Below are 138,477 nucleotides of genomic sequence, written 5' to 3' on the forward strand. Positions count from 1 at the left end.
AGTTATATGAGAAGATTATAGGAGTTATATGAAATTGAATTAAGTAAACATATTAGATTATATATAGAAATAATAGAAGTGAGATATGTTTATAAGTCTGCCCTAGATGAATACGAAATATAAGAGTGCTATATGATTTATATTAGGATAATCTTGAGATATATATATATATAGATAGATATGAAATGAAATGAAATGAGTTATATGAATACACAATTAGTGATGAAATGGTGGATTACCTGAACATGTGAATATATATATATATGTCTAAGAGAAGGCATAAGATTAAGATATAAGCAATGTGACTATAAGTATATGTGCTTTAAGTGATATGACTTATAAGTATTTCTATTATAATGTTACATGATATGTTATGTATGTTAAAGGAATTATGTGATGGAATAAGAATTGATATGAAATATATGTGAAAACAAGTATATGTTATGAGACAAAACCTATGATTATAAGCTACGTGAAAGTGTTCCTATCTGTTATATGAAGTATATGATCATATGTGAACAAGATGATGAGTATGTGTACATGAATAAAGGTGATTGGGTGAGAAATGATAGAAATTATATGAAAACATGACATATGTGACATGTGAATTATGGAAATGATCTACGTGTAAGTGAACTACGTGACTATGTGATCATATGAAAAGAAGCTATGTGATAAGTGATATGTGAAAGTGAATTACAAGTTTATGTGAATATTTGAAATGAAATAAATGATAACGCCCATGTTATGTGTCATGAGAGCTAGGGGTATAGTTGGCATGTCAAGAGTCGAGGGTCTACGCGGTTCTTCGGGACATATGTATATTCTTTGGAACATGTGTGAAGTCCGGAAAGACATATACTTGATCCCTAGCATATGTATATGATTCTTAAAGAATTCTATGTGGTCCTTATGGACATTATTATATGGCACTACGGTGCAATTCTACGCGGTTCTTCGGGACATATGTATATTCTTTGGAACATGTGTGAAGTCTGGAAAGACACATACTTGATCCCTAGCATATGTATATGATTCTTAAAGAATTCTATGTGGTCCTTATGGACATTATTATATGGCACTACGGTGCAATTCTACGCGGTTCTTCGGGACATATGTATATTCTTTGGAACATGTGAAGTCTGGAAAGACAATACTTGATCCCTAGCATATGTATATGATTCTTAAAGAATTCTATGTGGTCCTTATGGACATCATTATATGGCACTACGGTGCAATTCTACGGGGCACTTCGGTGCATTTATACGAGCTGTGGTGACAGCATAGTGCACAACCTCTATAGACTCACATATCGATAGTTCTCACATATGTACATGGGCTAATCCAGAGATATGAACAAATATCAGTTAGTGGTATGATAAATGCTATAGAAATGATATGATGTTGTGTGTGTATAGTGTTTGATTGAAAAAGTATGTGATTATATGATAAACTGTTAATGATGAATTATGTGTATGTATGTATTTACTGCAATTAATCTGATATGATTTTATACGATATGAAAAATGCATGGAATTGCTATAACATGATAGAACAGAACATGCATGTATCAATATATGTTTTAAAGTGCATTATAAGTTGTTATGCCTCACTAAGTCTTCGACTTAGCGTGTGATTGTTTCACACGTAGGTTTCGAGAAGAGTAAGGAGGGATGCGGAGCAAGACATGTCAGTTTTCCTTACCAAAAGATCAGATCAGAAATATTTGACAAAGTATGTATTTGGTTATATATAAAGTGTTGGCATGTAATAAGTCATTAAGTACGATCACTCTGATAAAGTCTTTATTTTGATTTAAATAAAGTTTTAAATTTCCCGGGATTTTTCTTAAGAGTCAAGGTTTGAAAAGTCAATGTGACACTTCGGACTCGTATCCGGGTCGGATACGGGTTGGGGGTGTTACAGTATTGGGATTAGGTTGGCCTAATAGGCTAATGATAGTGGTGTTTTTAAAGGTAAGCTAAAGGAAGAATGATTAGAAGTATAGTTTACCCATATTGTTTCGAGGGTTATAAACCTCTTAATCTCTAGAGAATTCCACGAAAATAATCAGCCTAAAATATCTTCTCTTCTCTTCTTCTTTTCCTCTCCCACATTTAAACAAAGAAATGAGATCCCTTAAGATTTCAAGCCTAGATTGAAGAAACCAAGGTAGAAACCTATTCTTCATCTCCTAAGCTTCCATTAGAGCCTTTAATCTTAAGATTTGGTTTAGATTTTCAAAAATGGGGTTTTTATGGGTTTTAAGAAATCAAGTGATTCAAGTCATTTTAAGAAATGATTTGAGTTATAGGGAATGCATTTAATTTTTATTCAGCCTCTAGTTGAGTACATAACTCATTTCAAATACCTTGTTAGTGAAAGAAGTTGAAGAGAGTTCAAAAGCCAAGTGTAAAAGAAAAGTAGATTCCTAGTTGTTTGAGAGAGGTTATAGCATCCAAAGAACCCAGGTAACACACTATTAGCTTTTCCATACCAGTTGTAGTATCAATTGAAAGAGATTAGCTTGTAAGTTAGTTTGAGCATGCTTAGTAGATTTTCATGGTAGATTGTATGATTTATGTTTTTAGTATGTATTAAAGCCTAATTTATCCTCCTCTATGATCACATAAGACTTAATAATAAATGGGAAACCTCAAGGTAGGAGTTTGGTTGACTTAGGAAATATTTAGGGTGTTTTAGAGAGTTTTCTCGGTTGAAAAAGTGAATTCTGCAGTACTAGTTTATAAACTCCTGGGTTGGTTTCGAAACTCCTCGTCCAAAATGACATTCTGCCAGAGAGGTTTCGAAACCCCTGCCCAAAATGTTAAATTTTTCCTAAAACGTTTTTCGGAAGGCCCTAGACGTATAGTATGACAATAAGCAGGTTCAAATATGCGTACAACACTAGAATAAATGTTATAGAAGGTGTTTAAAGTTGGGATGCGATGAATGAAGTAGATGTAAGGTTATTGATACCTTGGGTAGAGTATCGATACTAATGAAATGGTATCGATATTGTAAGGCCAATATCGATACTAGGGGAAAGAAATGGTTTATAGTTCAGGAAGAGTATATAAGCAAAAGAGGTTTCCCAAAAGCTTATAATTACTATCAAATAAGACTACAAGTAGAACAATATTAATGTTTAAATCAAACGTAGAAACCAAATAATTAGGGACAAATAAGACTAGTCTTGTTTGATGCTCGGGAAACGATTCGGACACCCGAGTTCCTTTAGAAAAACAAGTGAAGTCGAAAGTATAAATACAATCTAGATATATCCTAGGAAGGGCGCAAGGCCATTAAAATCGACTAACTAAGGTCGAGGCCTGACACTCGCAAATGGTGGGTTAGTCAAAGATATGGTGTATGATGCAGAATTCTGGGGGCATCCTAGTAGACTAAAGGGGTGCGTGAGCTCTGAGATACATTAATCCTTAAACCGCACCATGATGCCTATAGTAGCGTAAAGAGTGAATATCACAAGGATATTCACTAAGCATATCAAATCAGTATACTTAATATCTAGCCTTTCAGTGATATGCAGTTAGTATGTTTTAGTTATTGGATTGTTTTCGTGGGCAGGTGAGGAGTGATAGATAGAACAAAACCCAATTTAGACCAGTGCAGATTCAGATTACGTCTCAACATTTTGAAAGGGCAGTATATGTAAACTTTATTCTCCAGTTGAGTCGTAATTTCAGTAGAACGGTTTGTATTATTTTTGTAAAGTGTAAATATTTTAATTTGGATCTCCTCAGTGTAAAGATTTTATTTATTCTTCAGTTTATTTTACAGTTGCGTTATATTTAATAAAAATAAAAATAAAAAAGTTGGTCAGGCACTTCGGTGGTTTCGTGTAGCAACTTAAAGCGGTTGACTATGTATCGTACTGGTCTAGGGTGTTACACTGATGGTAACAATTGTCAACTTAGGTTCCTCTTATTATTCTTCTTCTTCTTTTTCCTTCTTTTTCTTATTCTTCTATGATCTCTATCTCATATGAATAATCGGTTTCATTCTAAATTTGGCAGGCTTCTTTGCTTAAAAAAGTATAACCATGAACGAAGCTTGAAGAAAAACCCAAATTTGGAGTTTCAACTTTAACAATTTCATAATACCTTATGTTTCTCGTCGTTTTTTTATGTGGGTTCCTCTGGTGTCATGATAAAAGACTTACCAAAGTGTATTTCGAGCCCTAACGGCACAATATTTTCTTTGAGGTTCAAAAGCCATAAAATCCCTCGTTCTTTGAAGTAGTGGCAGCTATTGGAGCCTTACGAGAAGAAAATGAAGCAGCAGAAGAAGTAGAAGAAGATTGGATAACATCATAACATAGAGATGTTCATAGAGGCATAAAAGGACAAAAGCTAGTGAAATGCTCTTTAGGGCGACGATCATAGAAAGTAAAAGGGCAGTGGGGCTGCGATGGTGCTAATGCCGGAGGAAGAGGTGGCCTAATACTATAATTTATATTTTTTTCATATTTTTTAATCATTTTCTTTTTTCTGACGTTGAATTTAATAATTTAGAATATCATTCAATTGAGCCATGTCATAACATTGTTACAAAATTAACAACAAAGTGACATAAAATTCAATCTATAAAGTTCAGGGAGCAAATTGAAAAAATTAAAAGTTTAGTGAGTAAAATAAGAGAGACAGTAAATTTAAATGATAAAATATATAATTTACCCTTCTTTTAATATCCTATCGTTGATAAGCCTTGAAATGCTGCACGTACAGAACACAGCCTGTCCCCGATGAAGTTTTCCACCTACACAAGTCTAACCATCTAGATCTCCATGAACTAGTCAAATTGTAGTTTTCCGGCACACGTTTGTATAATAAAGTAGACAATTTTTAAAATCCAATGTCAAGTAAACGAGCCAAATTAATGGTCCTAATTACATCATATTTTTACTCGAAAAAAAAAACCATATATTAATATTCGAACACCAAACTATTAAAAGCCTGGCAGTAGCTTAGAAGATCAAGCACCAAAATGAGAAAATAACTACTCAACTGTTCACATTAACTAATCCGATTCCTTAATCTTAAGGTTCATAATATCACCAATATGCCGCTGTTCCACGAAAGCTGCAGCCATTAGCCTTGGACATTTCAAATTATTGGTTTTTAACATTAATGGAAGTCGTGTTCAAAACATGAGCAAATGAGCTGTAATAACTTTTTGTTCAACTTTGTAAGGTCGATTGCATCGCTTTCTTTCACTATGTTACGGTAGCAGGCAACCAATATGAAAACTGCATTTCACCTAAACTAAGGCTTTCAGTCGAGTTATTTCCCATTTAATCTCCGGTCCATCAATCTTTGAAAGTAGGATAAATTTCAGAGTTTGTTCCCGGTTTGTTAGAAATGACTATCCAACTCAGTTGGTAGAGCACAAGGTTTTTAATTTTGGGATCGTGGGATCGAGTCCCACGGAGGACATTTCATAGTTAGAAGGTTTTTTACGGAAGCTGTTCTCAACCTGATATTGGAGGCAACCTACTATCTTACCTCCCCATTACATATGAAAATAAGGATCAACTAATTTTTTTTGATAATCTCTGACGCCATCTACGGTGAAGCTATAATATGATATTCATTCACTATAGGAGTTCAAATAGTTAATTCGGTCAACGACCAAATCAAATTATTATTAATTGAATTAATTTAATTTTTTCTTTAACTGTTAATCCAACTAATTTTTTTTAAATATTAGTCAAACCGAACAAAGTTCAATTATTTCAATCGATTAACTGAACTAATTCGATTAGATCGGTTAATTCGATTAAAATCGAATTGTTGCATTGAGTCAAAGCTACAGTTAAAATTATATCAGACACATGGACGTAAAGGCAGAATGATGGCATTGGTGATGTAAAAAAGGAAGAGAAATCACATCTGTTTTCTATTCGTAATATACAAATACGTCCATGTCAACTTCTGCTTCACGGAAAATTCAACAACGGTGGCCCTCGTGGTGGGGGTCACCATGACAAATTTTTATATAGAGATCTTTATCCAAGAAACAAACCATTTTCCCCCGTTGGATTGAAGAATTAAATAGTGAAAATTCAGTCAATGAATTCGGTTGGTATTAGAAGGCGGCTGATTGGTCAAAAAAACTCTACCTCCTGCTCTTTCTTGACCCTTTCCTCCTCGTGCTATGCTTTTTGTATATATACTTTATCATTTACCACTTTTGGTTGTCAGTCTGCTACCTAAACTTTGACTGTCAATCATACAGGGAAAAGGAAAATGGAAGTGGTGATACCAGTTATGGAATTTGATTTCAACAGTGCTAGATCATCTCCTCGTTCAACTGCCCCTTCTACTCCTACAGGAGCCGGTGGTGGCTGCTTCTTCAGTGCGCCCACAAGTCCCACGAGACTGTCCGAGTTTTATCGCGAATTTGATAGATTTTCCACGATGGGTGGCAGGCAAAGCAGTAGAAGAAACATTTCTTTGGCGATTCCTTTTGATTGGGAAGAGAAACCAGGTACACCGAAATCACCTAGAGGAGCAAGAAATGAGGAGGTGGAAGAAGATGATTTTGCTTTTGATTTTTGTGAGGCCTTGGAGAAAACATCTCTTTCAGCTGAAGATCTGTTTGATGGAGGGAAAATCAAGCCCTTGAAGCCACCACCTGGGTTACAGGTAGATGAGTATAACCAGAAAAGCCCACTTTTATCATCCCCACGCTCGCCGCAATCACCATTTTCCCAAGGCAGAAAGCTCATCCGTGAAGCTTTTTCACCGAGAAAGAAAAAGGACCGTGACCCTTTTGCAACTGCTATTCAACCAGTCGAAATCAAACAGATAACCACGTAAGAGGAAGAGAAAGAGTTCAAGATTCCAAGAATTCAAGCCGTAGAGCAACAAGATCACTTTCTCCTTACAGAGTCTCGGAATATCCCTGGGAAGAAGAAGAGAAACAAAAGCAAAACGAAAGCACCACTAACAAGCCATCGTCGTTGAATTCGAAGCCTTCGCTTTCTTCAAACAAAGGATCTTCCAGAAATGGAGATTAAGAGATATCTTCTTGTTTAGAAGCGCATCCGAGGACATGCGACAGATAAAGACCGATTCAGGAAGTACTCGTCAAGCTTTTTCAAGAAACCCGAAGATAACAAGAGTTCAAGTTCGAAATCCAGGGAAAACTCTGGTTCGGGTGGATCTAGGCGGAAAGTATCGGCTCAGAGCTGCATTACACAGCGAACAAAGCAGTATCCGAGAACATGAAGAAGAGGACTTTCTTGCCATACAAACAAGGTATTTTGGGAAGATTCGCCTTCGTTCTCTTTCCAGTGGATTCTAAACCTAGGAGTTCATCAAATCATCGTCGGCTGTTAATTAATATAGCAATTTCATTTGTTTGTTGTAAAGATTATACATCAATCTGTTTGTACCTATCAAGTGCAGTATTCGTTGATGAACCAATCATTGATGATTTGTGATCAATATAATTTTTTTGCCCTGCTCATATCATCACAGGCTTCAATTAAAATGGGGGTAAAATATACGCTTAATACTTAAATTATTAACTTTGATTTGTTTTAGTACTTAAGTTTTCATTTTTTTAAAAGTTTTACCTCACGTTTATTCTTTTTTTTTCATTTTAGTAACCCGCCATTATAAACTTAATAGACGGGCTCGTCAGCTATCACATCTACAGTCGTCAACCGTCGCATCGTAGGTCGATGAAGCTCAAACTTTCTAGCCCGCACCTTTTCGATCCTGAACACGATTCGACCTCCGTTTCAACGGAAAATGCCTCAATCTCCTTAAATAAAGATGCTCTCTTCGACTTCTTCATCCTCTGATCTTCATGGCATATCATCCAATCGACCTGAAACTAGACTATGTTGATCAACTTGTCATTCTCTTGTAGTCCATTGTTCGGATTGATCATCGTCCATCGAAGTTATACCACATCAATCTATCCTTTAAGTTTTTAACGTCAATGTATAATTTTTTTTTAAAAAATGAAAGTTTAGGTGCTAAAACAGGTTAAAACTGATGGTTTGAATACTAAACATGTAGTGTACCCATTAAAAAACCCAACACTTTAGATTCTCCATTCCGATATAATAAATAAAGGTAAAAGGGTACCTAAGGTCTCGTACTTAAAAAAACCAATGTGGCCCTCCAAGTTAAAAAAAAAAAAACTCAATGTGGTCATTTGACCAACGACTTTGTACTTTTTACTGATGTGGCACGTTAAAGCATGCCAACATCCTATTTTTTTCTCAGTCTGGCCCTCCAACTCAAGAATAACTCAACCTGACTCTCTTATTTTCTCTTATATTTTGGTCATTAAAATTTATAAGTTTCAATTTAATAACTCAACTTTTGAATTGCTTAGTTTTAATCATCATGATTTATTTTATTAATATTTATGTATGATGTGGTATTTTTCTTTTCAACCAAAGATTATTTTTTTCTTTCATTACCAGATTTAGTGAACCCATATGAACTTGTAAAAAAATAAAAAATGGGGATGAAATACTTGATCAATGAAAGAAAAAAAATAATCAAAGAAAAAAAGAATCTTTGGTTGAAAAAAGAAAAAATGAGGAGAATGGAGATTTGAAAATATATAAAGCAGATGGAATATTTTTTTAATTTAATTATAATTTTGGAAATATATTTTGTTTTAAGATAATTTTAAAATTTTAATTTAATTAATCTATTTTAATCATATATTAATAAATAAGAATAATAAATGTCAATCATACATAAAGATTAATAAAATAAATCAAGATGATTAAAGCAAGATTAATTCAAAAGTTGAGTAATTAAATTGAAAACTTTTAAAGTTTAGTGACCAAATAGAAGAGAAAAATAGGAGGGCCAAACTAAGTTTTTTTTTAAAAGTATATAAGGGCCTTAGATACTTTTACCTAAAATAAATAATATAGATGCCATCATGGCATTGTACCATCCTCATTTAAGCATCAATGATGGATAAGAGGAAAAAAAACTCGAATAAAAATAAGCATCGTATGCTCTCTTACTACATATACTACAAATTAAAAAAAACTTGACATTCCGTGGTCGTATTTTATAATCCATCGTTTTTTATTTAATAATTAATTAATTCAAATAAGATATTATAAAATTTTATTATAGAAGATATCTATTAGTTTATTCTTTTATTAGATTAAATTTCAAATTTTTTTTGTTTAAAATTTGATAAAATGTACTTGAGGGTCCCTATATTTGTCCAAAAACACTAATGTGAATTCGACACTTTTTTTGCACTCAATGTGACATTCTTACTTATAAAAATTAGAGATGGTAGAATAACTTGAACCCGACGGGAAAAACTCGAAATTCGGTCAAGTTCGGGTCGGATCGGGTATCGGAGATTTTTTAGATATTTTTTTTTGGTCGGGTTCGGGGATGGGAAAAGGTATCCCGCCTCGATTATATATATATATATATATAATATATATATATTTTATATTTTTATTAATTATATATAATATTTGGGTTCGAGTTCGGGTTCGGGTTTGAGTATAATATTTCGGGTCGGGTTCGGGGACGAGGCAAAAAAAATCTGACGGGGTGCCCCGAAAAAACCCGACAGAGATCGGGGATTCATTTTGGGTTCGAGGACGGGGTGAGCAAAACCCGCACCGAACCCGACCCGTTGCCAATCTTAATAAAAATAACTCAATGTGACTTTTTAATCAACGGTTACCATCGTTGACTGTTACGATATTGACATGACACTTCACGATGCTGATGTGACGATCCACAATATTGACGTGACACTACAACATGATTGATGACATGACAGATGATTAAATTGATTTTTTAAGTTTGAGGGTAAGTTGATTTTTTTTAAAAAAAATTAGCATACAACAAATTGCTAATAAAATAAGATATAGGGTAAAACGCTAGAAACGGTAACGTCCTCTACGTCAGTCTAGTGGTGATATTATATTTAACTATTAATTAAGAGCAATTCTAGAACTCATTATTTAAAGTGAAATAGTAATTGCCTCCTCACGTCAATTCCATTTTCTAGTTTAATTTATTTTTAAAGGGAGTTTCTTTAAAAAGAAATGAGATATGCACCAATCAATTTATTTAAATGGTTAAAAAATCGTTGTTGTTTTAGAGGTTATGAATTTAAGCACCAACGACTATAGCAGGATTTTTGAGCATTCATTGTCGAATAAAGAGAACATTTAACATTCAAAACAAATATTATTTTACAATCATTTTATCTTAATAAAAAAAAATGAGATATTGATCCATTGTCTGACATATTCCTTACATTTTTAGGCCCAAGACTGCTTAAGAATTAGCTTGGGATGTGCCCCATGTTACCCCAACTTGTCTTGTTGCCTATCCTTTGATTCTTTGTTCATGCTTAGCAAAAACAATTTGAAGGTATGAACCCTGTATAGAAAAAATAGTCTAAATATTTTAATGATACTTATTTTATTTAGTTTTTTGGGATTAAGCTTTATTACCAAATAGGAGAACCTACTATAAAACAATACAATCAAGATTCAAAAGAATGGGGAACATAGGTACAATCAATTAAGCTATACCCCAATTGCTACATAAAGTTAAGTTAATGCTATCATTTCTATCAATGAACCTATTACTAAGAACAATCCCAACAATCATCTTAACATTGTTGATAATTCCAGTGCTTTGGCTTTTTCCCGTAAAAATCCGTCGATTTCTTTCTTCCCAAATGATGTAATTAAACCCACACCAAGAAAGTCTCAGGACAGCTAAATCAAAGATTTTCCCTTCCATGAGGTTGCTGCCCATTCCAGCATGTTGGACCAAGACGAGAAAGACATATGAAAACCAGATAGGATGAGCAAGAGGTCCAAATAGAAGCTGTGTACTTGCAAGTGCAAAAAAGATGGTCTCTTGTTTCGATTCCATCATTACAGAAGATACAATCAACATTAGAAAGAATATCGAATCAATGTAATATGTCCTTGGTAGGAAGACGGTCCAAAATGAGCATCCAAGAAAAAATACTATGTTTCGGAACATGGAGAGAAAACCATATCAACTTATGCCATGTGACTTTGCTATTTTTAGGCCGAATCTCATTCCAAATTTGCATAGTGTTAATGCAGAAGAAGCAACACGGTCCTGGCTATGCTTCGAATTTTCAGAATTCGTTTAAAAATCCAGCTTGAGTTATGCGGTTCAGACATAGTCCAAAAATCCTTCTTGATGAAATTAATTTGAATCCATGCTACCCAAAGAGAACCTTCACCAGCAAGAAGTTTCTGGTGAGGTGAATCAAGCTCGCATAATTACAGGTTTTAATATCCTTTAGTCCTAAACCGCCTTCAGACTTTGGTTTACAGATTTCCCTCCAACTCACCCTTGCTCCTGTAGCTTTTGTATCCGAGCCTTTCCAAAAGAATCTTGAACATAATTGTTCAATTTTTGATTATAGAATGAGGCAAGACAAGTTGTCAACACCAAAAGTTAGCATGCTATAAAGAACAGACTTGACAAGCTCCACCCTTCCCGCATAAGTCATCTTTTTGAAGACCATTGGTGTAGTCTGTGGTGATTGTCAATAAGAGTGACAGTCCTTTTCGGTTAATTTCTTTGTGACCAGAGGAACACCAAGTAAGAACAGGAAGTCTTCCTTGTTTAAAGCCAGTAGAACTTATAATTCTTCAAGGGTATTATGAGATATGCCAGCGTGAAGAGTTCACATTTTCCTGCATTAAGCTTCAGTCCAGAATATTCATAAAAGTAGTCCAAGACTGTAGTGACACCCAGAACAGACTCAAGCTTACCTTGCAAAAAAGCAAGTCATCTACAAAGGACAAATGAGTGAGTCCAAGGTTCTGCATTTAGGATGAAAAGAAAAATCCCTTTAGAAGCAGTGTTGAGAAGATTGGACAGAACATTCATAATAAGAACAAATAAAATAGGAGAAAGTGGATCTCCTTGTCGTATCCCCTTTGCACCTTTGAAATAACCAACCAGAGCTTCCATTGAAGGCAATAAATATGAGCATTCGAGAAGCAAACAGTAATCCAGTCAATGACTTTAGGTGGAATATCCAAGGCTTTAAGAACTGCCAAAATGAAATCCCAATTAATGGAATCAAAGCTTTTTGAAGATCAATTTAAAGCACGTCTTGGTGATATCGATTCCCTCCATGCCCTTAGACAATTTCTTGAGCAAGAAGAGTATTATCAACAATACTTCTTCCTTTGACAAAAGCATATTGATTAAGAGCTATAATTTAAGGTCTAAGATTTAAAATTTTAAGAATATATAGATAAGCAGATTTAAGATTAAAATGTATGTTGTGTGAAATAAAGTTTACACTATCTATAAATTAAAATATAATTCTTATACATAATATTTAAAATATTCAATATCTCTAAATTTTAATTCATAGATAATATACTTAATATTTCAATTTTACAATTCTTTAAAAATAAAAATTAAATTAAACTCTATCGTAATATATGTGTGTGTTACAAAATGTATGAAGTATAAAATGAAAGGTTACAATAATGTAAAATTATAGTGTTTGGTTAAAGGATATAAGATAAAAAAAATGTATATTGTATCAAATTGTCCTTAATATATATTTTCTTTTTTAACAAGTTTAATTCTCAATATTAAATTCAAAATATTATATGAAAGTTAATAGAAAATATAATTTTATTATTTTTAATTTATATATTTTTAAATAAAATTTGTACATAAATAACTTACTATATATTTCTACTTTTTAGTTTACCCAATATGGATTCATATTCAATTTAACCTAAATAAAAAACAACTCGAACTGGAAATCACCCAAATCGAAAACAACACAAACCGAAAAGCAACCCGAACTGAATTTAATCTGATATGAAAGTAATACAAACCGAAAGCAATTCGAACCGAAAATCTATATACTTGATGAAACTTATAATTGAATTAAACCTAAATGATAAGATTAACAAAACAATAAGACATATTTTACAATAATATATATATATGATTAGACTCATAACCAATTCAATCCGATTTGACATGATCCAAAGATTAACCAAAATAAAAAATCAATAGATATGAAATTGACCCAACCTAAAATCTAACTGATCCGATATTAATTCGACCCGAAAATTGACTTACTCGAAAATTGACCTTACATGTTACCCGACTCTACCTGATTTACCATACACCCGAACTAAATCTTAACCAGACCCAATCCGATTAAATCGAATATAATCTAGACCCTAAAATTCAACCCAAAATGATCTAACCCAAACTCAATCCGAATGACACATTTGCCACCTGGATAAAAATAGATTTTGAGAATCTTTTATAATTTAAAATGATAACGAAAAGCAATAAAAAATTAATAAAAAATTTATTTATCTTTTTTAAATAAACTAACAACTTATCATTTTATATCTTTTGAATATTTATTTAATTTTAAAAATTTAAATATGAACAAAACTCCCCTGATTTGGATAACTCGAATAAAACTTCATTGACTTAATGTAAATAAAAGAACAAACAGGTAGATATAAAATCACATAGGGGACTGGGAAAAAGTAATATTCAATTGATATTTCACGCCAAAACACATCTTATCCATCATTTCAACTTAGCTATCGAGTCCCACAGAAGGCATTTCATAATTCGGAGGTTTCCTACGAAAGTTGCTTTCAACATGACGTTGGGGACAGCTTACCATCCTACCTCCTCCTTACCCCATTACATATGGGAATAAGGGTCATATATATATATCTCAAGGCTTCGACCGTAGTGTTGTAAGTCATTGGACCAACTCTAATCAGTCTGGGGTCATTCACCAAAAGCAGGTTTGAAAATCTTGAGTTACTATCAGTTTAGATAAATTAGTTCATAGCCATGATTACCCATCACACAATTATTGAGATAAACGTACATCATTCTTATTATTTGACAACCTCCTGTGTTGTTTGACATGGCTGGTATTACTTTGTAAGGCAACCATTAAGAGCATGTTAGGAAGAATTAAAATCTTGATGTGCTACTTAAGGGGGATATTTTCTATACAACTACCTGATTTAGTTGTTTAAATTTCAAACGATGGGAGAAAAGAAAACTTTAGTTGTAAGCCAGGATGGAGTACACTTCTAATACAAATACATTAGCATTATTACATTAAGAAAGAAAAATGAAGGAACTCTGAAAAGGACACAATGTTTAAGCTTCCTGAAGGGCCTCTATCAAATGAGACCATGGTTCCCAACACAATAAAGAAGGATAAAAGAAAAGTTGTGTCCATTGCCACGGATATACTGTAGAGAAAGATTGAGCCTAATGCAGCTCAATAATTAGTGGTTTGGGAAAAGCACAAATCAGGTGATGTCGATGCCCCATGTAATGATCAGAGATGCACATGCTAGAAACCCACCCCTCCCCTTTTTGCCATCTTTTTATCACCCATTTCTTCCCCACGACCTGTGGTCCGACCTCCCTTCTTATCGTATTCAAGTTCAACACCCTCTCTTTTTCATCACTAAACTTGGTCACATAAAGCTTTAATCTCATTGTTTTCTTCTTTTATCTTAACCAACTAGTAGTCTCTCTTCCCTTCCCCACCACAAAGATTCCAAGGACAATCAAATCCAAGTGATCAGTAGCCACCTGCCTAACTCACTCCTTTTATTCCCTCTATGTAGTTTAACCCTTGCACTTCAACTCAGAATAGCTTCCTTCTAGGTACTTACTACTTCAAACAAAGTCCAATAATGCCAACGGTTCAATCTAGTCCATATTTGCAAATGGACAATCCGGAAATACTGTCTTTGCTTCGGCCTACTCCCGGAGAGAAGCCCGTAAGTCCAGTAGCGGTGGTGGTCTCATGCGTATGTTCAAGCTCCCCATGTTAACTTCAGGCTGCAAGATGGTGGCGCTGTTGGGTAGGCTTAGGAAGCCTTTACTCAAGGATGGTGCTACCACAGGTACGATTTTTGGCTACCGTAAAGGCAGAGTTTGCTTAGCAATTCAGGATGATCCCCATTGCGTTCCCATGTTGTCATCGAGCTACCCATGTTCACCAGCTTACTTCAAAAGGAAATGGCGTCTGATATAGTCAGAATAGCTCTGGAGAGTGAGACCAAGACTCACAAGAAGAAACTGCTGGAAGAGTTTGTGTGGGGCTTCTACTCTAATGGAAGGAAAGTGGGCTACTCCATCAGGAGGAAACAATTGTCCGACGAGATGAACTTCATGTTATGCAACTCTTGCGACGTGTGTCGATGGGCGCCGGGGTTCTTCCGAGCCCGAACGAGAAGGAAACCGTGACGTCCGATGGAGAATTGACGTATTTTAAAGCAAGATTTGAGAGGGAGGTTGCATCAAAGGACTCGGAAGCATTGAACATGATTAATCCAGATGGTGCACCTGGGCCAGAACAAGTATTTTCTTTGTAAGAGCTCGTTAGAAGGCACCATAAAACTAATTTTCTCTTTCATGGTTTTCACTTGTTATTCAATGATGGAAAGAAACAGATCACCATGGCTATACTGTGTTGAATGCCCCATGGTTGAAGCTAGCTCATAGTTTTACGGTAGATGCCAAAACCTTAATTAGCTGCTCTGTCACTTTCACGTAATTGAATACCCATGTAATCTCCTGTTTCTGCCTTGAGAATAAAATTGAATGCCGACATACCAGGTCTCCGTCGTCTCCAACTGCACAGTGAACATTTATAACATTAATGACGGATTTTTTTTCCTGATTCAACAGCTGCGTATTCTGCAGATAACTTTGTAAGAAATGAAAATGATTATTGTCATTATGCACTAAATAAACAAACTCAAGATTGAATTTAAAGATCATCGTCAGCCATAAAACATAGCCAAAGAAATGAAAAAGGTATGTATATTAGGAACAGGTTTCATGGTTAATGTAGTGGCTGAGATTCTGAGCATTCACTTTCATAGGCATTAATTCCGACAGCTTGCCAGACATCTTCTGCCGACGATATTAATGTTTCATAAGCTGTCAATTCTGAATTGATTCGATTATAAGTTAGAACGAATCTGTAGAAGAAAATACTCAGTCCATTGAATTTTACCATTTCCTCTAAATATATATAAGCAGCTGACACCTATGAAAGGTAGGGCAGGAAAGTAGACAGGAACTACTGCAACCTTAGAGGAATTAATAGGTAATAACAAAGACAGTTTAAGGAAAGAAACCTGATAAAACAAAGAAACTTGACAAAACAAAGAAACTAGGCAACATTCAGATATGGAACAGATTTCAACAAGAAAATGTTCACTCCTTTGTAATAACAACGTGTCAGGTTTTTAAGAAAAAAATTAATCATGTAACAACTTTTTAATCGGCTTAGTGGGGTTGCAAAGAATTACTATTAGTCTATCATTAATAATAATATATTAAATTATATTGATAAAAAAATATTATTTATTTTTCATGTTTTAGCTAAGGGTAAATTATGTATTTAGTTATCCAATTATTACTTTTTTCGTTTTGGTCACTTAAATATTTTTTTTAAAATATCACACTAACATTACGTTTTAGTTTTATTTGATATCTGTAGTTAGAAAAGTAACATAATTGATGATGTTGTATTTTTTTAAAAAAAAAAATCAATGATGATGGACATTATCTTATAGTGATACATTAGCATCACTATTAATATTTTAACACTGGATGACCTGATGAATTCAAAATGTAACATTAGTGATGATTATGGGAAAAAGAATTGAGTGACCAAAACATAACAAAATAATAGTTAAATGACTAAATACATAATTTACCCTAAAAACAATTGATATTTTTAATCACTGACAAAACCCAAGGTTTACTTTGAACAAAGAAAATGAATAGATATCACTTGAATAAACTAACTTTGAGTTGTTTATTATATATATATATATATATATTAGGTTCAATATTTATAAAATAAAATAAAATGAAGAAAGTCGGTGAGGGCTAGGGTTTTTGGATTATCAACAGTCCAACTGCTTCACGATGAACAATCACAGGCCCAAGACCAAGTGGGCGGCGGCTATGATGCAGTCATGTGTTCATATGCTTGACTCCCGATCAATTGTCATTTCGCTAGCGCGTGCATCACTCTACCTGAATAACCTTTTATAAAATTCAGTTTTACTTAAATTTTAATATAATTATAAATCATAATTTCATAACATAAATAAATTTATCTCAAACTTAATATTAGTTATGTATTTAACTTGAGTTCCATGAATTATAATTAACTCGGAGATATATAAGTTTAAATGGGTAATAAACTGGTTTTCCATAATCATGGAAGGGTAAACTTTGTTACAAAGTGATTCTTAGCCATTACCTAGAGAACAAAACAAGTAGAACTCCAAGACAGAACCAATCTTCAATTGTCTGAGAAACAAAATGATTGAATTATCCGTGAAGGGGTAATTGAAATTTTGACGGGAATTGAGTGACACGCTCCCTAGGGAGGAGTGGAGATTTATTTTGATTGGATTAAAATCATAAGTCAAAGGGATTCAACTGGAATCACGTGAGATTCTACAGGGGGAGTGGACCCACATTACGTGAAGGGCGTTGAAACCATTTTGAAACTGGTTATTTTAAGGGTGTTCTCTACTCTTTTAACAGTGTGCTGTGTTTATATATATATATATATATATGGATAGCCGTTGATACCATAAACGGAGGGCCGTGGATTGGGAACAGAGTAAGTTAAGGCTTTATGTCTTCAAATATTGTCAAGTTGATTTGAAATTTAGTTGGATCCAGATATCCTCAAGGAACCCAAAAACCATATAATAAAAAGAAAACAAGTAATAAAAGCTAGGGGTGCGAATCTACAAGAACCTTGCTCTCAGTAAACTAATACTCGGACCCCCCACCAACTTTACAAAAGCCAGTTTCTGGAAGTACCCCAATGGCAATTCTCCAATGCTAGGCGCCTACTATGTTCATGCACCTTTCTTCTCCATATATAAACAACCCCTTTCGCCTCACTCGAAAATATCATACAAAAGATTAACCCAAAAGCAGAAAAAGAGAGAGACGGGGGCTTTTCTGTTTCTATTGATCTTCTGGCCGTGTGTAAGTTATTAAAGATGGAAGCAATGAATGGATGCTCATCTTCTACAACATCATCTGATTCATCTTTTCGGAGTCTAGTATGTCTGCGAGGGCTTCAAACAAAGTGAGAAGATTAAAGGTCCCTGGAGGCCGAGGAAGATAGGATTCTGACTCGGCTTGTTGAAAGGTACGGACCTAGGAACTGGTCTTTGGTAAGCGATATATAAAGGGTCGATCAGGGAAATCTTGCAGGCTTAGATGGTGTAACCAGCTGAGCCCCAACGTCGAGCACCGTCCGTTTTCTCAGGCGGAGGATGAGACATCTTGGCCGCTCACGCTAGGTATGGTAACAGGTGGGCAACCATTGCTAGATTGCTTCCTGGAAGGACCGATAATGCTGTGAAGAATCATTGGAACTCGACGTTAAAGAGGAGGGCAAGAGAAGGACAGCATCATCAACAACAACAAGAACATCAGCAACGGATCTTGCCGAGTACTCATCATCAGCCAATAGATGGTGGTGATCATAGTGCATTGGGATCTATGAGAATGGTGATGGACGAGGAAGCGTTTGACGGCGTTGACCCTAGCGCCGCCTGGTAGTGGTGTTAATAGTAGAAGCTCAGTGGCGGCGGCAGCGGATAGAAGGAGAGAGGAGAGGGTGCGACGGAGTTTTGGGATGTGATGAGAGATGTGATAGCAAGAGAGGTTAGAGAATACATGAGCTCCACGTTATCTGCTGAGACGCCAGGGTTTCAAGACCAAAATAAATGGATAATTAGGCTATAAGCCAATCTGTTTTATGTTATGGTAGTCTGGGAGCTTTTCATTTCTTGGTGTTAATACGTTCATCTTTTATTCTCTTGTTTCTTTAAAGGGTATAAAAACAACTCCCAACAATGTAAAATTTCATGAATGAATGCCTAATCACCCCCAGGCATATTGAACAAAAAATTTAGTTTGCAAGATGAGATTGCCTATAGTTAATTATTATGCACCACCTTTTATATTTACTTCCAATATGTAATAAATTGAGATATTGGGGGGGGGGAGACGATTCTGCATATTCTGTTGAGAATTCTCCTGTTCTAGGAGATCGATTTGGATAGCACAATAGTGGGATCCAGAACATACAACCAGACGACAAAATTCATATACTGGCTAACTTCAGACAATGTTGATTCTCATGACGACATTCATTTCACAAAATCTTTTCATATTCTCTAAAACTTTGGATTCTCAGTTTTAAAACAACAATAATTCAGACATGAGATATTATCCATAAAATAAATAAATAAATAAATGCTTTGCTGTGAAAACCCTTTGTTTAAGTTCTGGGGTAGTGGTTCTGAATTATAAATGGAAATAATATGGGATTTGTAGTGTTGTTTGTGAGCACTTGGAAAAAGCAAAAAAACTATACCACTGATGTTATTGTTTGAAGTAAAATGGAAAGCTTGCTGCTGGTTGTTTTGCACCTCAACAAAAGCTATCATTGATGCTAACCCAACTTTTTTAATTGCCTTTGCTTCCTACTTCTTCCTGCTACATCAAATTGGAAATAGCTGTAGACCAAAACAAAACTGATTTCTTTCTCTTTAACCACTCAAAAGCTTTACTTTTTCTCGAAAGACATGCAAAGCGAAACCAAAATTCAATTTGTTCAAAAGCAGCACTCATCCTCACATCATCTCCAAATCATTTGGATAAAGCATTTGTTTTCAGGTTCAGTGAACTCTTCCCATTACCCTTTCTGGCTCACTGATTGGTAAGTGTTTATCGACCTCAAATCAAATTAGCTTTGGAAGCAACATAAAACAAAAGGTGCCAAAACCATGGTGATAACCACACATTTTCATCTTATCTGCATGCAAATTCCGCAGTGTCTTTATACCCCATAGTTCAATGTATCTGGACCTTACCTGGAAAATTTTGGGAAGGATTGAAAAGATAGCATTAGAGACAGAGGGTTCATTTGTCTGGAAATTGATTCAATCAAGCCCTGTCCCACATCACAGCAACTGGGGGTGGGGGGTTCTATATTATTTTTGATGAAGGGATGCAGTTTTAAACGTGGGTTTGGCGAGAAAGCAAGTTATTTAAAAGAAGTAGCTTTCCATGCTGTTTCTTTCAGGCTTTTAGAGGTCCAATATGTCGTTGCAACCCCTGAATCCAATAATCAATCATAAGATATGTGAACAAGAACTTTAAGGCAATCAAACTCTTTCATTACCAAGTTGCAGGTAGGTTGTCCAAACGTTGAAACTTTGGTATAATTTTTACAACTGTTCAGAAATCTGTCTTTAAACACGTATCGGGTAATTAAAGCTTTAGAAAGAATGTTTGTGAAAAATGTGAATGATGAGGAATCAGTTTTCCCAGGGTCCACTAGAAGGTCCAGAACCAAGACTACTGACAAATGCCATTAAAACAGCGTTTGGAGTACAATTGTATGGATCAAATTTGTGGTGAAGATCAGTGTCCCGTTGATGTTGGGGGTCTAAGCCCCATGTCTGCTAACCGGTTTAGGCACATGAAGACTAGGAGAGCCGGTAGGTCCCTATTGCGTCATTTATAGACAGAATATTAATCTCACATAAAATCCCATGGCAAGTCATCTGTTTGAGACAAACATCACATAAATCCCAACTTGCCCTTCTTCTAGCAGTTTACGGATAACCATATAGACTAGTAAATCTCCACTTTATCGCACTTGAGTCAATACAATTATTAAAAGAAGTAAGCATCGAGACACTATGAGAAGTGATAGAGTAGTTATATAAGACCTTAACTGTCAAAGTAGTTTCCAACTGAATAGGTTGGTTGTTAGGCGATTATATGGACCGTTTAAGTCTATATTCTCTGCCTGTATTATTAAATGAGCTAAGCTTTCTCTAATAGAAGTTCTTTCAGTTTTGCTTATCTTTCTTCAGTTTTACGTTCTCTTTCTTCTTTCTCCTTCAATAGATTCATTCTCCTTCTTCCTTCCTGAGCAATGATCTGCGTGGTTTATAGTTTTGGATTTTGGATCGAACCGTGAAATAGAAAATTATTCTATTTGAAAAACCTAACCCTAAATTTGGGGGAATATGTGATTCGATGAAATTAAGTTAGGGGTTTAATTCTAGCAATGATGTAGAGGAGTTGATTGAGAAGAAGAAAAGAGTATGGTATATGGTATAGAGAGATTGTCTATGAAGAAAGGAACAGAAACAGTTGGTATTAGATATAGATATTGTTTTAAGTGGGGATGGTTAAAGAAATCAAATAAATTCATTAAATCGAATCGTTTATAATTCAAATTTTATTTTATTTTATATTTATTTTTAATTATTTATATTTTTATGATATGAAAATAAATTTTATACCTTAAAGAGTAAAAATATTTTAAAATTGTTATGTAAAAATATTAATTTTTTATTTACTGTATGAATAGCTTATTTTAACAATTTTTATGAAAAAAAACATTAAAAATTTATCAATTAATGTTAAAGAACCATAAAACAAAATTGTTTTCTTTAAATATTTTTTTAGAACTCAAAATAACATGAATAGCTTATTTTGGTTGTTGTTGAAATAGAGACACATATTCATCGAAAAATATTATTTATTAACAAAATAATAATAATAATTTTAAAATATTAAAATAATTTTTTAATATTATTTATGCCAATATTATATAAAATTTTATAAATAGAAAAATAAAATTATTATTAAATTATATTAAGTATTTATTACAATAAATAGTATATTATTAATTATATTAATTTCTTATTAAAATAATAATATTATTAAAATACTAAAATTATAGTATTAAAATAAAAATATTATTTTATTTTGAGGAGTATATTTTAAATATTCAAAAATTTAATAATATTTGTACCAAAAAATATTTAATAATATTATTTATAAAATTAATAAAGTTTATTAATTTTATTATAATTTATTATATATTATTGAAATAAAAGTATAATATTGTATATTATAATATAGTTATAAAAAATTATATTATTATATTATTAAAATTATTAATAAATATAATTTTATAACTAATTTTTTATTAAAATAATACTAAAATATATTAATATTAAATATAAAATAATTGTTTATGTTTTGAAGTGAAAAGTTCGTAAAATGACTTACGGAGAATCAGACCATAAGTCATTTTCCAAAAAATGTAAAGGAAATTAAGTTGATCAGAAAAATGAATTGCATTGACCATCTGTTTTTTACCAACCAAACACTGGAAAATGAGTAAAACATTTTCAAAAAACCAACTAAAAGAAAACAAACATATCTCTCGTTTTTTTTGTTAAACTTTAAGAGTAAGTTGTACAAATAGTCACTAATGTTTCAGTAAGTTTTTATTTTTTTTTATTAAAGTTTTGAAAGTAACAAATTAATTACTAATATTATTAATTTGTAATAAATTGACGCTATGTATCAACATTCGATAATGTGATGGTGGAAAGCTGAGTTGGGCCACTAAACTACTTGCTGGGCCTATTAGCCCATCCCCTTCCCAACTTTAAATAAAAACTCAATCTCATTTTGTTATTTTTGTTTTAACCCATTATTTCTATTATCACTGCTCACTTAAAGTCATCCTCGAGCTCCGAAACACCCTGGGCACTCTTTCTTCTTCAAACTCCATCGTCTGCTCTCCTCTACCACTCTTCAACGACAGGACGACAATACCGATAATGACAAAGAATAGGTCTCTTGATGTCAAAGCAAAGAATAAGTGCTTCAGTGGATTGTGTCTGGTTCATATACACAAAATGGAAACATTCTGCTGTTGACAAAGTAAAAGATAATAGCATGACAAGAAATAAAGGTGTCCATTAAATAGCTAAGGAGGAGCCGGTGGAGCTAATACCTGCCCAAAAATTGGATTGGAGAATCTATGGGCTAGTTCAACTCGAAAGGTTCTTGATGATAATTCAGGTTTTGCGAGAAAAGATTAGTCTATTAAAGCATAAAACACTTGTGATCTTGTCAAAGCCGAGTCTAATACTTGAAAAAGAAGTAAAGTCTTAAAGAGCGAACCAGTAGATCCTCCTAGGAAGAAGAGCAGTAAAAAAACGTAGCATGATTAAGACAATATGACATTGCCTTTTGCCAAGATGCCTCTTTTGGTGGGAAAAATAAATCAACAGACAACTATGGTCAAGGCAGTTTAGCTGCTGAGGTGCCAAAAGAAAATGAGGGTTGTTCTTCTGTTATGCTGAAGAATAAGCTGACTGCCCATTTGAACAATAAAACAAACAAAAGGCTGAGGATAGGTATAATTGTTTTTTGAGATATAGAATCAGAGCAAGAAGAACCTAACAACTGTGGATATTTACTAGACATTAACAGATAATGCACATAATGACATTAACAGATAATGCACATAATGACATTAACAGATAATGCACATAATGACAGACGAAGTGGTAAGAAAAGTGAATATTTACTAGTAAGGAAGTCATACCCTGAAGCAGCTGTGGATGCTTCCAACTCTGGTAATATGAATGCTGTTGGTGCTTCCCTTGGAACTGCAGCTCCTGTATTGATTAAAGAAAATTGGGTTTCCTGTGATAGGTGCATGAAGTAGCGCCTTCTTCCAATAAGCATAAAGCCTATTGATTTACCTGAGAAGTGGTCATGCAGCATGTTTATAACTGGCTGTAAATTTTCATCATATCCTCTAGAAGTTTTTAAATATAATTTAGTAGTTCAGAGTTCAAATTCCCAATTTTTTCAAACATATACATTGTTAAAAATGGTGTTGGAGTGAACATGAAATGGTTTTGATGGTTAACTTTGTGATGGATTGTGGAGAGATATCTCTTCTTTTCTAATAGATAATCGGTTACCAGGCCAAGTAAACGATTAATGGTTGAAGTAAGTGGTTAACGATCTAACTCAACTTCCTGTCATCCACGTTAATAGTGGTTAACGTCGAGTGATCAATTTATTATCAATAAACACTAAAACTAATTTGTTATTTGTTAAAACTTTATTACGGAAAATAAATATATTTTAATATTAATATTATTTGTGTAGTTTATCCAAACTTTAGCGAGGCTACAAAATGCAATCACGTGACCTTTAGGGGTTTTTGCCCCAATACGTGATATTTAGGTGAAAACAACCCATCTCTTGTTTCGTGTCACGTGACTTTTGGAGAAGTTTATAATCTTCTTTGTCTGCAGAACCATCTTCTCAGAGAAGGAAAACCCGCCAGTCTTCCATTTTGAACCCCAGCCGATTTTCACTTCTCTAGTATCTCGTCGGGGCTCACCTATCAGTTCCACGTGTTGTATTTATGATCATCCGTCGTATCGGAGCGTTAATCGCCAGACGTATTTCCCAATTTCCCCTTCCAAATCGTACCTCATTATATCATCCGCAATTTCAAATCGCAGACTCTCAAATCATTTCGACGGCGATGAAGAAGGAGGTAGCGCGGTCTACCGGCTGTCACTTAAATTCCAGCGGCCGACGACTGTGCAAGTGCAGCCTGGGTCGCGAAATCGCATCAGCTTTATAGGAACAGTGGATGTGCCTCTCACGGTTATGAATATCAAGAGCGATAAGTTTGGGGTTCGGACTCGGCTCATTGTAAAAATCCAAGTGATTCTGATAGAAGATTCAAGTAAATTTTTTTACTTAGTTATTTTTAAAGTTCTACCTTATTGGAGCTTTAATGCCTGAATTGTGAGTTTAAACAGGATAGGTTGAGAATGTGGAACGAGATGGGGAATTTGTATGGAGCACGTGAAGCCTGGGGATTTTATTTATGTTTCAGGGTTTTTGGTTTCTTTTTCTCAGGCTAATGTAGATAAGCAACTCATATATACCAGGTTCTTCAGAAAACAAGCCCTGCTTTCTTTTGGTACAGTTATTTTTTTTGAAACATGATGCATTTATGGAGTTAACATGATGTTGTTTCAATGTATGGATTTATACCCCTTCTTGATTATGCAAATATGAAGGATGTATTTACATGCATGTTCATTTGATACATTATTGCAGGTAAATGTGACACAGTTGAATTTTGTTTCCCAACAAGGTCAAAGATCAACCACCCGAAAATGTGAGGAATTAGAACCGGAACAAGGTAGAAATGTTTCTATCTTTTTAAATTTTTCCGCCTTTGCAATTTTCTCAGTTTGTTGTGAAATCATATCTGAAACTTCTTTTTTGCTGAGTTTATATGGTACTTTTCAGACTGCTTAGGTGGAATGATGTCTCAATGTCTTATTTTGAGAAATTGCAGGACTTAGTCCAAGATCTTAAAAACATTGCAAAGTATATAATAACAATCTTCAATGGTTATCAGCTTTGAGGCTTTTGATTCTTCATTCGCTCCATGCTTATTATGTTGTCTTTCTTTTCTTTTCTAAAGATCTAGGTGAAGCTGGTATGGAGAGGTATAATAGCACACTATACTTGTGGCAAGTATTTTTTACCAGCCCGTTCGAATGGTGGGACAATAGGAAAAGTAAGAAAAAACCATCGCAGCCAGATTTTAAGCACAAAGATACTGGTGAAGCTCTCTGGTTGAATCCCGATGATCCTCCTTGGATTAGAAAGCAACTTGAACTGCTGATTCAAGATTAGCACAAGGTGCAGGTGACCAAGTAAGTCGTCGTAACTGTATTTCTGAATGGGTGTATGATGAGTAGGATAAATCTACAAGACTCAAACTAGAAGACATGTAATATCATTGGAGGTTCACCAGGACAGCTGCAATAAAAGACTGGAAACCACAATGATACTTACAGCGAAATAAAGTTAATTATAGAGCTATAGTATTGTGGTTAACTAGGATCATGGTAATTATTGAATTGTACAACACTGCATATTTGTTGTTTCTTGTTTCCTTTACTTATTATTGTTACAATATACCATACTTTTGTAAGACACGTACAAGATACAAGCTCAAGCGTGAATATATTAGTACCATTAATTCATATTTGAGGAAATTTTTGGTTTCTTTGCGGTAGATATTTAGCAAAAACTGGCTTCTCCAGTTTTTTCTATAGAGGCTGTGGATATATGGGTAGGTAAGGTTAGATGTTGTTGGTGCTGCTGCCTGCTGTTGAGCCGAATGATTTAGATTGCATCAAGTGAAAGGGCAACATTTCCCAAGAAGGCACTCAACATCCATGGCCAAGTCAAAATGAGCCCTGGGGCTTTATGTTGGCCCTTCTATGGGCTTGGACCTAGTCGCAAGCGGCATCATGCATAGTTAGGGTTAAAGACACAAGACTGACATATAATAGACTAAACTTTTTAGTACACGTAGCATATGATTTTGAAAACTGACAAAATCAGAGTTAAATTTTTACATACTCATTGGAATTTAAATCGTGTAATTAATGTCAAGCAGTCAATGAGATTAATGCATGCTACTGAAATTGTACTCATTCCTAAGGTTCCCAATCCTGAAATGTTGACACAGTAATGCCAATCAACCTTTTCAATTTCTCCTACGAGGTTATTTCTAAGGTAATGGGGAGATCATTTCAGAGAACCAAACAGCTTTTGTCGTCAACAGGCAGATTCATGAAAATGTGATTATTGCTCAAGAGCTTTTCATTACCTGAAGCTTAGGAAGAAAGGGAAGAAAATTGAAGCTGCTGTTATGCTTGACATGATGAAGGCTTATTAGGTGCGAGTGGAGTTTCTTGGAGGTTGTGTTGCTGAAATTGGGTTTTGATAAATGCAGGATTGGGTGGATTCTGGAATGTGCAATAATAAATGGGATTTTTTCTATCAAAATGAAAAAGGATAATGAAAATGTTAAAACATTAATGTTTTAGGTAAAAAAAATATTTTAGGTCATTTTATCGGAAATATTTAAAAAATATAATAATATTTTTGATAATACATTTCTTTAATCATATTAAAACATTATAGCAGAATTTAATTGCTAAAAACAAATTAAAAATAATAAATAAAAGGGTTTTGCATTTTCCTTTAAAGAGATTCCTTTTGTTTCTTTTATTACTATAAACTCCCATCTCTAAAGAGATCGATCATAGAGAAAAGCGCGAAAGTCAGCAGAGGAGCGACGATTGGAGCAGTTAAATTGGCGCCCGCCACTTAGGATACTCACGAACAGCTTCTCGCTGGTTAGAAGTTGATCCAAGTAACGTCGATGGCGTTTAACGACTTTTTCGCTGGAGAAATAGCGGCGGAACTTCTAAACAATTATTCGCCATCTCACGCAAGTCCTGCCTCTGCAAATCCAGTGCGGACAATCTCATCACAAGCATCGAAGAACTCCTTCCCATCGTCAATGAAATCAAGTACTCCGGCGTCGAGCTCTCCGCCATCCGTCAATCTCAGCTCGACCGTTTCTCCGAGACTCTGCGTGGCGGCCTCGAATTGGCCCGCAAGGTCCTGGCCTCCGGCCGTTGGAACGTCTACAAGAACCTCCAGCTGGCCAGGAAGATGGAGAAGTTAGAGAACAGGTTTCGAGGTCGTTAGCGGGCCGATGCAGGCTCACTTGTTGGCCGACGTTCACCACATGCGGTTCGAAACGATGGAGCGGTTCGACCGGTTGGAAGGTCGGTTGGAGCAGAGGCTCAATTCGATGAAGATCGGAGCGGGGGTCGAAGAAGCGGTTAAGAGAATGGAAGTTGAAGAGGAGGCTAGTTTGGGAATTATCGGTGGAGTCGGCTTGGATTTAGGGAAAAGTAAGGTGAAAAGATGATAATTGGAAGAGATGATTTAAACGTTGCTGGAATTTGGGGTATCGGAGGATCAGGGAAAACTACGTTGGCCAATGAATTTGTAATAATCAAGTTCGAAGTAAGTTTTTTCCTTGATGTAAGTAATTGATCAAATAAGGTTTGTCGACTTTTTTCTGTTGATAATGGCCGATTATGGTAGAACTAATTGCCTCTGTTTTCATTTTTTTAAGGTCACTTCAACGACAGAATTTTGTTTTTAACTGTATCACAATCACCGGATGTGCAACAGTTAAGGGCAAGAATATGGGGATTTCTTACAGGAAACGAGGCCATGGGTTACACCAGTAACATGTTTGTTCCACAAGGGAAGTTACAGTGTGAGTGGGGAAGTGGACCGCGAACTCTGGTGTTTTGGACGATGTCTGGTCCCTTTCCGTGCTTGAACAACTTATATTTAGGATCCCTACATATAAAACTCTGGTCGTTTCAAGATTTAAGTTCCCAGCAAATGTCAATGAAGTTTATAAAGTAGAGTTGTTGAGGGAAGATGAATCAATGTCCCTGTTTTGTCACTCTGCTTTCGGGCAAACATTCATCCCCCCTACCGCCAATGAGACTTTGGTCAAGCAGGTAACCAATTAACTTCAAGGATTAATTAATGTTCTTTATTTCGTTGATCTTTTTTTTTTCTTTGCTAATGGTTGTTAAATTCTGGATTTGATAGATTGTAATGAATGTAAAGGACTTCCTCTGGCACTTAAAGTAATCGGAGCTTCGCTGCGAGACCAACCTGAAATGTATTGGGCTAGTGCTAAGAAAAGGTTATTGCGAGGAGAACCGATATGCGAGTCCCATGAAAACAAGCTGCTGGAGCGGATGGCAATAAGCGTGGAATACTTGAACAAGAAGGTTAAGGAATGTTTCTTGGATTTGGGATCATTTCCAGAAGATAAGAAAATTCCCCTCGATGTTCTCATTAATATGTGGGTTGAGATACATGACATTGATGAGAGGAAGCTTTTGCCATTCTTGTTGAGCTTGCCGATAAGAACCTTCTCACTTTGGTGAAAGACGCACGGTATGTTGCTTGAAATTTCTTTGTTTCTGAAGCAATAACTTGGGTTGGTTTTAGTTAGTAGTCGATGTACCTGATTTTTGTTTTCTGAATGAATTGTGCAGGGTTGGGGATTCATACAGTAGTTTTATGACATCTGTGTTACTCAACACGATGTGCTGAGAGACCTTGCTCTTCATCTAAGCAATCGTGGGGAAGTGAATGAGCGGAAGCAGTGCTTATGCCAGAAGAGATGCAGAACTCCCGAGAGAATGGGAAAGAAACACAGATCAACCGTTCAATGCTCAGATAGTTTCAGTTCATACAGGTATCATGATAGACTAGTCTCTGTTGCTTTGCATTAAATAAGATTGCCTAATTACCTTCACCTAAACCATAGCTTGCATGGTATTTCTATTGGAAAACATGTTGTCCTACTGTGTTTTTGCTCGTTAATTTGAAATTTAATCACTTGACAGGAGAAATGAGGGAAATGGACTGGTTTCGCATGGAGTTCCCAAGGCTGAAGTACTCGTACTGAATTTTTCCTCCATGAATACTTCTTGCCTCCTTTCATAGATGACATGCCCAAGCTTAGGGCACTCATTGTCATCAACTATGGTACAACAGAGGCGATACTTCATAATTTTTCAGTCTTCACCAACCTGGCAAATTTGAGGAGCCTATGGCTTGAAAAAGTATGGGTTCCTCAATTGACCAACCCCACTGTTCCCCTGAAGAACTTGCAGAAACTATCTATGGTTCTTTGCAAGGTTAATAACAGCTTTAATTCATCAGTGGACCTGCCCTGATCTTCCCTCATTTATCGGAACTCATAATGGATCATTGCGATGATTAATTAACTTGCCAGGGAGCATTTGTGAGGTGAATTCACTCCAGAGCTTGAGCATAACCAACTGCCATCGAATATGAGAAATGCCTTCCAATTTGGGTATGCTCAAGAAACTACAGATACTTAGGTTGTACGCTTGTCCGGAGCTAAAGATGCTCCCCCAGCATTGGCGAGCTTAATGGGTTAAAATACCTTGATATTTCACAGTGCGTTAACTTGAGGTGTCTACCTAGGGAAATCGGTAAATTAGGAAGCCTGGAAAAGATAGACATGAGGGAATGCTCACAGATTATGAGACTACCAACACAAACCGCCTTATCAAACTTGAAGTCGCTGCGGCGAGTTATATGCGACGATGAAGTTTCTTGGCAGTGGAGATACCTGGAGAAGGCCATGCCAGACCTTTATGTTCAAGTTGCAGAGAAATGGTACAGTCTGGACTGGCTTGATGGCTGAAAGTAACAACTGATGCATATGTCACGGGCTAGAAACTTGGGTCCGAGACATTGGTGTAAGCGTCCGACCAAGAGGTTCAATACTGAGATCGGGCTTACCGGACCACCCAGACTTAGCCAATTCTTGGAGAATGCTTAACAAGTCCGTGAAGGATCTATTCCGAGGCGTCCGAGAGGAGCGACGAGGGCGATGGGGGGCAGTGTTGTCGAGGCTCATGGATTCGAACCGAGACATGTGAGCAGATATCTGTAAGAGAATTATACAGACTATTGGGCTTGCCCAGAACCATCAGATCTGGTCCGTTCCTTGGAGGATTCTAGAAGGATAATGTTAGGTGGGATTTCCTTGATTTAAGGGATTGGGTTAGGTGGGAATCAATCCTAGCCCTTCATGTAAACGATCTTAGCCATCGATTGAGAGGGAGCTCCCTATAAATAGAGAGCTCTCCTCCTCATTTGGAAGCACCCAATTTCATTCTTCTCTTTGTGAGAGAGTAATAAAGCTCTGAGGCATTTGCTCTATTCTTTCTGAGTTCTTAGTTCTTTGTTCTTGTTGCCTATCTCGGTGGCCAGGAGTAGGCACTCGTTAGCACTTCCACACGATAGTCCGGCCTTGTCGACATTCTAAAGCTTCCGCAATCCGAAGCCTTGAGGGCTTGGTTCCAACCTTTGGAGTTTGCACACTCACTTAGCTTGGGTAAGGCTTACTTAGTCGCCGGGAAGACCGAGGAGCGTCTAAAGCGTCTAAGGCCGCACGACCCGTCAGACCTTGACTCTGATATTCCGACGGTGTGAGGCGTCGAAGTTCTGGGGGCGTGACAAGTGGTATCAGAGCGAGTCGTTGTGGGCAAGCAACGATCGTTTCAACCGTGTTTTGGTGGAAGGTGTGAAACCGGGTAAGTTCTGTTTACTTACTGTTCGTTCAATTTAAATGATAATTGAAATGAGGCACAAGAGAAGAGGAGTTTCCGCACGCAAAGGCCAGGTGAGCCATGGTGGGAAACAAGAGGAGAGTCCGAGGGGCTCAAGAGCATCATCGGTGTCCAAGCATGAGGATGCCGTGACGAGTTCGCAAAGAATGCTCGAGGCAACAATAGCACACCAAGGGATATTGAGGAATTGACAGCCCGAGGAACAGAGAGACACCCAAAACAAGATGTTTCTCATGGAATTATGTTTGCAAACTGTATGAATGTGATCCCAGAAGAAGCTGCATCACGATGGAAGAGAGGGACAAAAACTCCCGGTTATAGGAAGAATAGGATATCGGAAACAGAAACTATCACGACTACAGAGTACAAAGTCACTCACCAACAATGCCCAATAAAATGCAGTATATGGCAGCAAATATTGGCAATGGAATGGAGGCAAAAAATGCACCAAATTTCCCTGAAAGAATGCAAGGTAACATAATCAAATAGAACAATTGAGCATGATAATATAGGGTAAATTTTCAATGAGAAAGTACAAAAAAAAAACAAACCAAATATGGGAGAAAAATATCATGAAAGCAGTTGAAATTTGCACAACCCTTCTGCTTCCTATATGCGTAAGCCCAAGAAGGCCAACATTCTCACTGCAACATCAATTTGATCAGACGCTGAAACAAGTTTATAAAGTATAGTGCTATCTATTATGGATTTTACGGTTCATGACTACTCTATATAGAATGGAACTTCTTTTTAAAAACAAGACTACCGTACACGGATGCAGTAGTACCAACAAGAGAACCGAAAAGCCCTTCAAGCAGCATACCAATGCCCTGGCATTTAGAAGCAAGATGACTAAGCTTTCCCCAATGACAAAATCTTATAATGTGGTTCAGGACTGTAGTTTTATTATTTTTAGGGAAATCACGGACGAATAAGTTTCAGAAACCAATTCACAAGAATCTAGGAAATGACCTGTAAGCCAATACTTCTGCTGAGTACATGTGCTGGAGGGGCAGTGGCACCAGAAAGCCGAGCTGCTGCAAAAAATGTTCCGGTTGACTGCATTGAAAGTCATAGAAAGATAAGTTACTGAACCTCAGCAGAAAAATAAAATAAGTGCAGCCTTACAAAATAAAAATACCAAATAGATTTGAAGTCATTCAAGATTGTGACTAAACCTCAGCAGATGAAACAAGTGCAGCACCTATCATCCCAAACACATGACTAGCCCTGAATATTGGCGTACCCCACTGAAATGGTATGGGATTTTGATCCTGGAAGCAGTGACATAAAATAATGAGTCACAAAAAGAGAGAATACAACACGCAGGGCAGCACATCAGGGGCATACCAAGGAGCAGAAGACATCAGGTATGATCGATCTGTGCGGCAACTTTGTTTAGTGGCAGTCTTAACATTGTTGTAAGCACCCGACCCAGTGAGGATAGCAGCAAAAGTCCATATAATTCCAATGCAGAAAAGCAAAGCAAACCTCTCAAGTATTAGATGGGCTCTTGAATGGATGCGCTTCAGGTACTGTAGCAAACAATTAGTCCTTGTCAAGTTAATAAAGAATCATGTCAGCATAAGACGCTGCACTCAGTATAGCTTATATACCTGTTGGGAAATAACCAGTAGAATGAGCATAGGCAGGCCAATTTCCACACAGTTACCTAGCTGTATCATGATTTAATTGCATTAAGGAGCAGATTAAATCAGCATATTATCATTATTGATCAAACACAAAAGCACTCGGAGAGAATTACCAATGGGAAGCCTCTTGCAAACAGACCAAGACCAACGAGACAAACCACTGGCACCACGACTATGGGACTAAATAATCTAGAGAAATGGAGGATGAAGAGAAAATGTGTACAAAATTAGCAGCCAAAACTTAATGTTTGCTGATCAAAAGATCTCAAACATAATTAAGAAGCAGGTAACCAGTTGTAAGACAAAAATAAAATAGGTTGTATAAACTGATAGTCAAACAGCATTCACCATTACCTTGTCAGCTCCCCCCATGCCCGGCCATACCCAAGGATGATGTTGACAAAGGAAGAAACTATCATTGATCCTTGAATGGTTCTCATACTATGAATAAACCGCTGCAAGCAAGCACCCGGATCATAATCATTAAGCAATAATGGTCATAAGCTAAGAATGTGAAAGAGATAATAGGAAGAAAACAATGAGAAAATCTATTGAGAATGTACACCAGATATATACTACCCCTGAACACCAAGAATGACGTATCTTATAACCTATAAAATAGCATTGTGATTTGGGAGGTGACTGAGATATAATCAGATTGGGAAAAATAGTACACACAAACTCGAACCATTTCTCGTAAGGAAACTAGAGAAAACATAATTAAGTTCAAGTCGGAGAGGCAAAAGAATGTCTCCTGCATAGCAGGCGTGAAATCAAGAAGCATTCATTTGCTTCATCAGTTACTGTGCTCAAGTCAGGAGTCAGGACCATTCACAATATCCATAACCTTAGTATATAAATCTATAACCTATAAAACCTAAAAACAAATTTTATATTATATTTACCTATTGATTTAAGAATAACCCGACTTAATTACAGCACAAAAGACTATAATGCACAAGTTCCTTTCCATTACTTTTGCTTATATCTTACTAAAGTTTACATACATCATGCGGAGTTGCAAAGGCTTCATCATTGTAATCATTGATGATCGAAAGCAATGGTAAGGTGTATGCAAAAGATGCACCCATCACTGTGGGAAGCCTTGAGCCAACAAGCGTTTGAAGCAGAGTATTAATGCCAGACATAAACAGCAACACTTGAATAACTCGGGCTTTCACCCTGTACATGAAAACAGGGGATTCAAAATTGAGATTTAAGAAAGCATCATATTCATAAAAAAGAAATTATTATGCTGAGACTATCAAAGCTGGCCACGAAACATACATGATCCCCACCCATCCGAGGCACGATATTACTTGCAATTAAGACCGTAGTTCCGAGATTCACGATGTAGTGTTGGAAAGCCAGTAAAAGAGCTTGAGCTGTTAAACAAGTTGATTCTCTGAGATTAGATGCTAAGTATTCCAGATTGCATCCTAAAAAAGGCTTCACTTTCATGAAATCAAAAGTGGTTACCCTGGCCAATTATTCAGCGACTAAATGCAAACTACATATTCATCCTAAATAAGGTGAAAAGGGTATTAAAAGGTACAAAATAATATGAGCAGATGAAAACAAAGAGAATCAGAACAAAAGATACATAGTCGTCCAGTTCTTAAAGAATCTAACGAAAACCCATATCAAAAGGGGGGAAAATTCAAAACTATTAACAAAGCACTTTTATAAAAGAAGAATCCTAGGCAGATCCCTTTTATCTTTTAACTTCAACAAGAACAATACAAGCATTGAAGCGAAATGAAAACATTAACTACAACAACTAAAAAGGAATCAAGTGTAACACAAAATTTTCAGCTTTAGTCAGCTTTCTAATCAAACTAAAGGGTAAATATTTGATCACAGAAGGGAGCGAAACTGACGCCAAGAAGGATTGGAGTTGATGCAGTATTGAAGCTGATGGAGTTGCTCAGCAGGTGTGTCCAAGTAGGTCCCCTTGAAAGGGCAAGATTCGGTGGTGCTGCCGCTTGCGGTGGCGGTGCGTGGTGATGGTGGTTCTCTGATTCACCCATCTTCTCCCTGTTTGATTTTCAATCTTTTCCACTTGAAACGGAGTATGTAATTGATTTTTCAGATTCCTAAAAGTAATAATAAAAGCATGGAAGTAAGTTCCAAGTAAGTATTGTGTTCTGTTATCTTCCTCGTTCAGTGACAATGAATCACCGACGCAAAATAAAATATAATATAATAAGCAAATGGGAAAGCATAAAAATGATTAAATAAATCAACTTTGTTCAAGTTCTGCTCATTTTCTACAATTTTTCATTGAAACACGAAAACCTTGAAATTGTTAAAGGCGGCTACGTCTAATCTACTTTAACCTAATCTAATCCAATGCAAATCTGTTAGATATATCTCGTAAACTAGTTAGAGGATAGATGTTAGAGCACAGTGAGCGAAACGAATTTGTTAAAGTATAAGGTTTTTAATCTTGAGGTCATGGGATCGAGTTTCACGGAGGGTATTTCATAATTCGGAGATCTTTTTCAAAATCTACTCTTAACCTGGTGTTGGAGGTAATCTACTATCTTACCTCCCTTTATCTCATACATATAAAAAAAGGGACATTTATTTTTTTTAATTTTAGATTATTACTAATAAAAAAGAGGATAATCGCTCATCACCCTCAATGACATAAATACATTATCAAATCTCGTTACATTTTATATTTATTTTATTATTTATTGATTTCCTAAGCTAATTAACCTGTTTTTACAACAAAATCGTAAGTTAAATGTTCTTTGTTTTTATTAAAAAAATAATGGTTAAATGTCATCAATCAAAAGCTTTATAATCCATTGATATGGAATCAAATAGCAGGATCCCAACCCACTGAAACCAGCCTTTTAACTTTGGAGTAAGTCTACTTTATCTCTCATAAAATTAAGGATAAAGTACGTGGGTAGTATTCTATGTTTAGGATCTGAACGACTTTAGTCACTAAATTAAAAATTAAGAGAAAATGACTTTTAACGTTATCGATTCGTTCGATTTTAGAGTCATCTATTAGTTTTCGTTAACTCCTTTTGCTTAAGTCCCTTTTTGTTTAGTTCCCTAACATGGTTGAAGGGATTAAAATTGAACGAGAGTTAACGATTGAGAGATTAAAATTAAACAGGGTTAACAATTGAGGGACTAAAATCGAATAGATCAATAATGTAAAATGACTAAAATCGAACAAATGAATAACGCTAAAGACCATTCTCCCTTAATTTTTAAATTAGTAACCAAAGTCAGTCAAACCAAAACCATATACATAGTTTACCCTAAAATTAATTCCATTGTTTACTTTCTTGCACAACATGAAAAGGAATGCCATTAAACTCAGTTTTATTCTCACTCAATAATCACACGTTCCAAGCTATTTAATGGGTTACCTCAATCTTTTCAGAACTCAACATGTCAAAAACCAAGAGACGTTATTTGTTTCCCATGTGATTTATTACATATAGTAGTGAAGTAGTCAAACATAGGTTGAACAACTAAGAAAAATTACAAAAATAAAGGCAACAACAAAGCATAATTTTACATTGGTCAAAACACACACCATTCCAGTAACATGTCTGATTTATTAGTTTTCAAGAGGATTAAGGACATTCCCAATGAAGAGGACAACTCCAGTCACATCTTCCCTGACCAGGAAAAGGAACGGATGGTCAGCCACAAAGTCTATTGGATCTGGAATAAACAGAGACTTGAGTTTATGACAGCCGAGTAGCAGCAGCAGCTTCTGTCCCTTCTTCGTTAACTTCTATAAAAGACTTGTGGAATATGCTTGAAACATACAGGTTCTGACCCTCCGGCGAATCAACCATCTCCGACAAACCTCCTTTACCGGAGAAAGGCAATTCAAGCCCTAATCTTTTCAGAACTTCAGAAGCTTCGAGTCCAAATGAAATCTTGAATCTTGGGATCCTGAATTCACCCACTTCAGCTGGTTGAGAAGGAAGGTGGTGTTCTAAGAAGCCAGATCCAGAACTCACTTTATCTACTAAAGCTGGCAGACCGTCTTTTGCATCTGGAGAAGAAATACATGGAGAAACGACGCTTATCTTCACCTTGTTTATGGAATCCCTAGGACTTTGAAACCGTCATAGGCACTAACAATTTGCTTCTTTTTGCTAGTCATAAAAGGCACCTTAACGGAGTTGCCATTTACAAGTTGGAAGTCATAGTCTTTTGTTTTTGATGCATCGAATGCTTCATTCCAAGCTCCTTTGAAATAGAGTGCATTAGCAAATATAAACCTTGTTGAAGCATCAACTGATCCTGGAGGAAGAACTTCTTTAATAAGACCACTAGTCTCCTTCTCAGCCCACGAATTCACTTCACCAGCCACTTGAACAGCCTTCAAACAAATAGACCAACAACATGAAAATTAAAACAAAAATGGCAAGCAGGTGATGTGAATATAATACATAAAGTATAAAGATATCATTCATGTGTTATTGTCTAATGGTACTGGAAATATTCATACACTTTCTTCCGATATTTAGCTTGTACTTGATTATCATTAGTTTATCAAGTTTCAGTTGAACGAGGCAACATCAAGTAGGAAACAAACCATCATGCATTAAAGTAGCCCTAGATTTGTATCCCCTGGAAATGTGCAAGAGTGCTTATGATCAACGGAGAACCCACTTGCTTCCAAAAGTCATAGAGCTAAGGAAGATAAATTGGAGGTAAAATAGATGGTGACATATGCTCCAAATCTTGCAGTAAATTTGGCCAAAGATCTAAGTACAAAACTCAAGGAAGGCCATGTTTGATCTTAACTTCTCATCAGCTATGGTGATTGTAATTTTTGCACAAAAAGTGCATTGGATAGTTGTTAGATGTCTTTTTAAATAGCTGCTACATGTGAAGTCGCTAGCTCAGGTGAATATGTTCCGAGTAAGTTCACCATTTCTTTAGTCTTCACCATCTGCTAAAACATACTGCTAGGGGGAATTTCTCAATTTCATACTCTGATTAAATTGCAGTTTCATTGAAGCTTGCTGTTACTAAATGTTTGATGGTAACAAAGGAAAAATGACCATAATCTGACACATTATTAACATAAATACATTATATGTGAATATAACTACTCTATTGATGCCAGAAAGCCAACATAGCTATCAATATTCCAACTTACTCATTCCGACACCATTTCTATTCATTCAATAAGCAAGTATAATATAAAAGGAAATAAATTACCTTGTTTTGGAAATCGACTAGATTAGAAGCAGCCTTGTACACATTATCCACAACCTGTTTGAAAGAAGACCTGAGAGGGAGCGACTTGTCGAGCCAAACACCGTTGGCAAATGACAAGCGGGGCCCACCTGCGGGGCTTCCGTCGGCTGAGACAACGGAAACGAGCTCGGAGGAGAAGGAGTTGAGTTGGTCACTGGATTCTGACTTGAGGAAAGAGAGGAGCTGGTCGAGGGTGGAAGCCTTACTGCCAGCTGCGATCATGCTAAGCACAACGTGGATCGACAGCGGCGAGAACACCAGGTTCGAGCCCTTGGCTTCAGCTTGGAGAACGTTCTTGGTCAGGTTGAAAGCGACGTCGGTTTGATTTCTGATCGATTGACGGAGATCCATCGCCGGAATGTGAAGCTGTAAACAAAACTTGAAGATGAAGAGAATAGGCTTTTGCTTTGATTGATTCGAGCGATTCAAAGGACCAACAAGGACGGTGATTTAAAGGAGGAATAAATTAGAAACCGTTTAGAAGTGAGGTTGGAACGGATATGACCCTAAAATATCTAATAGAATTTTATGTTTTAAAATGAAATTCAAAACATTAAAATTTATTATAAACTGTTTGCAAGCCTTCATATTTATAAAATTTATGAGTGTTTTTTTAATTTAAACCCAGGAAATAATTTGTATACTTGATAAAAGTTTATTAAAAACATATTTTAAAAATGAATATTTCGATTTAAAATATTAATTTATTATTAATTAAACTAAAAAATTTAAATTTAAATATTCTTAAATTCTTATTAGATTATAGATTGTGTAGAAAATCATTTTAAAAATAATAATTTAGTGTCAACATCTCATTAATCTGGTAGGATGCGACACTACATTCATTATGGAATGTCAGAAATTTGAATCTTAAACTGGGTTTGAAAGGTCTTCCTTGCCTTTATAGTACCCAATCGAAATAAGATGATTCGAGATTTTTTGAATGTTTAGTGGGCAGATAGAGATTAATTTATTTTTACAGAAATTATTTCTTTAAAAGTATTTTCTTATAAAAATTACAGGGCTTGAAAAATCATATAAATTATTATATATAATGCAAAATTTTCATTTTGCTATGGGAAAATGAACCCATAATCTCAATACTCCTAAATAGATAAAGTAAAACATGATATTACATATCAAATAACAAGATGAACATGTAAAGAGTTATATAAATAAATAAATAAATAAATAAATAAATAAATAATTTATATAAATATTAGATATATTATAATATAATAATAATAAAATAAATATTGTGTATACATTCCATTTGTAAGAAATGTTAGAATTATTCGTAAACGACGTCGTTTAAGGGGTTACAGACATGATACAAATGTGCAATATTATCTTTAAGATGTTGGTACACCACATTTTTTTAGTTAGGTGGAGATATGACGATATCCAGAACTAGGGCTGTAAATGAGACGAGACAGATCGCGAGCTACTCGAGATTGACTCGATCAAAGCTCGATAAATACTTGGATCGAATGGACTCGACTCGAGCTCGAGCTCGACTCGAGTTCTTAACGAGCCGAAACGAGCTACTCGATATTCGACTCGAAAAGCTCGTGAGCAGCTCGAAAATATAATATATTAAGATTTTATTTTTTTAGAAATAAATTATTAATAATATTAATATTTATGTATTGATTTTTTTATAAAAAAAAATACAATAAGATTTCTTGTATTTAAGGTTCATGTTCGAGTTTGAGTTTGAGGCTTCAATCGAGTTAAGTTTAATAATTTTTTTTCATTTCGAGCCTTTTCGAGCTGCTCACGAGCTTCAGTTTCGGATTTCGAGTTCGAGTCGAGCTTGAAAATTTTAAGCTCGCGAGTTTTTGAGTCGAGCTCGACTCGGCTCGTTTACACCCCTACCCAAAAACTGGCTTAGGAATTAAGCAAAGAGTGTTGACTTTTGACTTTTTCACTGGATCTTAAGACCCTTTTGATAACTCTCATTGGGCCCGCGTACTTGATTTGCTTAGGAATTAAGCGAAACAGTTGACTTTGACCATTTTGAATTTAAAGGCCCATCGGGCTCAAATCCATTTTTTTCCAAGTTTCTTGGTAAAGAAACAAGCACGTTGACTTGACGGACAAATCTATAGTTTAGTTGAGTATCTCTTCAATCCTTATCATATAATTAAAATATTATATTTAGGGTTATTTAAAATTCATTTACGAGTGAATAAGCTTATTTGGCCGGTTGAATTATCTTTGTTCTCTTCTGTCCCTTTAGGTAATGGGTTTTAGATCTACTAATAGGAGTGTGCAAAAATACTTGATCCGGTCGACCCATCGACCTGAACCTAAAAATTGGATAATTTTTTTAAAAAATTACCTGCCGGATCGGGCCGGGTAAAAAATTAAATTTTTCCAGGTACCCGGTCACCCGAATACCCAGTTAGGGATTTTTTATATATAAAATAATATTATATATTTAGCTATGAATTTTTATGTTTTATTTATATTATGGATTATTAGATTTTGTATTTCAAACTTTTAAATTTTATGTTTGGATGTTGGACTATGTAATTCGAAGTTTCGAACATTTAAATTATTGTGTGTGCTTTTTTAATTAATAATTTGAAAATAAAATAAAAAAATTGGGTATTCGAGTGCCCGAAATATAGGTACCCAAAAAATCTGGGTACCTGATATCATACGGGTCGGGACACGGACCGAGAAATTAATTATCCGAATATCTTGATACCCAGTACTTTGAGTACCCAAAAATTGGGTACCTGGATTTGCACTCCCCTACCTACTAAGATCATTTATCTTTCTTCTCTTAGAGTCTCTATTTATTTCTCTTCTAAATAAGATTATGATTAAATATAAAATTTATCAAAATTTTGTTTGAGTTTTGAAAAATGTTTAACATTATTGTTAGGGAACATTCGAGTGTTAAAGCACAAGACATAAGGTTTGAACTCGTATCCTTGTATATAGATGAACTTTTTATGAGTAAATGTGATACCACTTGAATTAGTTACACACTCTAAACCTCACACAGTGACACGCACGTTCTTTAATAGGGTTGTAAACAAGTGGAGTAGAGTTCGAGTATTACTAAGCTTGATTCGACTCGAAAATTCACGAGTTTAAAATTTTCAAGTTCGACTCGAACATGAAACAATGAATTGAAGCTCGTTAAAGTTCAAAAAAGCTCAAAATGAAAAAAATCTTAAACTTAACTCGATTGAAGCTAAAACTCAAACTCGGACCTAAACCTTAAATACATGAAAATTTTATCTGCATTTTTTAAAAAATCAACGCATAGATGTTAATATATTATATTTTCGAGTTTCTTGCGAGTTTTTCGAGTCGAGTATCAAGTAGCTCGTTTCGGCTCGTTAAGAACTCGAGTCGAGCATTTATCGAACTTTGACCGAGTCGGTCTCGAGTAGCTCACGATATGTCTATCTCATTTAAGGCCCTACACTCAACGTGTTCCTCATGAAAATAAAATCCTTTTAAGGACAAATATCAAATATATTTCAGAACAGTCAAAAGTATTCTGAAACAAACATCACTCTTAACGTTCTATTCAAAAGCACATCTCGCTCTCGTAAGACAGTTCTGACAAATTTTAATATTACCATAAACGGTTTGTTATTTTAACATTTACTCTAACATCATGCTTTAGTTTTATGGGTTTTGTTGTTCATATTTTTTAAGTGGACTTATTGGGTTCAGCGGCCCTGCCTGCATTATTACTTATTGTTATTGTTATGATGGTGGTGGTGGTGGTTTACTTGAGATTACTGAAGATGACAAGGCAACTTGCAAACAAAAAAACCATTTTTAATATAAAACGATGTCAAACATTAACTGTTGTGGACGTCGTATATGAGTTCCCTGAGGAATCGGTTGTCGATAAAAACCTATGTTTTTGTCGCTTTTAACCCACACTTGTTTCACGCATCACTTTCGGAGTACACCACTAATGTCTAATGTCATGTCTCTACATTGTTTTATCGACAACATGGTCGCTCATTGACAGGAACATGGCTTGCTGATGATTTTTACTGTTAAGGGATGCCATTCTCAGAATTAATGACCATTCAAAGTTGACTTGCTTTATTTGACTGGAAATTAATTCGGTCTAGAGGTTGGCCGGCCGGTAGTTTTATGGAATTGTTTCCTTTTTCCATCGAAGGGACAATGGTGGTTAGACGTGGTAATTGGACGAGTTCGGATCGAGTTGTTTCGAGTGCAATCGTCAACCTAAAACATGTTTCCCTAAAGAGGTGTATGCCAAGTGCAAATGTCTTGGAAAGAAATGAATGTTGGTTGCTATAGTATCGTCGTAGTCATCGTGCTGAGCATAATCATAATAATTAATGCAGACATATGTGTGACTTCAAAGTCTCTTAGCATTTTTATATTCACTGTTTGAAACCAATGTTTGGGAAACATCTGTCCTGGCATTGGCAACACAAAGAACAGTATACAATGACGTGAATGCCTAAAGCATTTGCAGGCCATCACAGATAAAATTGATCATCGTCGTTCCTTGAGTTCTGCTTGAAATAGGGACATTTTCTATTTAAAACCTCATTGCATGATGCAAATGCTTTGAATTTCCCTGGAATTATAGGAATCTTGTTTGGTGAAACAGTATGACTATGACCCCTGTTTTATTTTATTGAGCCACGAAACGCCAGGCAATTTATTAAAGCCAACATGCATGCATACGTAATGGCCTGAATTTTTAAGAGACCCAAAGTTGCAGAGAACTCCAAAATGTCTTGTACCTTCCTGATTCGTTTCCAGAGCTGACAATGAAATCCCATGATGCTCAGAATATGTAAAAGCCATATGATCCCTTCATTCTTTTTTAAGTCTTGTGAGACTTTAGCTTCATATCATCTTCCTCTATATATACCCAAACTAAACCATCATTAAGAAGTAGCCTTCTCTTCACAATCTTTGTTCAGCAAAAATGGTAACTTGGTCTGGCCAATTATCTTTGCTTAAATGTTTTTCATTTGCTTTATTCAGGATAATTAGTCTCCTGTATGTTGTTTTACAGGGCATTTTCAGGGATTTCAACGGCCAAGCCAAGCAAGAAAAGAAACTCGGAGGAACCAGGGCTACGCTTTTTGTCTACGGTAACAATTCAATCTTGTTTTATGTCTCTCAGTCCCTTCCTTGCTTTAAAAGTTTGCTTGTCTTTGGTTCCTATTTGTTTTGTATTCATTGTGGCAGCCATGGAAGGACTGGAGAATATGGCATTCATCTCAAATGCCGTCAGCCTGGTAACCTACTTTTATGGGTACATGAACTTTAGCCTAACCAAATCAGCAACCACCCTTACCAATTTCATGGGGACTTCATTTTTGGTAGCACTCTTCGGAGGGTTCATCTCTGACACATATTTGTCAAGGTTCAAGACTTGTGTCTTGTTTGGCTGCATAGAATTGCTGGTAAGTTTATGATCCTATATCTACATAACCATTTACCCATTTCCTCAACTGCCTGCATATTCTACTACAAAGAGCGGCTGTGATTTAAACATACGGAATAGATTGCTTCAAGACATGTTTTGCTCTCGTCACACGCTCCAGCATGACCAAGCTAGTATAAAATGAATATCATATCCACCACTCGAAACGATGTTTATCATCAAATTAAGTATTTATTTTTGTTCCTTGTCTGTGTCTCAACTCATGCATAAATAAAAAAAGTTAGTTGCCTAACAGTGTTACAAAGAATAAAAAGGATCATATATATCATTGACTAAATTAATAAAGTACAAACAATCACTAGTTTTTCATTGTAAATCATCGGTATTCGATCTATTAACCGACTAATCTAAATCGAGGGCTGCAAATGTCTATTATGGTTTGATCAAACCATTTTCAATATTTCATAATCATTTGTAATCCATGGTCTACGTACCAAATTCGTGCGATTGTGAGAAACAAAAAAAATCAAGTTAATAGGTGAAAAGCAACAAATAAAGTTGAATTAGCAACTAAGACAAGTTTTGATAAAACATGCATGGTTTGCTTTGCAGGGATACGCGGTCTTAACAGTACAAGCTCATTTCCACCAACTACGACCACCCCCATGCCAAGGTCTTGCAATAAGCCGAGCAATTCAATGCGAGGCCGCCGACAGCAGCCAGGCTGCCATCCTTTTTACCGGTCTATACCTCGTTGCATTTGGTACTAGTGGGGTTAAGGCAGCTTTGCCATCATTGGGGGCCGACCAATTCGATGAAAGGGATCCTAAAGAATCAGCTCAATTGTCAAGCTTTTTCAACTGGTTCTTGCTCAGTCTCACTGTTGGAGCCATAATTGGTGTGACTTTAATCGTCTGGATAAGCACAAATCAGGGTTGGGACTGGGCTTTTAGTGCATCCACGTTGGCTGTCTTGGTTTCCATCGTGTTTGTAAGCATGGGCAAGTCCTTGTACCGTAACAATGTCCCCAAAGGGAGCCCTCTCCTTCGTATTATACAGGTAATTAGTATCATAAACTATGTAAATGTGCTTCATAAAAGAACCAATAACTTACTAAATTTTCTTCGGCTTTATTAGGTATTTGTGGTGGCAATCCGAAACCGGAAGCTTCCACAACCCGAGGTGGTGGATGAATTACATGAAGTTCGTAACAAAGAAGCAGGGGTGCACAATGAAATTCTCCCCAGAACTGATCAATTCAGGTAACCATTTACAATGATCTTAGTGTATTTTGTTGATAGTAAGTTGTGAATTTTGCTTACATTTACCATGTCTACAGGTTTCTAGACAGAGCAGCAATTGGGCAGACCTCTGGCGATGCATCTACATCAATAAGTCCTGGACCCTGGAGACTTTGTACAGTATCACAAGTTGAAGAAACAAAGATCATAATTAGGATGCTTCCAATTATTCTCAGCACCGTTTTCATGAATACTTGTTTAGCTCAACTCCAGACTTTCACCGTCCAACAAAGCACAACCATGGATACTCATATCCTTAGTTTTAAGATGCCTGGTCCCTCCATCCCGGTTATCCCTCTAGTGTTCATGTTCATTTTTATCCCCATATATGACCGCATTTTTGTCCCAGTTGCTCGGAAAATAACAGGAATCCCAACCGGAATTCGCTATCTTCAAAGAATCGGGGTTGGGTTGGTTCTGTCGGCCATATCCATGGCGGTAGCTGGAATTGTAGAAACACGACGTAAATCGGTGGCGCGCAAACACGACATGGTGGATTCTCTTCGGCCTCTGCCAATGAGTGTGTTTTGGCTTGGATACCAATATGCTATATTTGGGTTGGCTGATATGTTCACATTCGTTGGGCTGCTGGAATTCTTCTATGCCGAGAGCTCGGCAGGGATGAAGTCGTTGGGCACGGCCATTTCATGGTGCTCATTGGCTTTTGGTTACTTCTTGAGCACGGTGGTGGTAGAGGTGGTGAACAAGGTGAGTGGTGGATGGCTGGCTAATAACAATTTGAACCGAGACAAGCTCAACTATTTTTACTGGCTATTGGCAGCGGTGAGCGTGCTTAATTTCGGTGTCTACTTGGCTTGTGCTTCTTGGTATAGGTATAAGAAGGTCCAAGTCATTAACCAAGAAGAAAATCATGGTAGCGAAGCTGCCAAGGGAAAGCAACTTGAGATGTTAACAGCTTAGAATCACAATGTTTTCCAAATAAAAGCACTAAACATTTTGAAAAACTGAATAAAACACAAGAAAAATGAACTGTCTACACGTAAGCCCCTCATCTACTTACCATCTTCTTATCTTATCATTATAAAACTATTTTTATTCTCTAAAAGAATTGTGATCTCCACGAAAATGGGTAGTCTAAAATGGATAGGTTATTAAATATGTCAATCCTTAGATCTAGGGGTTTTCAGCATCGGCATTTTTCCAAGGAAGTGGTAGAATCGATGCCAGCAGAGCAGGCGAGCGCACATGCTGAGACGATGATACGAGTACTATTCATTTATGTCTAATTCTCCAACGAAGCGTTTGAGGCAGGAAAATATATATTAATAGAACTTCAAAAAACGAGTATAAACATCTATATCACTTTGGGAGAAGGCCACAATCAGACGTAAAACTATTAATATATATTTTCCTACGTACAAGTAGATGCTCTTTCCCTTTTGATTATCTCATTAAGTTCTACTAAACTGTTTACTATTCCTATTAAATTTATAGATGTTTATACTCATTTTTTTTATAAATATTTTCTGAATAGTATGAATGATTGTAAGATAATATTTCTTCATATTTTTTCTTAACCGATAATAACACACACTTTATAGATATAATTATACGAGAGAGAAAGAGAATACGATCTTGAGAAAGGGGGTAATTGTAACATTTTTTATTGAATTAAAATTGTAGAATGATAGTTTGACTGCAAACAGGCACTATTACTAAAGCAAGACAAAAGGGTAGGAGGCACTAAAGCTGCACTTTTCGTCTATGGTAATTAACCCTAAACCCTTGCTGAAATGAATTGGTTATGTGGTGATCTTAATTGCCTGATTCATATATATATATATATACATGCAGCGACGGAAGGGCTGGAGAGCATGGCGTTTACCGCAAATGCAGTGAGCCTGGTGACCTATTTTTATAGGGTATATGAACTTTGGCTTGACCAAATCTGCAAATTAACACGCTTACAAACTTCATGGGAGCAACGTTCACTCTTGCACTCTTAGGAGGAGTCTTTGCCGATACATTTTTGACAAGACTCACCAACCGTGTCCTCTTTGGATTCCTGGAATTGCTGGTGCGTTATTCATCATCATTAGTTTCATACATGAAAATTGGACTATTGGAGGAATCAGTCCATTAATATTTAAAAATATATAAAATTATCCCCCCCTTTTTTTTCTTTCTGTTTTCTCAAACAACAAAACAATACCAACAAATCAGATCATCGATTCATTAAACACTTGATATTGAACTTAAAATATTGGGCTTCCTTACATGTTGCAGTGTTTACTATCCATCCAAATTTATTTCTTTCATATGATGTAAGATTGTTATTTATCATCCATCATGGTCTAAAGTTCCAAAAACTAACTAAAATTATGTATCAAATGCAGTTGCTAAAGACCTTAAAATATTATTACAAACAAGCCATTATGTTAAATACTTGACAAAATAATGATGTGACATGATATAATAATAATTTTTGTCTTCAAATTTTATGCATTCTATTAATTTAGTCCTAATTTGAAATGTTATCCTAGGTTGTTTGTCTTCTCACAAAAATGTTATACTAGTTTTATGTTACATTCATGGTATAATAATAGTTCAATAGCAGTTTGCTTTTACTTTATGGTAGATTGCAATTATAAAACTGCGTATTTAATCCGATAGATTCGTATGGTTTGATAATATCACAAAAAGATTAAATAAATGAATTTGTTAAATATAAAATATTAAATTTATTGAATTGAATTGTTTTAAATTAGAACCAATTTGATAGAAATATGTTAGTTTCAGGGACTAAAACTAATATTATATTAGATAAAATGAATATTTGTTTCACTTTTATTGACAAAATATCTTCTTTGTAATAATATTTTAATTGAGTGACTAAATTTTAACTTTTTTAACAGAAGTGATCTATCTGTAACGAAATTAGAGTGACTTGGATGTATGTATAATCAGTAACGAACTAATAAAGCCATGGTTTGTTTAGAAAAAAATAGATAGCAGTTCACCTTGATTAGATAATTAAAATCATCTGATCAAACGAGACTTGATCTGATGCTTACAAATTTGAAGGGAAATGTCCTGCTGACAGTACAAGCACACTTCGATCAACTGAGGCCAACTCCTTGCGAGGATAATTCAAAGCAATGCGAGGCTGCGAATACCGGCGAAGCAGCAATTCTTTACACTGGTCTATACCTGGTGGCGCTTGGAACCGGTGGAATTAAGGCGGCTTTGCCATTGTTGGGAGCTGACCAGTTCGACAGCAAGGACCCTAAAGAGTCAATTCAACTTTCAAGCTTTTTCAACTGGTTCATGTTTAGCATGACAGTTGGATCTTTAGCTGGTGTCACTTTTGTAGCGAGGGTTAGTTCTAACAAGGGTTGGGATTGGGCATTTGGAGCCTGTACTTTATTAGCCTTGCTTGAAATCGTGTTTCTCTGCATTGGCAAGCTATTTTATAGGGAGAATTTGCCCGAAGGAAGCCCCGTTATTCGAATCCTACAGGTAAGTCTTTCGGTACAATTTTTATTTTTCATTTTCATGTGAAAATTGTTGGAAATAAAACACTCACACAAACAACTTTTATTGAAACTCAAACAAATATTACAAGAGTACTCTCACTCAAAAACAAGAACTACAACTCACTCTTATAAGACTTTGCTTCTTCACTCACTTAGAAGCTCTTAATTTTTCTTAATGCTTAAAACTAAAATGGGAAGGGGTATTTATACTACTCAAGAACAATCCTACACCACACAAATAAACTAATTTAAACCATTACAAATTCAACAAATATCTAACTCTCACCTAACTAAATTGATGTAAGCAATGACATCATTAATTAAATGATGTAAGCAATGACATCTTTAATTAAATGATGTAAGTAATGACATCAATTTAGTTTGGGTTTGGGTTTAGGCTCCCATAATGGATCAAGTTTATGATCCAACACCCTCCCTTAAACTTGATCTCGTGACCCCTAGTAGGTTCCTTAATCTTAAGAAGTCTTCGCTGGTCAGTGGCTTGGTAAAAATATCAGCAACTTGATCTTGTGACCTCACATATTCAACTTCCACATCTTTTCTTGCAACACACTCCCTTATATAGTGGTAGCGAATATCAATGTGCTTGCTTCGATCATGGAATACTGGATTCTTCGCTAAGGCAATGGCTGACTTGTTGTCGACACAAACCTTGGTAGGCTCTTCTTGTATCAAACCAATCTCCTTCAATAGATTTCTAAGCCAAATTGCATGACAAACACATGAGGTAGCAGCAATATTCCGCTTGTGGACATGTGACTTTGACATCCATGTGAATGCAATATCTCCCATGAAAAATACGAATCCAGTAGTGCTCCTTCGATTATCTATGTCTCCACCCCAATCACTTTCGCTATATCCAACAAGCTTGTAATCATTAGAAACTGAATAGAACAAGCCAAAGTCAATTGTACCTTTCAGATAGCGAAGAATTCTCTTTGCAGCTTTAAAATGGGTGGTTGTTGGGGATTCCATGTAGCGACTAACCAATCCAACTGCGTGAAGAATATCGGGTCTCGTGCAAGTTAGATAGCGTAGACTTCCTACCAAACTTTGAAGAATGTTGGATCTACACTTTCGCCTTCTTCATGTTTGGTCATCTTGATCCCGTATTCTGCCGGTGTGCTTATTGGCTTACAGTTCTCCATCTTGAACTTCTTCAGTATCTCATTTGCATAGCTTTCCTGTGAAATGAAAATTCCATCATTTTGTTGCTTAACTTCAATGCCAAGGTAGTACGCCATGAGCCCCATGTCTGTCATCTCGAATTCTTTCATCATCACATCCTTGAATTCATTAAACATGCTTGGGTTGCTTCCAGTGAAGATCAAATCGTCCACGTAGAGGCACACGATCAAATATCTTCATCTTTGATCTTGATATATAGAGCATGCTCGTAGGGACATTTGTTGAAACCATTCTCTTGGAAGTACTTGTCGATTCGGCTATTCCATGCCCTTGGTGCTTGTTTTAGCCCGTAAAGAGCCTTCTTCAACTTCAACACCTTGTCTTCATGCCCTTTGACTTCATAGCCTGATGGTTGCTGAATGTAAAGTTCCTCTTCAAGAACTCCATTTAGGAAGGCGGACTTTACATCCATCTGTTGTATCTTCCACTTGTTTTGAGCTGCCAAAGAAATGATTAGTCTGATAGTCTCCAATCGAGCAACAGGAGCAAATACCTCATCATAGTCAATTCCAGCCTTTTGACTATAGCCTTTAGCAACTAGCCTCGCCTTGTGCCTTTCAATCTCTCCTTTGGCATTTTGCTTTGTTTTGTACACCCATTTGACACCTATCGCCTTATGTCCCTTGGGAAGTGAGGTAAGTTCCCATGTGTCATTCTTTTCGATGGCCTTGATTTCTTCGTCCATCGCATCTCTCCATTTCTTTTCTTGTACCGCTTCTTGAAAGCTCACTGGTTCACAATCGGCAAACAGACAAAATAATGTAAGATTATCTTGTCGTTCAGTTACCTCATAGAGATCTCTAAGGCTTCTTGTGCGTTGCACAACTCTTTCACTTTGACTCCCACTTGACGATGATGAAGGTGATGAGTCTCCTTGAGTGGTTGATGTTGGTGAAGTGGGTGGAGTTGCAAGCTCTTGTTGAGATTCATCTATTTGCTCCCTCATTGTCTGCTCATCTTCTTCAAACTGAGGAAAGAAATTGAAGTCATCTGTATGAGAGTTAAAATCCCATTCTCCTTCTTCGTTGAAGACCACATCTCGACTAATCACAAACTTCTTATTGTCTGGATTGTACAACTTGTAGCCCTTCGAATTAGCATCATAGCCGATGAAGATAAAACTCTCGCTTTTATCATCAAGCTTCGTTCTTCTCTCGTCTGGTACGTGAACATGGGCTATACTTCCAAAGGTTCTCAAGTGGGAAATGCCAGGCTTTCTTCCACTCCATGCCTCTTGCGGTGTCTTTCCCCATACACTTCTTGTTGGAGATCGATTTGACAAGTAGACTGCACACGATACTGCTTCCGCCCAAAATTCTTTGGGTAGTTTCTTGCTTTTGAGCATGCTTCGTGCCATATCGAGGATTGTTCTATTCTTTCTTTCTGCCACACCATTTTGCTGGGGGGATCTAGGAACTGTCATTGGTCGACGAATTCCATTTGATTCACAGAACTCTTGAAACTCCCTGGAAGTAAATTCTCCACCTCGATCGGATCTCATGGCTTTGATCTTTCTACCGCTTTCTCTCTCCACTGCTGCTTTGAACTTCTTGAAGACTTCAAAAACTTCTGACTTCTGTTTCAAGAATATACCCAGGTTTTTCTTGAAAAATCATCAATGAAGAGAAGAAAATAGTTATTGTTACCGAGAGAGCTTGGCTTGATCGGTCCACACACATCGGTATGGATGAGCTCAAGTGACTTCTTAGCTCTTGTCTCTGACTCCTTTGGAAAGCTTTTCCTGAATTGTTTCCCGACTAGACACCCTTCACAGAGCTGGTCAGGATGGTTGATGTGAGGTAGTCCTTTCACCATCTCCTTCTTAGATAATAGCTCTAGACCTCCAAAATTGAGATGCCCAAATCGAAGATGCCAAAGCCATGATGCATCTTTGTAGCAAGCTTTCAGGCACTTTGCAACATCATTTTGTATGTTGATCAAGAACATTCTATTCTTTGACATCGGCACTTTAGCAATGAAGTTATTCTTATCATCTTTTATAGAAAGATTATAATTATTTATATGAATATCATAACCTTTCTCTACCAGTTGCCCTAAACTTAAAATGTTACTTTTCATATTGGGCACATAGTAGACATTTGAAATAAATTGATGTCTCCCATCTTTCAAACGGATAAGAATGTTACCTCTCCCTTTCACTGCTATTGTGGAATCATCTCCAAACGAAACATTTCCACTTACTGACTCGTCTAGCTCCACAAACATGTCTTTCCTTCCACACATGTGATTGCTTGCACCACTGTCAAGATACCAGGAATTTGCTTGGCCACCATCAGTTTCCTTTCGTGCTAGAAGAAGAGTTTCTTTGCCATCTGTCTTTTCCTCCACGTAATTGGCCTTCTCCTCAATTTTGTTGTTGGGAGCTCTACATTCTGAAGCATAATACCCAAATTTTTGACAATTATAACATCGAATTTGAGATTTGTCGTACTTTGAGTTTGGATTAATTCTTCCACGGCCTCGTGTTGAGCTTTCTCCTTTCTCATAGTTATTGTTGGAATTGTTATTGTTGTAATTCCAGCCTCGTCCACGACCTCGACTTCCACCTCGTCCATGGCCTCTACCTCTGCCTTGGCCACGTTGGTTTCTATCATTGCGTTGGCTCTCTTGCATATCCTTGAGTTGCAGCTTGAGGAGTTGCTCAGTAAACTCATGCTTCTTTTTATGCTTCTCTTCGTATGCTTGCAATGATCCTTGGATCTGTTCGATCTTCATTTCTTCCAAGTCTTTAGTTTCTTCAATCGTCACGACGATGTGCTCAAATTTGGGATCCAACGAACGGAGTATCTTCTCTATTATCCTCACATCGTCTAACTTTTCACCATTTCTTTTTAATTGATTAGAAACAGCTACTACTCTTGAGAAATAATCTGAAATAGACTCAGATGCTTTCATGTTTAAGGATTCGAATTCACCTCTTAATGTTTGGAGACGAACCTTCTTCACTTGCTCGGATCCTTTGTAAGAGGTTTGCAGCTTCTCCCACGCTTCCTTGCTAGAGCTTGCACTTGAAATCTTTTCAAAACCATCATCATCTAATGCTTAATAGATGAGGTAGAGAGCCTTCTTGTCTCTCTTTCTTGAATCCTTCAAAGTTGTCTTTTGATCTGGTGTAAGAGTAGCAAAAGCATCATCATCCGCAGGCTCGTTATAGCCTTTCTCTATGATATCCCACACATCTTGTGATCCAAGAAGTGCCTTCATTTTGATACTCCAATTGTCGTAGTTGTTGTTGTTGAGTGTCGGAACTTGGAATGGTGCCATACCATTTGCCATATCTCTCAATATAATGAGATTTTGTAAAATCCGATTGCACGGATGAATCCGGAACGATGAAAAAAAACTTTGGAGGGACTTGGACAACTCGGTCAAGGGCTCCAACTCGGCTGACTCGGTTCAACTCGGTGAGTCAACTCGATTTTCTGGCAGCAGTCTTCCGGCGGTGCGTGGCAGTGCGTCAGAACTCAGATTGAGAAAATTCTGGCGACGTCGTATTCCTCTCGTCGAGATCTTCGATCTTTCCAACTCTCTCTGATGCCACTTTGTTGGAAATAAAACACTCACACAAACAACTTTTATTGAAACTCAAACAAATATTACAAGAGTACTCTCACTCAAAAACAAGAACTACAACTCACTCTTATAAGACTTTGCTTCTTCACTCACTTAGAAGCTCTTAATTTTTCTTGATGCTTAAAACTAAAATGGGAAGGGGTATTTATACTACTCAAGAACAATCCTACACCACACAAATAAACTAATTTAAACCATTACAAATTCAACAAATATCTAACTCTCACCTAACTAAATTGATGTAAGCAATGACATCATTAATTAAATGATGTAAGCAATGACATCTTTAATTAAATGATGTAAGTAATGACATCAATTTAGTTTGGGTTTGGGTTTAGGCTCCCATAATGGATCAAGTTTATGATCCAACAAAAATGAGGCGAGTTCAAGAATCATGGCCTCCATATTCCTGTTTCAAGGTAATTGTTGCAGCCATCCGCAACCGACACCTTCCAATACCAAGGAAGGGAGATGAACTACATGAGATTTATGACAAAGGAACAGTGGTGGTGCCAAATGAGATTATTCAGAGAACCAGTCAGTTTAGGTACAAGGTTTCGTTTTTTAAAAATTAATAAAAAGTTATTTGTGAACTAACCCTAACGTGAATATATCAACAAATCCTTAGATTCTTGGATCGAGCAGCAGTTCATGATGAGCCCTCTTGGGGTGCATCAGCATCATCGACTCCAGGACGCTGGAGGCTTTGTACAGTGACCCAAGTGGAAGAAACCAAGATTTTACTTCGCATGCTCCCAATCGTACTTAGCACAATTTTCTTAAGTACTTGTTTGGCTCAACTCCAAACATTTTCCGTACAACAAAGCATGACTTAAATAAGATTAAGATTAGATTTAACATTTCTCTTTATTAATGGTAGGACAATAAAAAATAAATGGCTACAGAATGACTTAAAATATTTACCATCACTGGAACTTTTCCATTGCAACCAATCATGATCAACCACTAAGAAACGGAAGCCATTAATGACTTGTAAGAACTCTCCATTGAGAGACTTCCCAGTCAAAAAAAAAAAAACTTTCTCAGAGGAATAGACGAGATCCAACCGGCTTCCTCGCCCATGTAGGGCGTTGGAAAAAAAATTTCCGGGTTCTACCCAAATTATTTCTTGAATTAGGGTGTTTGCTACAGTAACCTCATTGATCGCCAAGTGCTCCTTGCAACAAAGCCTCCTCTGTTGCAGCAACTCTTCTATCTTCCCTCGCTATTGCAGCTCCATAGGTCACAAAGTGCTCCATAGGTCACCAAGTACTTCATAGGTCGTCGTGTGCTCTTTGAGACCAATGGAGGTCGTCATGTGCTCCTGAAGACCTATGGTGGTAACTGTAGTAATCACCATACTTAAACAAATAATTGTTCGGCTGCACTATGTGAATAATTTTTTTCCCATTGCATTATTCAAACAATTTTGCCGATCCAACCATTACTATCATTTGAGTCAATTTCCATAACTTTACCACTTGTGTTTATGGTAAGAGAAAAGATTCGAGGAAACCTATCATTTAAGAGAGTTACCGATCCATATGTATTTCGGGAAAAAATATGGTGGATCCCGCAGTAAAAGATAAAAATAATTGTTGAAAAAAAATAGTTAATCATCTAATTGTTGTATCTAGGGAGATAGACGACCAACGAACGCGAACACTAAATGAGTGGTTGAAAATCTGTAAGAAAATTGTGTAGTGACAGACCTCAACTTTTCCGATCAACTGATCAATTAAATAAAAATGAGTATTATTTATATTTATATATATATATATATATATATATTATTTAAGAAATTTAACTTCTTTTGTTTTATCTTTTTAGGTGTGATTATGATATTGGATTGTTATTTTGATTGTTTAAGTCAGAGTAAATTCGTTCTTTTTCTTTGATTGTTATTTTGATTATGGTATTCGATCATTATTATTTTTTCTATATAAATTTCGGATTAACGTGATTTTTTTACCATAACTAATGAGAAAAAAATGTAATTTTATTATCTGATATTATAACTAGAAAACGCAATTCTGATGTTCGACAAAAACACAAAACAAGCTTTAAGTACATATCTCGTGTCATTGTTTGTTAAGAAATCTGTTTTGCTCTGCTGACCCAAATTGTCTTTCTCATAAGTTTAGCATTTCTCATAATTTTCTATAATTACTATAGATGATTCATGGATAGTTTATAGATTAAAACTAGAAATTCGTATAAACTTGTTAAAATGTACTAATTATTACTTAAAGAATTGAAGATCACTGTCTACAATAATGGACGTTCGGGCACGTATATTGAAGTTTTGAACCAAGTGGGATTTTAAAATTGGCTACTTTATTTAAAAATAGAGTGGTTGCTTATACGAGACAAAGAAAAGCTGGATAAAGGAACTCACGTATATCTAAATGGATTCCAAGTGTTATGATGGTCTTTTAATGAGCAAAAAATATATCAATAGTGTTTGGTGTGCTACGTCCGACCAAACACTGACCGACAAGAAAAGCTGTCTTTATAATATTTATCTTTTGCAACCTTAAAGGAAGGAAGGAAGGAAGGAAAGGAGCTGTGTCAACGAAATGGTAAATGTTGTCCCTCTCTTTTTAATCTTGATGTTAGCTGGTAATCAGTTGTTTGTGACACTGTAAACAGGAAAGCAGTGGAGATGGTGATGCTAAACAGTTAGCAATGAAGCTAGACAAGAGGGTAGGAGGAATTAAAGCTGCAGTTTTCGTGTATGGTAATTAACCCTAACCCTTGCTGAAATGATTTGGGTATTTGATGGTGAGAGCTGGTTCATATGCAGCGACGGGAGGGCTGGAGAACATGGCGTTTGTAGCGAATGCAGTGAGCCTGGTGACTTACGTTATGGGGTATATGAACTTTGGGCTGACCAAATCTGCAAACACCGTCACAAGCTTCATGGGAACATCTTTCGGTCTTGCACTCTTAGGAGGAGTCATTGCTGATACATGCTTCACAAAATTCACCACCTGTGTCCTCTTTGGATTCCTTGAAGTACTGGTACGTTATTTATCATCCTCAAATGGAAATTGGGATCATCCCCGGCCCCTTCCCCGTCAAGTTTTATAATTATTATATGCACTTTTTAAATTTTGAAATATTATTTTGACTAAAAAATATTAGGGTAATATTAATAAATTATAAATGTTTAAATGATCAAATTGAAGAATATGAACTAAATAAATAATTTCTATGTGAATCAAAATCAAAATTTTAATTTTTTAAAAAATACTTCATTAAAAATGATCAATTTAGAGCACGTAAATTAAATCTTTAACTAATATGAACTTTCCAAGGGCAGCTTGCCAGTTTCCACATGCTAGATCGTAGCTGCTTGTCATAAAAAAGCACAGTTTAACAATAGTTTTATGCACTTACAACAGTTGGGTGCTCGATCAAATTCTAGAACATTTGGAACTAAAGCTATGGTTTATTTAGAAAATATATGTTGATTACATAATCTAATAACAAAAATCATCTGATCTGATCTGATGCTTAAATTTTTATAAGGGATATGCCCTGCTGACAGTACAAGCACACTTGGATCAACTAAGGCCAACTCCTTGCACCGATATTTCAAAACCATGCGAGGCTGCAAATAGTGGCCAAGAAGCAATTCTTTACACTGGTCTATACCTGGTGGCGCTAGGAACCAGTGGGGTTAAGGCGGCTTTGCCATTGTTGGGAGCTGACCAGTTCGATGGCAAGGACCCTAAAGAGGCACTTCAACTTTCAAGCTACTTCAACTGGTACACCTTTAGCCAGACGTGTGGTTCTATAACCGGGGTCACTTTTCTAGTGTGGATAAGTTCTAACATCGGTTGGGATTGGGCGTTTGGAGTCTGCACCGTAGCGGTCTTGCTTGCAATTGTGTTGGTGTCAATTGGCAAGCCTTTTTATAGGAACAATGCACCTAATGGAAGCCCCATTATTCGAATCCTACAGGTAAGTCCATTTCCAATTTTCCATCATAATACATACGTGGTACTGTTTTTATTTTTCTGTTTTCCCATTTCAAGGTACTTGTGGCTTCCATCCACAAAAGATCCCTTCCAATACCGGGGAAGGAAGATGAATTATATGAGATAAATGGCAAAGGAACAGTGGTGATGCCAGAAGTTCTTCAGAGAACCAATCAGTTTAGGTACACAGTTTAGTTTGATTTGTAGAATTTAATAAAACTTGTTTTAAACCAGCCCTAACTTGAATGTATCAACAAATCCTTAGGTTCTTGGATCGAGCAGCTGTTCATGTAACCTCTCGGGGTGGAATGAACCCAGGACCCTGGAGGCTTAGTACAGTGACCCAAGTAGAAGAAACCAAGATTTTACTTCGCATGCTCCCCATCGTACTCAGCACAGTTTTCATAAATACTTGCTTGGCTCAACTCCAAACATTTTCCATACAACAAAGCTTGACCCTGGACACTCGAATATTTGGTTTCAAAATCCCCGCTACCTCCATTCCTGTCATTCCCCTGACATTCAACTTGATTTTCATTCCAATTTATGACCGCATTCTCCTTCCAATTGCCCGAAGAATGACAGGAGTTCCAACAGGAATCCGGCATCTTCAGCGAATTGGAGTGGGATTGGTGCTCTCAACCATTTCCATGGCAATCTCTGCAGTCATTGAGACCAGGCGTAAATCTGTGGCATTTAAGCACAACATGGTAGATTCTACCGACCCTCTTCCAATGAGTGTGTTTTGGCTTGGGTTCCAACACGCCGTATTTGGGCTGTCTGATATGTTCACATTAGTTGGGCTGCTACACTTCTACCATGCGGAGAGCTCAGCTGGTATGAAAGGAACCAGCACAGCTCTCCTCTGGTTTTCTCTAGCAGTTGGTTACTTAACAAGCTCAGTTGTGGTGGAGGTCGTGAACAAGGCCAGCGGCGGTTGGTTGGCTTCAAACAACCTCAACAGAGACAACTTAAACTATTTCTACTGGTTATTATCAGCGTTGAGTACTCTTAACTTTCTCATTTATTTGGTGTGTGCCTCTTGGTACAAATATAAGAACGTGGAGGAAATGAAGCAAGAAGAAAATTCTCTTCATGGTAATGCTGATAAGGTCTCAGAGGCAGCTTAAAGATTATAATGATGTAATAACAAGTGATTCACATGAATAAGATCAAAATGTTGGAAGTAGATCAATATACATGGGGATAGAACAACCATACCCAGATTCACAGACAAGCCTCCCTTTCCTACTTTCAACAGTTCCTCCTCCTACAGATCTACCAACTATGTTTTCAATGGGAAGTTGAGCCCTGAAGATGGATTGGAAATAAGATGACGGTTACAGGAGTTTACTTTCCTAAAATAACAAGGCACGCCAATTATGCATTCTCTCTGTTAGGTTGAAGAAACATGTTGCAATCTTGCCATTGTAGCTTCTCCAATGCATTCCAAAAGCAAAAGCTCAATGGTAAAAATGAAAATATTTGAATTACCATATAATGGATGCGAGTATCTCCCAGCACCAAAAGCATAACCTTCAACTCAAGCACAGCCTGCAAAATCACCCAAAACAAATGATGAACTCTGCTAACCAATGTGATTCACCTGATCCCGTGACCATGTAACAAGCACGATCAAGAACCAGAGAAACAAACAGATAAAAAAAGGGTGCAATACACAAATGAATAAACAAGTTCGGCCCTGAAGTAGACACTACCATAGAATCCATTTTTTTTAGTAGAATTTAAATCTAACTTAAATTTTCCATTAGAATTCAAATCAAATTTAAACTTTTTTTAATAGATAGAAGCTAATTTTATTGAAAATAGGAAATATATAGAATTATAATGAATGTTCACAATTATAGCCACAAACTAAACACATAATAGGATATTTTCCTTTCTAATCATAAAGGTAAGAAATTAACCGTTTAAGATCAAATAAGGGCATATTGTATAATAAAAGGTTTAAAAACCTAACTAAATAAACTCGAACTAAAGGTAGATATGAATAGATCTGATTACATCGGAAAACGAACTACAAAAGGGATCAAGCTATTGAAATACCACCGACAAACTGCTACTCAAAGTCGAGCGACATAAAAAAACAATCCACGACCGCAAATGACGTATCCAAATCCAATCCGAATGTCCAAAGCAGAGAAGAACATCATGATAACAATTAAGTGTCATCTTAATTCGCCGTGATGTCAAATCTAACCCTAATAAAAAGGATAAACGGCCGAAAATGTGCCAAAAGATAGATGAAAACGTGTCAGTTATTAAGTCGTCAAAATGATATACCTCTTAATCCGATTCATGTTTGTGAAATATTTGATGCACGAGGTATTGACTATATGAGTCCATTTGTTCATCCTTTGGTAACTGTTATATAGTTCTAGCCGTTGATTATGTATCGAAATGGGTAGAAGCTAAAACTACTCGTAATAATGATGCTAGAATTGTTGTCGAATTTCTAAAATCTTTTATTTTTTTTCCAGGTTTAACATTATGAGGGTGATCATCAATGATCAAGGAATGCATTTTATTAATTGGATTATAGAGGCGCTCATGAAGAAATACGGTGTCACTCAACGGATCGTCACGAGTTACCACCCTCGAACTAATGCACAAGAGGAGGTTTCAAATAGAGAAATCAAGTCAATTCTCGAAAAGATTGTGAAGTTGAACAGAAAGGATTGGAGTTTGAAACTAAATGATGCCTATGGGCATATTGTATCGCTTACAAAGGTCTCATTGGCATGTCCCTATACTACTTAGTTTTCGGTAAACTGTGTCACTTACTAGTTGAATTGGACCACAAAACTTACTGGGCGGTGAAGGAATGCAATATGGAGATTGATGCAGTCAGCAAAGCATGAAAACTTCACATTCAAGAGCTCGAAGAAATTCGTCATAATGCTTACGATAGTGCCCAGATATATCAGGATAAAACTAAAGATTTTCATGATTGTCGTATTTCATTTAAATCTTTTACTATTGGGTAAAAAGTTCTATTTTTAATTCTAAATTGAAAATCTTTGCAAGTATATTGCGGACGAAGTGATCAGGACCTTTTATGGTAACTTAATTTTTCCCTCATGGCGCAGTTGAAATTCAGGACAACTTGGGAGTTTGTTTTAAAGTAAATGGTCAACGTTTGAAGTTATATTACGAGAATAATCAAGCTTGTTTGATCGAGGAAATTATTTTAGAAGAACTCGTAATCTGAATTAAGTCGAGCTAATGGCGTTAAATAAAGCGTTTCACTAGGAGACAATCCATTTTTATTTTATTTTATTTCGTTTCTTTTTACCTTAATTTATTTTGTTTTTTATTCGATTATTTTACTTCTATTTTGATTTTTGATTTTTTAGGTATCCCAGTATAATTAATCGAATTTAAGTAGAGTCGGATCGAATATTTTCGTTCAAACAGTAAACAAATTTTCGTCCGAAGACAGTACAGGTCGCGCACGCTGCTGGGATCCCTCCTCTCCCCTCCTCTCCTCGGTGCGCGTTAGTGTTTCCCTTTTGAGATTAGAGCATGTTAGTAAACCCAAGGGTTAAATCCCCTCAAAATTCCCATATATTTTCAGTATTTTCTGGGCCCCACGGAAGCCAAACCCATTTCTTTAATTCTCTCCCTCTTTTGATCGGTCACCCTCATTTCCAATCTCCACTTTTTCTCTTTTGGAGCCCACTTGCCAATCCCTATCTCTTGGTTTCAATTTTTGAAACAACTTTCATTCTCCCAAGACTCCTTACCCACCCTACCTCCCAATTAAACTCATTCTCCCGGTAAAACTCACGACATAATGCATTCAAAAAAAATATTTCACGAGATGATGCACTGATTAGATTAATTGCTGAGATAGGGTTAATTCTATAGTTCCCACGTAGGTCGTCATGACGTCCGGTGAGATGAGGTCTAAATAATCTCCTACTCTCCACATATGGCTGACTCTCAGTATTCTGGTAAAACTAATTTACAATCTCCAGGTAAACTCTTTACTTTCATTTACCCTTCTTGTATGTTTAAATCTGTTGTAACTACATTTCATCATCTGTTCAGGGGAGGAAACAACACGAGCAGGAGCAGGCGTGGGCAGAGGTTGCAGAACGTTGGTCACCGGGCGTGCATGGCGACCTATATGTCGCTGGGTGTGCATGGCTATCTACCTCATCTCATCACAGCTCGCGAGGATGACATGACGACCTACGTGGAGACTATAGAATTAACCTTATCTCAACAATTAATCTGACCAGTGCATCCTCTCATGATTTTTTTTTTAAATGCATTATGTCGTGAGTTTTGCCTATTCTCCCATTCACTTCCATTCTTTTTATATATTAACTCCCCACGTGTTAATCAAATAAAAAAAGAGCCATACCTTACCTTTTCTTAGTTTTTCTTGGGTCGTATCTTTCACTCTTCCCCTCTCTCTTGTTACCTCGACGACATTAGCCTTCACCTTTCTCATAACCGTTCGTTGACTCGCCTTGCTTCACTCTTCCGTCGTTTGTTCGATCGATCGTCGATTCTGCGATAGAGTCGATTCTTCGTCTTTCAAGAAACTATAGTAAGAACACGTAACCAAGGAGTCAGAAATCTTCAACCACCGGTTGTCCTCGGAGGTCACCGTCGGTTTGCTGTACCGATATTAGTCCAAGTATAGAGTGACTCTGACTTTGTGTCTTCATCGCCTCCTCTTTGCTGTGGTGAACGAAAGTAGCAGGCACCTGTTCCACCACCGTAAGAACTTGAACTGATTCACGTCACTCCAACCTCCTCTCTTGTTGAATCATCGTCGATTGGTAATTCTTCTTAGCAGCAAGGATCTGTTGGTCCTTCTAGACCACGACAGAACCGTTTTACACCGACGTCTTCTCTCTCGTTTTATTCTATGCCGTCGGTCGCCTCTTTCTACTCTATGTCGGATGTTGCTCCGCCGTACTCATTGCATTGGTAGTGCCAAAACAGCATGACAAGGTAAATTTCGAACCTATCTCTGTATTAACTTCGCTAATATATCATCTAGTTTATGGCTATACAGAGGACTTCGACACTGGTCTCTCGAATGAGGAACATCCGCCACCGTCCGTCGAACATGCTTCGTCATCATGTTATCATCCCCGGTAACCCACTTCGCCCCCCTTTGTAGCAAGTTCCGGCGAGAATGCTATGTCATCCTACCAGTGGGGATCCAGAAATTTAAGAATGGAGTCCAAAATTTTAATTTTCTTTTTTTAAAAATAATGAGTATACAAAAATTATAAGTTTTTTCCTTAATACATTAAGCTAAATTTAACCGTTTTTTTAAATAATGGGGCTTAGTGCATCCGCCACTGCATCCTACGATGCACCATGCAATCATGTTGAGAACCCCGAGCGCCACCGCAAAGGTCGTACCTATGCTGTCTTGGCCAAAGAATAATTGTAAGGCTTTTTGTAATTCGACGACGATGAATACGTACAATTTAGCAATATTCGACATCGCAAGTTTCAAGTTTGTAAGTACATTCCTACGTGCACCTTAGATGCTTTGCATTTGAGAGTTTCTGTTATGCGTTATTTCGATGCTATAGGTTGGACTTTGTACTCTAATATTAAATGTGGAACATTTTATGAGTTAGTTTTTGAATTTTATGCCGTTTTTACATTTTTACATCATCGTGTTGTTAGTGTTAACTCACCGGATGTTATTTTTTTGGCTTATTGAGACAGTCCTTTCGGATGTCTATTTCTTGTTTTCATTTTTTTATAGGGTTCGTGATGGATGTCACATATCAAGGTTATTTGACGTCTTTACTTAAGATTATGGAGGAATTTGACTTTGACTTTGACATTGCTTACAAGACTCTTACTGGCTCAGTAGGGTAAACCTACAATGCCCAGACAACAAAGGGTGGCAAATTCATAACCCGACACTTCGATACATTTACTAGTTTCTTGCATACAATTACTCAGGACGTAACGACACTACGTCCTGCTTAAATAAGGTTGAATTTTTATTTTTATGGTGTATGCAGACCAATATTAAGGTAAATTTGGGGTTTTAGTTTGCTCACGCTTTTGAGCATGTTGTGTGCTCAGATCGCCCACAAATTCTCAGCCCTTACATCACTCATCTTGCCGCTTGACTTTTTTCATTGACTTTTGATGTTAAACAGTTTACTTATGCTTTCTCTATGGATGGTTTAGATGTACGATGTTTGGACACGATGAGACTCCTCGCCGATACTATCGATGCACCTTACATTGTCCCTCCCAATACTATGATGCCTCGTCGAGAGCGTGTCTTCCTTCGGAGAATTGCACCACCACCGACACCGACAGAGGATCCGTAGCCGGATGTGCACATCTATATTCATGAAGTGCATGGTCATGTCAACGACATCAAGACCAACCTTGTCGAGATTTTATCGTATCTTCGCCTAGGCACCTCTCTCAGAGGGCACGGTCGCGACCGTCATTAGACACGGGAAGTATCTTTATTTCTTCTCTTACGCTTTAAATGTTCATATTGGGATAATATAATGTAAATGAAAGAGGTATACTTGCATCAATTTTCTCTGGCTTATTTTAATGTTTGAAATTGAGTTGCCTTGATTGATATGTTAGAATGTTTTGTTTCCTATCATGATTGTTGTCTTATTTCTTTGATTGTCTTATGAGTTTATGATCACGCTTTTATTGGAATTAGGGTGCATGATAGTTAAATGGCATGGCTAATGTTTTTCTTTAAATCTTTTGCTTGATATCCTATGAGTTTGTTGGTTGATATGTTTCTTAATTCGATATACATTGCACTTTCATGTGAGGTTTGAGCTTAAATGATCATATTTTCATTCTTGCTCATTTTATTGATTGAAGTGTCCAGACTAATGTTGATGTTCTAAAACTTGTGATTAAATGCATATCGAGACTGAATGTTTGAACTTGATGCTTTAATATGATAAGGGCACTTAAGATTTACTCACTTCTCTACCCAAATTGTCTTTCCATTTATATATATATATATATATATATATATATATATATATATATATATATATATATATATATCCATTAGTAAACCGATTTTGTGTATTTACCCTTTCTTAGCTTTTACCACATTGAAAAACTAGAACCTTTTATTTTTGTTTTTACCTACTTTTGTTACCCTTGTTAAGACAAAGATTGATTTGTTTCACGAACGAAAAAAATAGAAAAAAGAGAAGCAGAAACGTTCAAGAAAAAAACTCATTCAAGAAAAAAAACTCGTTCAAACAAAATAAAGAAAAGTTTGGTTGTTTGATTTTTGTTATACTTCTTTGCATTTGTTTACTTTGTTTATTTTGTGGCATAAACTTATCTCTTGTCTTAATATTTATACCCAATTTTTGTTTTTTTATCTATCTTAACCTAAGTCCCGTTACAACCTTTTTAAAGACCATTTGATTAATGTATCTTGTTCATTTTTAGTAGTAGAGACTTAATTTACTTACAAGCTTACGGTAATGTCTTTATTGGTTTTGGCTTGAGCTTTTTTCTTTTACCTGAAACACATTGAGCATTAATGAGTGGATCCTTGTGAGGTATTGAGTCTTGTTATATTAAAATTGACGGATTATTGGGATGTCATGGTTTTGCTTAAACTTGTTCCTAGTTATGCCTTTACTTAATTGTTACTTTGATTTTGATAATTGTTGTGACCTTAACTCATTTGGTTTTCTTTGATATATTGTGAGATGAGCGATAGTAACTTGAGATTGTTTATATTTGATTAAGGCATGCATAAGAACAAGCATTGTTTGATGTTGTTGATTTGGGGTGTTTTAATTCATTTTCTATGCATGACTTTAATTTCTAGAAACAACATTAAAGAAGCAAGTTCTGCCATTTTTTTTGTTCTGGAATCGAGGCTGAACACATGGGCATGACTTGGGGCATGATGATGTCTGACGTGGTAGATTGTAGCATTCCAATCAGCATCATCTAGAAGGAAGGGCGGACGACTCAGGAATTAAGATTTAGTTTCAATTTAAATTTTGGGAATTACCAACTTATTATTTAGGATATTATCTTTCTATTTAGAGTTCAATTATTTGAATGTTTTTTAGATCATCTTTAGATATTTAGTTTTAAATATTTTCTTTTTCTTTAGGTCATCTCAAAGGTATAAATACCCTTAGGGTAAAGCTTTAGGTTATCTTTTGATTTGTTTTTTGGGTTTTACATTTTATAAAAGTTTTCTTCTTTTTTGTTAAACCTTTAAGTTTTTATTTTACTTTCTTTAAAGATGCTAAGTTTGAATTCTATCATGCTTAGCTAATTTTCCAATAAGCTAAAAACTTAAGTGATGATTCAATTCGATCGTCAGAATTGAAAAGCATCTAGTATCTTCTGATATCTTTCTTAATTTTCTGTAAACTTAGATTGGCAATATGGAATTGACCGTCCAGCTCAGTTGGTAGAGCGCAAGGCTCTTAACCTTGTGGTCGTGGGATTGAGTCCCACGGTGGGCAATTCATAATTTTGACTGCCGGAGGTCTTCCACGGAAGTTGCTCTCAACCTGGCGTTGGTGGCCAGCCTACTACCCTACCTCCCCCTCACCCCATTACATATGGGAATATGGTCAGTTAATTCAAAAAGAGCTTGTTGGTTTGATAGTTGTTTCGATTTAAAGTTGGGAGAAAACATCGGCTTGTAGCACATTCGACTTCCTATGAACACACTTAGTGGCGGTCTACTGAAGGAAATTGAGATCGGGTTTGATTCTCATTGAGACAACATAAGCTGAGATGGACTTTCCAACGCTTAAATTGTATTGGTGCTAGCGACGATAATCATGGTCACTCCAAATAAGAATTGAATTCCAAAGATTGGCTTTAGATTGTTGGTTTATCGAAGAGAAAAGAAAGTTACAAAGATCAGGCCTTGTAAACTATAACAGGCAGGTATCCAAAATAAAATATTCTTCGATGATCAATTGGAATTAAGGTAAAGCTATTCCTGATGTTGTTTTATTTAATTGATTTTTTTCTCAAAATTTACTTTCATTAGTTCCTCCAAATCTATTTTCAATTTCACTTTTATTATTTTACATTTATTTTCTAGTTTACTTTCTTAATTAAAATCCATATTTTTCTTAGTTCCTCATTAAAAATCAGAATCAAAACCTTTCAACGTCAAAAGCTCCAAAGTCCCTGTGAATCGACCATTTCTTCTCTATACTACGTTTTTAGCTTATTTATCTGATAAAAACACTTATTTATTTGAGAATTACGACGCTTGTCAGCCCAACCCAGAAAATATATATCTAAAATTCAATCTCGTCTCGTCCCAATAAATTTTAGATTTGTTCTCGTCCTGAATTTACTCCGATATCTAGACTAAAATCTCGATCCTGATCAAACCGACATGAATATATTAATATTTAAAATAATTAAAATGATATATTTTGTAATAATTTTATATTTCTTAATAATTAAATATAATTAAAAATAAAAACTAAAAAATCCTAAAATAATAAATATAATATATATAAGTAAAAATTAACCGGGTCGGGTCGGATCAATGATATTTTACCTTAAACCTAATCTCGTACCACCCCGAAATTATATATTATATAACCCGTCTTACCTGTTCCAAACCCCGAAATTTAAAAAAAAAATCCTTATAAAATCGGATCGAATCAGAATATGTCGAATTCAGCTATTTTCACTATCCTTAAATATAAGCGGTGCCCTATAGATTGATAATTGAGTGCTATTATTACCACTCTAACGTGCAAGTCCTCCACCCTAAATTGCTGCTGTCTGCATTGTGCTTTTAAAAAAAAAAATCTCATCTGCTAAATTATGGTAATAATTAATAAACCAGATACTTAAAACATATGTGTACAAGCATCTCGATCGAAGAACAAATGACTGTAATTATCATCTCGACATATCATAATGAAGCAAAATGTGGACTGCGTGAATTATGAATCCGTCAATTAGGGTAGGGCAACATGTTCGTATGCGCATGCAGACATAGTAACTAAAGTTTCATTGTCACTGTCCTTTCTGCAGGGAAACCTACCTAACATGAACAAAAAAGCAAGACATAAAATCACCAGTGAAGCCCCTCGGTTAAAAAAAACATGGAATTGTCATCATTAGTCATCGCAAACGGACAACCCGGAACATTCTACGCCTTTAGTTTAGCTTGTTTCCTGGTTATCAAAAGGGGGTGATTTTCAGATTCTGCTTTGGCAAAAGCTGCTGAGCATTTGACTTAACAAACTGAGCTTCAAAGTTGTATTTTTTATTTTAAAGTTGGGCGGAGTGGCAATGATCCAATGGAATTGGATGGCTCTTGTTAGCTTTATGCACTATTCTTTTCATTAAAATTTACAAGTTTTTATATATATATTATTAAGCCCCATGGTCTACATGAGTACTGGAATAGGGATGAATGTGTCTTATGTAAGGTGGGGCTAACAACTATCCCCACACCGATGATGGAAAATGATGAATACACATGACAATGTTCCATTTTTCAACATTTTAAAAAATTCACTTTGTGCACATTACCTGGCTGCTGCCTTGACATTAAGCCTCCCACTATTCAAAACGGAATGATTTAAGACATAATAATTGACTCCCCCTGCATCCTTATCATTTTGAATACAATATCAATGCTATGTGTACTAATTTTAAATTTACAAATAATAAACGTATTATTAACGTAAATAATGTCAACCTATTGTATCATGCATACACATGTAAAGCATCTATTGTCTGTGATTCTATTACCTCTGGTATGAAGAATTTGGCTAAGAAGGTAGTCATAATGATAGTTTCAAAAATGCATTATTATGTCAACTAGTGTTGGCACAAGTGATTGAGACTCGAGAATTTAAGCTTGTAAGGTCAAGTTCAAATCCTACCATCTGATAGACAATCTGTAAATCCAGATTGAGTTTTAAGTATGTCTTGGTTCTGGATTAGTATGAATTATTATTGCAGAATCTTCTCTTTTTTCCCAATATTATTATCTCAAATCATATCATGTACAAGTAATCGTTTACAGTAATTACCAACTTCTTCCTATTCAGCTCGAAATAGTTAATTGAAGTCGTTTACTAAACATCTTATTTTACCACCCAAGAAACACCAGAAACAAGGCCATCCTTGTCCAAACTTAATCTATTCAAATGGAATGGGATGGAATGGAGAATTATCTTCGTCCTTTAAACCAAGACGGGATATTTGTCAAGGTGACCTGCTATCGTTGTACATTTTAATGTAATGCATGGATCGATGAATAATCTCACGTTATATATACTATCAAGGAAAGTGGACGAGGGACATTGGAAACATTTTAAGCTCAGCCGTAATGGTCCCGACATTTCTCACTTGGTTTTATTGGCAGTGGGTTTGAAATGGGAAGAGTTTGAACTTTGCCTACTGAATACTTCCATGTAGGGACATGGAAGCAGTAACTTTAACTAAAGAGCAAGTGTGAAGAAGATGCTTCTGAAACGGTCCCTTGTTGGTGGAATGTCACTCGGGCAAGCAGCAAATTTTCATTCTGAATTCCAGGTCCACTTGCTACCTGTTTTCCTTGTCTGAAACTAGTAATTTGAAAGCACAGGTCTTGGTTCATGTTAACCCTATCTGGTTGGAAAAAGGAGTCAACATCAATTACTCAAAATTTGGCTGGTTATGCCATGGACATTTTATTACTCTAAGGAAAGCAAATTCAATTTCTATAATGAATAATTTCAACTTTGCAAAAAAAAACTGTGGTTTATCCATTCATTTCTTTACCAGTGCAAAGTATTCAAGACACCAAAGATTTACAGAGTCCATCAAAAAACCAAAGCCTAACAACATTAAGAAACCCACTAGGCCACTACTCACAACAAGGTCACACTTTGATCAACAGTCTTCTCTATTCTACTATAATCGTGTCTTACTCTCTATATAAAAGCGACACTACCATTAACCAGCAAACTTTTTAAACAAAAAAACAGTTAAAATCGACACTTTTTTTGTTTCTTGAAATTGTTAAATCTTTTTTTCTCACTTCAAACATTTCCCTGGTGCAGAAATCGCAAAACCTGGCCAACCAAAGCACTCCCCATCAACTAACGCCCCGTTGCCTTCAACGTCGCTTGAAGGTTGCCATGTATTACACCCAGTACTTCCACCTACGGCAGCACTACCGGACCCACCACTTCCTCCGCCACTAAGGCCACTCAGGTTATAACCATTTCCAGGATAAGCCCAAACCCCATCAAACCCCGAACTGGCTCCGAATCCGTATCCACCAAGCGTCAAGTAACCTTCTCCCTCAGAATTCAAGAATGAAGTGAAGCCTCCATTCACGGGAAGATCAACAGTTTCGTTCAAGTTAACGTCAGCCAAACCCATTTCAGGTTTAATTCCAAGTCCAGGCATAACGGGGATAGGGTTAACAACCATTGGAGGAGACTCGGCTTCATGGGTCACGCTAGAGGAAGAAGAAACTGCAACAGAGGGAGAAGACCCAGAAGAACATCGAGAGCGCTTGGAAGCCTTGCGGGTACCACCACCGACAGGCACGTTACGGAGGGTTCCACCTTGAGTCCAGTAACGGCGGCATGCCTTGCAGAAGTAGCGAGGCTGAGAGAGGTTGTAGTTGTTGTAGTAGCAGAACTTGGTGTTGGTTGAGTCGCACCTCGGACACGGAAGTGGCTCGGTTAGTTTGTGGTGGATGCGACGCCATAGTTCCTGGAACTGAAACCTGACGCCTGTCGCCGGAATCAGCAGGCATTTCTTTTCTTGTTTCAAGGAGTATGAATGGGAAGCTGTGAGTCAAGGTTAATTCTTTGACAGAGAAAAGAGAGATTTTTGAGAGAATGAAGGAGAGGGAGAGAGGTTTTGGAAGTTATAAAAGAGAATATCTGAGGGTTTTGTTAATGTTGGATTGGATGTAAAGCGAAAGCAGAGGGTTTTGTTAATGTTTTTCGAAAGCTGTTGTGGACTTGTTGTGTAAGCATCAATAAAATTTCACTCTAAATTATTTTAAGAATTTTATTTTAAAAAATAATTTGATTTAATTTAATTTAATTTATAATTTTAAAAACTCAATTAGTGTAAAAAGAAATTAAAAATAAATTTTTTATAATTCAAAATTTTTAATAATTTAATAAAATAAACAAACGAGGTGCAACAGATTGATTAAACAGAAGAGCGATGAAGTATGTGACAAGTTCAAAAGGAGAGGGACGGTCAAGCTTAAAGAGGCCGTATAGGTGAAGAAAAAGACAAGGCATTAAATATGTAGAATGTAGTAAAATACTAAAAGTGGATGGATTATGTCGGGCAGCGTGGGAAACAATAATTGGGTTTTGCCTGTTGGCCGGGTACTCTCAACTCTGTCCCTGTTAGCCGGATTCCTCGGTTGCCGAGATCTCTGCTCCTTTGATTTCGCCTCTCTCTCTCCAATATCTTTATTTGTATATGTTGTGGGCCGGGGTTTTCTGTTTTTTCACCCTCTTGTATCCTTGTATTTACACGATCATTCTTTAATTAATTGTAAGTATTCCTTCTGTGTTTCTAATAGCCTATCCCATTTGTTATTGAACATTTGATTGGGGTTGAGGCTGGCTGGTTTTGGCAAGCCTGGGATTGTCGTTGCTTTGGGGACCTGACTTGACCTGGTCTTCATCTTGCCCTGACCCTCTTTCCAGACTCCAGTGGCGCATGACGAGTCAAGAGACTGGGTTTGCCTTTCGTGTACACCGGTCAAGAAGGGGTTTGACAGTTGGACACGGGGTAGATGGAATGGTTGTTTACTGTTAATGGCTATGCATGCGCGGGCCTCAAGTTTGTAGCGGCAGTGAGCCAAAGAAGGAATGGTGACTCTCAAAGATTCCCTCACCCCTTGTCTCTGTCAGTTTCTTGGCACGCATAATCTGAATTTCCTTTCCCAGACCTGTTTTTGACTGCACTCATTTTCGGTTTTCCAATTCATTGCATTGTCATTCCAGGCTAAGGCCAAGATTGTAGCTGGTTGTGCATTAATTTGTAAGCGAGAGAAGTTGCATGAAAACGAAATATTCAAGGATAGGAAAGTGCCCAACACTTCCATCTGACTCGCATTGCTTTCAATACGTTATGGGATGATGGTTCAAGGATCCTTCTATTTGGGTCCCTCTCCCCCAACGCTTATCCTCCTATTTGTATACCACAAACAATCCAAATCTGTTATGGGACAAGTTAACAAATGACAACGACAAGACTTCTGGTTAAGAAACATGCATTCAGGGGATATTTTCCAAGCCAAATTACTGCTACATTTCATCTCTAAATGCAAGTATATTCGACTCAGAGAACTAAACCTCGGTCTCAAATAGTTAAAACTAGTTCCTTGGTGGCCTATAGGCATACATTAGTTTTGGCAAGCGATTGATGGTTCATCAATGAATTATTTATTTTTATTAAGTTGAGGGTATCCCCTCTTAATTTCTTGGTTTTAGGATTGCCAACAGTGGATGCAGCTTCTGAGAGGTCAACCCAACTGTATCGACTTTCTCTTCTTCACCATCTTTCAGGCTCCACTCAAATTCCTGAACCAACCTACCAATCGCAGCACAAGCGAACAACATTGCCTGAAGAGAACCTGCACGCGCCCTCTTTCCAGCTCCGAAGGCCATTGTTCACCAATAAACCTCTCTGGATTCCACTCTTGAGGGTTTTCCCAATGATTCTTGTCCATGTTACAACCATAGACATTAATAGCAATCTGTTCAAGTTATATTGTCAGTTTAATATCCTTCCTTTGGAGGAGAAATAAAGATTATGAATTTCAGGTAACACAGAAACCAACCTCAGTTCCTGCTGGTATATGATACCCTCCTATTTGAGTATCTTACAGGAACTAATGGAGCCGGACTGTGCTTCCTAAGGGTTTCATGGAAAACAGCATCCAAGTTTCGGATTTGCGAAAAGTTTTCTTCCTTGATCTTGTTAGAACCACAAACCTTTTCTATTTCATGATAGAGACGATCCTGTTAAATTTGAAACAAGGAATTAATAATCTGGCAAAAACTGTATAAGAAACAAAGGGAATTCAGTAATTAAAACAACCTGTCGGGTTGGATCTTTAGCAAGCTGATACATTGCCCACTCTGTTGTGATCAAAGTAGAATCTGCTGTTTCAATGATTGTCTCCCTCAGCAACATAGCTAGCTGCTCCTTTGTAAATGTCTTTGCTTCGGATAACATGTAATCAAGATAGCAATTCACTTCCTGTTTTTTATCCAACCAATTCATTAGGAGAAAAATGAATATAAGAAGAAATACCTCAGACATTTGATTCTAAGAAAAAGACTACCTCTCCTGAATCGATTCGTTCCATCTGGTCCTTGATAAGGGCATTCATCACTGCCATCCTCCTGAAATGCTTTTGCTGGATATTCATTTCAAAACTTTTGCTGGATATGGGAAGAAATCTCGCCAGTCTACGTCAAGTGCACCCTCCATCATATCAAGGACTAGAACTCTATGTAGTTGTTTTCTCGAGAAAGTAGTACCAAGTTCCTCCACATAAATCGATTGCACGTCCATTCCCAACTCCTGCAGATTAATAACAAGGTCAAGGTGTTTATCACAACATGTAACAAAAAATCACCGTCTTTGATTTCCTTTTGTTCCCATTATCAAATCAAACTCGCTTGCTTCATTGCCAATCCGAAGTTCAGACTCGAATACTTCCCTGAAGTTGACAGGTTGGAGAGGACCATCTCTCAGCAAATAATGAAATTGACTTACTATCTTTTCAATCATAGTTTCTCTGTGGTGTCGGTGTCGTCTCTAAAAGGAACAGCAAGACCAAAAGGGTAAAACAAAAAAGAACAAATTTTCTCAAAAAGTTTGAAACAACCAAAGGAGAAGATCATAAAGTCCTGATAGCAAACCTGGGCACTTGAACCTAAGGTATTTGTCAGCAAACATCGTTTGGCCATTTTGTGAAAGTCGTTGTAGTCACTTGTTGCAACCATACATTTATCGAAAGTTAGAACCTTCAATGCGTTCGATAGCTTTCTAGTTGAAATGGATGAAAACCTTGTCACCATGGCCTCTACAGCAACCAAAATATAACAAATAAGATAGTATAATCAACCTGGACTGCTTCACTAGCAGCAAAGAATATAAATTCCATTGTATTAGTTGCCTGTGAAATGGTAGGAGTTAGATAGAGTAACCCAAGGATAGTGTGAAGTGTGAACTGATTTTAAGTAATTTGGAAATACTAAGCACACGTAACAAGGATACAGTCTTTGCTCTAATTCCAAGCTTATATTGGTTTAACTAGGCTTTTGGGTCATATTAACTACACAATAAATAGGCTCATCTTGATATATATAATTCTGATAATAAATATTGATTTGAACTGTTGTCATTGTGTAATAGAAATAGATATAATATAACACTTGGTACATTACTTTAACAAAATATTTGATGTAACACGTGTACTTTTAAAATGTCGAATGTAGTACTTTTCATTTGATAAAATGTCCAATATGGTACACATACTTTGATAAAATGTCCAACGTGGTGCCTATACTTTGTCAAAATGTCTAATATGGTACTTGAATTAGTATGTAGTGTATTCATTGCTATGGTACAATTGTTAACAATGTTTGTAAGTATCGTACAGGAACCATTATAACATGGATTAACACAATTAGTAAGTGCCAAATCAATCAATGAAAATTCACATATAGCATAATAATTAGGGATGACATACGGATACAATTTCGTTGATTTTTCACCGCACCTGCCCCAATTGGAGTAGGGATGGATATAAGTTTAGTGGGTAGTGTACGGGTGTAGATGTAAAAAGTCATACCCACCGTGAGTAGTGGGTAGGTGATGGGTTTGAGACCTTACCCGCCCCGCATCTGCCCACCCCTCATCCGCTCATCCACTAACTACTTACCATATAAATTTTGGATCATTATGAATTTAGGTATAATTTTAGAGACTATTCTATAAATCTTAAGATTTTATAGGAAATGACTTATAATTTAATCAAATATTAGGATATAACATTTTTAAAATTGAAGACCATCGCTCGCTTATATAACATGTGAGGATGCTGGCAAGCAGGTATGGACAGGTACAAGTGGGTACGAGATGGGTGGTGGATAACTAGTTGAGTAGTGTGTGTGGGGTGAATTTGAGGATATACCCGTATGGACATGTGTGGATTTAAAAATTTTACCCATCGTAAGTGATAAGTAGGTAGTGGGTACAAAAATATTAAATTGATATAAGAATAGAGAAGGAGTATCCGCACTTGCCGCACGTTGCCATCCCTAATAATAATAGTTCAAGTACCACAATGAATATTTTTTTTTGTCAAAGCAATGTATCAAATTAAATATTCTAAAAGTAAAAATATCATATTATATATTTTTATCAAAGTACAGATACCAAATGTGGCAATGTTAAACAAATATTGGAGTCAAATTGGGCATCTAAATCCTAGCCCAAATATACTAGAGATTTCGGTAGGCTTAAAGTTCATCTTTTTATCCATAGAGTAACGAATGGAGTTTAAACACGGATATAAAGTTTTAAAAAAAACATGCCCTTCAATAATTCACGGGCCCAAACTCAAGCCTGGGAAACCCAATAAATTTGGGACATTTCTGAAGGACAGCGTTAACCTCTTCGGCCGTCTCGGGAGAATTGATGACAACAACAGTAGAAGCCCCGGTTCTGATAGAATTAACAGGTCCGTATGTCTCTGCCCATTTTGTGAATGTCTTGTGAGGCTGCTTCTCTTTCAGCTGCTGCAAATTTCCTATAATCGGTAGCACTGGTACCTCTGCAACACCAAATTAAAGAAAATATATCATTCCATTTTGATTTAGTTCTGGCTATAACTCGGAAACTAGTAAAGATCTTCAGCAGATAATTAAAAAATATTTAATATTTAATTATAATATATTTTTTTAATTTTACATGTGTGATAAGTGTCAAACACAACTAAATTTAACAGCCATTGTGATCCAAACGCCTAAAAGTGTAACGTCCGGAACATTAGGAATATGTTTTTAACGAAAAAAATTTATACATCAAAAGTTAATTTGAAGTATGATTTAGACAGCTAAAAATGTAATAAGACTAATTAATAAGTTAAAGGCTTAAAAAATAATATAATTATTATCCCAACAAAAAGTTATAACAATAAAATAAGGGGTAAACTACGCCAATGGTCACTAATATTTAGGTAAGTGTTCGTTTTCAGCATCGATGTTTAAAAAGTCACAAATCAATCGCTAACGTTATCGTTTGTTACAAAATGATCACTCGACGTTAACAGTTGTTAACAATCATTACTACAGTAATGGAATGCTGACATGGTACATTAAACCTGCTAACTCGCCATGTTTGACCGATCGTTTGACTCTTTTTCTTCCTCCTCCTCCTATTAACCACCCACAACCATTTTAGAAAAAACAATGCAAAAAAAAAAAATACAGTAACAAAAATATAACATCAAAAGTAAAGACAAAACCATGGCAGCCACATGTTATCTTCTTCTTATTTTTTTCATGTTTCAACTGCTCCTAGTCTTGCCCTAAAACCAGAAGTAAAACCTTAATTTATCTTTAAAAACTAAGCATTCCAGTTATTATCATTTTTCACTTCTATGTTTTGATGCTCCTATACGTATATCATATAATGTGCAACTGCTGATGTATGAATCCTTAGAGTCTAATGCCATGCCCATGTGCAATTCTCTTCTTCTTCCGGAAACTCTTTGATGTTCCAACAATCTGCACTCATACATAATTAACCAAAAAGTTGGTTCATTTTCTCGGCTACCAAACAAAACCCGAGAAAATTATAAACAGGGGAATTATACCTTGCAACCGAGAGAACAGAACCGGAAGGAGTTCACAAGGCTATGATCACAGACCTCGCACGTTCAAGAAGATGATCTTGACACTGTCGATAATAATATATGTTTTAACTCCAAATATGTATAGATACTTTTGTATCTCTGATACTCTTATTACATCGTGGTGCGAGGATCGCCTTATTTGTCGAAACTTTCAAGTCAACTTCTTGTTTGGGTGCCGAGAAAATGAATTCCCAAAAATTTGAAGAGAGATTGTCGAACCTGAATACAACGATGATCCTTGTGATAAGCTAAGCAGAGAGAGCAGAGGGCACCATTCATGCAATTTAAGCAGAACATATTGCACTCACTCTTGTGAAAATCAACATGGTGCTTGCATTGAACAAATAATTATTCTCTTAACAAAGGTTTCAACCATGGCAGCCACATGTTGTCTTCTTCGTCAAGACCACCAGCTCCCTACCAAACGAAAATCAAAGCCATTAAACACCATTCCAACGAGGAAAAATGGATTTTTTTAGGAAAGTGAAATTACCATAATTCTTCTTCTCTTAGGCTTGATTTCACGGACAATGGTTTCACTGACAGTGGTTAATGGGAGGACGAGGAGGAAAAAGAAGAAGAAGAAGAAGAAGAAGAAGAAGAGTCAAACGATTATCAAACATGCAAAGTCAGCTGGTTTAATGTGCCACATCAGCATTCCGTTACTGTAATAATGATTTGTTAACGGTTGTTAACGACGAGTGATCATTTTGTAACAAACAATAATATTAGTGATCATTTTGTAACAAACTATATAAAATTAGTGACTAATTTGTGACTTTTCAAACATTAGTGATAAAAACGAACACATACCCAAACATTATTGACCATTGGTGTAGTTTACCCTAAATAAGTATAAAAATTGGCTGGTCCAACATTCAATTTTTTTTTTTTTTGAGAAATGGTCCAACATTCATTGTGATATAGTCGGAGGCGACAAATCTGGGTATTTGCTTTCTAGTTCGGCCAATGACAAGGAATTTTGAAGTCATCCATCAGCTTCACTTTCACACTTAGCCGGTTAACCCGATGAGGCCCCTATCATGATATAGATTTTGACAGCAGTACCAGATAAATACTGAAGAAGAGAATGGGTTTTCACTTTCTATTTAGTACTTAACTTCTTCCGCAAACCTAGCCAGTGTCTGGTTCAGAGAGCTTGTAGTTACTGACACAAGTCAAATCAATGGCGATCCACGACTTACAACAACGAACTCAAATTAAATTAAGTTCTTTCAATACACGAAAGCATAAGCCATATATAGCCAGCACTAAATATCGCTTTCTTGAAGTTATTGGGAATCGCTAAGCTGGGGTGTGGTAAGTTGACGAAACCAACCAGTGAAGCCTCTATTCTGGTTCTAGGACAGTAACACCAAGATCAGAATCCAAACCTGTTACACGTATGTAAGAAAAAGATAAGATTTCAAGTCTCAAGGTCGGAAATCGTTTTCAAGCTTTATTTTATTCAGTTTGAGCTGGTTTCAACAGCAGCTGAAATAAATATATCGTTAGGGTTGCGTAGGTTCTGACTTCATTCACCTCAGTAAATACAGTAGTTATGCTCTTTTCACCTTTACAGCCAAGGAAAAAGGCTTGCCTACCCTTCTGATCTCTTTTTATTACATTCACCATCATTTATCAATTATTGAACCTTTTTAAACGCTAGTTTTGACCAAGTTGTTGTTCTTTTCTCCAGGGTTTTTATTAATATTAAATACCGTCCCAATAGCAGCTTTTATAATGTTAAGTAACTTTAATACCCATATTTAAGTCTAATCAAAGATTTAATTTTTTTCTTTTGATAAGTTCTAACCGTGATCGTAATCTTATTTAGAGAGTTTAGGAACTATAACCTAAAAAGAACATGAGTAAACTAATGAGTAATAATAACTTAGGTTAAGATGTTAAATAAGTAATACTTATGTTGGTCTTTCTTGTTCCTTTATACGTGCAAGAGCATCAAATCTGATACAAGTTACGACAGAAGAAAATTCTGCAGAAAGCAACGGAGCAGGCAGCAACCAGGCGTGTATTCTTCTTCTTATACATATATATACTGGTGTAATTTCGTGGTGCACGTCAGCCTAAACGGCGTTGATTTCGGTGATTCCTTGCTTTCTCTTTTGTCTCATATATGTATTCACCCCGCAATTACTCAAAAAGGAGTGGGAGAAGGTGATACATGTATACATATGTTCAACTTTCAATGCAAACACATGCATGCCCGGTTAACCTAATCTCACGAATCACCATGAAGAAGCTAATATTCTTCCAGTTGGAATTAGACATTTTTTTAATCTTCAAGACAATGTAATTAGTATCAAAAGAATGAAACCAAAAAGAAATCCTCTTTTTTCATAATTTTGCAGATCATAATTTTGGTAATTAAAAATAGTAATTGATATGTATGTCCTTACTTTTTATTCTTAATTATGTCTGTCCTTCTTGTTTTACACACTGCATACAAGTTTGAAAGATTTGATGAATCCAATAAACAATACAAAAAAATGAAAGTAGGAATTAATTGTTCTTACAGGACAGACACATGGAATATGGAATATAACCCAAAGAATTTGACACCATTGCAGGTGAGAGGCATGTTGACCGGATATTCATGTTGATGTTATCCCTGTAAGTTAATAATAATTTAAAGCCCTAAGGACACACAGAGAAGGGATTTGATTAGGTATCGAATAAACTAAAGAGAAGAAAGCAACAAAAATGTCCGATTACCGGGGAATCTAGAGCGCATCAGGCGCTGACCGCGGGCTTCGAAAACTATTAACAAATCATGAAGGCGTTCAAACATATCTACTTGTTGTTCTTTTCTATCTAGTTGTAAATGTTTGATCAACCTGTTAAACATACGTGATTTAAGTTGAAATTCCAAGTTTTATAAGATAGTCCCCCAAAAGAAAGCTTATTAAAGATTATTGTGCTAGGAATTAAAACTCTATGTCATGCTACAATTCATTGCATTTAAGGTGCAAAATTGCCAATTCTATATACATTTTAGGGTAAACTACGCAAATGGTCACTTTTATTTTAGTTTTATAAACATACGGTCACTCGATTCAAAAAACATAATATATAGTTACTTTCGTTTCGTTTTAATTAAGATATGATTACTTTCGTTTCGTTTTAGCTGTCATGAGTTGGACGCCGTGACACGTTAATAAAAAAGTTTAATTTTCATTTGAACCCTTCAACTTTAGATAAATTACTAGTCATGAGTCTTTTTGTAAACTCAAAATGATTTAGGGATAAAATATCAATTTACCCCTTTTTTCTATATGTTTTCTTCCCCAAATCTATCTTCTACTCTGCTTCCCCCAACGATGCAATATCGTTGAGTTTGGTGGCCATTCAAGCCTTTTGCATAACTCGGTAAGTTTCCTTGCCATTCAAGCCTTCAACATTTTATTGCTCTGCAGGCGAAGGGAGAGGGCCTAAAGTCTAGGTATTGCCTGGAACCAATCCTCAGAAGACTATTGAAACTTCATTGCCAATTGTTGTTTATATAATAATCTGCTTTTCATTCTATATTGCAGCCAAAGGCTAAATTTAGAGGATGATGTCTACAATTTCGGATTATATTACTCGAGTCGCTTGTCGGGCGTATAGTGAGTGGAAAAGGAGAAACATTTCTTTTGAATGAAATGGTAAGCCGTTTTTATTCTCTGATGAATTCCATTCAACATGCAAAATATTATTACAGTGACTATCTGCTAGCAAATATGCAATCGGTTATGTTGAAGTTCATGTTTTCTTAAAGCTGCTAACATCATGTATGCACATCACAGGCATCTTTCGGCAGCCAGGACGGCCGAAAGAGAATTGTGGATCCAACAGAGTTGACCACTTGCTCACAGAAGTCGTTATGCATCGTGGTGTCAATTACCGGAAAATGCATATGTCCCGACCCATCGTCTCGGCCATCTTTCGCGGATGTCATTTGGAACTTGCAGTATGCCTCTCAAGTTCAGGCGGCAGCCGATGCTGATCTGAAATCCGATTCGACATCGTAGTCAGTGTAAATTGATATTTCTTGAATGGCCACCAAACTCAACGATATTGCTTCGCTGGGGAAGCTGAGGAAGCAGAGGAGAAGACATGTTTGGGAAAAAACATATGGAAATTAAAAAAAGGGATAAATTGATATTTTATCCTTGAACTATTTTGAGTTTACAAAAAGACCCATGATTAGTAATTTATCTAAAGTTTAAGGGTTCAAATAAAAATTAAACTTTTTTACTAACATGTCATGTCATCCAACTCACGGCATCTAACGTCCCGGTAACCACGTCTTAATTAAAACGAAACTAATGATCATAGGTTTATAAAATTGAAACAAAAGTAGTTATTTGTGTAGCTTACCCTACATTTTATGGTTCAAGGAATAAAAAAATAAAAATATAATTAATAAAGCTTAATGTATTAGTGAGATATGTCACACTTAAAGAAAAAGAAAGATTAATTTTTTTAAAAAAAAAATTATTAAGATGAAAAACTAGAAACCATTGACAATAACCTTAAACCAAATAATAAAAAAATAGTGTGGAGGCGTGATTAAATAAGAGAGCAAAGACCAACAACTAATGGGTGGTTGTTCGTTGAGTGGGACGATACACTAAACCTCTTAAATAAAGTCAATTATTCGAATTTTGATAATTACGAATGGAGTAAGCTAATTAAGTTGAAAGGTTGAAAGGGTCGTATTTACCTTTATAGTATCTAATTCAGATTACTTGATAAAAAAATTTAGAGTGCAAAGATAAATGAAAAGTAGGGAAGAGTTTGCATGTGGGTCTGCGAGGCTGGTGTCGCCGGACACCCCAACAACCCTGACTCTCTTTAATTAGGCCATGCTAGCCTTTCTCCATATTCCTTCTCTCCTTATTACTACTACTACTACACCTTCGTAATCATTCCCCCACACTTGGCACGTGTACAGCTCGATCCATCCTCATTTCCCAGTTTCCCTAACACCTCCACTCTCAAGACTTCCAACCTTTTGCTTTTACCCAATCTTCCAGTTCCTAGTAAAAGCCTCATCAATTCGATCAAACTTGGCAACTATGGTCAGTTTTTAATCAAACAATTAACAGGTGGGGTTAAACCTAAAACCCCACCATTAATTGCTCTCTATTTGCCCCTTTGCACTCACTGTTTCTATTTTTAACCATAAAACCTCCTGCAGATCTGATTTTCTTGTAAGCATGGAAGAAAGGGCAAGTATGCTTTGGTACATGTGGCATGGAAATCAACTTTTGCTTAATTATCAACATCATAAAAACGGCTAAAAGCATACCATCATGTGTTTAGGCAGCAAGCTTTCAAAGAGAAGAGAAAAAGAATGTAAACATTTAATAGGGCTCATATATGCGTCGTCTGCATATAGAAAAGAGCTAGTAATAAATTAAAGCAGCTGCATAGTTTGAGCTTAGGGAATAAGCACCTCTTTTTTCTTTCCCCCATTAAAAAAGATAAAAGGAAAATAAGGCTCCTTCTTCCTTCACTCGCTTTCTTTTTCTCTGTGCAAAGGAAGGAAAGGTCTCTGATCCTTCTCTGCATCTTTAAATACATAAGTTGCCCTATTTATGAACTTTTCGTTAAAACTAGCACCCCCAAAACAACTCTGATTATTTTACTTTCTCTTCACCTGGAATTCTTTCCTTCATTGTTTAATCTGACTGATTAATGGTTGTAGTCTCTGCAATCTTTTTCCTTTATCTATCGAACCTAGACGGATCCTACTAAAAAGCCTATATTTCTCTTCACCCGCTCCCTCTTTCAAGCTTCACATACCATGCAACTTAATCATGTGGCACTCATGATATAATCACGACACTTTCCTTGCCTTCCTTTTCGCCTCTCTTCATTTGTTTAACTTCGAAGTTTTAAACCCACTTTCCCTGTATATTTTCCTTTCCTTTTTCTTGTTTTGATAGTGTTTTGCTATCGCTTCTCTTCATTCATTCTCCCTATTTTAATATCTTGTCTCTGTTGACACATCCTCCAGGGGCTTTTTGACTAAGATCTTCACCTTTTTCTTTATGTTCATAAGATCAAATACCATAATGAGAACTGCACCTTTGCCTGATCTATCCTTGCAGATTAGTCCAGCATCTGTTTCGGATTATAAAGCTAAGGAAATGGCTTACGATGTTTTATCAGGAAAATCGATCTATAGTGATAGGAGCTCGGCGACTGATTCTGGAAGTAGCGGAAGCGATTTGAGCCGTGAAAATGGATACGGTAATCAAGGTTTTGGAGAACCGACGTTGAGCTTAGGGTTTGAAAAAGCAGATTTGGGTTCTCCCCATTTACAGCAACCAAGAAACCTTCATCAGCAGCATTATCAGCCTCAAATCTATGGTCGTGATTTCAAGAGAAATGCAAGAATGATCAATGGAACTGTGAAAAGAAGCGTCAGAGCTCCCAGAATGAGATGGACTACAACACTCCATGCCCATTTTGTTCATGCAGTCCAGCTGCTTGGAGGCCATGAAAGTAATATACTACTTTTTTCCCCCTCCTTTTTCCTGTTAGTGTGAAATACCGAAAATAGATATCTTTATTTTGAAAAAAGCATATCAAGCTTACATATTTGTATTGGCAACTGTCTTGTCTCAGGAGCAACACCAAAATCAGTCTTAGAGTTGATGAATGTCAAGGATCTAACCCTAGCTCATGTGAAGAGTCATTTGCAGGTGGAGTTACTGTGGGAAATCTTAATTTCTTTGAACTTATGTAGCATCTGACAATTCTTATAATTATTTTTATGATTTCCCATAGTTGTTTTGGTATCTTTATCGTGTTCTATGTTTGGATTTATATATGATTCCTGGGGAAAAAAGGGAAAGGAATCAAACGGTCATCTAGAGCAATGTGGACTTTTTTCTCATCTTCTTCTCTGTGGGTGTTCTGTGTTCATGCAGATGTATAGAACAGTGAAGATCACCGACAAAGGATCAGGTACTTGGATTCCCCCCCCTCCCCCCCAAAAGGACTATTATCATTTTTATTTCTCTTCTATTTAGTTTCTCTTTGTTTGAGTCCTAACTTTGTGACCAGAAATGACAGAAGATTATATTATCTGACGCACCATTCCCAACCAAACCAGAACCGTTTGGATTTATTGAAGTGACTAGAGTGTAGCTAAAATCTAAAATATATGAATTATTTTGTGGGTGTTTCAGGTCAAGGGCATACCGACGTGAGTTTGTACCAAAGGATGGGGATTGTTGATTCGGATGGAACACTATCTTCCGCAAAAGCTGACCCTAACTCTTCTTATTCCCTCAAACTATCAACTACTCCACCACAAAGGACCCAAAGGTTATCCAGCATATCTGAAACATCTCCCGTCTCCATTCTTCTTTTTAATTCGTTTCTTTATGCCAGAAGCTGTATATTTATGGTCTTTTCTATTTTCGCCATGTTAAAAGATTCGATAAGCCTAATCTACGCTGATGGATTAACCCAAAGTCACCGTACATGCACGCATATACATGTATCCTAGGCCATGGACAGCTTTGGTCCAAGTGTTCGTCACTGGTTATGAGCCCATTTTATTAGTCACGAGTACATAGGTTTTGATGAAGATCCCCTAGGGTTTTTAGGCTAGCTAAGCTATTTCGTGTTCCATTCCAAAAAACAAATCCCATCCATTTCCACCCGTTAGATTTCGAATTAATTCCTATATCTCTATCTAGTAATAAATTAATTCTATATTTCTGTTTGCTGCCTCGTTTCGTTGACTTTCCTCCCAAACAATTGCTCAGTATAACATATGTTTAAAAGAGCTACATGCTTTATTTGATAGAATCAATTATATAAAATTTATATCTATAGTCTGATAATATATGTCGGACAGACTTAAGAGAAGTGCCATAGATCATAGATATATCCTTAGCAGTATAATCGCCATAAAACAATTAGAAATGAACTGCAAATAAGATCTTGTTTCCAGTATAAATCTTTACTGGGGGTATGAGAGTGCAATATTTTGGTGTTTCTTACAATTCTGTTGTTTCTTTCTTGTTTGCAGCGGTTCATGGTTATCCTCAACGGAGACAAATAATTTGAGCATATCCAACCATGGAAACGGCTTGACTTTTGAGCCAAATAATGCTAAGGTATGATGGTATCGCTAAAAACAAAACCCAACATGTTGAAACTTGAAAGTTCAAACTGCTATCATTTTGTTGATTATCAATCCTATGATCAACTTTTGGTTTTTTCCATAGGTTGATGGGACAAGGCAGCGCTTCATGTACCGGATGGAATGAAGGAAAGATTAGATTCCAACTCCTTGTCACCTTCAGACATGTTCCTTAACCTAGAGTTCACCCTCGGAAGGCCAAGCTGGCAAATGGACTACGCTGAATCTTCAAATGAGTTAGCTCTTCTCAGGTGTTAGACACCATAATAAAACGAGCTATGTCTAACTCGCATGAATTATCTTGTTCCGTGTTCTTTGAATTTTGTCTGAAAAAGAAAATGTCTGCAGCCTTGTGAAAGTCATCGGGGCGCCTTTGTGCCATGTAATTTTGATGGCATTATGGTTTACAAAGAAGGTTAGAATACGAAAAATCCAGCAATGATCTTGATATTTCCTAGCCATAGCCTGTAGCATATAGTGGTGCAGCTAGGGTTCTGCAGACTTTCCAGTAGGGTCCCAATAATGAACAAGTGCCTACTAAGAAATTAATATCTGAGACAGTTTATGTCAATCGATTTCGCATTCGGTGCCCTGTCTGAAACATTGAGCTGGTTATGGCCCCTGCTTACCTTCATGACCATTGCTATTGATTGTAGCCAAGATTTGAATGCTGACAGGGCACGGGCCTTACAAGTTTGAACGTACGACCTGATAAGAGATGGGTCCAATCCACGCCGACTGAAAATCTATAATAACGACCCTATATATTAATTACGTACTCCAAGGAGATAATCATCCTCTCGGGACCCCATTTTTCAATGTGCTCGTCAATAATGATCGTTTTTTTTAACCCTCGATTACCTTGGAAAGAGAAGAACATGCCTGTATATCCATTAATAAAACGCAGAGAATATATTTCATGTACAAAATTACAAATATTAGTCGGCAAAACAATACAGCCATTCCCCTTTACAATCTCAACGGGGTCAATCTTTTTCCTGGAAAGTTTCCAAATAATAGCGACTGGAGGTTAATTTACATGACGAAGGGGTAAATGTTATTTAAACACAAATATGACAGTATAAATTTTGGCCACTGTTAGTTGACGTGTAACTGCCCACGCCCTTAGATTCATCATTGCAGTGAGGAAAATGAAATCATGTGCTTTCTCATTTGGATAGACTTTTATTACCCAAAGACTTCAATTCCTGGCATGGCATGCCATGCCTGTACATTTACTTCAACATTAAACAGAAAAGCCCGTCGGATCCGATTGTCACAGGTGCGTTCCACTCGCTGAAAATCAAAATGATTCTGGGCCTTGCTCGACCGTGTCTTTGCCACTATTACGCCTTTCAAAGCTTTGGGGTCTGTAGAAAAATAGACAGAGGGCCTTGGAAATTGGGGACTGCTCAACTGGCCCTTGTTTTCGTCGATAATGATTGCAGGGTTGTCTGTTCCGTGGAAATTGTGCCTGTCAGAAGGACACGTTATTTTTTCTAGATATCGAAAAGTCCTGACCACCGTTCAATCAACTGTTCTTAAGTAGTTCTCAACCAAATTTCCAGGCGGTACCGTTAGAATTTAAAAGATCCTTGGGGAAAAATACTTATGCACCCTGTTTTACTTTTCTTTCTTTGAAGCTTCTTACTTGTCTTGTCTTGAACTCCTCAGCTTTTCTCATTCTCAAATGTATTCAATTTTTTTAGGTTTTTCTTGTACAGTATTGTTTTGGGTTATATATAATGTAAATTTCAATTTCGTGTACCGTACATACAGTCTCCAGGGAAATTATTCAACTTTTTTGTTGGTTTAATTATTGGTATATTTTTTTTCAGTGGATTACTGATCCATATTTGATATGATGAATATATTATAAATTACTATTTTGATGTCGTGGGATCGAGTCCCATGGAGGTCATTTCATAATTTGGAGGTCTCCTACGGAAGCTGCTCTCAACCTAGTGTTGGGAGCAACCTACTATCATACCTCCCTTACCTATTACATATTGAAACAAGTGACAACCATTTTGAATTTATGATCATATGCTATTATTAATTTCGGGGAATTTAAATTTTCTATTGTTTTACATTCAATGCTGCTTACATCCTAATGTAATCTAGAAAACAAAGTCTACAATGTACATTCGTGTGTTTCTTTTTTGGATTAATTATAAAATAAGTGTCAGAACTATACCTATTTTCACGAATAGGTGCCTACATAATTTTTCGGTCCATCAAGGTGCCAACGATACAAACATTACTTATTTAGGTGCCCATGCCGTCAACGACTTTAATCTTCCCCGTTAAATGACACGTGTCACAATTTGATAATTTTAAAATTTTTGTATAAAATTTAAAAATAAAATTGTATTTTTTTCAAAAAAAATAAAACATAGAAATTACAAAATAAACTCAAAACTTTGAAAATCTTCATTTTAACCCCTAAACACACGCCGACTACCACCTTTTCCCGTCGACAAAGCTCTACCCGACTTAACCTTCCCTCGACGATCAAAACCCTATGAAATCGTGATTGATCGACGGCCGATCAACGACGAATCGATGTTTTATAATCCACGAACTCTAGGTTACAAATCACGATTCCTACGACCAATCGGCAGCATGTGACTAGGAAGATGACAGAGACTACATTTGTAACACCCTTAACCCGTATATGTCTCGATATACGAATTAAAGATGTCACATCAACTCATAAAATATTTACTAAATTGAAATTTACCTAAAAATTTATTTCATTTTAAGACATTTCTATTTTAACTTTAAAAACTATTTTATGAATATCTTAACTTATAAATTAATTCTTTGTCGTAAAAAAATAAATTCATTTGTTAACCAGTTATTTTACCGATTCATGTCTTTTCGTAAAATCTTTTTAAAATATAATAATATAACTATTCTTTTCATGCATAAATACTGATAAAACTAAACTAAGTAAAATAAATTAAATGTTCATATTCTTACATTCGTTGTGCTGGAACATTAAATGTATATAGATTATGATTTATTTGTTGCAAGACGCAATATCTCCCCCATCAACTTCCTCATAGCATCTCTGCAGTTTTCTTTTCTACCAAAGCAGTGATGGATCTTGATCTCCCAACTTTTGGTTACGCACTGGTGTTAGCCTTCACAGTTCACACTACTGTTTTTTGTATACCAAACTCAAAAAGTCTAGCTCGGGCGGCGGCGGCGGTAAAGCAGCACCCATAGCAGATGGTATATGCAGTGGCGGATCTAGAAATTTATAAATGAGTGTCCAAAATTTTAATTTTCTTTTTTTTTAAATAATGGAGATGCAAAAATTTATATTTTTTCTATTTTTCTTTAACATATTATACTAAATTTTAATTTTTTTCTTAAATAATGGGGATGCACTTGACCCTAAGGGGCTTAGTGCATCCGCCCTGGGTGCATGGCCATTAATCGGTCACCTCCCGCTGTTAGGGGGACCGTTGGCTCCTCACGTAACACTAGGAAACTTGTCTGATAAGTATGGTCCTGCTTACATGATCTGCATTGGTATTCATCCAGCACTTGTGGTGAATTCGAGAGATGTGGCCGAGGAGATATTTACCACTAATGATATGGCTGTTTCCTCCCGTTCCAAATTTGCAGCTGCTGAACACCTGGGTTACAAATATGCCATGTTCGGGTTCTCTCCTTACGGACAATACTGGCGTGAAATGCGCAAAATAACAATGTTGGAGGTGCTATCCAACCACAGGATCGATCAGCTCAAGAAAGTGTTTGTGTCGGAAATACAAGGGTCACTAAAAACATCTATACAAGACTTGGGCTGAAAAAAAGGATGGCTCTGGTAAGGTGTTGGTTGAGATGAAGAAACATTTTACCGACTTGACTTTGAACGTCATTCTCAGGACGGTTGCCGGGAATAGGTATAATGTTGCTGTGGAGGAAGACCAGAAAGTGGTGTCCAGATACCGTAATGCTTTACGGGATTTCTTTCACTTGTCGGGCATATTTGTTTTGGGAGATGCTGTCCCTTTTCTCCGACGTCTGGATTTTGGCGGCTAGGAGAAGTGGATTAAGAAAACTGATCTACGTTTATAACCAAAAATTCGTTCTTTTTAATAATAAAAAGGGATTCGTGGTCGGTTACGTTTAGGGAAGGATTAGCACCCCTACAACGCCCAAAATTGGTACTTTTTAATTATAAATTGTCTCTAATAATAGAAATTTAAAAATTCAAATATATATTTAATTCATAATTCTATTATTTCAAATATTTTTAATTTTACAAAAATATATTAATATATAAATATAGGAGATATTTACTTATTTAGAAATATCAAAAAAGAGCTTCTAGGTGCTTTAAGACAGCTCTTTTCTTCGATATTAAAAAATAAATAAATATCAAAATATGATTATTTTTCTTAAAAGTAATTTATAAAATTAAATTTATAAATATGATTTTTATTTTAAAAAAAACAAATAAAAATAAATAAACAAATATTATTTATTATATATATATGTATATGACTAAATAATAATAATAATAATAATTAAAGATATTTAAAAATAAACATATTAAAATAAGTAATGATTGAAATAAATATAATTAAAACTAGGGTATTAAAATATAAAAAAACGATAAACTAAAATTAGGGATTAAATTATAACTTGTTAAAATTAAATGGTCTAATTCGTAATATTATGAAATATAATAATTAATAGTGTCATTTAGCCTTAATTATTTAATTAATGATTAAAATAAAAATTATTAAAACTTAAGGGACTAAATAGGGTATTTTATACTAAAGATATATACATATGTAACAGTGATTAAATTATAATAAAACCGAATTAGAAAACCGAATTACAAGGCTCATAAATTGATATTAGTGACCATAATGTAAATTTATAAAACTTGAATGACTACGGAAAGGGTTTTACCCGTAAATAAAATTACGCAGGGGTCCCTCCCCAAAACGGCGTCGTTTGGGGAGGGATTTATATATACCCTAAACCGGCCATTTTAGGCCTAAACTTTCATTTTTCTTTTTTTTTTCTCTCTCTATACGAGAGAAAAGATTTTCTCTCTTTTTTTTCTCTACACCGGAGGGAGATCGGTCTCCGGTTGATCGCCGCCGCCGGCCACCGTTAACGGTGGCCGGAAATTACAAAACCCACCCCAAATCGAAGCCCATATTTTTCTATACCCGAATCTAAGATTATTTTAGCTTAAAACCTTACCAATCGTCGTAGATCTAGGATAGTTCCCTTCGACGTTTCGGTTCTCCGGTGGCTCGTAGAGGCTCCTCTTTGGTAAGTTGCTTTCCCGTTTCTTCTTTATTTCTTTTCTGGTTGTTGTTGTGGTTGTTTTGCTCTCTTTTGCCAATTGTTTGCTATGGTTTGGTATTTGTCTGCTGTTAGTTGCTCTCTGCCGTTTATTTTCTTTGGTTGTTATCGCCTCTGTGTCCTGCCGTGGCTTTCTGTTGTCTTCCTCTCTTTGCAGGAAATGGTGGCCATTTATAGGCCTCGTCGAGAGGCTCCTCGGACCGGTCCAAAAGGGGCTCTTTGGTGAGTCACCAGGCTATGGTGGTGACTCACCATAGAGTTGTAGCGTGGATGGGCAGCTGGATCTTCTGGAGCGTTCTGTTGAAGCGGTGGCAGCAGCTTCCTGAGACGTCGACGTGGGGCGGCTGGAGGCAGAGGCGGCGGCTGGTGATGAAATAAACCCTAAATGGGTTTAGGGTTATTATTGGGTCTGGGCTTCCGAGATTATTGGGCCTCTGATTTGGGTTTTGTAATATTAATAAATAATATATAATAATAATAATAATAATAATAATAATAATAGATTTAAATTAAAATGAAAAAATTGATGTCTTCAGCTGCCCCTCTTTGCTCATCCTTGTGTTAACAAGAATAGAGTAAAGACGAAAAAGACAATAATTTTTTCATTTGGCTTCTATTGAGTAGGATGAAAATATTTGGAAACATCATGCACTGTAGGACTTACAGATGACCCTAAGGCTTTGAAAACATCAAAAAGCTCCCTAAGGCTTTTTAGAAACATCATGCACTGCAGGACTTACAGATGACTCTAAGGCTTTGAAAACATCAAAAAGCTCCCGAAGGCTTTTTGGAAACATCATGCACTGTAGGACTTACAGATGACCCGAAGGTTTGAAAACATCAAAAAGCTCCAGAAGGCTTTTTGGAAACATCATGCACTGTAGGACTTACAGATGACCCTAAGGCTTTGAAAACATAAAAAAGCTCCCGAAGGCTTTTTGGAAACATCATGCACTGTAGGACTTACAGATGACCCTAAGGCTTTGAAAACATCAAAAAGCTCCCGAAGGCTTTTTGGAAACATCATGCACTGTAGGACTTACAGATGACCCTAAGGCTTTGAAAACATCAAAAAGCTCCCGAAGGCTTTTTGGAAACATCATGCACTGTAGGACTTACAGATGACCCTAAGGTTTTGAAAACATCAAAAAACTCCCGAAGGCTTTTTGGAAACATCATGCACTGTAGGACTTACAGATGACCCTAAGGTTTTGAAAACATCAAAAAACTCCCGAAGGCTTTTTGGAAACATCATGCACTGCAGGACTTACAGATGACCCTAAGGCTTTGAAAACATAAAAAAGCTCCCGAAGGCTTTTTGGAAACATCATGCACTGCAGGACTTACAGATGACCCTAAGGCTTTGAAAACATAAAAAAGCTCCCGAAGGCTTTTTGGAAACATCATGCACTGCAGGACTTACAGATGACCCTAAGGCTTTGAAAACATCAAAAAGCTCCCGAAGGCTTTTTGGAAACATCATGCACTGAAGGGCTTACAGATATGGGAAATAGTTTACTAAGTAAAAAACTAAGGAAATCGTTTTCTTACTTTTCAACAATTTCATTTTTAGAAAAGATTGAATGAGAAACTATGGAAATCGTTTTCTCATTATTTTTCAAAGTAACAACATCAAAAAGCTCCCGAAGGCTTTTTGGAAATATCATGCACTGCAGGACTTACAGATGTGGGAAATAGTTTACTAAGTAAAAACTAAGGAAATCGTTTTCTTACTTTTCAACAATTTTATTTTAGAAAAGATAAAATGAGAAACTATGGAAATCGTTTTCTCATTTTTTTTCAAAATAACATGTTGATTGGGTAAAATGCCCCAATCTCAAGATAATGCTCATTTTTGTGGATTGCATCCATCTTTTCTTCAGATGTTTGCATGATTCCTGTATTTGTGGTTTTGAATACCTTCTTCTTGTAAGGTATTTCTTACCATGAATTTTCTTGTTCTTCCGAAGATCTGTAAAACTTCATGTTTGAATGCACTCAATTGTATCAATGTAATGCATTGTCTATTGTGTAAATGATATTCTTATGAATGCATGAATGTTGATGCAATATTCATTTGACTTCAAAGTGGTGAACTTGGTCTTCCTTCACTTCATCATTTATTGCCAGAGTTATCTCTGGATATCAGTGTAGAAACTTATGCTATCAAGCTTTCATTTCTGCAGAATCATCTGATCAACTTGTATCTTGGCGTCTTCTTTGTTTCATGAAAGTCTCAGAAGAAATGTTTCATTTGTGGAACTCTTGCTGTAGTCAAAATTATGACCCTGATGCCCCATTTTGTCTTGGATAAAACCAACTTTATTTGCTTGGACTTGTGTGTAAATCCCATAAAGCTTTCATCTTTGAAAAGAGAATCTATCATCTTTAAAAAGAGAATCTATCATCTTTGAAGAGTGTAGATGTAGATATGCCTGACTCAGCAGGGATTAATTAGGAGAGTAGAGTCTGTTCTAATTTAACTCTTGAAACATCACAAGGAAGATTTATTCCAATTCCTTTCATGTCTCCACATATAATCAGATCTCGAATAAGGCAACTTGGACCAATATCATGTCGAGATGCTTAACAACAACCTGTAGTTCAACCTTAGTTGACCCCATTAGTTTCTTGTTTAAAATTTTCAGCTCTCATTGGAAAGAAATCTTCATTATATCTCACTTCTAATCTTGGGGTTGAAGAAGACAAACTTCATCTTGGATCAATAAATAGAAACCATATGATTGCAACATTGGTTCAGCACCATAATCACTGGTTCGTAAAACATTTGACAATACATTCATCTTTTCCTGTGGTTTCTTCTCGGATTATTGGTCAAGGAAGCATTTGACAACACATTCATCTTTTTTTGTGGCTTCTGCCAAGATTTCTCAATTATTGAAGCTCTTTGCCTAGTGTTCAAAGCTTTTGTATGATGTCACAAGACCATTTGAGAACAAAACTCAATAGGGATACAAGTGATATGTTGGTATGACCAAAAAGTTGGTCAAATTCACAAAATGTGCTGGTGTTGAATTGAATACGAAATACCAACTGATCTTGATATCATTTCTGGCAAAGGCAAATGTAATACTGATTATGTTTTCTTCTATAACTGAGTGTTATAGAAAGTAGAAACACTTCAGCTATAGGATCCATGTACAGAACTATATCCGTAGAATTCTTGCTGCTGGTGATGAAACGCACATGATAAAACCCCAAAATAGATAAAAATTCAGTTCAACCTGGCTTGGAAATGATAACCCTAAAAACAGTGGGAATGGGTAATATGTGTAAGTCGAGTTTCTCTCTTCAATGTCATCAAGTAAACAAAAACTGATGTGAAAAATAGCTTCATAACCTCAAAAGTATGGTTGAAACTAACTGCCAGGAACCTCAAAGAAATATTTTCAATTATCACTGATACAGAGAATGCAAAATTCAAAGTTGAGATCTTGAGGAACTGAACCCTGGATCGAGTAGTCTCTTGAGGATCATTTTTATTCATGCAACTGTGATGTAGCTTAACAAAGACCGCGCTATCATGTGACACATGGTTAAGAAGATTGGGTATTTGAAAACATACTTGCTGAGTAAAAATTTTTGTTCAACAATATGATCATAATGTAACTACCTGATGAACGAAGCAATTATGTATAGTCAGCTCGACTATCACTGTTTCACCATTTTCATTCTTCATACCTTTTTGTCTCATTGGAAATATTTGTTCAAATCAATGATCTTGACACAGGATGTTGTGGGCCTTCAGCATGCCCCAATATTTGCTGATATGAGCGTTCAAAATACATCAACATTCTTCATTCTGATTGAAAGGGGCTTTCAGTATGCCCTAGCATTTTGCTGATATAAACATTCAGGATACATCAACATTCCTGATTCTGATTGACAAGGGTTTTCAGCATGCCCCAACATTTGTTTCTTGTTAATCTGAGCCTTCAAAATGCCCCACATGGATCTGTCTGAAGGAACCTTTAAAATGCCCCAACATTGTCTGATACAGATGTTAAAAGTATGCTTAGTCATTACTTCTTGTTGAGATGAGCCTTCAAAATGCCCAAATATTCATATTGTTGTGAGCCTTCAAAATGCCCCCAATATTCATACTGGTTGAAATTGGCCCTCAAGGTCCCACATGGATCTGTCTGATTTGGACCTTCAAAATGCCCCCAACATTCTAATTCTGGTTTATTTTCAATATCTGTTTGACTTGAATCTCATGATCCCTATGAGATCCAATTTTGACAATGCACTGTTATAGGTACTTGTGGCTTTATTCGTGCCCCAAATCTGTTTATCTTGAATGCTCTCATTATGGTGTCACTAAACAGCAGTGTTATCAAGTAACTGGAGGAATCCTCTTCACGTTGTCACGGATTTAAGAAACAATCAATCATTTTAACAGAAACGTCTGAGATATGTGCCTCTTTTGAATGAAGTGACCATTTTCTGTATATAGAGGGATTTAATCAGACAGAGTAGTAAAAATAACTTGGTAATCCGTTCCAGGCTGACACAGTGGCTTATCATCTTTCAGTGAAGACCATCTCTGAATTATGCTTTTATGTGGGAGAGAAATCAATTTATGCAAACAGTAATTTGATGCAATAGCAAGACTACATATAAAGTGGTACATGCTCATAAAAAATCCACACCCATACAACATGTTGATTCTGATAACAACTCATCTTATTATGAAGCGATCTTTCAGGATGATTTCACATATATTGATAGTTCTTCTGATATTGAGGAAATTCTGATTCTGATGAGGAGAATAAACTGTTATACTTGACAAAAACAGGATATTCAGAGGTTGAGGCTTCAATAGCCATGAAGAAATGTGGTTCAGATTCATCAATTGCAGAATTGACAGATTTTATATGTGCTGATCAACTGGTTAAGACTACTGACACACTTCTTCTGGTAGAAGATAGGAAGCCATTATATAATGATCCCAATTACAAGAAAAGGAAAAACTCGAGCTATGATTTTTGGGAAAGAAATAAGCAGAAGAAGCTTGAAAATAAGCTTCTTAATGAAGACGATCATGCAGCTCATCTTTTAATTCCAATGATTGGTTATGTGGTTCCTACCGAACCAGATCAGATAACTCAAAGAATACTTCCAGAAGATGCTATTGGGCCTCCTTATTTCTACCATGAGCAAATTCATCTTTCAAATCTAATGATTGGTTTTGGGGTTCATACCAAACCAGATCAGATAACTCAAAGAACACTTCCAGAAGATGTTATTGGGTCTTCTTATTTCTACTATGAGCAAATTCATCTTTTAAATCCAATGATTAATTTTGGGGTTCATACCAAACCAGATCAGATAACTCAAAGAACACTTCCAGAAGATGCTATTGGGTCTCTTTATTTCTACTACGAGAACATGACACTTGCTCCAGTTAATGTTTAGATTGGAATATCACAGTACTTATTCGATGTAGAGCCAGAATTTGTAGATTCGAAGCATTTTCATGCTACTATACTGAAAAGGGGCTATATTCATAATCTGCCAATTGAGAACAGATTTTCTCTTATCTTGTTTTCTCCACGCACTATACATGATTTTTCTATTGACAAAGAAATGATGGCCTTCCTAGGATCCAAGAACAAAGTTGAACTGTTTACAAACATATACAGGAAGTGCCAAATTGACAGAAAGGATCTGCAAGGTTCTTGAAGCTTGTGATAATGAGCCACCTTCGAGTGTCCAGAAGTATGTTCTTGATGAGTGCTGAAAATGGAATCTGGTATGGGTTGGAAGGAATAAAGCTACTCCATTTGAACTTGATGAGGTGGAAATGCTTCTAGGTTTCCCTAAAAAATATACACGAGGAGGAGGATCTGCTAGAGATATGTTCCCCAGTGATATCAATATCCTGTTTCTTTTTGCTGGAATCAGTGCTGCAGAGGTCGCCTTCTACTGTCTTGGCATATCTTTGAAAACAGATGTGCAAGAACTGAATGATGATCGGTTGGAGCAATTGATGAGTAGATTTTTCGAATTCGACCTTGTTGTCAGTGGCATCCAATATAACAACCTTACTGGAAGAAATAAATGTCATCAAGATGGACTCGAGGATTTTTGTTGGTGCATTTTCTTGCAATGACTGCTATAACGACTGTCTTTCTATTGCTCCAAATATGTTCCACTCTTTTCGAATCATGAAACGGTTTAGTTGACAGTAAAACTGGTAATCTTCAACTTTTGGAATCCTGTAACCAATGTTACCCTATATAAAAGGCCTATAAGGATAGATTCTGTTCCAATGTCTTATTCTGTGCCATAAGTCCTCAAATTCAAATTCAGAAATCTTCTGAATGACATAATGGATATCATCACAAAGAAAATGATCGGCATAGAAGAAGTAGCAATGATGTATCAAGACTTGAGCCAGCATCATATTATAACCAGAGCGCAGATAGTGACTTGTTCATTCCCATAATACATCTTACTGGGACCTATATCTCTGTGATGTAATCTGCCAGAAAGATGGATTAATGGCTGGGGAAAGTAATTTGTCTGGTGATGTTTATCGATCTCGGCATGAGATAAACGATAATCTTTCTTGATGAGCTGATAATAATGTCATAGGGGAGTGTCAAAAGTTCAATTCTCCAGACTTTCTGGCTTTTTGGACCATTTGCTTTCAAGAAAGTGAAATGCTTCATCATTCTGGCTTCGTTCATTCTTCTTCTACAACAGAGGTAGAATAAGCAACAATTGCTTCAAGGACCTTTCTCATTTGAGACTGTCCTGTTTGAAAATGTTTTTTCTCCTTTCTTTATTGAAGAATGAAAGAATTTTGCAAAGTGTTGCCTATTATAGGTTCACAATAGAATCAAATCATAAACATGAATTCAAAGAATATCAAAAGAATCAACAATTCTTTAATGTTTGAGAATTATAGCTCTTTGACAAGTATCAAAATTTGGGTTGGTTTCAGGATGGCTTTCCTATTTTCTATGGTTACATCTATTTAAGATGTCACTCCTCTCTCTCTTTGTGAACTTTGTCACATGCCTCAATTAAGGACTTGGTATTTTAACCGGATGCGTACAAAATGACACAACTAGGATTGTCAATTACTAGACCTTCTAGAGTTCTTCCATTTCAATTCTCTGGAATTTTTCATTTAGACTCATATAATCAAAGTAGTGCGAAAATATCGGTCTAAAAATGAAATTTCTGAGTGCTTGTGTGAAGTTGACTATAACAGCTGTTTCGTAACTCCCTTAGTCCATTTGTTAACACATTTGCCATTTTGGCTAGCTGAATTCAGCTTTATTGTATATAATAATATAATCACCTTTATCAGGCTAATTGAAACTTATCCATAAAGCCGGGGCGATTAACCAATTGCTCTATAGGGACAGTTTTATTGCATATAATAATATAATGGGTTAGCTGACTATTATCCATAAAGCCAGGGTGATTAACCAATTGCTCTAGAGGGACAACTCAAGCTTTATTGTATAATAATATAACATGAATATTTAAATCCAATTTCTTAAGCTTGTTAAGAAGAACCTGTTATAGTCTAGGTGTTTTGGTGGAATTCAGAAAATCTCTTCGTTAGAATTTAATTCCCAAGCAACTGACTTAAACTAGATTTACCTATTTGTAAAAATTATGTTCATCATCGAACGTCATCAATAGAAAAATACTCTAGTCGGTTTTGTAATGTAATACATCAATGATGCCCCATGTTGTACGCTCCTATATATATAAATACCAAGCCTTTTTGTAATTCATTTCAATAGGAGTAGGCTATCTCATATTTGTAATAGGATAGTGTTTGGGTGTATTTCTTCTGAGGTAAGGTCAATGGTCCTTATTTTTCTGGTTTTCAATCCTAATATTCTGTCAAAGATTATAACTCTAATCATGAAGAACTTTTTTAATCCAGTTGATATTCAAAGAACTACAAGATTACAAAATTGACTCAATGCTCATAACCTTAATAAGCAACACAAATTTATTTATTGCACAAAAGGTGGAGAAATGAACAAAAACAAGTTCAAACAGGATGTTAAAAGTAGAAAAGTACTACAGTGGTAGATAACACTTCCACTTATTTATTTTATTATGCCTCATTACTCCTATAATGGTATGTAATAGGATCATGGTTCTTTTCTTCATTTGCCCCCCATTTCTTGATCATTTCTTGTGTCAAAACCCCTTTGTCAACAAGCATCTCAATTTCTTTTAACAGTGGACTACAATTGCCTGTAGAATGCCCCTTTACCCCCAAGTGGAAATTACAAACACTATATTGATCATAGCTATGAGCAGAAGGGTTTGATGTCACTTTAGTTGGTCTTGGGGTGATGTATTGACCTTTAACCAAATGAGGATACAAGTCTGAAATGGAAGTTTGGAATACTTCCAAAGTTTTTCTTGATCGCATGACTTTCTTTGGTCGATCCGAATAGTTACTTGCTCTTTTTCTTTTGTAATTACTAGGACTCTGGATGCAACATTCATTCACATAATCAGCTTTTGCTTTTTGATCCATCGGGCTCTTGGACGTGACTTTTGAATTTTCTTCACTGATTACATTCTCAATTAAATCTCCACTTGTCATGAGATTCTTGAATTCCTTCGTCGGATTTGCCTGCATTAACTCGCAAAAAGGAGCGGGAATAGAATCCCGAAACATATGTGATATCTCTTCTTCTAACATGGGAGGTTGAACTTGTGCTACCACTCCTCTCCATCTTAAGGCATATTCTTGAAATATTTCATTGGTTTTCTTCTTTATTCTTCGAAGATCCATACGTGTTGGAGCTAAGCCTTTAACATACCGATATTGTTCCAAAAATGCATCAGCTAAATCAACCCATTTCTTGATCTGTTCTTGTCTCAACTGATTGTACCAAACTACTGCTGGGCCAATAAGACTATCATGGAAAGAGTGAATTAATAGATCGTCAGAACTCAAATATCCTTCCATTTTTCTACAAAACATTCTCAAATGGATTAAGGGACAACTGGTGCCATCATATTTATCAAAATCAGGCATTTTGAATTCATGGGGAATAATCAAATCTGGAACCAAACTGAGTTTTCTTGCTTCTAGTTCCTTGTGGGAAGTATCAACATATTTCATATTTTTGATTGCTTCATCCATCCTCTTAAATCTTTCCTCATATTGTGAATAATGAACTAGGCTATTCTTTGGGTTCAAGTGGGATGCCCCAGAGTATATTCTTCTTGACTCTTCATTCTGATAGCATGGTTGCTCTTTAGCAGTTATCTTTTCTTTATCAGATGCCACACACTGAATAATTTGATTTGATCCATCTGGTACTGAATCTGATGTTTCTTTCTTTATATCCTGAGGTAACCCTGTCAATTGTTCTAGCCACTGATCTTGTAGTCCCTCATAAGATTGCTCCATTGTTTTCATGATAATGGTAAAGTAAAATGAATGAATGACCTTGGTTTTACTGTTACAAAACCTTTCATTAATTATTAACATGTTTTTATACTTAATGTATATAACAATACTAAAAAAATGTAATGTAAATACGAAAATGCATAAATGCAAAAATAAGAATGCAAACCGTGTAATGCAAAGATGTAAAAAGTAAGAATAAGAATGTAAATACATGTATGAAAAGGTGTTACTCAAGAGTGATCATCTTAGAACAGATTTCATTGAACACAAAAGCTTCAGTACATCAAACAAAACTTTTACATATAGGGGACAACTTTCAATCCTAACTTCAACAAAACTTTACATATAGGGAATAACTTTCCCATTTTCTTCTCTAAAATCAAGTTAGTTTATCAGCTTATGGGCCATATTGCTTGTCTGGACTGCAGCTTCTTCCATGACATTCTGGTGTTCTTTCTTCTCCTATGTCAATTCTCGGATTTGTTCATTTTCCTTTGTGAGAGAACATTTGTGTTCAAAAAGTTTTTGGACAAGATCTTCATGTATGTTGTAACTCTTTTTCAGTTTGGTGACCCCTGTTATCCACTCTTCTGGGGTGTTCCCTATGCCAGCATTTTGAAAGGCTTGGCTGACCTTCTGGAAATCTTCATGTATGGTTTCCATTTTGGTGCTCAATTTATCGTTTTCAATCTTCAAATGACGTATTTGAGCTTCAAACCTCAGCAAATCTTCTTCTCTCTGGGCGCCCCTACTGATATTCTTACCTTTGAAGACTTTTGGTATTAATCTAGCAAGACCCTCGGTTACCAAACTAGGTCGATCATTTACCATAAATTGTAAGGTTCTATGATCCAAAAGACTTTGGACTCGACGTTTGAAGGCAAGACAATTCTCGATGGTATGTCCTTGAGTTCCGGCATGATATTCACAATGAACATTGATGTCATACCAATTCGGATACGGAGGTTGGAACGGTTTTATATAATATGGATCAACTTCTCGTGCTTCAAGTAGCTTCTCATACAACTCTTTATATGATATGGGGATAGTATCAAGATGAGAACCACCTTTTGTCTTGGATTGAACCTGAGTTTTAGACATCGGGAGCAGACCAAACTTTGATGATTTCTGATTACATGATTTCTTCTCATCTCTGAGAGCTTTTACAGTGGTCACCATTTCTTTGGTATCTCCAGACGATTTGTGAATACGAATGATGACTGTCTGTAATTTCTCAAGTTGGTTAGGATCAGAAGTCCATTGCATATCTGAAATTGCAGGATTATCTTTATTAAGCTTTCTCTCTTTCTGTACAGGAATCTCTTCTCTTTTGGCCAAAACAGATATTATATCCATCATCTTGGACATCTGCTCTCTTATCTCACGTATCTCCTTTTGATCTTTAATGGGCATAAGATCTTTGGGTGCATAGCTCTCATCTATCCTTGGAGTTCCCTCAGGATGCCATTCCACGGTTGCGTCATATTTTGTTCGATCATAAAACTTTTTGTCCATTTATGATTTCTTTCCAATTTGATGAACAGTCTTTTCAGTTAACACCTTTTGGTCATGATCATGCAATGCAAACAAAAGAAAACAATATAAACAAATTAGAGCAAAAATAACATGCATAGGAAAATAAGAAAAAATAAAATGGTTAATACCAACTAATTGAAAGAAAAAAATTTATTTATTATGGTTTGTTTGGAAAATTTAACATAACCGCATGATTTCTAGTTCACATGCATTTATTCAGGAAAAAGAAAAGGAAATAAAATAAATTAAAAGCTATATCTTATTTCTCCTTTGTGTATACCTACTGAAATGGTTTCAGATCGGGAGAGTTTCTAGGGTTTATTATATGCAGGTTTTCAGTTCTAAGAGTAAAGGTACTCGAACTGTCCTTGTTGATGCCCCCTTGGGCTGTCAAAACCCTCAATCCTAGTCCATTACAGACTTTAAGCGGGTCGAGTTCAATTCGAGAGGACACATTTCTCTATGACTGACACGGAGAATAAATTCTCACGAAGACATAGAGCATATGAACCCCGAAAGTTACTTGCTAGGTCTGACACGGAGAATAAATTCTCACGAAGACGTCGCTTTCACTCCCACTTAAAAGGGACAAACTCAATTATAGAGCTTTATGTAATGCAAGTGTTGTATGTGAGGAGAAATGTTCAAACCTCTAACAGATAAATAAATAATGAAATAAAATGCTTGCAAATAAAATAAAATAATATATATAAATACTATGAAAATAATAAGTATATATAAAAAAATTTGAAAAGAAAGAATTATAAATTGAATATATGAATTTTTAATTTATAATTAATAGAGACAATTTATAATTGATTTTAAAAGCTTGAAAGGGTCCCCAGCGGAGTCGCCAAGCTGTCGTAACCGGTTTTCGTCCGGGTACGAAATATTTATTTGGCGGGAAAATTGATGTGAATAAATGGTTTTTTGAAAATAATTTGAGAGTCGCCATCGGCCTTTAGGGTCAGGTAGGTCGAATACCTAAAAATTATTTTTTTAAAAGAGTTTTAAGAAAACATCAATTAAAAAATAAACTGATCTACGTTTTATAACCAAAAATTCGTTCTTTTTAATAATAAAAAGGGATTCGTGGTCGGTTACGTTTAGGGAAGGATTAGCACCCCTACAACGCCCAAAATTGGTACTTTTTAATTATAAATTGTCTCTAATAATAGAAATTTAAAAATTCAAATATATATTTAATTCATAATTCTATTATTTCAAATATTTTTAATTTTACAAAAATATATTAATATATAAATATAGGAGATATTTACTTATTTAGAAATATCAAAAAATGGCTTCTAGGTGCTTTAAGACAGATCTTTTCTTCGATATTAAAAAATAAATAAATATCAAAATATGATTATTTTTCTTAAAAGTAATTTATAAAATTAAATTTATAAATATGATTTTTATTTTAAAAAAACAAATAAAAATAAATAAACAAATATTATTTATTATATATATGTATATGACTAAATAATAATAATAATAATAATTAAAGATATTTAAAAATAAACATATTAAAATAAGTAATGATTGAAATAAATAAAATTAAAACTAGGGTATTATGATATAAAAAAACGATAAACTAAAATTAGGGATTAAATTATAACTTGTTAAAATTAAATGGTCTAATTCGTAATATTATGAAATATAATAATTAATAGTGTCATTTAGCCTTAATTATTTAATTAATGATTAAAATAAAAATTATTAAAACTTAAGGGACTAAATAGGGTATTTTTATACTAAAGATATATACATATGTAGCAGTGATTAAATTATAATAAAACCGAATTAGAAAACCGAATTACAAGGCTCATAAATTGATATTAGTGACCATAATGTAAATTTATAAAACTTGAATGACTACGGAAAGGGTTTTACCCGTAAGTAAAATTACGCAGGGGTCCCTCCCCAAAACGGCGTCGTTTGGGGAGGGATTTATATATACCCTAAACCGGCCATTTTTGGCCTAAACTTTAATTTTTCTTTTTTTTCTCTCTCTATACGAGAGAAAAGATTTTCTCTCTTCTTTTTCTCTACACCGGAGGGAGACCGGTCTTCTTTATTTCTTTTTTGGTTGTTGTTGTGGTTGTTTTGCTCTCTTTTGCCAATTGTTTGCTATGGTTTGGTATTTGTCTGTTGTTAGTTGCTCTCTGTCGTTTATTTTCTTTGGTTGTTATCGCCTCTGTGTCCTGCCGTGGCTTTCTGTTGTCTTCCTCTCTTTGCAGGAAATGGTGGCCATTTATAGGCCTCGTCGAGAGGCTCCTCGGACCGGTCCAAAAAGGGCTCTTTGGCGAGTCACCAGACTATGGTGGTGACTCACCATAGAGTTGTAGCGTCGAGGGGCAGCTGGATCTTCTGGAGCGTTATGTTGAAGCGGTGGCAGCAGCTTCCTGAGACGTCGATGTGGGGCGGCTGGAGACAGAGGCGGCGGCTGGTGATGAAATAAACCCTAAATGGGTTTAGGGTTATTATTGGGTCTGGGCTTCCGAGATTATTGGGCCTCTGATTTGGGTTTTGTAATATTAATAAATAATATATAATATTAATAATAATTATAATAATAATAATAATAATAATAATAAATTTAAATTTAAATTTAAAATGAAAAAATTGATGTCTTCAGGTATAATGTTGCTGTGGAGGAAGACCAGAAAGTGGTGTCCAGATACCGTAATGCTTTACGGGATTTCTTTCACTTGTCGGGCATATTTGTTTTGGGAGATGCTGTCCCTTTTCTCCGACGTCTGGATTTGGGCGGCTAGGAGAAGTGGATTAAGAAAACTGCTAAAGAGTTGGACGAAATTGCCGATGGATGGCTCTATGACCACAGAAAGAGCGGAAGTTGGGATGTGAACAAAAAGGAGAAGGATTTCATGGATGTTATGAACTCTGTTCTTAAAGGTGCAAGTCTCGCTGGATATGATGCTGACACCATCAACAAGGCCAGTTCCTTGGTACAATCTTTTTCCCTCTTTTGTAATAAAAATCTATTTCACCATTAATCGGTTCTAATTTCTAAAAACTATGATTGCAGAATATGATTTTAGCAGGCAGTGACACTACAACCGTTACCCTAATATGGGGTCTCTCGCTTATGCTAAACAAACCTCATACGCTCAAAAGGGCTCAAGAAGAACTGGACGCCCATGTAAGCAGGGACCGGTTTGTGAATGAATCGGACATCGGGAATTTGGTGTACATCCAAGCCATCGTGAAAGAGACATTGAGACTGTATCCACCTGCACCTCTTTCAGCTCCTCGTGAGCTCAGTGAAAGCTGCACCATTGGAGGATATGAAATCCCCGAAGGCACTCGCCTGATTGTGAACCTTCATAGGATCCAAAGGGACCCTAACGTATGGGCAGAACCATCGGAGTTTATGCCGGAGAGGTTTCTCACAACCCACAAGGATGTGGATGTTAGGGGTCAGCATTTTGAACTGATGCCCTTTGGCAGTGGTAGGAGAAGCTGCCCTGGAACATCGTTTGCGCTTCACATGCTCTACTTGACCATGTCTAATTTCTTACACGCCTTCAATTTCCCTACGCCAAATAACGGTTTGATCGACATGAGTGGCACCGTAGGATTGACTAACATGAAATCAACGATTCACAGATCTTCATTTTCACCATCTTTTGTTCTTTGAAACGATCTCAAAAGAAACAATCTCCGAGTGTTGAAGCCATTACATGTCTCATCTCTTCTGTAGGGCTGTTTTGGTCGACTGCCAAAGGCCCAAAGAGGAAGGTGATCTGGTTCATAAGTCTGGATACACAAATGATTCCACCGCCACCGTCGATGATTTCCTTCCCTAGATCGGATGTTGCAGTGGGTCATAGGTTTGTTGAACTTCTTTCATTATTCCTAACGTTTCAACTATCAAGAGGAAAAAATCGTTATTCCTATTATTTTCTATGAATCAGTACATTCTGATCCAGGAAACTTAAGGAAAGTCTTTTTCCCTCAGAGCTTAGGCAGCGTCAGTTTAAAATAAAGGTTTTTGCTTTATTGCCAATTTATTTATTATATAGCGATGCATAGTTTGAATGGAATCAATTGAGTCAACAATGTCTTGAAAATAAACTTAAATAATGTTTTGATGACATATATTTCAATGTGCAAGGAATGACAATACGTTACTTTCTATTAACCTGCTATACATTAGAGTAGCTTGCAGCTTATTCATTCATTTTGGTTCTTCGTGATATCTGTCATAATGATCCATGCATTTTGTTGCATAGGAACTGATGGAAAAGTTAAAAATGCCATCAAATGCCCTGTTGATGCAAATTGCATAAGATGACTTGAGTAATTCATCTTTGTCTTTTGAAGATCGCTACTGACAAACGTCGTAATTGTCAAATAATTATAATTTTTAATTCTCAAATAAACAAATATAGAGAAATAGAGTCGATCCATATAGACTAAAAAAATTTGATAATATTGTTTCTTTGATTGAATAAACTGCAAGAAAATAAAAAGGAATTTAAAATTAATGAAAATAAATGAATAAAATAAATACTGAATAAAAATATAGTAATCATATAGTGACTAGTTATATTTCTAACGAACTCCTAAGATGTTTCCCCTTAATTGACTTGCTTTCGTCGCAAGAAAGAATCTGTCAAGAAAAAGTTGAGTCATATCTGTCCACATACTAATAGAATTTGGTGGTAAATAAAATAACCAATCCTTAGTCAAATCGGCTAAGGAAAAGGGAAAGCACGAAGTTTAATATGATCCTCAGATACTCCTTGTGGTTTCATGGTGGAGTAAACCATGTGAAATTCGGTGAGATGCTTATGTGGATTTTCACTTGGTAATCCATGGAAGGTAGGGAAAAGATGAATTAACTCTATCTTGAGTTCAAACGATGTTTCTCTTTGAGGGAATGCAATGCATAACGGTGTTGGTTTGGCAGGTATCGTAGCTAATTCTCGGATTGTTTGTTGATCCATTGGAATTGATTATTTGAAGTCTTCTTTAGCGTTAGAGAAGGTTTCTGCGTCAAAGGGTATCTCCGGATTAAGTTCGGATTGTTGTGATTTGTGTTGTTGTAATCGCATTTCTCGTAGTGTACATGCGCATATTCTTCGGGCTAGTGCTTCGATCCACAGAGAGTAAGAAAGTTTGATAATGTTGTTTCTCGGATTGAATCAACTACAAAATAAAAATAAAAAGGGATTTAAAATTAATGAAAATAAATAAATAAAAAATAAATACTGAAAAAATATAATAATGAGAAAATAAATAAAGTAAAAGAATTCAATAAAGATGATATAGCCTCAGGTTTTGCTTAGTCCCAATTTCGATCGATCATCAAAATAAATTTTTCTTTCGTAATGTATGTCGGTTATAGTCAATAGGATCAAATTCCTACAGCTAACTCTTCTCTCCGGTTAATCAAAATTTCTAAGTCTATCTCCGAAATCTGATCTTTGTTGGTCTAGCCAAGTCTATCACCATTAGATCAAAAAAAATAACTTTAAATTCTGGCAAAACCCGACTTGACTTATAGCATATCACCGAGAATCAAACTCGATCTTGATTCCCCTTAATGGACTGCTGCTAAATTTGTTCACATGAAGTCGAATTACAACCAACCGATCTAACTTCCAAACTTCAAGAAAAACAATCTTCAAATCAAATTACACTTTTTGAGTTGAATTTGTAATAACTTTTAAGAGAATGATCGATTACCACTCCCAATTTCTAGAGAATCAAGAATACGATCTAAAGGTATGAAAATCAAGATTCAATTCTCACCGATGGAATTGAGTTTCGCAAAAACCTTTGGCTAAGTAGAAGTTTAGCCAAACATGAATTTGATCATGCTTAGCATTGTGAAAAGAAAATAATGAAAGATTCAATTCTACGTAGATGAAAGAAAAGTAGAACTTCAATAAATAACCAAGGAAAATAAATTCCAATAGGAGTTTCAACAGTTGAATCTAAGGGGTATTTATAACCCGAGAGTTCTAAGAAAATAAAATAATTAATCCCTAAAATAATCAAACTAAAAATCTTAATAAGAGTTCTAATAAAATATCTAATTCTTAAATAGAATAATCAAACTTAAAATTTTAAATTAAAATGTTTATCATAAAAGATAAATATTTAAGTCTTATGGTTGAATTCTTCTTCATCTTCTGGATAACATTGTCCCAAATAAATTCCAAATTAAATGTTCACGGAAGTTCTGCTTGTCTTCTATAAGATGCTGAATGGACTGTCGAAATCTATTAGTTTTTAAGTTAATTAATTCAATGAAGCTCCTATCCAAAATAAACTCAAAATAAAGATAAATCAATAATATCCAAACGATAAATTAGTAATAAATAATAATAAAAAATATGTAATATTAAACCCTCATTATCCACGGTGCTTTGCAAGGGCTTTTGATATTTGTCGCGCCAAGCGATAATGCAAAATGGTAAGCTATGTTTGCCCATAATTGGTTTACTTAGCAGCTTGAAGAATTGATGTCTATCCATTTCTTTCCAAATTCTTTCCATAATATCTGTTTAGCTTTGAACATCTGAATTATTGACACGAGCATCTATTTGCAAGCAAAATTTTAGAAATTTAAAGATGGTTTTATCTATATACGAGTGTTGTTGTCTTGTTTCATTTCTTCACTTTGTTGCTATTAACTGAACCTGAATGACAGTAAGTCAAGCTTTAGAATGTTAGATTTAACCCCTTCTACAAAAGGATTACTATAATATTTACAAGCTACAATGTGGCTAAGACCGGCAGATTATTGAACTTTACCTGCCATATTAGGTTTTATTTGAGTGGTCTTTTGCTATGAAACTTCGATACAATATGGTAGTGTAGAAAATATTTAGAAAAAAAAGAAAATAATTTTTATTATAAGCATACGCAGTGTTAATCAGTGTTGTCTATGCTGACCGGAAAAGGGGCTCACATCAGATGCGAATGGGTTATAATCCGTATCGTAGTCGAAAGTCGTCTGCTGTTGATGATTGTTCTTGTGGTGCCCCGCTGTTAACTGGGCATACTCCGCCACGTTCCATACCTTCACCGAATTATCAAGGCTCACTCACCGATTCATGATCCTTTTCCACGGCCAAGCACTTCACCGGCCCCATTTGCCCCGTCAGCACGCAGAAGGGTATGGATGTTGCCGTCCTTCCGCCAAACACGTATAGTCTTATCAGCAGATCCGCTAAAGACCAGATTCTCAGTCGCAGCGAGGCAAAGAACCGCCTGCTTGTGCCCATTAAGGACCCCGCAGTGGGCTAGTTGCTTCTCAACTTCCCAGAAATTGACTACGCCGTCACTGGAGCCACAGTACAATACCGAACCCTTGGTGTTGATTACCAACGCCGTAACAGCACAGCCTTGTTTTAAAAGAGTTTGGGCCAACATATGCTTTGCTCCTTTCCGGTGTTGTTCCCTTTTCCACACTTTAACGGTTCCATCTGCGGAGCCGGTGAAAACCATTTCACTCAAGGTCGAAACCACGGAGTTAACGGCGTCGTCGTGTGCCCGAATCGATTCAAGGCATTTGGAATCAGAAATCCTCCAAACTTTGAATGTCCCATCCCATGAAGCATAATAAAGAAGACCTTGTTCATGATTCAAGCTCAAACACGACACCGCATCCGAATGTTTTATCCATAAAGACCGCTTATGCTTCACTTCCACGTAATTTCTGGGTTTAATGGAACTTTTAAGGACATCTTTGAGAGTTGGCAAAGTTCCAGTTCGTTTGTAAATGCTGGGGTCCTTAGGGGAGATTGTCCAAATACGAATCTTCCCATCTTGATGACCAGTAAAAATCTTTTGCCCGGATATCACAATGGCCTTAACCAACCCGCTGTTTGATTTAAACCCCGTGAATTCCTTCAAGTTCTTCCACACACGAATTTCTTACTATCGGAGCCGGTGTAAAGAAGATCCTCTGTGGAAGCCAAAGAATAAATATGACCCTCTTCACGTGTAAGCGAGCCGATGAGGCTGTAGCCGGAACGCTGCCGTTCTCGGAAGAGAGAGCTGAAGGTTTCATGAAAGAAGCGGTTCGGTTCCAGGGTGACATGGCCAAGGGTGAGCCTTCAAGGCTCGTCCTATGGGATTCAAAAAGGGCAGGGCCGGAAGTGGAAGCGCTGCTATAACGTATGTACAAATCATCTTCACTCCCAGAAGCAGTGATGGACATGTTGGGATCCGAATGCATAATGTTTCCATACTCGGATCTCAGAAATCTATCAGCCTCTGCATACATTGTGCCCAAACTATAATAAAATATAGAAAGAAGAACGAAGAAAATGCGTGGAAGAGATCTAAGAGGATATCAATATTGTTTAAACACGAAAACAGATTAGTCCAGACAAAACCTTAGAACCAAAATCACAATCGATTGCATTCTCATCGGGACCATGCATTTATTTGCAATTACCCAAGTGGGGGGAGGAACGGTACAGCGGGATTGGGGCTATCAGAATCTGGACTAGTGTTTGACCGAGTATATAGACATGGTCCAGGGAATCCGGGTTCGGTTGCCTTATAGCGACGTGCTTGGTAGTTTTATGGATTTAACGTACTATTTCTTATGCGAAATATTCATTTAATCGGATAACTTATTTTTTTAATTAAAATTTGGAAATTTCTGATAAAGAATTGTGTCTAAAATTAGGATTTAACTAATTTGCTGTAAAAACAACTTTTTACCTAAAATGACAGAGAAAAGTTACAAGGGAAAAACCAATAAAAAATAAAAGGGAAAAATCCCACTTGGTTTTGTACGGATCCCATCGTCAAGTGAATTGAACATTTAAATTGTAACGTCAATTACTTTAGGGATTGAAATTTAAATGTAGTGGTATTAATATAATGTTAATTATTTTGAATATTTTTTATATAAAATTTTATTACTATTTTTAAATAAAAAAATTCTAAGATATATAAAATTGTGAGAAGATTAAGCTTCATGAGGTAACGAGCTGCAATTAGGAGTGGGAATAGGCCAGGCCAGCCTCCAGGGGTCTGAGCCTGGCCTGTATAAAGTCTGGCATGGCCTGGTCTATTTAACTAAACAGGCCAGGCTCAGGCCTTTTTAAAAGCCTATTTAACTAAACAGGCCAGGCTTAGGTATATTAAAAAGCCTTATAAGCCTGATAGGTCGGCCTATTTAGAGTGACTACTTTGCAAAATATACTAAGTTAGAGTGACTTAATAGGGATTTTACTCTAAAATTATTGACTAAACTGAAAATATTAAATGTTTATTGTTAAACCGACTTTTAAACATGCTTTTAAACAGGCCAGGCTTTTAAACAGGCCCAGGCCAGGCCTAAATAAAAGCCATTGACAGGCCACAGGCCAGGCCCAGGCTTATTAAAACCTGGTCTGGCCTGACCTATTCCCACCCCTAGCTGCAACCCATCAAATACATATTACGTCAACTAATTGCAACCCATAAAATATGGAATAGCCCAAAATGAGATCCATAAGCGTCCTCTAAATCGCTTAACAAGGTTAAAGATTTAAATATTGATAATTATGAATGAAGTAAATTTGATTGAAAGGATTATGTTTAATTTTATAATATCCGATTCGAATTAATCAATCTATAGATTTAATACTGAAGTTCTCAAGATTGTTTGGAAGTTTAGGTGTGTAGTATTTGATTTTTTTTTTGTTATTTCAATAAAGTACAATGTTTTGTAAAAAAAAAAAACAACAATCATGAGCTGATACCTCAAGTCCCGAAATTTCAGGCTTCAGATCAAACATGTTCAAAAAAATAGAAGAAAATCAAGCAGGGTCTGGTTAATTAATAATAAGTGATGACAAGTTGGAGAGATGAAAGTCAAGCAGGTTGCAGAAGACCCACAAAGTGTTGCCCAACCGCAATGATTATCCTCATTATTTACTTTGAAAGATCCAATGCAGGCAAGGCTGCTACAATATATTATAAAATGAAATAAAATCGATTAATCCAGATTCGAGATAACCCTCCCAATCTAATTTATTTTATTCATAAACATCAGAATTCCAACTTCGGACCTTGTTTAAGGGATCTAATGTCTTATCTCACTAGATCAACTGGTTGTTGGTAACTAGTAACCTATTAAATTCTGCATATTATTGACTTTGCCAAATCATTGGTATTCAAAGCTGAAAATTTGAATTTGATCATACATGTTCCTGAGAAAGTATTGAATAATTCTGCATACAAGTTCTAATTTTTTTACAAAAAGATCACCATAAAGTTCAGAAATGATGCATTGATTTGCCGTGTGTGGTACTGCAAGTTGGGGCCCCTAGGCTAAGGTGTGATCAATAAAGATAATTGTTATGTTGAATGGTCCACAAGACCAATCCAACCCGACGACTGTATCTAAATGTATCGTCCTTAATGTTGTTGACAATGGGGAACATGATCCTGCATTTGGACTGTTGTAGGTATTTATGATATCATTCCCATGTCAAAATAAACTATAAAACTGCATGACAACCCATTTTCTTTTATAAAACAGGATAAACTACTTTAATAATCACTAAACTTCTATGCCACTAATATTTAGTCACTAAACTTTTAAAATTTATATTAGAGTCACTAAAACTCTTATCGTACCCTCATTTTGGTCGCGGTCGTTAATGAATTAATATCCCAATAAGATATCGACATTAATAAAATGACATGGATATGCTAACTCAGCCGTTGTTAATGCCGATTCAACAAACGTTAACAACAATGATTAAAATGAAAGCATAATAAGAGTTTAATGTAACATCTCAATTCGACTCAGTTAAAAACTGAATCAAAGATGTCATATTGACTGATCTAAATTTGATGACCAAAACGCATACATTCTAAAAATTCAGTTACCATTAATATAGTTCATCCTTAAATATTTCATTGATTATAATATTATATCATATATATCACCGAATGTAGTTTATCTACAACGTCAAAAGGGCCCAAAAAAGAAAACATCTGCAGGTCTCATTCTCCAGCCTCCTGCCAATTCAAGGGATCTCTGGTCAATAGAATGATTTAAAAGTTGGGTTTACCTCATGGAATTCGAACTGGGACAAATAAATACAAGATTCGTTAATCACTGTTGCAAGTGTTTCTTTTGCAGTCAAAACTGTCGATCACTGCTGCAAAATTATCACACCGACTTTCAATCTCTCAACAAACTACGTTAAATTCCTTGTATCATTCAATCAAGCCTTTCTTTCAAGGGTGAGTTCGTGACATCCGAGAGAAGAAAAAGAGAAATTCGTGTTTTTTTTTTCTCATTTTAAATCTGTTTGATCGATCATAAACAAAAATTCTTTCTTTTCGGCTTACCGGTTTGTTACCTGCAAAAGCATGATTGTCAAACAGCCCATCCTATTGTTCATATCGATCTTTCTGCTTTCATCAATCATCACAACTCGATCATCCAAGTATTGTGATCGATCATGTGGTGACAAGTCTGTCCCTTTCCCATTTGGATTCTCTGCCGACTGTCAAATCCCTCTAAATTGCAGCTCAAATAACCAGCAGCTGATTGCCGGTTTTCCGATCTTGACAATAAACGCTGATCGTATAAAGATAAGTGTAGAAGCCACTTGCGACCGTCCGCTTGAAGCTCTTCATCGTCTCTATGGCCCCGGTTATGCCCCATCATCCAGGAACGCAATTCTGTTGCAAAACTGCAGCTTGCCGAAGCCATGCATGATTCCAACAACGACCGTTTACACTCATTTTGAGGCCATCGGTTGCTCTTCGAATGACAGCAGTATAAGTTGCTATTCAGAGAACAAAACTAATAATGGTTTCGTTGATTACGATAAGGTGACTCGAACCAATTGCAAGTCCTTTCTTTCGTCCATATCAGCTGAATCTTTCGATGAATCTGGTGTCCTGGAGGTCCAGGTGGTTGAACTAGGGTGGTGGCTTCAAGGACGGTGCCCGGATTATTGTTCTGGAAATGCCTTCTGTGATGAAATTGTTCCTCCGTTAAATGGGCGTCCGGGATTCCGCTGCAGGTGCAAAAACGGGTTCATCGGCGATGGATATCTCGCCGGCCATGGTTGCCGGAAAGGTCAGTTCTTTCTTTCATCCCGAATTTCTTTGAAATTTTACTTTAATATTATTATCCAGCTTGATTTTATTTATTTATTTATTTTGATGCTGCATTCAAACTTTGCATTAAAAAACACCTTTGCTAATGCCAAAATAGAAGTCTTTGGCAAACAATGAGAATAATCAAATGATGTACTTCAGCAGCTTTTTCAGCTTTTAGAGATATTTTAAAGTGCTAAACGTTGTTGCAAAGAGAAGGTCTAAAGCAGAAGAGCAGCCACAGAAGTAGATTCACGTCAACAGTTACGATGGCAAAACATTATTGTCAACATCGTTCCCTCAAATTTTATAAGCACAAGCTGATATAGAATTTTATTTTCATCTCCGGTAATCATTAATTTCGAAAAGAACCAAATTTTCTTTCATCATATATGCACATACAGCGAGATCGATCGATCTTTCCTGATTTTCTTATGTCCGATGAAAACCTCAGGTTGTGGTAGTAAGAGGTTAGCGATTTACCTGAAATGGGTAGTTACACCTACATTGAGGGACCCCATGGTAAACTTTTTAGTTATTGCAGCAAACCCCACTGTGTTAGACCCTTTGACATATCTGGGAAGCTAGAAACGAGACAACAATCAAATCATATTAGTAAAAAGCTAATGATCGTATATGTAATTCATGTACAAGCCAGGAAAAAGATAGATGGAGAAAGCAACAGCCCTGGAATCCAATGGTATTAGGTGGCTGTAGGCTTTTGATAGTGCCAAGATTAGAGCTTATCTCTTTCCGGTGAAAAGGAAGTCATTAAGCATTATACCCCTACAATGGTCGAATTCATACATCGAGAATAGGTAAAATTTGTATGCAGATATGATTAATTAGACGCATTAGTGGAGAAAGAAAAAATACTGATGGATTTGTAATGATAGTAATCAACGTAGAATCTCAGCATAATTGCAGATGATTTTATTAAACCAAGCTGCTTTGGTTGATTTTGCAAAATACTATGGTCGTTGTTGGAGTTGATTACTAATCAAGATGTTCCTGAAAGTTTTCTTTATATTAGAATGTCGTCTGTTTAAAATTATGCATTTATCTATGAACTGCAAACTTCAGATTGCAACACTGCAAGATACATTTCAGGAAAATGTGGAGGAAAGATTGGACTGGCTCTTCGGATTGGAGGTAATCATAATTCAACATCAGACATTCTTATTTTATTGCCATATGATATGATTGGAATTTAGGCATTCCACTGAAGATGACTTGATGTTTCTCATACAATGAATACAAATTGGAATTGTTTTGTTTCCTCCTGGACATGCAGTACTGATGTTGGTGTTCATTTTTTTCTCAGGCATTGCACTTGGAGCATTTTTGATGATCTGTGCAGTGCTAGTATGCTGCTTTATGAAGAGACAATCCGAGTCAAAAGACCGACATAGCACGAAACGCTTCCTATTGGAAGCTTCAGACATCAGCATCCCCATTTATACATACAAAGCAATAGAGAAAGCTACAAATGGTTTCTCAGAGAAACAAAGGCTTGGAACTGGGGCCTTTGGAACAGTGTATGCAGGGAAACTCCATAACAATTCATGGGTTGCTATTAAAAGGATCAAGCATAGAGACACTGATTGCATTGAACAAGTCATGAATGAGATCAAGCTAATTTCATCTGTCAGTCACCAAAATCTAGTGCGCCTCTTGGGATGCTCCATAGAAAATGGTGAACAAATACTTGTGTACGAGTTTATGCCCAATGGAACATTATACCAGCATTTACAAAGAGAGAGGGGTGATGGACTTCCCTGGCCGGTTCGCCTCACGATTGCTGCTGAAACTGCACAAGCCATTGCTCATCTGCACTCGGTTATAGATCCCCCAATATACCACAGAGACATCAAGTCAAGCAACATTCTCCTAGATTACAATTTCAGGTCCAAATTAGCAGATTTTGGTCTTTCTAGACTTGGAGTTACCGAAATATCACACATCTCAACAGCCCCTCAAGGAACACCAGGTTATCTTGATCCTCAGTACCATCAGAACTTCCATCTTTCAGACAAAAGCGATGTTTATAGTTTTGGGGTAGTTCTCATCGAGATCATAACAGCAAAAAAAGTGGTGGACTTTTCTAGGCCTCCAAATGAAGTTAATTTGTCTTCTGTTGCCACTGACAGAATCGGCAATGGTCGTTTAGATGAGATCATAGACCCATTCCTAGAGCCAAATAGTGATTCTTGGACGTTATCTTCAATCCACAAGGTGGCAGAGCTGGCTTTTAGATGCTTATCATTCCAGAGGGACATGAGACCAACAATGATGGAAGTAGCATTGGAATTGGAACAAATCAGACCAAGTAGATGTGCTCCTACAGAAGAAATCACATGTGCAACTTCATCAGAAGTATCTCCTTGCTCCTCCTCATCCAATCTAAGTGAGCAGCCACTTAGCATGGCTGTAAATAACAAGGATGGACCGGAAAATAGAGGCCTATTCATGCTTGAGATGAGCAGCGTTGGTTGTATGAACTTGATCGAAAAACTGAAGGATAATTCTCCTGTATCAACCAAGGACTCATGGTTGAGTGAACAAAGCTCGCCTTCAACGAGCAGTTTGCTGAATAATGTAACCCATTAACCATAAGTCACTCTTTCTTCGGATTTCAACGTCAGCTTAAGCCTGTTAATACTTAGTTCCATCAATGCAGTACCAAAGTTTTGTCCCTCTGCATTGTTTGCAAGAGTCCCTAGTGTATGTATATGTCTGTAGACACTGCTGAAACTTCTCTCTTGGTTGTCTTTCTCTCGCTGAATGTATCATAAAAATGTTGTTCGAGCTTGTGGACACGAGAATCGAGTGACGGATAAAAAGAGCATAGCTACAAGAAACATGCACATATTTTATTGTATTACAGTATATAATAGGGTTATCTCAAGTACTTCATCAACACAATAGCTATATAATAAACAATCCGTTATTCTCTCGCCAAAAGGTTTACTTTTCTATAATTAGCTCGACATGTATGCATTCCTCGAAGCCTTTTCCTTGTTTGATTTAATATTGGGGGAAGGCCTAGATTGTTACAAATAAATCCATAAAAATTAATTAATGCCTAATGGAGGGCTCAGATTGTTACGTTTGCCCATGGAAAGTGTCCAACGGCTGGCCAACTTTGCGGCGGGAAGCTTTTTAATTACCTAGAAACTGAAAACCAACTCGCAGTCGTACTCGTACCTATGGGAGAGCTTGGGATTTGAGTGGTGACTGAGACCAGCAATTTCAATCGACGCTGCTACTAAAACCATAAAAGATGGAACTTCAATCGGTTTGCTTTGGATTTCGTGTCCCAAAGTTCAGTCATCGATTCTCTTATCAACCCGTAAGTAAATCTATCCTAATTTCCGATCAAGTTTGTTACTTTCATAACGTTAAACCTCGCCATCCCATTTATGTTCTTTCATTAATTTTATCAGAGTCGGAAACTCACTCTCATCTCCAATGATCAAAATCTAAAGGCTCCTGTAAGCAACATCATAAGAAGAAGAGGAAATGTCGGGCTGGGAGATGCGTCTAAGTGTACATCTTATGCCTCTTTTTTTCGGACTTCTTAGTGTTTAACGTTTGTCCCTTATTTGTTAGAACTAAAAGAACCTTTCTTTTGATAAAAATAATTCAGGGTATTTAAGGTTGTGGAGAATGAGCAGATGGGGAATAATAGCGTGTGCTTCTGGGTCTGATCAAAACTATTGTTTGAACCATACTGGAACTGAGAGGGAAAAATCTGGTGTGACTGTTAGTAAATTTGGTGGGGTGGAACCGTTTCATGGTAAATCGGGTATGTTTCCTTTCATGGGCTATCTCATTCTCACCAGCTAGTGGAAGAGAGCACATTGAAGTCGGCTCCTTTACAAGAAGGAAAAGGATCCTTCCTCTGGGTTTTGGGACCCATTGCATTGATTTCTTCATTGATCCTTCCAGAGTTCTTCAGCTATGCAATTGAGGCATTTTTCAAGGACGAAACACTCGTTAGTACTCTGATTCAACTTTATCTTTTCCTTACTCCGTTTTTACATAAACATGGAGACAAATTTCATTAGTGGTACTGCGGTGTGTGTGTAACAATAAAGAACAAATGTAATTATTTTGCACGACTATATTGTTCAGAAATTGTGTCCTCGTTTTCCTTTGAAGTGCTATTCTATATTGGCCTTGGCGTGTTCTTTCTGGTGACTGATTATGTTCAAAGGCCCCCTATCTGCAATTCAGTCCCAAGAGGTGGGGTCTAATTACAGGACTCAGGGGTTACCTATCATCCTATCTCGTCGCAACGGGTTTAAAGGTAGTTACTCCTCTTGTTGCAGCCTTTGTAACTTGGCCAGTGTTCGGTTTCGAACTCTGTTTTGAAAACCGGACCGGATCGGCAGGTTCAACCGAGAACCGTTACTTAGTCCGATTCAATCTAAACCGGTTGAACCGTTATTAGTGAACCGGCAAGAACCGTTGAACCGTTCGAACCGGACCGATTCAAACCGAAAAAAACCGAGGAAAACCAGGATTTTTTTTTTTTAAAAAAAATTAAACCAAACAACGTCGTTTGTTAAACGAGCCAAGTCGAACTCGAGTATTGCTGAGCTCGACTCGAACTTGAAAACTTTAAAAGTAAGCTCAACTCAACTCAAACTCACAAGCTAAAAATTATCAAGTTCAACTCAAACTTAAAATATAATATTGAAACTTGAACTCAAAAAGGCGTGAACTCAAAAAAAAATTAGAAGCTCGATTGAAGCCTAAAATTCGAGCTTGATTGAAGTGAAAGAATAGTTCACTCAATGCTCACCAAAAGGTTCCATGATTTTGAATGCCAAATTACCTCTATTATTTATAGAAGTTAGTTGTGATGCGCTTCTATGTTTCTTAGCAATGTGAGATTGTTTTGTTCTCATATTTTTACTCTTTAGACTTTTGGGATGCTCTTCTATGTTTCTTAGTCATGTGGGATTGTTTTTAAAAAAAAAATTAAACCAAACAATATCATTTTGTTATGATTTTTTAACCCCAAATTTATTTTTTAATTATAATTATATAATTATATTTATTATTTAATATGTTTTACCTTAAATATTATGTTGTAGTTAATTTGAATCATTTTGTTTCACTTGATTTTATGGTTTTTAACTTATATATGTTATGACTTGCTTTGAATATGACTTGTGATATAAAAAATTATTTTTTATTAAATATTTTTGATATTTTTTATTTAATTTTTTAAATAATTATGACGTCGTCCGGTTCTTCCGACCGGTTAAATCAGTAAACCGATAATATGACCGGTTCATTAATCAGTCCGGTTCTGAAAACTATGGTTTCGAAGCCCTAGTTGGGGTGGCTCCTTTCCTGGTAGGCTGTGCTGCTCAACATGTACTCGAGACGATTCTTGACAAGTGTCAGTCATCTTGTTGGCCCCGGGTTCCTATCATTTTTGAGGTATTTGGTCTTTGTGCCAGATTCATTTTCGTACTAAAGACAGTATAAGATGACCGACAACTTCGTATCTGATTTTGCAGGTGTATAGATTGTATCAGTTGACCAGAGCTATTCAATTCATTCAGAACTTCATGTCCTCGATGAAAGACTCCCTAAGAAACCCGGAGATGTTCAAGTGCGGCGGTGCAACTGTTGGGATGGTGGTAACTTTCCAAGTCCTAGCTGTGGTTTGCCTTTGGTCGTTGATGACATTTCTTTCTCCAACGGCTTTGTCCTTCTAGACCGGTTGAAGAGAACTATTGATGATTGCAAGGGTGGTATATAGTCCATGGTTCTTGGTTTTGAAATTTGAATCTTCAAATCGTATCCATTGGATATCTATGAAGCTCCAGGACCCAAGGCATGTTCATCTGTAGTACATAATAGGAGAAATTGAGGGTATTATTTACTTGTTTCTAAAACTGTTTGATTTATTTTATCCTTTTATCATAGTTCAATAAAGTTGCAGCCATTATTCACGACTACTAAATTACTTCAGCATGTATATCTGAACTTATATTGAAGCATTCATAAACAAAACTTAAAACCTGCAGGAATTTTACTGACTTTAGAAGTGAGGGTAAAGCCAAATGATTTCATGGTTCTCTCTCTTTTTTCTTATAGAATTGCAATCATACAAAAGAAAACTAGAAATTTTCTAGCATTACTCAATTCTATAACCTGCATAGTTGGACTTATAATTCTATTGGATAAATAATCTTATAGAGTTAATGACTTGCAGAGTAGAGAAGCATAAAAAAAACATTTTATTGTATTGAGGCAATTTACTATTCTTTCAGGCTCCTCCAATCTGGTTAATGGCCCTCTCCAAAATCAAGAGCCTTTTGATGGATTTCAAGATTGAAAACTTCAGAGAACTCTTTAATCAAGGACTTGTAGGAGATATTAATCAACTCATCATCATCAGAAATTGGTTTAACCGCTTCACTGCGTAGTGTAGATGACTGAAATTCTTGAAGCAACCCCTTTACGCTTCCAACTTGGCGATCCTGTAACCCACATGGAACTATCCAATTGAATGGAGTTAGGTCTGTGGTGACATTAAGTGCCAACCCATGGTATGTTATCCACTTGGATACTCTTACACCAATTGCAGCCAATTTCTGATTTCCTGAAGCAAAATTTTCTAGAGATCAAAGACAATCAAGAAGGCTAAGGTTCTTTTCTAACTAATGAATTTGGATTTGAAAAATGGCATTGTAATATGGATACAAGTGCTACTATCATAGACAATGACGAAATCTTTGTATTACCAACTACTGGTCCAAGCGGCTAGACAACACAAAAACTACATGGTCCTAGACTTAATCACCATTCACCATGATGCCAGGACCCTCAATTTCATAGCAATTAACAGATGGAGAAAAACAAACCATAATGATTGCTTGCTATCTTTAGACTTCAATTGGAAGCCTAAAAGATACATAATTCAAGAAAAAATAATCGAAACGGAAAAAAATTCATTGAGCCATGCAGTCTGACGGGGGATGCAAATTTTTATCCCTTGCCACTTGAAACATCATCCCACTTTAACAACAAAATATCTATAATCCTTTGCTTATTTCCTCAGCCTGCAATGTGCTACAGTAAATGCTCAATTTCAAAGGGAAAGAACTGTGAAGACATGGTTGACAAACTTATAATAACAGGCTAGCTTAACCATGCTCAAAGTGGAAACAAATCAAGCATCAAAAGAAAGGAAAAGACAAGAAATCTTACCAACCCAAACACCCGTTAAACCCTCAATCCTAGAAGCCTTAATGGAAAATGATGATGAAAGAACACGAATCACCAGCTCCTCAAGTGTCCTAAGATACCAATGAAGATCCATCTTGTGATTCCGGAGATTAATAATAGGATACATAACTAGCTACATTCCAGTATAGGTAATACAAGAAAAGAAGTTAGTCCAAAGAGAAAATCACCCAGAAATCAAATTAATTTCACATTCTTAGTCATGTAGGTTTTGAAACTATACCTGTCCAGGTCCATGGTAGGTAACTTCCCCGCCGCGTTCAGTTCGGTAAACATCAAAAGGAGTTTCCTTCATGTCAAAATTCAAAAACTTTTCCGAGCTGCCAGTGCCCATTGTATAAACAGGGTTATGCTGAAGAATGATTAATGAATCTGGGCAATCCTCATGCTCTTGAATCAATGCTTGTTTTTGTTTAACAATTTGTTTCTGCCAAGACCACGCCTTTCCGTATGGAATAAGCTCCTTGTGCAAATCAAAAGACTCGCACCTGTCGGATTTCAGTTTAAAAAAAAACTTGAGTTGTTTGCGAAAATGGCTGAGAAAAAAACAGAGCAACTTACGCTTTTGTTTTTGTTGGGATTACTGGGTTGAGTTGGTGAGGAGGATCCTTTTGTTGCTTTAGGGTTATGAGTTTTGTTGGGATTGTTCTGAAACACAGGTTTGGTGCAAGAATCATAGCTTATGAATCTCTGTAATCAAGCATGATTGAACAACATTGGTTTTCTCACCGAAATGCCATTTCCTCGGGGATTTTAATGTCAATTTATTCAAGTGGGGATTTCACATGCTGATTTGTGGGCTTTTTTGTCTTTTCAATTGATAACAGAGAAGCCCCAACTCCAAAGCCCCTCAGCCACGATATATATGGTCAAAACCACCAGGCAAGGCAAGGCAAGGCAAAGCCATCTCGGGCTTCTTCAATTCGGCTGCCATATCTGTGTGAGCCTGCAATTGTTAAATTGCTTTAGGGTTGAATTAGCGGCGATGATGATCTTAAAACGACCTTTTATTTTCTGAGGCATATCTCTTGTGATGGAGCTTCAAAGCTTTTTTGAGCCGTTTCTTAATAAGTATTTCAGCAATTTTTTTCTTGGGTCAAGTCTTTTTCGTCCCCTGATTTTGCCAGAAACTGTAATTTGGTTCTTCATGAACATGAATTTTTTTGGCGATCACAATTCATCTGGGGAGTCTTGATTCTGTTGTTCATCGACTGCAACTGTTTATATTCACAACCTTTTTTAAAACAGCTTTTGGAGTTTTAGCAATCATTCATTATTTAAACAGCTGTCACATATTCAGCTCTAAGGTTTTATTACTCAAATTTATAAAAATTAGTTTAATATAATAACACCCATTGAAGATTATTTTTTGAATTGACATTCATTTGAATAAAGCATTTTATGCACGTGAAACCTAAATTTTTAAAAAAAATATAGTTTTCTCTTATAGGTATACTGTTCATCATAAATTTCATTTTAAAATTATATATAAATATCTGATTTATTGATCACGTATGAAATTATACTTGACAAGCACACCAAATATTAACCTAAAAGAATTGTACTTGTATTTACCAAAACCATTAAATATAAATTAAATTTTTAACTAGTTATAAAGGTAAAGGTGCGGAGAGATTCAAATTTAAGGGTTTCAACCCTAACAATGAAAGGTGATCCCTAACTAGCCATGTTTCTTCCCTCATTACGATCCAAAAGATAGAACACAATGGTGGGAGTTTGTATGACGAATTAAACAGCATGTAAGACTAGGAGCTGGAGTTTTTGTTTATCCGTTAGAGAGGGTAAAGAACAGTGCTTGGATGTATCATTTACAAACTCTTGCGTCAGTGTTTGACCCTAATGGACATCTTCGTCTCCGTCCCTCTCCCTTGAAAAACAAAACAAAAATCACTCTGAAGCGTACGCACTTTTTTGAAGGAAGAAACCAGATGGGGAAAGAGGCTGACAGCGTCGTTCACGTGTAGTGGTAAATGCAACCCATAGCCATTCAAGTGATGGAATGAACCAAGTATGTTAACATGTTGGCTGGCAATGTAGTCCTACGAAGGATGAAATACAACAGGACTCTTCAATTCAACCCTGGGTGGATTTGAATTTAGTAAAGAACAGAAATTGTAAAAGCAACACAGCAAAACTAAAGCTGACAAACAAACCATGTTACACTGGACATGATACAACATCAACTCTTGTCCGATAACGAATGAATATAATGGGTAACTTTGAAATAAATTGAAATATCGGTTTTTTTGGGTGGGAGGGGGGGGGGGTTGTCTATTATAATACAACAATAATAAATTATAACAAGAGCAAAGCTAACACGGCTCCCTACTCCAAATTGAAAATACAAGAAGATTATACACAGGGCAAGCTCTCTCCCTTTACATGGAAGCAAGAAGGTCTCTCATTTCACTAACCGATGGGATGGTTTCCGTGGGATAAATTTTGGCAACCAGTTGGGCAAAGCTATCATACTTGTCCAGGAACTCTTTCTGTCAAATTTCCAAGAAATAAAAACTAGTAAGAAACCAGGAATAATATATCACCAAACCAACTCAAATTCCCTCCTTCCTTCACCCGGGTTTTGTTCACAATGCCATTTTCATTAGCCACTTTGAAAATACTTTGGTAAAGAAATCGGTTTTAGAAAGAGAAGTTAGCTTACCTTGCACTTGTCCCACAAAGAGGGTAACAGTTCCTCAGACGTTAAGTTCTTTTGCAACTTCTTATACATAGATGCAATGGATTTGTCAACCTGTAATAGACAAGAATCAAGATATAAATTCCGCATTTGAGACTAAAGGACAATGTGTTCCAAAAGTTTATTAACTCACCCCAGATAAACTGGATTTCAACATCTTCCGTAGATCCATCTTAGACAATCCAAGCTGAAAAGGTATCTGATATTCGTGAAGGAAAAAATTAGCCTCCAAACCATTCATTTGTTAACAATCGGCAAACGTCTGGATATAACTATTGCCACTAATTTCATCATAGAAAATAAAAGTTTATTCCAATTTCTCATGGGATTCTGGATATGTCTAAAAAAGGGGTTGGAATGCATATTAAGATTTGTACGGTAAATTTAGTTAAAACTGGACAGATGGGCTCTCGAGGAGCTATCTGATGAAACTCTGCATAAATTAAGAACCTGGCAAGGTAAAACCATTTACATGCTAACCTCTTCTGCTGAAATTGTAAACATTAAATCCTCAATTTTTCGAGCAAACTGGAAAAGTCGTTCAAATTGCTGCAAAGAGAAAACAATTGTAAAGACAGTCGTTGACCAACAATAACAAGTGAAACAACTAAAAAAGCAAACAAGGTGGAATACTTACATAGAATATTATCATGCTGATATGACGTGTACATGCTTGTTCATATGCTTCACTTGCTTGGTGATAAAATTTGGCTAATGTGGGCACAACATTGGCCAGGTCATACAAGCTGTAAAGAGTGCATGGAAAGTGCAAAAAGAATTGGCCTCAAGATACAAGAGAAATATCATATCCACAGCCATAGGAAAAAGAACACACCTATTCTGAAATGCTGCGTAATTTTCTAAAAGAAATATATCAGCATATCTTGGATCCGTTTGTGCAAGTTTTTCAAGAGTAGCGAACATCACACTAACCTGCCAAACAAAATTTGCAAAGTGAATATTCTCAGAGTAATGTAGACATAGACACTCGGAAGACAATAACGAGGGAAGATGGCTGTACATGCTCAAGTCTTATCATGATGCTAAAGGCTACAATATTGTCCATCAACAGCTCACTTAACCACACTCTTCAACTAATCCAAAATAATAAGGATATCAAGTTGGAAATAAGACATACAAATTTGGTGTATGCTTGATCAACCAAGTCCCGTGATTGTCCCTGAATGTACTGTTCCATGCGGGTGGCTAGAGTTGCAAAACTGTCCATAAGTGCATATAAACTGTTTAAAGCCAACTGAAGTAGAACATGGAAAGCAAGCAGATAATCAAGAATCACACAATACTGTTAAGCTAAGCTATTTTGGAAATAACATTTATAGCATACTGATAATATATGCTTATAAAAACAAAAACATTTCGACCATATACGAGAACAACTACTTATATTTTTCTCTTTGCATTTTTATCAGTTTTGATCTCAAACGATGCTGCTCAGACTCTCCATTTTAGGGAAGTACCCATGTCAGACTCATTTCCAACACATGGATATGGAGATATGACCTCAAGAATCCTCCAAATACATGGAAAAACTAAGAAAAGTTTAACCACACACATTGGTGATACATAGCCACATCTGACACTAACACCTGAGTTTGAGTAACATAGGCCTCAACTTTGCCTTCTCTGAAATCTAATAAAGGCTATGATTCACTTTACCGAGGGATGTAAGCCAAGACTCCCACTTGTCGCACATTACGTTCATTTCTTTCAATTTGATGACAAGCCTCATCAACAAACTGCAAATGCAATTGCAGCTAAAACAGGTTAGATCCATACCAAAAGCAAAAGGTCATAAAATTTTCAGTTTCCATATAAATGTACCCGACTGAACTGCATAGAAATTCTTGATTCAAGGGCACCAAGCAGGAGACGTACAAATCCTGCTGCATCAGCTTTCTGGCCAGATAGATAGCGCTCTGTTATCCCATGCATGGATATGCAACGTAAAGGGTCAATCTTGTATGCCCAATCAACTACAGCATAAAAGTCTTCCTGCAGTCCAGGTAACTTTTTTAGGGGAAAAAAAAGAACAAAGAAATTGAGATTGCAAACAAGAGAGCGCCTACCAAGCAACATCATAAAGACATAATATAAACAAGGGAAACAACTACAATGAATGAAAAGGACACACAACCAACCCTAAAATAATGAGCATCACCAAAAAGCACCAAAATTTGGTATGACATTCTGGTTCCAGAAAGTCAGAACAATAAGCAGTGACAGTAAAACAATCCGTAAAAGACAGCAATACGCTTACGTACTTGAATTCCATCAAGCAAATCCTGTAGTGACTCATTTAGTGATTGCAGATCAGCAGAAGTTTTACCTAGTAAAGAGTTTCAACTTTTTTTCAGTTCGAATTAGAGAAAAGGATATTTATTACTGCAAATTACGAAGGTCGCACGAGAAATAATTACCAGCTTTACTATCATTGTCATCAATGTCCATAATGCCCAGATCATCATCATTGGTATCATCATCATAGGATCCACCTTTACTACCGTTAGCGATAGCTCCTGGAGGAGTAAGTGCAGGAACTTCAAAGCACATGAAGTGTGCAAAGAAGGAACTCTGCAGTTTGAGTCATGAAGTAATGAAGTTTCAAATAAAGATAGGCTTTGGAATACATGTGACCTCTTGAACTAATAGAGCAGGGAGGAACTACCTCATCTACAAGTAAGGGAATAAAAATCGTCAGCATTTTGGCATAAGCATCAGAAACTGCAGAGGTGTCTGCACTATTCCCACTTTGACTGCCGCCTGTGGAAGCCTCCAGCCAAACAGTTGGATTTCTTGATGCTTTTGTACTAGCACGAAGCTCATTGGCAAATTCACGAGCCTAAACAGAATTCAACTACTTATCAAGCATTGTAACCAGCATTAAGTTCAAATGAGAAAGACATCTCTTTTTTCCAGATAATTGATAATTTTATTTTGCATTCCCCACCTCTCGACGCAGAAGTAAGTTAAGGGAGCTACAATAAGCTTTCCTCAAAGGACCCAAGCAACTGTTATCAAGACTCTGAGAATGAGCAGGAACAAAAATATTAGAAAAACTGAGACAAAGTGTTACAGATTTTAGAGTTGATCTGCAATTTGACCTTTAAATGTTGCAGAAGGCGAGCATATGTCCTGCATTTATACCGCAAGTCAGCATGATCAGGCCTCTTCAACTGTCCCCTCTGTACAAATCAAGCAGGCGGCCAACATTTAGGAAACAGACACTAAGTTTATACTTATCATAAAAAATGAATAAAAAGAAGGGAAAACCTGAGAGAAATAGCTTTTGTCACTAATCATAAAATCCACCAAACTGGCAAAGTAGTTTCTCAAGAACTCAGAAGCTCTCCGTACAAATGTAGCTTTTAGTTTTTCGAGCTCTGCCCTCTTATCTTTAACCTAAAATAAAGAAGAAAAAGTAGGATCCAAGTTAGTTAGGTAATTCAAAAATTTATAAACTGACCTAATGGCAAGACACATTCTACATATGGATAATTTTCCTAACAACAAATTTCAAAACTGGGGGCATGGGAGAGGGGAGTCCTTACGGCTCGCATTTTAGCATAAGTGGGATCCAAGTTAGGTACTTGAAGGCCACGTAAAGCACCAGTTAACCACTCGCATGCTTCAACATTTTGAAGCATGCGAGCCTCATCAAACGAGCCTCCTGTCAGACATGCTGCATACTACAACCAATAAAAAGCATTGTCAGGGGAAATGCAGGCTACAAACATAGGCTGAATATAAACAAAATATAGTCATCAATGACATACCTCAGATGGGACTCGCAATCGTTCAAGAAGCTTATCAAGTTCCTCAATGAGTGCTTTATTGTTAACAGATTGCATCTCTAACTTGTTGTTCCGGGTCTCTATCTGGTATATTGTGAAATGAAGTTCATACCAACAAAAGAAGAGATCAGATGTTAGAAGTCAGGAATATACATAGTTTAATCTTCATACTTTAACTTCATAACAAAATTAGCAGCAAAGTAGAAGCATATAAATGATGGAATAAAGACCTTATACAGGTTGAAAACAGATCCTACATATTATTAGACTGTATACAAAAGTTCCATACCGACTCAATATCTTCTCTCATATGTCGCAATTTAACATTGAACATCCCTAACCAATCATCCATGTCGTCAACACAACTTGTTGCTTCCTCTAGCCCTTGCAAGACCTGAAAGACGAAGAAAACAATAATTAGTTAGCTTAGTGAGTAAGAAACATATTGGTAATAGTAGAGAATAACAGCATCATCAAATTTGGTCAAGATTTTCGTGTGAAAAAAAAAACAAAAGAATGTCCTAAACATATAAAAATCATTAAAAAAAGCCACAAGGAAAGAGAAAAGGTAAACAGAAGTTGCCCAAAAGCACAGCAACATCTTCATACGAACTATTTCAGAGTAGGCAAACATGATAAGGTGCTTTCAGAGAAGAAACTGGAAATCGAGGTATAAATGGTTCAATTGAGTGTATCTCAAATGGGATTAAACAAGACCGCATAGTATATCTGATAAGTTTGTTGGATACCAAATGCATAAGGGGGTGGTACTAGACCAGAAGAGCCATAAAGGAAAGGAACAATGCACGCTATTGTTCTTATTTATAGGTCCCAACATGGTTCCAGTGGGATTTGAGAATAAAAATAATGAGAAGAAAAACACAATTAAAAAGTAAAAATAGAAGAAATACCTCATCTACTAAAGGTTGACTTTCCAAAGTGGCATGCACATTTGCTGCTTCCAGAGCATGAAGCTCCCGCTTCAACCGTTCAGAAAATGCTTCTGCTTCACCAATGCCCATTACATAACTGTGTACCATATTATGATAAAATAACATTAGGATAGGATTGATGAGCTTCAAAATTTACAAAAACCATATTATTTTTCCAATTATGCAAATGAAACGAAAGACAAAAAATGGAAGAGAAATCAAGAATCATAGACTTCCCTTCAAAAAAGGATAATGGACTTTCTAGGAACTATGACCACTACAAGAACCAACCTGCATCCTCAAACGTTGACTTTAGCTGTGATCTAACCATCTCAGTAATTTGGCAGATGGTACATGAATATCTTAGTTAAAAAATGCAAATGCAACATATAGAAATGAAAATCTGATATTCACTGAAGAACCTTAGAACAGAATAAAAGAACAACATACGTGCCCAATAGAGCCTCCATGTCCTCTTCCTCAGCTTGTGAGACAAGTTCCTTTTCAACACTCACTTTCAAGTCACTTTCTATTACTGTAGTTGCAACGGGCCCATCTTGCAGATTCCTTTGGGTATTGACTGAAGCTTTATTTTCCTAGATGCAATATACAGGTCAAAGACAATAAAGAAAACATAGATTCGTGAACTTATGGACATGGACTTTCTTAAATATTAGGGGAAAACATATCTGCTAGACATTCTAAGCAAAATCAGACGCAGCACTATGAAATTATACTCGTCAGAATGACCACCGATCCAAAAAGATCAAGAAGTTAAAATATCCTTAAACTTTTGACCACTAGGAAAGAATAAATGCATCAATTTCACCTTAGCCCAAAGTGCCATTTCCACAATATCTACACCAACAACTTTGGGAAGACAACCGAGCACATCTTTGCAGATGTTTAATATACAAAATAAAAGGCGGTTTCTGCAAAAATATTTAAGAATAAATTAAGAAACCAACAAAATAAGAAGATAAATATTAATTTTGGTGGAGTGCCAAAAGGAAGGATCCAAAGGGGGGTGGGGGGATGAAACAGCGACAGAAAAAAAAAGTGATATCTTCATTCCAGAGCTATTCCAAACTACCTGTCATCAATGTTGCGCATAGTCCACTGAGGTGGAGCAACACTTTGATTTCTGAGGTTATCAAATCCCTATAAGAAGTTCAGTTAGAAGCTGGGGGAAAAATCTCATGCAAGGAGAGCAAAGAAAAAAAGAACAAGGAAAGGGCTTACCAGAGTAAAAGTACATCCACTTGGATCATTAGTCACAACCTCCACCTTTGAAAGATGCTTCAGCTTGTATAACTTAGCAGGCTGCACAATTTCAAATAATGCTTCTGTCAATAATATGATCTTAAAAACAATAAAACTAGAATACTGACAAGTTAAGACTTAGAAACTTAATCCTTCATCAAATAGTTTCCTGCCCTTTGAAATGAAACTTAACGAATTTTGCTTTAACCTTACACCAGTAATATTCTCTTCTCAGTAATGCTAAAATCAATTGTTTAGAATATCCCACGTTTCACATGTAGAGGTAGACAAATGGCGAGCCAGTGTTTATCATTATTTTCATCAATAGCAAACTTCAGTAAAAATTGAAAAGAAAAGAATCAGTAAAAAGCTATATCCTACTTTTTTTATCTGATGACTTGATTTAATGTACGCAAAAGCCAATTAATCACACACTGATAAACTTCTGGTAACATATAAACCTGATGATAATCAACTATATTAGCATAATGATGCCGGAGAAGCTAGCAACTGTACCAGCAAGTCCTAACAAAAAGTAAATGGGCCGGCACAGCCTCAGAGGTAGAAAACTTTTACAGCTAAGTGCAAATATGCAACCTCAACGACCACCACAATCATTCCAAGCTCAGCTGTAGTAACCGACCACATAGTAACACTATTACAACGCTTAATCAATAAAGAATGGAAAACTCATCGGATCATCTTCCTGCACTTATTTGTGTCTTTCATAACGCACATTGTCTGAAAGATTATACAAGAGATAATTACCTCAAGAACTCCTCCTGAAGAATACTTCAAAACTCGCAAAAACGCTTCAGTTTCCTGACCTTTTGATTTCACTGCACAAATCATAGTTCTTCGTAAGGGCAAGGAAAAATTAAACACTGCAAGAATCCAGTATCATCCCAAACAAGAATCCCCACAGCAGACGAATAAGGCGACACATATCACTTCAAATCTAATCATATTATTTTAATTAAAAAATCCTTCCAAAAGCATAGCAAATATTCCTCGAATTTGAACTGTCCTACCAGTTTTACACAATTCTACAACCGTAATGATTAGTTCATAGTTCATCATCGTATTTAACATAATTCTAGCATAGTCAACAAATTTCAAGTTGAAAGTAAGTGAAAAATGAACGCCACACATTCTAAATTGAAGAAGAGAAAACACTACAAGTGGAAAAGCCGTACCGGAAAGAGAGAGGACTCTAGGTTTAGCCATGTTGCGGCCTAATCTGCCAGATTTGCCCCAGATCCCGCGACTTTTAGCGACGCGAATTGACATCACGATCTTCTGCTTCGTGCCTTCGATTGCGGCTTCGCAAGCTCGCCTTAACTCCTCATCGTCTGCGCTCGACTTCGCCATTTCGTATTCCTTCAACTGTCTACTCCCTTCCTCAACCGATGCTAGCCCCTCAGTTGCCGAATCTCCAAGAGAGAGAGAGACAAAACGAGAGAGAAAATGTGAAAATTGCTTGACTAACTCTTTACAAGACACAGACCAAATAAAAAATACCGAAAGGAGAAGAGTAATACGGGCCGGCTTATATAACTTGAGGACGAAAAATTGAGGAAGTCGGCCAGATTTGCCTGGTTAAACCGGGTTCGGAATAAAGCAAGTCTCTTGCATTTATGAGAGAAAATCGCCTCAGTGACCAAAAATGCCTTATAATATACGATTTTAATCAACTTTTTTTGGATTTACCAAAATGACCAACAAAATCGCAACGCGATCCCCAGAATTACAAATCAGTTTCCAGAATCGCAACGCGAATATGAAAATCGCAACGCGAACACATAAATCGCAACGCGTATCCGTAAACCGCAACGTGTATCCGTAAATAGCAACGCGTATCCGTAAATCGCAATGCGTATCCGTATATCGCAACGCGTATCCGTAAATCGCAACGATAATCCGTAAATCGCAACGAGAATCTGTAAATCGCAACGATAATCCGTAAATCGCAACAAGAATCTGTAAATCACAACACTGAAATTTTGGGTATATAACTACGCAACTGCAGCAAATCATAAACTAAATCCCTAAATCGCAACTCATTCCATCTCCATCTATCACTCTCTCCGGCGACATCCGTTCCTATATCCAACGACATCCTTCCTAATCCGGCAACAGGTTTTAGTTTCGCAGCTCGTCTGTTTAGTAAATTAATTTACAACCATGAAATCATCTAATGTTGATCATGTTTGGATAGATTTGTGTTTTGGAGGGTCATGGGATAATGTTCATGGTGTTTTACAATATATGCCTTTACCCATGAATCTTCAACTAAAATTGTCTTTACAAAAGTTAACTTATGAAACTCTAATGCTACGTGTTTCAAAGAAATTGAATTTAGAGCCCCTAAGTGGATTTAGGTTATCTTATCAGAGAAATGTTAAAGTTTATTTGTTAACCGACAATGAAGATGTTGAACGATTCATTGCTTACATTAGTGTTTCACAAGATGATGTTACATTGTATGTTGTTGAACCTAGAAGTAGTATTGTTGGGTCAGTAGCGGGTAGTAATCAACTAAGTTTTTCTCAAAACCCACAACCTTTCTCTAATCCAAATCCCAATCAACTTTCAGCACCAAATTCCGGTTTTCGTATTGACCAGTTAGACGATGATGAGCCAACAGAAAAAATTGTGAGTACTAGTCAGTATTCGAAATTTGGTCTTGGTCAATATCCGGACTTTGATATTGGTCAATACACGGATTTTGATGATGTTTCAGAAGAAGAAACAGACCCTGCGTATAATGATTTTGATATTGGTCAATACCCGAATTTTGATGATGAAACAGTCGTTGCCGAAGAAGGTATTGTTGATGATAATGAGGAGGAAGTTACGACTGTGAATGAACATGTTGAACATCCATTCTGTAATTCATATAATCCTGAAGAAGAAAAAGAAGAAGAAAAAGTCCCCGAAGAAAAGAAAATGCCACGGGCGTATAACTGGAATATGCCAGAATTACTTCAGATACCGGAAGAAGAGTTGGTAAAGAAAGCAGTTGATTGTTACACAAAAGTTATTCGTATCAAGAAAGATGATTGTTTTGATACAAAGGAAGACTTGAAGATAGCTTTGTATACGAAATGTGTGGAAGATGGCTATCAACTAAAAATTAACAAATCAAGCAAAGATCGTTTCGAAACAAGGTGTATGATTGACAAAAACTGTACGTGGCGTATGATTGCAAAGAGAATAAAAGATTGCGAAATGTTTCAAGTTAGGACTTTTATTGATAAACATACATGTTCAAGAACCCAAGTTTTTCCTCACCATAGACAGGCAAACAAAAAGGTGTTGGGTGGTTTTCTGGCTGAGTTAATGTTTTTGAATGGCAGGGTATATCGGGGACATGAAATTATGACTGACATGAATGCTCGGTTCAAGATTAGTATATCATATTCTCAAGCTTGGAGAGCCAAATGTTATGCCTTGGAATTGTTGAGGGGGTCGCCAGAAGCATCGTTTGCCCAACTGCCGGCTTATTGTCACAATTTAAAGCTGAAAAATCCTGGGTCGGTAACTCATATCAAAACAGATAGAGATGGACACTTTGAGTTGCTGTTTATCGCCATTGGTGCTACGGTTAGTAAATCAATATAATTTTGTTGACTCATTTTGTTAGTTACATGCATTTCACATTTAAATGATTATATTTCTTGTGTATATTATTTTGTAGATTCGTTCGTTTATTACTTGCATGCGCCCAGTTATTATAGTTGACGGAGCACATTTGAAAGGTCGATACCTTGGAGTAAACTTATTAGCAGTAGCCATGGATGCTAACAATGGGATATTGCCAATAGCTTACGGGGTTGGCAAATCTGAAACCTCTGATTCATGGACATGGTTTATGGGGCATCTTAGGGATTGCATAGGTCCTATTAGCAATCTGACAATCATATCTGATAGGGCAAACTCAATTGACAACGCTGTTAGAAGGTGTTTCCCAGATGCTTTTCATGGACTTTGTGGTGTTCATTTGTATAGAAATCTAAAATCAAGGTCTGCTGGTATAAAAAGCACAAATGGACATACTGGAAGGCTGTAAAAGCTTATCGGGAAGTGGATTTCAATAAGCATATAAATTGTTTAAGACGTGTTTTGCCTCAGTGTGCTCAAACACTAGAAGATGTCGGGTTTGAAAGATGGTCAAGAGTACATCAACTTGGAGCAAGATATGGTTTCATGACGTCTAATAGTGCAGAATCAATCAACGCTCTAAGTCGTCATTCCCGGAAATTACCCATTACTATGTTAATGGAGTTTTTTCGAGCCTCTATTCAACAGTGGTACTACAAGAAAAGAAACCATGCAGGTATTATTTCTTTGAATTCGTAACTTATCATATTTATATTTTACTAAGTATTGTTTATTTAAATTTACAGGAACATTGGAACATCGTGTTACACCATGGACTGAAAAAAAGATAACGAAACGTGTTGTGAAGTCAACGTCATGGAGAGTTGAACCATGTTCAAACACTTTGTTTCAAGTACTGGATAATAACTTAAATGGGCTAGTCGATCTAAATGCAAAGACGTGTAGTTGTATGAAATGGCAAACATCTGGTTATCCGTGTGGCCATGTTATAAAAGTTGCTCTTCATTTAAACCAAGATGATTCAAGCGCATACGCTATGGATTGCTACACTACAGAAGTTTATCGACAGACTTATGCCGAGATTGTCTACCCTATTCCACATCCTTCTGAGTGGGACATACCAGATGACTTACAAACAGTTTTGCCACCAGCCATGGACAGAAGGCTACCTGGCCGACCAAAAAGTCACGATCGTATACCGTCTAAGGGTGAAGAGAAGAAGAGATCGACATGTAGTCGGTGCAAGGAAAGTGGTCATACAAGGTTGACATGTGGATCACCAGTGCCATCACAATCATCTTTTCCTCTACCAAAATATGGATCCTCATCAAAATCCAAAGCTCATATGGTGTCAAGCAAAAGGCAATCATCTTTAAAATCCCAATCACAACTGGCTTCACCTTTTGGGACTGTTAACTTAGGTGATTTTTAAATGCAAACGTTGTATTATGTGGATTTTATGTGTGAACTTTTAACATTTTCAGTTGAATTAATGACCCAGGCCAACCATTTTGACTTAACCAACTCTTGTTATTCAGTTGTTATCACTTATTAGGCATGCATTTGACTATCGCAACACGGAAATTACAATCGCAACGAGAGAATCGCAATGCGAAATGAAAATCCCAACATGAAAATCGCAATGCGGAAATGAAAATCGCAATGCGAAATGAAAATCGCAATGCGAAATGAAAATCGCAACGAGAGAATCGCAATGCGGAAATGAAAATCGCAACGAGAGAATCGCAATGCGGAAATGAAAATCGCAATGCGAAATGAAAATCGCAACGAGAGAATCGCAATGCGGAAATGAAAATCGCAATGCGAAATGAAAATCGCATTGCGATTCTCTCGTTGCGATTTTCATTTCCGCATTGCGATTTTTATTTCGCATTGCGATTCTCTCGTTGCGATTTTCATTTCGCATTGCGATTTTCATTTCGCATTGCGATTTTCATTTCCGCATTGCGATAGTCATTTTTGCCTTCAACATAATGCAGATTGAAATCAACAAAATCAACCATTACATTTCAATCAATTAAACAAGCACAAATAAGAATTATGTCCGCATCAATTACACAAATCAACTTTTACAAATCATCTTTTACAAATCAATTAAACAATCAAAAAATAAGCAATAATTCTTATTTCCAATCATCTACTATTGAATCAACTTTTACAAATCAATTAAACAATCAAAAAACAATCAATTAAACTATTGAATCAACTTTTGCAGCCATACATCATTTTCACGCAGTTCACTTCTGAGATTAACCTGCAGAAACCAAACATTTGCTCAAACAACACTTTCTACACATCTAAAACCTACAAACAACAAATTATTGAATTCTAGGTACTTAACCAAACATTTTCAAACCAAAAGTCTATAAACTTACCAATTGTTTATGGACATTTTTATAACGCGGATGCAGGTAGGCAGCGTCTCGTATATATCGATTTAGCCATATAATGCCGAAACTACAAGCTTACTGCAGCTCTATCTCTATCGGTGGGAGGTAGATACTTGGTGCTTCCCGTCGTCAAACGCTCCAACGCCAAGCATACGAGAGGACCACAATCTCCTCTGGCTCCTTCCGTTTGTTGTGGCGCGGTCTCGTCTCTAATAACTGTAATATTGAGCTTCTTTGGCTTCTTGTTTCCAGAACGAGTCCAATAATTGATCGCATCCAAGAATTTAGCCAAATGAGAGCTCCATCCCTTAATAATATCTCTTAAATCAGCCAATGATATGTAATTTATCATGCTGTCATACACTATTGTCTTAAGGGATGGGAGCTGAAGCTCGACGAGAATCCAATGTTTACGTTCCAAAACAGGGATAAACACCTGCAATCATAAGTAATAATTCATTCATTTGCGCACTTATTTCATAAAACCTTTAAACTTAATCTAAAATAAATACTAACCTTATCGACCTCCCACCATGCAGGATAAAGTTTAGCTTGTCCATTGCCCAAATCAAATGATTCATCTCGTTGATTCTTCAAGTGAACGACGTTAAAAGACGTCGGCATAATTGTATATCGTATATTTTTATTTTTCTTAAGTTTTCTTATTATTAGAAGACGTGTCACCCACGCATCGATATGCTGTTTTACAAAAAAAGACATATATTAGTGACTTACATAAATTTAAAAAAAAATTAATCAAATTGAAATATAAGAAAAATATAAGACTTAACCCCCCATCGAAATAGCCATTGTCTTCGACCCCTAATAATACGCCCCACCAAGACCGATCAAGCAACAAATAGATATCATCGGTGAGCTTGCATATGTCAGTGAAACACCCCTGGCTCCGCTCATGTAGATAAAAATCAACTGCGGTCTTAGCCCAAAGGGTGTTATCCAGAATTGTGTCTGGTAGTTGTCTCCTCTCCACTTCCGATACCGGAATGGTACTGGCCGGTAACTTATATGAGAGCCAACTCTCATCCATTATGTCCGGCACGTCAAAGGGTTTCTCAAGAAGCCTACATATGACGCCATGTGAATCGGGCTCTTGAATGGTGGGAGGGACCTCTTCAATGATGACAGTGGCCTCTTGAACGGTGGGAGGGGACTCTCGAGGAATGATAGGGGGGGCCTCTTCAACGATAGGAGTGGACTCTTGAGGGATGACAGGCGAGTCGGGCTTCTTCTTGCGGTGTATTCGCACTATTGGGGTGTACGGAGACTTAATAGCACGTGCACGCTGTCTGATGCGTGAACTCCGTCGTGCAAGCATAACCCGACGTAAAGCATCCACTCTATCGGGCCGCTAAATAATTAAATACAAAAATCAGTAAATAAACAGACATGATATTTAAACAGTGAAAACAAAGACAAATATGTTTCAAACTTGCATTGTATTCACCCAAGTCATTATTCTATCATAGTTCACAAAATGCATCAGATAACAAAGAAAAATATGTTTCAAACTAATACCCTGAAGTTAGTATTTGTCTTTGTTTTGTCTATTGGTTGAAGTAATGCAATCCATTCAAGTTTCAATTTGCAGAAGAAGAAATAGTTTACTTTCGCAACACGAAACTTAAAATCGCAACGCGAAATGAGAATCGCAACGAGAAACCAAAATCGCAACGCGAAATGAAAATTGCAACGACAGAATCGCAATGCGAAATGAAAATCGCAACGAGAGAATCGCAACGCGAAATGAAAATCGCAATGCGATTTTGGTTTCGCGTTGCGATTTTGTCGTTGCGATTTTGGTTTCGCGTTGCGATTCTACCGTTGCGATTTTCATTTCGCGTTGCGATTTTAAGTTTCATGTTGCGAAAGTAAACTATTTCTTCTTTTGCAAATTGAAACTTGAATGGATTGCATTACTTCAACCAATAGACAAAACAAAGACAAATACTGACTTCAGGGTATTAGTTTAGCAGAATTGGCAGCAACCGAACAAATTTACTTTCAACCAAAAGACAAAACAAAGACAAATACTATTTCACAGTGTTAAAGAATACACAGTTTAGCAGAATTGGCAGCAACCGAATAAATTTACTAAGCAATCTAAGTGAAATGGCTAATCTAAGTGAAATTACGAGTAAATTTATCATTAAGTTAAATATGGAAAATCTTAAACTTACCTCGTTGCATAGAGTATGAACCTCATTCTGCAACGATACTATCATCTCACGTAGAGCGGCAACCTCACCACGTAAAGTTGACACCTCCACACGCCATGCACCATCGTTATCGCGTAGAGTACCGATCTCCTCACGCAAGGCATTGACCTCATCACGTAACTCATCCCGTGGAGGTGGAGAACAAGAGATAAATGTCGTGGCCTCTTTACCGGTCGCCTATCATGAGGTGATGGTGGAGAAGAGGCTCGATGATGTGACGGGATAGGTGATGGCTCTCGTTCTAGAGGTGTATAGTCGGGTCGATCGGGTGATGGCTCTGGGTGAGGTGATGGCTCTCGAATTGGAGGAAGTGGATGCTGCTCATCATCCGTGCCATCAAAAAAACTCTGACTAGCTTGCCACCAATCAGTGGCAAGCTCTTCCTCCGTGGGTGTCAGTCTTTGTAATGGAATGTTGGCCTCCTAACAATATAAAAACTCAAACAAAGTTAAACGTCTACTATTAATAACTTGTTTATATATTATATAAAAGTATTTGTGTTAACTTACATTATTTATTGTCGCATATGGTATTAAGTCTTCCCAATCCAACAGATTTTTCCTCTTCCAGGAAATAGCCCTGGGAATATCATTTGACGTTTTTATTGCATATGTACGCATGCTGGGGAAAGCCTCGAATATCCAAATCTACAAACAATATAATAACAAAATGAGTAATTGTTAAATAATTAATTATAATTTTAGAAACATTATATAGAAATTCTTACCTTAAAGGCCCAAACAAAGCCTGACAAAGTGTATTTCGACCCATCGCCACGCAAACTTTTGCGGTCATCAAAGGCAGTAGACAACTTAGTCCAGGTAGCTTTCCATATATACGAACCCCACGGAAACAGATTCCATGCATTCAGGTCCTCTACCAATATTATTAGCTCCCGAGGAATAGGTTGTCTGGCCTCTCTGCCTAAAAAGCCGGCATACACAAGTAGTAGAAGGCATACTCGGACAACATCGACGTCATCCATCCGAGTGAAACCATCTTTCTTATTAAACAATTTCTTCAGGTCGTCGACGTGTAGGTTCGGCTTCTCCATTGACTCATCCGGAAAAACCCGGGATAACCATGATGGGCGGGCGATATGACGAGTGTACCGGCCTACATCATCGTGTCCGAATCGTAGACCAGTGATTAAGCAGAACTCCTTCCGCCCAAAACAAGTATACGCTGGTGGAAAATGAAACCATATCTCTTCCTCACCACGTTGTATACTGTCGGGTAGATTTGATGTCATGGTCTGAAGCCACAAATGGGTCAAATTAGCATCTCCACCCGGATGCTGTACTCTCAGCCATGGCCCGAAGCAGGTTTCCTCAAACAATTGTCTTTGTGCAGGTGAAAGCTTCGAAGCAATTGTAGTAGCTAGGCTAACTTTATTCCTTAATGTCAATGAAGCCGAAAAAATTTCTACAAAAACAATAAACATACCAAGTTAGATATACCAAAAACTACACTGTGAAGATATACCAAAAACAATAAACATAAAAAGTAGTAGTTTATTCTTGAAACTAAAATTTGCAACACTGTTTTGTCTTTTGGTTGAAATGAAAATCGCAACGAGAGAATGACTGTCGCAACGAGAGAAATGAAAATCGCAACGAGAGAATCGCAACGCGAAATGAAAATCGCAACGAGAGAATCGCAACGCGAAATGAAAATCGCAATGCGATTTTGGTTTCGCGTTGCGATTC

General features: G+C 36.4%; 6 protein-coding genes, 1 long non-coding RNA gene and 13 pseudogenes across 9 annotated transcripts; 13 read left to right on the top strand and 7 right to left on the bottom strand.

Moving 5' to 3' along the window:
* The first annotated feature begins 6,209 nt into the window (after positions 1–6,209).
* On the top strand, positions 6,210–7,496 carry LOC120212840 (annotated as a pseudogene).
* A 6,962-nt stretch (positions 7,497–14,458) lies between these two features.
* On the top strand, positions 14,459–15,683 carry LOC120212799 (annotated as a pseudogene).
* Positions 15,684–17,881: 2,198 nt separating this feature from the next.
* Positions 17,882–18,842, top strand: LOC120212795 (annotated as a pseudogene).
* Positions 18,843–24,300: 5,458 nt separating this feature from the next.
* On the top strand, positions 24,301–24,922 carry LOC120212793. The gene is made up of 3 exons (XR_005524740.1): positions 24,301–24,311; positions 24,703–24,723; positions 24,800–24,922. It is a non-coding gene; the product is annotated as an uncharacterized LOC120212793 (long non-coding RNA).
* A 127-nt stretch (positions 24,923–25,049) lies between these two features.
* On the top strand, positions 25,050–25,951 carry LOC120212792 (annotated as a pseudogene).
* Positions 25,952–27,130: 1,179 nt separating this feature from the next.
* On the top strand, positions 27,131–37,349 carry LOC120212843 (annotated as a pseudogene).
* Positions 31,168–34,751, bottom strand: LOC120212945 (annotated as a pseudogene).
* On the bottom strand, positions 36,139–38,462 carry LOC120212842 (annotated as a pseudogene).
* Positions 38,463–42,747: 4,285 nt separating this feature from the next.
* Positions 42,748–45,632, top strand: LOC120212841 (protein NRT1/ PTR FAMILY 4.5-like). Its single transcript, XM_039211028.1, has 6 exons — positions 42,748–42,925; positions 43,013–43,091; positions 43,189–43,406; positions 44,000–44,446; positions 44,525–44,649; positions 44,727–45,632. Exons 1-6 carry the CDS (start codon positions 42,923–42,925, stop codon positions 45,607–45,609), a joined length of 1,755 nt encoding a protein of 584 aa, XP_039066959.1. The 5' UTR covers positions 42,748–42,922; the 3' UTR covers positions 45,610–45,632.
* A 750-nt stretch (positions 45,633–46,382) lies between these two features.
* Positions 46,383–53,824, top strand: LOC120212935 (annotated as a pseudogene).
* Positions 53,825–55,483: 1,659 nt separating this feature from the next.
* Positions 55,484–58,204, top strand: LOC120212844 (protein NRT1/ PTR FAMILY 4.6-like). 2 transcript variants are annotated; one of them, XM_039211029.1, is made up of 6 exons: positions 55,484–55,570; positions 55,641–55,728; positions 55,795–56,012; positions 56,523–56,957; positions 57,032–57,156; positions 57,240–58,203. In XM_039211029.1, exons 1-6 carry the CDS (start codon positions 55,568–55,570, stop codon positions 58,102–58,104), a joined length of 1,734 nt encoding a protein of 577 aa, XP_039066960.1. In that variant the 5' UTR covers positions 55,484–55,567; the 3' UTR covers positions 58,105–58,203. The 2 variants fall into 2 exon arrangements, with proteins under 2 accessions (XP_039066960.1, XP_039066961.1); XM_039211030.1 differs by lacking the exon at positions 55,484–55,570 and having other exon boundaries at positions 55,636–55,723; positions 57,240–58,204.
* Positions 58,205–68,995: 10,791 nt separating this feature from the next.
* On the bottom strand, positions 68,996–69,939 carry LOC120212846 (annotated as a pseudogene).
* Positions 69,940–71,272: 1,333 nt separating this feature from the next.
* On the bottom strand, positions 71,273–75,395 carry LOC120212946 (annotated as a pseudogene).
* A 5,982-nt stretch (positions 75,396–81,377) lies between these two features.
* On the top strand, positions 81,378–84,463 carry LOC120212845 (annotated as a pseudogene).
* Positions 84,464–87,189: 2,726 nt separating this feature from the next.
* LOC120212947 lies at positions 87,190–104,057 on the top strand (annotated as a pseudogene).
* Positions 104,058–107,485: 3,428 nt separating this feature from the next.
* On the bottom strand, positions 107,486–108,662 carry LOC120212948 (protein JINGUBANG-like). The gene is made up of 2 exons (XM_039211122.1): positions 108,378–108,662; positions 107,486–108,292 (listed from the first exon to the last, which is right to left on the bottom strand). The coding sequence occupies exons 1-2, from the start codon at positions 108,660–108,662 to the stop codon at positions 107,486–107,488; spliced, it is 1,092 nt and encodes a 363-aa protein (XP_039067053.1).
* A 3,051-nt stretch (positions 108,663–111,713) lies between these two features.
* LOC120212847 (wall-associated receptor kinase-like 14) lies at positions 111,714–115,378 on the top strand. Its single transcript, XM_039211032.1, has 3 exons — positions 111,714–112,478; positions 113,582–113,650; positions 113,823–115,378. Exons 1-3 carry the CDS (start codon positions 111,761–111,763, stop codon positions 115,106–115,108), a joined length of 2,073 nt encoding a protein of 690 aa, XP_039066963.1. The 5' UTR covers positions 111,714–111,760; the 3' UTR covers positions 115,109–115,378.
* A 789-nt stretch (positions 115,379–116,167) lies between these two features.
* Positions 116,168–118,388, top strand: LOC120212949 (annotated as a pseudogene).
* Positions 118,389–118,612: 224 nt separating this feature from the next.
* On the bottom strand, positions 118,613–120,538 carry LOC120212848 (octanoyltransferase LIP2p, chloroplastic-like). The gene is made up of 4 exons (XM_039211033.1): positions 120,332–120,538; positions 119,994–120,258; positions 119,735–119,885; positions 118,613–119,126 (listed from the first exon to the last, which is right to left on the bottom strand). The coding sequence occupies exons 1-4, from the start codon at positions 120,445–120,447 to the stop codon at positions 118,810–118,812; spliced, it is 849 nt and encodes a 282-aa protein (XP_039066964.1). The 5' UTR covers positions 120,448–120,538; the 3' UTR covers positions 118,613–118,809.
* A 1,390-nt stretch (positions 120,539–121,928) lies between these two features.
* Positions 121,929–130,028, bottom strand: LOC120212849 (exocyst complex component SEC3A-like). 2 transcript variants are annotated; one of them, XM_039211034.1, is made up of 25 exons: positions 129,693–130,028; positions 129,265–129,335; positions 128,476–128,556; positions 128,327–128,394; positions 128,063–128,165; positions 127,684–127,829; positions 127,213–127,330; positions 126,591–126,695; positions 126,284–126,385; positions 126,059–126,196; positions 125,781–125,909; positions 125,612–125,692; positions 125,458–125,532; positions 125,176–125,349; positions 124,928–125,081; positions 124,772–124,836; positions 124,332–124,502; positions 124,167–124,246; positions 123,628–123,709; positions 123,325–123,422; positions 123,127–123,235; positions 122,970–123,038; positions 122,623–122,688; positions 122,454–122,543; positions 121,929–122,280 (listed from the first exon to the last, which is right to left on the bottom strand). In XM_039211034.1, exons 1-25 carry the CDS (start codon positions 129,865–129,867, stop codon positions 122,170–122,172), a joined length of 2,661 nt encoding a protein of 886 aa, XP_039066965.1. In that variant the 5' UTR covers positions 129,868–130,028; the 3' UTR covers positions 121,929–122,169. The 2 variants fall into 2 exon arrangements, 1 of the variants encoding a protein (XP_039066965.1); XR_005524743.1 differs by lacking the exons at positions 121,929–122,280; positions 122,454–122,543; positions 122,623–122,688; positions 123,325–123,422 and having other exon boundaries at positions 122,998–123,038.
* Between the last annotated feature and the right edge of the window lie 8,449 nt (positions 130,029–138,477).

The sequence above is a fragment of the Hibiscus syriacus genome, unplaced genomic scaffold (assembly GCF_006381635.1).
Source record: "Hibiscus syriacus cultivar Baekdansim isolate YM2019G1 unplaced genomic scaffold, ASM638163v2 tig00110017_pilon, whole genome shotgun sequence".
Classification (NCBI taxonomy): domain Eukaryota; kingdom Viridiplantae; phylum Streptophyta; class Magnoliopsida; order Malvales; family Malvaceae; genus Hibiscus; species Hibiscus syriacus.

Coding starts and splice junctions, on each gene's coding strand:
- LOC120212841 (XM_039211028.1), top strand. Junction 44,447..44,524: donor CTCTCCTTCGTATTATACAG/GTAATTAGTATC, acceptor CGGCTTTATTAG/GTATTTGTGGTGGCAATCCG. Junction 44,650..44,726: donor CCCAGAACTGATCAATTCAG/GTAACCATTTAC, acceptor CCATGTCTACAG/GTTTCTAGACAGAGCAGCAA.
- LOC120212844 (XM_039211029.1), top strand. Junction 56,013..56,522: donor TTGGATTCCTTGAAGTACTG/GTACGTTATTTA, acceptor AATTTTTATAAG/GGATATGCCCTGCTGACAGT. Junction 56,958..57,031: donor CCATTATTCGAATCCTACAG/GTAAGTCCATTT, acceptor TCCCATTTCAAG/GTACTTGTGGCTTCCATCCA.
- LOC120212948 (XM_039211122.1), bottom strand. CDS start 108,662: ATGTATGCAGAGGCTGATAGATTTCTGAGATCCGAGTATGGAAACATT. Junction 108,293..108,377: donor CCTCATCGGCTCGCTTACAC/GTGAAGAGGGTC, acceptor CGTGTGTGGAAG/AACTTGAAGGAATTCACGGG.
- LOC120212847 (XM_039211032.1), top strand. CDS start 111,761: ATGATTGTCAAACAGCCCATCCTATTGTTCATATCGATCTTTCTGCTT. Junction 112,479..113,581: donor CGGCCATGGTTGCCGGAAAG/GTCAGTTCTTTC, acceptor TGCAAACTTCAG/ATTGCAACACTGCAAGATAC. Junction 113,651..113,822: donor ACTGGCTCTTCGGATTGGAG/GTAATCATAATT, acceptor TTTTTTTCTCAG/GCATTGCACTTGGAGCATTT.
- LOC120212848 (XM_039211033.1), bottom strand. CDS start 120,447: ATGATTCTTGCACCAAACCTGTGTTTCAGAACAATCCCAACAAAACTC. Junction 120,259..120,331: donor ATCCCAACAAAAACAAAAGC/GTAAGTTGCTCT, acceptor GAAATCCGACAG/GTGCGAGTCTTTTGATTTGC. Junction 119,127..119,734: donor TTTAACGGGTGTTTGGGTTG/GTAAGATTTCTT, acceptor ATTTTGCTTCAG/GAAATCAGAAATTGGCTGCA.
- LOC120212849 (XM_039211034.1), bottom strand. CDS start 129,867: ATGGCGAAGTCGAGCGCAGACGATGAGGAGTTAAGGCGAGCTTGCGAA. Junction 123,710..124,166: donor GTCTTGGCTTACATCCCTCG/GTAAAGTGAATC, acceptor ACTTATGGACAG/TTTTGCAACTCTAGCCACCC. Junction 123,039..123,126: donor TCAGCATGATAATATTCTAT/GTAAGTATTCCA, acceptor TTCTCTTTGCAG/CAATTTGAACGACTTTTCCA.